At 43.4% G+C, this 144179-nt stretch overlaps 1 protein-coding gene and 2 pseudogenes across 2 annotated transcripts; 2 read left to right on the top strand and 1 right to left on the bottom strand.

Moving 5' to 3' along the window:
- The first annotated feature begins 476 nt into the window (after positions 1 to 476).
- LOC123063877 (uncharacterized) lies at positions 477 to 570 on the top strand (annotated as a pseudogene).
- A 7249-nt stretch (positions 571 to 7819) lies between these two features.
- Positions 7820 to 9248, top strand: LOC123058344 (uncharacterized). Of its 2 annotated transcripts, none has more exons than XR_006427166.1 (2): positions 7820 to 8043; positions 8755 to 9248. XR_006427166.1 is itself a non-coding variant. In XM_044481091.1 (2 exons), the coding sequence occupies exons 1-2, from the start codon at positions 8577 to 8579 to the stop codon at positions 9204 to 9206; spliced, it is 543 nt and encodes a 180-aa protein (XP_044337026.1). In that variant the 5' UTR covers positions 7820 to 8576; the 3' UTR covers positions 9207 to 9248. The 2 variants fall into 2 exon arrangements, 1 of the variants encoding a protein (XP_044337026.1); XM_044481091.1 differs by having other exon boundaries at positions 7820 to 8667.
- Positions 9249 to 44481: 35233 nt separating this feature from the next.
- LOC123058343 (uncharacterized) lies at positions 44482 to 130064 on the bottom strand (annotated as a pseudogene).
- Positions 130065 to 144179: the final 14115 nt, after the last annotated feature.

Here is a 144179-nt window from a genome sequence, read left to right as displayed (position 1 = left end):
CCATGGCGTCTTCTTCATTCACTGTTGCGCTTTCCACCTAGGTTACAGAAAAGCTTACCCGACAGAACTATATCCTCAGGAGCACGCAGATCCTTCCGCAGGTTCGCAGTGCAGGTCTCTATGGCCTCCTCGATGGATCAGATGCCGAGATGCACAAGGTTATTGCCACCAAGGACAAGGACGACAAGGACATCACCACCCCAAATCCCGAGCACACAATCTGGGTTCGTCAAGACTAGCTTGTGCTTGGTTACCTTCTGAACAATTTGACAAAGGAAGTAATGATCCAGGTTTTGTCAATTCCCATGATGCACGGTCTCTGGACCTACCTCGTCAACATGTTCTCCTCTACATCACGCAGCAAGATCAACAACCTTCGGGTCGCCCTCACCAATTCGCATAAGGGTACGCAGAACATGGCGACTTACTTTGTCCATATGAGGTCGCTGGCTAACGAGCTAGAGGCTGCTGGCAGTCCTCTCGGGGACGATGAGTTGATGTCTCACATCCTTGCCGGACTGGACATGGATTACCAACCGCTGATTTATGCCCTCGACGTCCGCACCGAGCCAATCTCCCTCGACACCCTCTTCGCCCTCATGTCCAACTTTGATCAGAGGGTGGAGTTGTTCCAGGGTGCTGCTAGCAATTTTAAATCCTCATCCAATGCTGCTTCACATGGTGGTCGTGGCCCCGAGGGTAACCGTGGCCAACCGCGCAACAACTCTGGTGGACAGCGCGACGTTGGCGGCGACGGTGGCAACAACTACAATCAGCACAGTTGGGGCAATGGCGGTTACCAGCAAGGAGGTGGTGGCGGCTACAACAACCAGCAAGGTGGCGGCTCTGGTTATGGTGGCTACAACGGTGGTGGTGGCTACAACCGCTCCGGCAATGGCCGCCCCTTCTACTCCAACAATAGGGGCCGCTAGGGAGGACAATCTGGCAACAACAACAACACATCGCGTGGGCATGAATTTGATGAGTTTGGGCCTTGCCACATATGCAAGAAAACTAATCACATTGCAAAAGATTGCAACTGGCGCTATGCCGAGGACAATAATTATCAGAAAAATGAGTTGCCGCAGCTGCAGATGGCTCTTATGGAGTCGATACAAATTGGTATGTTGATAGCGGCACTACAGATCACATCACTAGCGAGCTAGAGAAGGTGACTATGCACGAAAAATACCACGACCATGATCAAGTCCACACCGTCAACGACACAGGTATGCGGATAAGTCATATTGGTCATTCTATTATCAAAACTCCACACAAAGATATACATCTTAGATTTTTTTTACATTTACCTCCTGCCTCAAAGAATTTCCTCTCTATTCATCGTATTGCCCTTGATAACAAAGTATTTTTAGAATTTCATCCCTATTACTTTTTGATTCGGGATCAAGTCACGAGGAAAATTCTTCATCGAGGTAGATGCATACGAGGCCTATACCCGTTGATTCCCTGGTTTAGAAGCTCAAATAAACAAGGATATGGAGTCATTAAACTTTCGTCGGAGAGGTGGCATGCACATTTAGGACATCCTTCTTTTATTGTAGTTCAACAAGTGCTTAGAAATAATAAGCTCCCATTTGTTGGAGAGCATAGTAGTGAGACTATTTGTGATTCATGTCAGAGAGCTAAGTCTCATCAGTTGCCTTATCCTGTTCCCACTAGTATTTCTACTCAACCACTGCAACTTATCTTTTCTGATGTATGGGGTCCTACCCCTACTTCTGTTGGTCGCCATACTTATTATGTTAGTTTCACTGATTATTATAGCAAATACACATGGATCTATCTTCTCAAGAAACGATCAGATGTATTTCAAGTTTTGCATAATTTTCAAGCACTTGTTGAATGCAAATTTGATCGTAAAATTATTGCCGTCCAATCTGATTGGGGTGGTGAATATGAGAAGTTAAATTCGTTTTTTCAACAAATTGGTATTTCTTATCATGTGTCATGTCCTCATGCTCATCAACGGAATGGTTCTGCCGAACGCAAGCATAGACACATCATTGACATAGGTCTAGCTCTTCTAGCCGGTGCTTCTATACCTTTAAAATTTTGGGATGAATCTTTCCTCACTGTTGTTCATCTTATCAACACGCTTCCTAGTCGTGTCATCCATAATGAAACTCCATCAGAAAGACTTCTTCATGTCAACCAGACTATACACCTCTTCGTGTCTTTGGATGTGCATGTTGGCCTAACCTTCACCCATACAATAATTGCAAACTCATGTTTTATTCAAAACAGTGTGTTTTCTTGGCTATAGTGCCAACATAAGAGGGTTAAGTGTCTTGATGTTCCTACCGGTCGTGTTTATATTTCTCGAGATGTTGTCTTTGATGAAACTATTTTTGCTTTTGAACATCTTCATCCCAATGTTGGTGCTATGCTTTGCGAAGAAATTTTGCTTCTTCCATCTCACTTAAGCAGTATTGATCAAGGGGATGATGATAATTTGAATGATCAACTGACTAATTCTGCCGACCCTGGTTATGAGTTGCATGATGCCGCAGATACTATAGGAACATATACCGCGAACGCAGAAAGAAACGACAAACAAAATGGTTCAAGTTTGGTTCAGAATCAACATTATCGCATGAGTGTTCCACCAGGGAACAGGACTGGCGCAAAATCTGCCCCGAGATTGCAGCAGCAGCAACAGGCGGAAGATTCTCCCTCAGGATCAGAGTCAAATCATGAGCAGGGTGCCAGCGCAGGATCACACAGGCCGCCCCAATCTCCATCGGACGCACGACATCATGGGCTGCCTCAGGCTGCCTCGCGTTTCACGAACGAACCACGGGTGTACACGCGGCGTCAAACCCATCGGTCGACCGACTCGGGGCCCAGAACAGATCATGCCGGGTCCAGTGGGTTCCTCTCGACAGATGCGTAATCATCGGCCCATCATGACCAGTTGGGATCTTCTACGCATATTCAACATCAAACTGCTTCAACTCCAGCCAAATAAGATCCGTGCTTGCCTCCACCCTCTGGCGTGATTTCCTCAAGATCGGGTGTTGAACAAAACACCGAAGGATCGGTGGAGCTATCCTGATCAATTGTGCATGCTCCGGGATCCTCTGCACCCGCTATTTCCGTTGCTCAGCCTGAACTAGCACGCACACATCTACAAAAGGGAGTGATCAAACCTATTAATTATAAGCATATTACTAAATATGGCTTGGCATATTCAACAGGAGAACCAACTAATCTCGAGGAAGCATTTGGTGACACGCGGTGGAAAAGGCTATGGAAGAGGAATATTTGGCACTTGAGACAAATAAAACATGGCATTTCGTACCTCCACAAAGAGGTAAAAAATTGATTGACTGCAAGTGGGTTTACATAATTAAGAAGAAGTTAGATGGAACTATAGATCGTTATAAGGCCATACTCGTTGCAAAAGGTTTCTGTCGGTGTTCTGGGAACGGGGGTACCCAGACTTGCCTGCCTGCGACCCACAGCGTGGCTTCATCGACGACCCGGTAAGGCCGAGTTTCAACATCAACAACTCAAGACTATCGCGAGGGGCCAAGCCTCGCGAGGAGAATGACACCAAGACCTCCACGAGGAGCAGCCTCCTCGGGCTGGCTCCTAAGGAGCGGAGATCTCTATGCAAGCCATGCCTCATGAGATTCAGATGACGTGAGCCATGACGACCAAGGCCAGGCGGGCGCCAGCGGGCACAGTGTACCCGTTTCCTCTTTGGTGCTAAGGAGGCAAGCGTAGGCGCGATGTCCCAAGGAATCAGCCAAAGGTTCCATTCCGGTGCAACAAGACCAAGACCGCCAGGACGGAGGTCATCACCGAGCCCACCGCGGTGTAACGGCCAGAGGCTTTCACAGGCGAAGACTACTTTTGTCAGGATAGCATGTACTTATTGTCCCCCTTTGAATTTGGCCGTTGTGGGATCCCTTCCTGCCTTTGATTTGGGAAGAGGACCAAGGCCACTATAAATAGGACTTAGCCACCACCGTAGAGAAGGACGAAGGGGACAGACAGGATTGGATCCATTCCATCCTCACACTCACCAGCTTGTTCGAGCCCAAGAACACTCCTCCTCCTGAGGCTGTTCTCCCATTGTACTAGTTCATCCTCAGCCCCTCGAGGCCAATCCACCACAAAGCAGGAGTAGGGTTTTACACTGCAAGGTGGCCCGAACCTGGGTAAACTACTGTGTCTCGTTTCCTTCCAGTTCATCAAGCTAGGCTGAGAGATTGGCGAGTAGGCAGACTGGGGAGGTTGAGTTCTTCACACGCACCCCAGAGTTCGAACCTCTCAAGGTCCACGGAACCCGAAATCCGGCCGTTTCAAACTAAGATATGGCATAGATTATGAGGAGACATTCAGTCCAGTTGTTAAAGCTGCTACCATTCGTCTTGTTCTATCTATTGCAGTGTCCAAGGGCTGGAGTCTTAGACAACTAGATGTGCATAATGCGTTTCTTCATGGTGCTCTGGAAGAGGAAGTATAAATATGAAACAACCACCTGGTTTTGTGGACAAAAATGCACCCTTTCATGTGTGCAAACTTGACAAAGTGTTGTATGGTCTGAAGCAAGCTCCAAGGGCGTGGTATTCTCGATTGAGCTTAAAGCTGCAACAACTTGATTTTGCTCCTTCCAAGTCTAACACTTCCTTGTTTATTTACAACAAGTCAAATACATCTATATTTGTGCTTATATATGTTGATGATATCATTGTTGCAAGCTCGTCAAATGAGGCAGTGACATGGTTGCTAAAACATCTAAACTTGGAATTTGCTCTCAAGGATTTAGGAGACTTGCACTTCTTCCTTAGCGCTGAAGTGAAGAAAACCAGAGAAGGTCTTCATCTTTCTCGGAAAAATATGCAACTGATCTTTTGACTAGAGTTGGCATGCAAGCCTGCAAACCATCACCAACACCTTTGTCCAGTATAGAACATGTGTCACTTGCAGAAGGAGAGCTCTTGAATCCAGAGGATAGCACTAGATACAGAAGTATAGTAGGTACACTTCAATACTTGACTCTTACTCGTCCTGATATTTCCTTTGTTGTGAATAAAGTGTGTTAGTTTCCTCATGCACCTACTACAACACATTGGATAGCTGCAAAGCATATCTTAAGATATGTCAAAAGTGCACCAGATATTGGCCTAACGTTCAGCAAGTCATCTTCCACACTTGTCAGTGCTTTTTCTGATTCGGATTGGGAAGGTTGTCTAGATGATAGAAGGTCAACTGGAGAATTTGCAATATTTTATGGGCCAAATTTGGTCTCCTGGTGTGCAAAGAAACATGCTACTGTCTCGAGATCAAGTACAAAATCAGAGTATAAGGCTTTGGCTAATGCTACAGCAGGAATTATATGGGTGCAGTCCATGCTTAAGAAACTTGGAGTAAGACAGACTCAACCTCTGTGTCTATGGTGTGACAATCTTGGTACTACATATCTTTTTGCAAATCCAGTCTTTCGTGCCAGAACAAAACACATTGAGATTGACTTCCATTTTGTCAGAGAAATAGTTGCCAACAAATAACTGGAGATAAGGTTTGTACACTCAAAAGATCAGATTGCGGATTGTCTTACAAAAGCATTGCCTACCAGAAGCTTTGAAGCATTCAAGCGTAATCTCAACCTATCAAGGTTGTGATTAAGGGAGGATGTTAAAACTATGTCATGTACTAGGACTCTGGTTATATCTGGTTATATGTACTAGCATAGGGTCTCCATTACAGTAGTTGGTTCTTTCACGTTTTCTCTTTCCTTGTTCAACAAGGTCATGTAACTAAACCGAATATGTATTGTTCTTGTGGGTTCTTCTCACCTATATGAAGTCGTCAGCCCTATACGGCAAGACGTTCGACCACAACTTTCACATGTATCTTGTTTGGAGTTTTAGTTATGATTACGTTTAGTTGAAGTGTGTGGATGTACAAGTATATTGTTTGTTCTTGTGAGGTGTCACTTCTACAAAAAGAAAAAGGAGAGAAATCATGGAGAAGCTAGCCCGTTCTACATGTTAATCAGCAAACGGAAGTGGCTTGGACTGTCTGTCTTACTTGGGGCTGACTAGCGCATTGTCTATGGCCGAGTGGGATGGCCTTCGCCGTCTCCAATGAGGCCTCCATTGCGTGAGCCCCCATGTTGAAACTGGACGCCTTCCAGGCAAAGTTTTCAAAGAGCCCTTGCTCGTTTAAGAAGTCTTCGCACCTTCTCGTTGAGGTTTGCACCTCACGCATCCTTTGGACATATGATTGATCGAAGGCAGTCCTGAAGGCCTCATCCTTCACCTCTCGCGCGCTTCGCATGATTCCTCAAAATAGGCTTTCACCCTGCTTTATAAATAAAGCAATGATCCATAAATCAGCATCCAAACTCCAAATCATGAACGATGGCTGAGGCCACAGCATAATCATGCTCAACAAACACAAGAAAAATTAGAAAAAAAGCCACCTAGTGTTGCCGACAAGTGGCCCTATGAAGACGATAGTCGTCGCGGTGTAGCCAGGAGCGCTTCTAGCATGAGCCCAAGTTGATCACGGTCGCGCCACCTAGAAAGCGGGTCCCAGCGATGTAGAAAAGCAAGTAATTTGAAGGATTCAGACGCCTACCTCAGAATGACTTGCTCAATCACCATTTTATTACGTGTCGTCCAAAGAGTCCACGACATCGCTGCAAAAATAAGTGGCTATGTCGCCCAGGTTGTGTTGCCCTAATATGGAAGAACTCTGTAAGGTCCAGGGCCTCCCAATCGGGCCCAGTGCTTCGCGCACAAACGCCCATAGGACTTATGCCGCCGTGCATGAAAATAGGATGTGAGTCCCAGTCTCAGGCACTGCGCGTAAGGGGCACAAACCATCATCGGGGCCATGCCGCTTAAGTACCTCAGTACCCGAAGGGATGCGACCTCGTTGTAGCTTCCACACAAAAATCTTAATCTTCCAGGGCAAAGGGGCCTTCCACAAGGGGAAAGCCAGGTGATGGCAGGAGAATGACACATTGCCTTGTTATGTTGCCAGACAGTGATCGTACACTTGCTAGGACCATATTCTTATTGTAGACGTGGTGCCTGGTTGTGCCGTGCATGGCAAGTGGGTTCTTAACAGGAAGAATAATGATTTTCATGCCTCTTGATGCCACATCTTCAGTACTACAAAGAAGCCAGCCGGGCAGACGCCATGGTGACGAGAGCAGGTGCCATGATGACGAGGTTCTAGGCGGGACATCGAACCGAGCAAAATATATGAAGGCGTCCGACTGACCATTCTTGTCGCATGCTTTCATGCACTATCAGAGATGAAACATGGTTGTACAATCAGTGGTCTCATCGATGCATATGGAGTGGAAAACCATGTAGCCGGCCGCATGTACCCGATGAGCTAGAGCCGGACGTCTAGTGACAAATGAAGCAATAAATTAATCGCATCATGTCGTATGGATGTACTCGTCATGCTTGAGCTGAATGTGTCAGTGGAAGCGAAGTAATAAAATGGAACAACCTGAGCCATCCGATATTGACCTCCCCGCCAGTGATGGCCCCGCGTGATCCATCCCCGATCCTCTTTTTATGCTTGCACGCGTCGTTGGCCCTGTTTGGATCCTAGAGTTAGTGTTAGTTTGAGTTATTTTGGACTCAAATAGCTCAAAAAGATCCAAATAGGTTGGACTAGTTTCAGTTAGTTGCCTCTAACCCATGTAAATAAAGTATCCCGGTGGAGAGATGCTAGTTGGGCTAGTTTTTCCGGGGCCCACAAAAAGAATAACTAAAAAAATCGCCCTCCCATCCCTCCCTGCCCGCACCAGATCCCACCCTCGCTCCAGCACCCCCTCGCGCTAACCTTTCCTCTCGATCCCCATCGCGCCGCCGGCCCGCGCGCCGCGCCGCCGGCCCAAGCCGCGATCTCCTCCGGTCGCCGCTCGTCCTCCTCCGGTCGCCGCTCGTCCTCCTCCGTCCGAAGCTCGCGCCGCTCCCGGTCGTTTCCCTCTCTCTCTCTCGTGCGCGGAGGCGACGCATCTGTCAAGGATCGATCCAGCGAGAGGTGAGTCCGTCCGTTCCTTCTGTACTCGTGCTCTCCCTCCTCGTACGCGTCCGTCTGTGCATCAAGTCAGCAAGAGTAGTCCATAGCTAGATTAGTTAGCGTGAGCAACGGCGTGGCTGGATTCTTCTGTTTAGTTAGCTAGTTAGCTGCAGATGTTTAGCCCCCTCTCGTTGCAGATGTTTGTGCAAATTTAGAGCATGAAGAAACAAAGAGCTGATCTATAAATAATTTGATATGCACTAGCTGTGATTTGAGCATTAAGAAACAAAGAGCTGTGATATGTAAATACTTATAAAGAGCTGATCTATAAATACTTATAAAGAGCTGCAGATGTTCAGGATCTATATTGAGAAACAACTCAATACTTATAAAGAGCTGATCTATGAATACTTATAAAGAGCTTCAGATGTTCAGGAACTTACACAAAATATTTTGGTACAATTTCATTTTTGTTATGCACTAGCTGTTATAAATAATCAAAGTTAGAAATGTATTTCATAAGTTAACATGGACAAGATTACTCATCATCAAAAATGCCAGTTAGGCCTGGTTCAGCACATGACATGAGAGTTTTGAAAGATGCCAGAACTACTAATCATCAAAAATTTCCACATCCACCACCAGGTTTGCTACTTCAAATGTCTTGCAACTTTTTTTATCCAATTACACTTGTTCATCCAAGTCTCATTGTGTGTCTTTCACAATTTGCAGAGAAGTATTATGTGGTTGATGCGGGGTACCCAAACCGTCCGGGCTACCTTTCACCATACAGATGTACAAGGTACCATGTGCAACAATGGCAAAACGGCCCGCCGCCAGAAGGTATGAAAGAAACCTTCAACCATGCACATGCCAAAGTTAGGAATGTCATTGAGCGGTCCTTTGGAGTGTTGATGATGAAATTTAGGATTTTATTGAACATGCCAAAATTTCCAGAGGACAAGCAAACTAGAATTATTGTTGCTTGTATGGCTCTTCATAATTTCATTCGAGAGAGCAGAATTCCGGATAGGGAATTTGATGCGTGTGATGCGGATGAAAACTATAACCCAATGCCTAGTTCTTCTGCATCCGCATGGCCAGAAGACGAACCTCTTGTTGAAGATATCGACATGAATGCCTTCCGTGATGAGTTAGCTCATGCTTTGTTTCATGGAGTGTAATTTTTTTTAAGCTTGATTGAGGACTTGTACGTTTAAGTGAGACGTCTCATTTGTATGGACAAAATAAAATCTTGAGTACTTATTCCTAAGTATTCATTGTTCATTATTCTTGTTCCTCAGTTTGTAAGCTTGCCTTCTCAGTCTTATATTAGTTTTTGTAATGTTTTTTTTTGCTAGATTATTTTCAGTTTTTAGTCATCAGTACTCCTAAGTATCAGTTTTAGTTCTTTTCAACTATATGTTAAGTGATTAGTTATTTGGTCAGTGTTTGTTCAGTATCTTAAGTGTCTCATTTTAGTTCTCTTCAGCTATTTGTTCGGTGTTTGTTTATTTGCATGTGTGTCGCTCCTCCGTCCGCTGATTTTTTTTGCACAAGATAGTCGTCTCTCATGCAATATGAATTATTCATTTTTGAGCGGAAGGAGGCCACACAAGAGCCGACCACAACAAATCCGGCTGAAAAGATGGCCAAATGATTGAGAAAGTGCATTTATTGTCAATCTAACCCTCTCATCCAAACACCACCAAAGTTAGAGTTAGTTCAGGGTTAGACACAAGTTAGATACTAACTCTAACCTCTAACTAAAATTAGAGTATCCAAACAGGACCGTTGGGGACATCAGAGGCAAGTGGGTTCTTGATCGGAAGAATAATAATTTTAGTGCCTCTCGACGCTGCTTCTCCAGTACTACAAAGAAGCCAACCGGGCATACGCTATGGTGACGAGAGCCCACGCAGATGCCATGATGACGAGGGTCAGCAAAGGACGTCAAACCGAGGGAAATATGTGAAGGCATCTGACTGGCCATTCATGTTGCATGCTTTCATGCACCACTAGAGATGAAACATGGTTGTCCAATCAGTGGTCTCGATGACTGCATATGTAGTGGAAAGCCATGTAGCCATCCGCATGTACCCGACACGTTGTAGCCGGACGTCCCAGTGGCAAATGAAGCAATAAATTAATCATGTCCAGACGTATGGATGTACTCGACCCTATTGAGCCAGCCATGTGAAGAACATGAGTCGTCCACCATCGACCTCCCCGCCAATGATGACTCTGCATGAGCTGTTGATACGTCTTCAACGTATTTATAATTTTTTCATTATTTAATGCTATTATATTATAAATTATAAATTATATATTCTTTTATTACCATTTTATACCTTTTAATGTTATTTTTCTGGACTGACCTATTAATTTAGTACCTAGTGTTAGTTCCTGTTTTTTGCTTGTTTTTGGTTTCGCGAGAAAACCATATCTAAGGTCCAAATACGATGCCAATTTTTGACAAAAAAATTTGGACAACAAAGGACCCTAGAAGCTTCGGGAGACCATAAGAGGACCCACCGATCATCCACAAGGGAAGGTGGCACGACCAGGGGGTGGTCATGCCAGCTAGGCTTGTGGGTCCCCCTTATGCTCCGTTTGACATAATTTCACCACCTATAAATTCCATAATTGCCAAAACCTTCAGAGAGATCCACGAAAGAACTTAATTGTTGCCGCAAGGGTTTGTTCTGAAGCGATCCCATCTGGAGCCCTATTCTGGTACTCTGCCAGAGGGGGAAACCACCACGGCAGACCTCCTCATCAACCTTGTTACCTCCATGATGATGTGTGAGTAGTTCCTTTAGTAGCTAGATGGTTATCTCTCTCTCTCTCTTTGATATTCAATACAATGATCTCATCTGAGATCAATCTGGTGTACTTCTTATGGTGTGTTTATTGGGATCTGATGAATTATCAATTTATGATCAGATTGTTCATTGAATACAATTGAATCTTTTGGTGTTTGTTTGTTTTACAATTAAATAGCTATGTATGCTTTCCAAGTTATTTTTCTTCTCTGGCCAAGATACATGGGTAATTCTTCAGAGGGCTGGTGCATAGTAGTGGGTTCAATCTTGCGGTGTTCTATGTCCCAGTGATGGAATGTGGACAAGTAACGTATTTGTATTGTTGCCACTGAGGATAATACGACGGGGTTTAATCTTATTCCCTGATTTCTCTCTGTCTACATTATGTCATCTTGCTTATTGCATTACTCTATTTTTCATCAAACTTAATACCTTGAGATGCATGCTGGATAGTTGTTTTGGGGTGGAGTAATAGTAGTAGATGCAGTTGAATTACGGTTTACTTACCACAGACGTAATGCCTATACAAGATTATGCCATGAATGATCATAGTTATGAATGATGCTTTTCTGTCAATTGCCCAATAGTAATTTGTCTACCATGCCATTACCTACTTTCGAGAGACATGCCACTACTGAACCTATTGGCCCCAGATCTATTCAACATAAATGTACACAATTGGTCTTTTATTTACTCTCCATTATTTTACCGCTCCACTATATTATTATCATCCACTATTCTCTTTTGACCTTGCAACTAGCAAGACTAGTGGATTGACAACCCCCTTGCCAAGTTGTATGCAAGCATTTATTTTGTTTGTGTGCAGGGCTCCTTATCTTGTTAGCTTGTAGACTGATGACCCACAAGTATCCGGGATCTATCGTAGTCCTTTCAATAAGTAAGAGTGTCGAACTCAATGAGGAGCAGAAGGAAATGATAAGCGGTTTCCAGCAAGGTATTCTCTGCAAGTACTGAAATAAGTGGTAACAGATAGTTCTGTGATAGGATAATTTGTAACGAGCAACAAATAACAAAAGTAAATAAAGTGCAGCAAGGTGGCCCAATCCTTTTTTTAGCAAAGGACAAGCCTGGAAAAACTCTTATATAGAGAAAAGCGCTCCCGAGGACACATGAGAATATCATCAAGCTAGTTTTCATCACGCTCATATGATTCACGTTCGGTACTTTGATAATTTGGTATGTGGGTGGACTGGTGCTTGGGTACTGTCCTTACTTGGACAAGCATCCATTTCTGATTAACCTCTATTGCAAGCATCCGCAACTACAACAAAAGTATTAAGGTAAACCTAACCATAGCATGAAACATATGGATCCAAATCAGCCCCTTACGAAGCAACACATAAACTAGGGTTTAAGCTTCTGTCACTCTAGCAATCCATCATCTACTTATTACTTCCCAATGCCTTCCTCTAGGCCCAAATAATGGTGAAGTGTCATGTAGTCGACGTTCACATAACACCACTAGAGGAGAGACAACATACATCTCATCAAAATATCGAACGAATACCAAATTCACATGACTACTAATAGCAAGACTTCTCCCATGTCCTCAGGAACAAACGTAACTACTCACAAAGCATATTCATGTTCATAATCAGAGGGGTATTAATATGGATATATGATCTAAACATATGATCTTCCACCAATTAAACCAACTAGCATCAACTATAAGGAGTAATTAACACTACTAGCAACCTACTAGCACCAATCCCGGACTTGGAGACAAGAATTGGAACAAGAGGTGAACTAGGGTTTTGAGAGGAGATGGTGCTGATGAAGATGTTGATGGAGATTGCCCTCTCCCGATGAGAGGAGCGTTGGTGATGACGATGGCGATGATTTCCCCCTCCCGGAGGGAAGTTTCCCCGGCAGAACAGCTCCGCTAGAGCCCTAGATTGGTCCCGCCAAGATTCCGCCTCGTGGCGGCGGAGTTTCGTCCGAGAAGATGGCTTGTTATTTTTTCCCATCGAAAGACTTCATATAGCATGAGATGGCCACCGGAGGGCCACCAGGGGCCCCAAGAGGTAGGGGGGCGCGCCCAGGGGGTAGGGCGCGCCCCCACCCTCGTGGGCAGGGTGTGGCCCCCTGGTGAATCTCTTTGTTGAGAATTGTTTATATATTCTGAAAACGTCTTCCGTGAAGTTTCAGGACTTTTGGAGCTGTGCAGAATAAGTCTCTAATATTTGCTCATTTTCCAGCCCAGAATCCCAACTGCCGGCATTCTCCCTCTTCATGTAAACCTTGTAAAATAAGAGAGAATGGGCATAAGTATTGTGACATAATGTGTAATAACATCCCATAATGCAATAAATATCGATATAAAAGCATGATGCAAAATGGACGTATCAACTCCCCCAAGCTTAGACCTCGCTTCTCCTCAAGCGAAAAGCCGAAATCGAAAAATATGTCCACATGTTTAGAGATAGAGGTGTCGGTAAAAATAAAATACGGACATGAGGGCATCATGATCATTCTTAGAACAACAACTTATATAATTCTTGTCATATGATTTCTTATGCTAGAGTAATAATTCAATCACAATTTCAAGTATGAATCGTAAACTTCATTGAAAACTAACAAACTATAATCTCAGTCATTGGAGCAATTACAACTTATCATAACATAGGAAAGAGTCAATGTATAATAGCTTTTCAGCAAGTCCACATACTCAACTATCATATAGTCTTTCACAATTGCTGACACTCACGCAATACTTATGGGTATGGAGTTTTAATCGGACACAGAGAAAGATAGGGGCTTGTAGTTTTGCCTCCCAACATTTTACCTCAAGGGTAATGTCAACAATAATAGTTCATGAAAACTTACATCCAATTAGCCATATATGCCAGGATCTTTCCAACATACTGTGCTTGCCAAAGGATAAAATGTAAAAAGGAAGGGTAAAGATCACCATGACTCTTATGCAATGTAGGAGATAAAAGTAAAAGATAGGCCCTTCGCAGAGGGAAGCAGAGGTTGTCATGCGCTTTTATGGTTGGATGCACAAAATCCTAATGTGAAAGAACGTCACTTTATATTGCCACTTGTGATATGGACCTTTATTATGTAGTCTGTCACTTTTATTACTTCCATATCACACGATTGTATAAAGCTTATTTCTACCACACCAATCAATCATACATATTTAGAGAGCAATTTTTATTGCTTGCACCGATGACAACTTACTTTATGGATCTTACTCAATCCATGGGTAGGTATGGTGGACTCTCATGGCAAAACTGGTTTAAGGGTATTTGGAAGCACAAGTAGTATCTCTACTTGGTGCGATGAATTTGGCTAGCATGAGGGGGGGAGGCAAGCTCAACCATGTTGGATGATCCATGACAATATAATTTATCTCAGATGTAAGAAAACATAACCCATTATGTTGTCTTCCTTGTCCAACGTCAACTCTTTAGCATGTCATATTTTAATGAGTGCTCACAATCATAAAAGATGTCCAAGATAGTATATTATGTGAAGACCTCTCTTTCTTTATTACTTCCTATTAATTGCAACGATGACCAAAACTATGTTTGTCAACCCTCAACAACTTTTATTCATCATACTTTTTCTATTTGAGCTCATTACTCTCCATAAGACTCACATGGTCTCTTTGTTTCTTTTTATTTCTTTCTCTTTTCTTTTATTCCCTTAGGATCATGGCAAAATAATCAAGCCCTTGACTCAACACTAATCTTTATTATATAGCTCACAAACTCAATTACATAGAAGAATTATAAAGCAAAACTCACGACTAGATCATACTAAGAACTTTTATTCTACTAGATCAAGATATTACCAAAAGGATCGAACTAGGAAAAACGGTAAAGATAAAAGTGATGGTGATACGATACAGGGGCACTCCCCCAAGCTTGGCAGTTGCCAAGGGAGAGTGCCCATGCCCATGTGGTTATGTCTCCTTTGTTGGTGAAGAAGGTGGAGTTGTTGATGATGGATAGTCGCACATTGAGCGTAGGAGGTCTTGTAACTTGTGGATAATGCCCTTGAGTGCGATGATATGCTCCTTCAACAAAATATTTTCACATGTGAGATACTTATTTTGTATATGAGCTAACTCAATCATCTTGAAAGCTTCGATCTTTGTTGGGGTAAGAAGATTGTGTTCAAGTTGAAGGGTGTCTTCTGTTGCCGGAAATTGGTCCTCCATAGCCTTCTTGATCCCTTCATCCTTGTTGATCTCCATGGGTTCTTCTCTCTTCAGCTCTATCTTCATTAGCCAAGCATCATTGCCCTCATGGTTGGAGGAGGAGGGAGACGACATAGTGCCTGGCCTTGACAACCCTGACAAAAAATAGCTCGAAACAAAGACAGGAGATTTTTGCGTGATACGGGAGTCAAAACCTTCAGGAGATTATATAATGAATTTTTACCGACCAAAATAGGTTTTGTGTACGAAAACGGAGTCCGGAGAGCACACGAGGTGCCCACGAGGTAGGGGGCGTGCCCAGGAGGGAAGGGCGCGCCCTCCACCCTCGTGGAGCCCTCGTGTCCTTCCCGGACTGCTTCTTGTTTTTCTATTTTTCTAAATATTCCAAAATGGAGAAATATTGCCTTAAAAACTGTTTTGGAGTCGGTTTACTGTCAGGACCGGATTTCCGGGATATAAATTTCCCAGAAAATGGCCCTTGTGCTCACTAGCCCCAGGATTACTGTTAGCTGATGAGGCACCAACTTGATACAGAAATTCCAAGCAAAGTACATAATATGTAGTACAAGACCATTCTGGCCTATGGGTACAACAATTTGTTTCTATTGGTTGATGGTGGAAGCGGTTTGCGGATCATCAGCGTCTATGGGACTCCATTTCCCACAGGAACAGCTGACCAGGATAACTCCTATCTTCGCGAGGCTGCTATTACCATTGCGTAGGTTCCGGGGCTGTCATCACAACGCTCCTCTCCACGCAAGAAATCTGGCCAAGACAATAGCCAGGGACAAGCCAGTGAGTACTTTGAATGTACTCGCAAACATTAAGAACACAGGTATAATATAGCCACTGATAATCATGTTTTGAAATATTCTATGATCACTTCGTCAGTTATGAAATAAGGTTCATGATGCATGCAAGCAAATCATTCAAATAAAACATGAGTAAACAATCAGGGAGTAGAAATGAAAAGCACCGATCGAGTGTCTGAAATGACGCCTCAAAAGGATAATAATATGAAGCATGCCACAGTCGGGCGTCTGTGCGACACCACATAAAGGGCTTGTAAGTAAATGATATAACAAGCATGCCACAGTCGGGCGTCTGAGCGACACCACATAAAGGGCTTATAAGTAAATGATATAACAAGCATGCCATAGTCGGGCGTCTGAGCGACACCACATAAAGGTCTTATATAAAAATAATCACAGTGAATATCCAGGAGGTAGAACCTTCCCAGGGATACTCATTGATTCAAATAATACAAATGATTAGTCCACAATAATAATAATCATAATCATCACATGTCGCAGGTCATAGTTAATGTTTTGGTTTAGTAGTTTTTCCTCCGAAGACCGACACTAAGACCGACACTTGACCCATCCCAGACTGTAGTCCTTAACCATGGACACGGCTATTCGAATAGATATAATCTCTGTAGAGGGTGTACTCTTTACCCACGAGTAATGGATTCCTTTAGTCCATCGGAACTAATTCCGTCTACGGTCTTTTAGTCGAAAACACGCCTGACTCGCACACACCAGCTTAACTTTACTCATGTCTGGAATCACCCACGACACCCGTTAAGCAAAACTCTAAGTGGGGAGGCTACAACCTCGATTAGCATGGGATCAAATTTCTATCACACGCTCTAAGGGGTGCCCCCCTCTCGGTCCCAACCGGAAACGCCCATGCCCCCGGACCAAGTGGCATGCCTACCGGCTGCAGTCAGTATCTTCCACTATGGCCTCTCTGTACGGTGTGTGCTAGAAAGGGGTTGACAACTTACTGAACCGTACCCTACCTACGGCAGGGACAAGTGGTAGCACGAAACAAGTATGGGGGTTACTGGAACAAGACTCGATCTACGGCCGACTCAGGAGGTTTAAGTATTTCCTGCATGGTTAGCTCAAGAATTATATTTCACATCCATCAGAATGAACCGCCACTCATCATACCTCCCCATGCCCCACCGGTCATAACTGTCTCATCGAGGGACAAGCTCGTGTCTACCCAAGACAGAGACTTTCCCGGATCCTTCCCGGTAGGCATGAGAGGCATATGAGGGGGATTTCTATCACAAACATATCAAATTCCAACAGCATGAAGTCATCAATATGCACTATGATTATGATCGTATCATCGCATAACATAACGAATTCTCCGAGACAAGATGGGGTTGCAACCGTATCAACAACGCAAGACAATATCATGCCAGGGTTCAGAATGCTTGCCTTCAAGTTGTGGAGAGGCAGGGTGCATTCCAAAACTTTTGAAAGTTTTCTTCTCCCTCTCCAAAATCCTATTTTAAATAAATTTGAATTAACACATACTTTAAAGACAGCACAAAAAAGTTGTTTGGAAAATTTTGAAATAAATATGAAAATAAACTAGACAATATTTGGGAAACAACAGAAAAAGAATCAAGTCATTTGGATTTATATTTAAAAAGATATAGCCAGTCAAAGTTTCAGTCAAACTCTATTTTAAAAATAAAATAGAAAATAAAACTTTTCGATGAGAATACGCTTTCGAAGCAGGGGAGACGTACTTGGGGGTTTTACGCTTCCACTTAAAACCACGCGGGCCGGCTCGGGTCACTGACAGTGGGTCCAGGGGGCCCACTGGTCAGGTTTGACCAGTCGTTCCCCGCCTCCTTCCTCCTCTATCTGAGCCGAGGCGGGGCTCCGGTGATCAACGCCGGCGAATGGCGGCTTCCCGCGGGCTCCGGAGGGTAGGGATGGATCCGCCAGACCGGGGCGGTCCTCCCGGTGGTTGTTGGGTCGGCAGGGGTGGAGGGAGTCGCCGGCGGCGAGCTCCGCGGCAGACGGCAGCTTCAGGTGGATTGGGGCTTTGGGCTACGGTGGTTCCCCATCGCAGCTGAGGGCTTGGGCGGCTCCGTAAGATCGAGGGGAAGAGGACGGTGGCTCTGGAGGGGCGGGGAGGGCTCTGGTTGCGGTTAATAGGGCCAGAAGGCGGCGGCGGCCGAACCGGCCGGAGACGGGGAAGACGACCTTCCCTAGTCGATTGCAGGCTAAGGGAGGCCTAGGGGGACGACTTGAGCTTGTCTGAGGGACTGAACAAGCTCGGGGGTCCTATTTATAGCGCAACTATGTTAGTTCCGCGGCCGTGGATAAGGACGCCGGCGAGCCGCCATTCTGTTGCTGCAGGGGGGGACGTGGCGGCGACGAGCGCTTGCAGACGAGCTTGAGGATGAGCTCGGACTGCTCCAGAGGGCAGCTGGCGCACACGTGTGGCTCGGGCGGCACCGTTCATGGCAGAGGTTGCTGTGGCCGCCCGCTTGCTGCCATGGCCGACCTGACGGCGGCGCTGTAGGGCGCCAGGAGGGGGCCAGGGATATTGAAAGACGTTGCCAATGCACGAAAGTTCAGATTCATAAGTTGCATATCACGATTCTGTAAATTCCAAGTTTCTCCAATGGAATAACTAGTCGGCCTTTGCTCATTAGGGCTGGCCGACATCACATGCCCGTTGAAAGATCTAGCAACATCAACATAATGGCTATTTGCATCTACGCAAGGAGATTGATGATACATGTTACCGTTGTAGATTGCAGCCGCTTGATGACGCTCTCCTCGTAGCAAGAACGGGTTGGAGACTGTTCAAAGCTTCGTCCCCAGCGGAGTCGCCAAAAAGATTGTTGACACACGAACACGTCACGTGTACCCTCGACGCCGGGGGTGATGCACCGCAGCTCACGTCGAAGGAGACCCGACCGACAGCGCGATACGCAAGACAGTCAGCGGGCGCTTTTGAAGACCCGAAACCCCACACGCCCGGGAGGGACCCCGTCAGGGAGTGCGGCGGCTATGGGCTGCCCTAGGTCGATTCGCTCGCCCCTAGAGCCTCGTGGATCGCCGTCCTCCAATGCGAAGAACAAACGAATAACGAGAAAGAAAGATACAAGGGTAGGGGATAACGATAGATGAACACAAAAGTGTAATAGATTGATTGGTTCGATTGGTGTTGTTCAATCAGCAATCACCCCCAACATATATAAGAGGCGGCTGGACTTCTCGTACAAGCAAAGGATTCATCTAGGTTTTCCTTACAAAAAATTACATCAATTCACGTCCTAGAGTCCTAATTCAATTCCAACTCGGATTCAGTCTGAATCTGGCCCAACTTCTGTCTTCCTCCTTGCGCGGGCCGCCGAGCTTGCATATGACCTCCGATCAAGATGGCCCAAATATGAAACTTGTGCGCCTCGACGAGACGAACAATTCTTATGTTGAACACTTTTCCAAATAAGACCATCTTGAATATTCTACGAAGACATCTTTAATATCCAGTCGGACTCGGTCATGTAACGGACTGGATTGTCCGAGTCTCGTAGTGAACTTACAGGCCATACACTATCTCAGATGATAATGACTCCAAAACCAAAGTTCACCGTTTTGACGATGCGCACAACTTCTGTGTTGATCACTTTTCCATCCGAGGTCATCTGGATTACCTTTCGGGCACATCTTCAGTTTCACTCGGATCCGAGCTCATCCACTCGGATATTAGAGTTTTTCGTCCGACTGGACCTTTTCACTCGGATGTTAGAGTCTTTCACTCGGAAGACAATCTTTCACTCGGATGACTATAATTTCACTCGGAAGACAATCTTTCACTCGGATGACTATATTTCACTTGGAAGGCAATATCTTACTCGAACGTCAAGTTTTCATTCCGATGGTAATCTTTTCACTCGGAATAACTTAACTCGGATTACTATATTTTCACTCGGAAGCCAATCTTTTACTCGATCGATAAGTTTTCACTCGACCTTTTACTCGATCGGTAGGTTTTCACTCGGATGGTAAACTTTTCACTCGGATTTCCGGATAGAAAACACAGTCTGATTTGATTTGCCTCTCCAGGTTGCATACGATCTCGGATTGAGACAAATTTTATATGGCAACTGATCGGCTCGACGAGACAAAACTTTTTCGTGTTAAAGGTTTTTCGATTCAAGGCCTCCTTGATGGCCGAATTACTCGCGCAACCTATCAGACAAGTGTCTGGCACCTCGCGCCATATTTCCGTTGAGGTTCGGTCTGCAGTGTATTGCCTCTAACTTTTGCATATGAACTCGGATTGAGATGATTTATATATCAAAATCGATTGGATCGACGAGACGAAGACAATTCCTTAAGAGTGCTCCTTCATCTGAGGTCATCTTGAAGACGTGATTGGCTAAAAACCACTCAAAACATTGAATTATGACACTCGGAGTATAGTTTCGGTCCGTAAGATAAGGTCGAATGAATATAACCGAAACATCAAAGTTGTTCCACTCGGTGACGTGAATCTTTTCATGCTGAAAACCCGTTCAGTCGAGAACATCTTCATTGCAATCTATATCTTGCCAAAATCAGGTGTCAACACATGCCCCCCTGTTTTCTGGCAGAGCTTGCATGCCAGAAAATACCTTGCTTAGGGTAATGTTTAAGCACGATGTCAACACTCCATCGGCTGTGCATGTTGAGTATGATAATTTTAATCATCCATATGCTCATGTTTGTTGCTTCTTCGGTAGAGCCTCTTGGATAATAGTTGTCTGAAAACAACAATTGGATGTCACAAAGGCTTCCACGTAAGTTTCTTATGTCAATCCGGACCTTGCATTTGTCCAGGCATTCCCTGGGAATATTAGAACCCTTCAACGAAGACGGTTGCCGAACAATTATGACCATGCACCTCAAAGGAATACCGTTAAATGTTCGGCGACTCAACTCGTTATCAAAGTACACCATCAAACCTCCGCCGAACAACGTCTGTCTCCTGACTTGGATCCTGCAAATAAATAACATTTGGAGTCGGGGCTCTTTTATGCACTAGACCCTTGATTGGTGGTCGACTCAATAATTAAGTCGGCCTCGCCAGTATTGGCAAACACTGGGCATCGGCTATAGGAGTAGGAAATCAACCATGGTGAACACCGTTAGCCAGATGCCGGGTTTGTCAACACAATGAATTCTGAGGGCGGTATGCAAATATCGGCCATGCGTTCTTATCTCAAAAGTGCTCGGGAGTCCGTCCAACAAAGTGTTAATAGCCGAAATAAGTCAGATGTTTTGGCTGAGGATAAATTCCATAACATTGATTTTGATGGTACGATTGAAGAATATGGATGAGACGCCTCCTGGAGTCTCCTATATGAAAATTGTCGTCCTCGCCTACGGGCTTTACACTTGTACTCCCTTATTTCTGCTGGCTTCGCAACAGGAGATGTGATGCCGCTCTTGACTCGAGGATTTCCCTTAGGAACCCAGGCCATGTTCTTCTTCTCCAGCTCTTTGGCCCTAAGACGTTTTAGCTTCTTCTATGGCGAATATGGTAAGCCGAGTGGGCGTCCCGGCTGGGACTTTGGTTTATGCACTGGCAAATTCTTCCTGACTTTGGGCATCTATGGCGTCGCCTGTCCAAACTTGACTATTGGATCCTTGAATTTTACTTGCTTCACTTTCTTGTCTTTAGCAGCCAACATAGGCCCGGCTGGCTTTTTGTCATTTGGAGTCGGATCTGAAATAGCACTCTTACGTCCATCCTTTTCTTTCTTCACCTTTTTAACACTTTTTGCAATAGAAGGTCGGACATCATTTCTATTTTGACTGCTCCTCTTGGGAACCCATGCCATGTTCTTCTTTCTCAACTCATGTGCACTAAGTCTTTGTAATTCCTTCTCTTGCCAATGTGCTAAGCCGAGTGAGCACGTCGGCTGTGATTTTGTTTCAACCAATGCCAACTCTTTTTTGGCCTTGTGCACTCTCAACTTCTTCCCTTCAGATTTGGCACTTGATTGACTTGCCCCGTTGCCTTTTGTAGCCAATGTCAATACTTTAACTGGCTCTTTGTTATTTGAGAAGAAATCTGAAGTAGCACACTTACGACCATCTTTCTTGACCTGGTACACTTGCTTGACCACCTCTTTCTTGTTCCTTCTTGAGCTCTGAACCGATTCCTTATGATTGAAACGGTCTTTGACGTGTGATTGTTCATCAAATGTTGATCTTTTTGGGGCTGCATAATGTTGGTGAGATGATCTAAAATAAGATGGATAATTTGCCCTTGTATCATACGTGCCCCATGATGAATATGGATTTACATGAGCGTAGGGAGGCATCCACGACATTGGCATTGGCGGCCCAAAAGCAGGATATGAAGTCTGCTTGCTCAACGTCTTCCTTTTCCAATCCAAGTCTTCAAATTTATGCCTTAGGGGTGACTTCGATGCTTTTGTTTCACTCGGCCGATAAGCACTCTTCGCCTCACTTATCTTCTGATATTTTTCTAATAACTGCACGAAAGTGACTTTCGGCTTTTTACCTTTGTGCTTACCATTGCCTTTGCTTTCTTTAATTGTGCGTGCATCGGTCTTTGAATTTTCTTGTTGCCCCCCAGTGCTAGATGTCGCCATTGTAGCTTTGATGGAATTCCCATCTTCAAGATTGTTGTTGATGCACTTTTTAATCATATCCTTGCTCGAAGACTTGACCCCATCATCATTGGTGTGTACATGTTGACCTTTAGGTGAATCGGCTTGAGATAGCCGAGTCACCATTTGATCACCATCAAAACCAATCTGATCCGACTGGTCATATGATCGTGCCTCAACAATCTTCAATTGTCTCAATTGTGCGGCTTGATGAATCACGTTGTTGTCTTCGATATTCTCTTCAAACAAACATTGCATTTGTTCTTGTCCTGATGGCTCGACATCATGATCGATTATAATAGGATTAGTCGACGATGCACCAACGATGTGATCAACTATGCCCAGACTGAAGGTACACTTCTCGTCTATTAACTGATATTGTGATACTAGCTCTGAAACAAAACAACCGAGCAGTGCTGGCTTAGCGTCATCCGACTCGGCTATGCATTGATTTTCATCCTCTTTTCCTGATGCTTTTGAATCAGCTTCGAAGGACTTTGGCCCTGGCTTTATGTTTCTGCAACCAAAATAATTACAGAATATACGTCTCATCCGAGACCAAATGTTAACCAGGCATGAAACAAACAAAGTTGTCCATATGAATACAAAGTTCAGTTGGCATGACAAGAACAACTTTGGTTTTGATAAGTTGTCACTATTAGCCTCTATGAATGATACCATGTGTTGACTATCATGACTAGTGACAATATCATTCCTAACAAATAGATTACTCATTTCATTTGGTCTTTCAAAATTAATTAGAATCTTACTAACAGGTGCATCAACAATATGATTTTGACCGAATCGAAAATTGAGTAAACTATCTGCTAGGTGTACCTTTGTGAAGACGTTGGAAGGAGAAGATGGTTGCACCACTTGAACAATACATTGCTCCACTTCTGAATAATTCTCCAACGCCTCTTCCTCTTTTTCTAGATCTGGTGCCTCATCACTCGGATTGCCCGAGTATATTTCACTCGAATTGCCCGAGTATATTTAATTCGGATTGCCCAAGTGGATTTCACTCGGACGCTCTTTGTCCGTTGAACTTTGCTCGGCCGCATTTTCTTGGTCTTGGTGTTCATCATTAACTGAAATGTGTTCAGCCATATTACTTTGTTCTTTATGCTCATCAATATCTTTAGCACGAAACTCATAGGGTAGCATGTAACTTCCCTTACATCTAGAAAAATCGAGCACCACCAATTTGTTGTGTTTGTCGTTCCTTTGCTCAGCCAAGCTTGCATCTTCTATTTTGGTACACGTGGCAATAGTTGTCTTGATGCACTCGGCTTTAGCCGGTGATGAACTCGTCTAGAACGATGCAACGCACTCGGCCTTAAACATCACGTTGCTCAATCCGGTTTCAATCGAATCCACCATATTAGCCGAGTGAATCCTTTTTTGCTGGTTTCCTTGCAAAGCTTCTTTTTTATCTTGCCTCAACAGTGTAGAAGGGCCAACATGGTTGCTACATGGAGGAAGGCACTTGACGTATTCTTGCAAATATCCCTCTCCACGCTTCTTCTTGAGTTCTTTGTAGGCCTGTCGATATTCTGCTGGTAATTCCTCAAGGGTAGGTGTAGTAAATTCGTTGACTCTATTCCCTGTGAGCTTTGGCTTGAACTTGTCCACTTGGGCCAGATATTTTTCTTTAAACTCAACCCTGCTTGGATCGGCTTGCCCCCCAATACTTTTAGGATCTTTCGGCAATGAATTGATGTTGTCGAAATTTTTTGCCTGTATAGGGGGTGTATAACATGTTGCAATGATAGGTGAAGGCATGTGCATCGTTCTTGAATATTTTCTCTCGACAATTTGATCAATCGGCAACATTTCTCCTTCTATCAAAATCCTAGCTCTTATTGCCTCATAATCAGGAACCAATCCCTTGTCGTGTTGCTCAAGGCAAATAGCAGTAATCTTCTTATTTTGGGCTAAATTTTTTAATGCAGCCAGAGCCACCTCATCTCCTGCAATATTAAGCACATATGCTCCTATAGAATCTCCATTCACTCTGCAATGACCGTGAAGGTGAGCCGAGTCATGAATATTTTTAGTTTCATACGCCACTGAACAATTAATCCGACGAGGTGTAGTATATGATTTTTGAGGATAACCGGCCAAATAGCTAACGGAAGCATGTTTGGGGATGAACCCGCATATTGCGAGTCGGCTGCCGATGGATAAAACTTTGAGATGCCCTCATGTACATGAGGTGTCCTATATTGACCACTCGAACAAATCGTGTTGTTCACCGGCATATTGAAAGATGTTGCCGATGCACGAAAGTTCAGATTCATAAGTTGCATATCACGATTCTGTAAACTCTAAGTTTCTCCAACGGAATAACTAGTCGGCCTTTGCTCATTAGGGCTGGCCGACATCACATGTCGGTTGAAAGATCTAGCAACATCAACATAATGGCTATTTGCATCTACGCAAGGAGATTGATGATACATGTTACTGTTGTAGATTGCAGCCGCTTGATGACGCTCTCCTCGTAGCAAGAACAGGCTGGAGACTGTTCAAAGCTTCGTCCCCAGCGGAGTCGCCAAAAAGATTGTTGACACACGAACACGTCACGTGTACCCTCGACGCCGGGGGTGATGCATCGCAGCTCACGTTGAAGGAGACCCGACCGACAGCGCGATACGCAAGACAGTCAACGGGCGCTTTTGAAGACCCGAAACCCCACACGCCCGAGAGGGACCCCGTCAGGGAGTGCGGCGGCTATGGGCTGCCCTAGGTCGATTCGCTCGCCCCTAGAGCCTTGTGGATCGCTGCCCTCCATTGCGAAGAACGAACGAATAACGAGAAAGAAAGATACAAGGGTAGGGGATAAAGATAGATGAACACAACAGTGTAATAGATTGATTGGTTCGATTGGTGTTGTTCAATCGGCCATCACCCCCAACATATATAAGAGGTGGCTGGACTTCCCGTACAAGAAAAGGATTGATCTAGGCTTTCCTTACAAAAAATTACATCAATTCACGTCCTAGTGTCCTAATTCTATTCCAACTCGGATTCAGTCTGAATCTGGCCCAACTTCTGTCTTCCTCCTTGCGCGGGCCATCGAGCTTGCATATGACCTCCGATCAAGATGGCCCAAATTTGAAACTTGTGCACCTCGACGAGACGAACAATTCTTATGTTGAACACTTTTCCAAATAAGACCATCTTGAATATTCTACGAAGTCATCTTTAATATCCAGTCGGACTCGGTCATGTAACAGACTGGATTATCCGAGTCTCGTAGTGAACTTACAGGCCGTATACTATCTCAGATGATAATGACTCCAAAACAAAAGTTCACCGTTTTGACGATGCGCACAACTTCCGTGTTGATAACTTTTCCATCCGAGGTCATCTGGATTACCTTTCGGGCACATCTTCAGTTTCACTCGGATCCGAGCTCATCCACTCGGATATTAGAGTTTTTCGTCCGACTGGACCTTTTCACTCGGATGTTAGAGTCTTTCATTAGGAAGACAATCTTTCACTCGGAAGACAATCTTTCACTCGGAAGACAATCTTTCACTCGGATGACTATAATTTCACTCGGAAGACAATCTTTCACTCGGATGACTATATTTCACTCGGAAGGCAATATCTTACTCGAACGTCAAGTTTTCATTCCGACCGTAATCTTTTCACTCGGAATAACTTCACTCGGATTACTATAGTTTCACTCGAAAGCCAATCTTTTACTCGATCGATAAGTTTTCACTCGACCTTTTACTCGATCGGTAGGTTTTCACTCGGATGGTAAACTTTTCACTCGGATTTCCCGACTGAAAACATAGTCTGATCTTGATTTACCTCTCCAGGTTGCATACGATCTCAGATTGAGACAAATTTTATATGAAAAACGATCGTCTTGATGAGACAAAACTTTTTCGTGTTAAAGGTTTTTCGATTCAAAGCCCCCTTGATGGCCGAATTACTCGCGCAACCTATCAGACAAGTGTCTGGCACCTCGCGCCATATTTCCATTGAGGTTCAGTCTGCAGTGTATTGCCTCTAACTTTTGCATATGAACTCGGATTGAGATGATTTATATATAAAAATCGATTGGATCGACGAGACGAAGACAATTCCTTAAGAGTGCTCCTTCATCTGAGGTCATCTTGAAGACGTGATTGGCCAAAAACCACTCAAAACATTGAATTATGACACTCGGAGTATAGTTTCGGTCCGTAAGATAAGGTCGAATGAATATAACCGAAACATCAAAGTTGTTCCACTCGGCGACGTGAATCTTTTCATGCTGAAAACCCGTTCACTCGAGACCATCTTCATTGCAATATATATCTTGCCAAAATCAGGTGTCAACACATGCCCCCCTGTTTTCTGGCAGAGCTTGCATGCCAGAAAATACCTTGCTTAGGGTAATGTTTAAGCACGATGTCAACACTCCATCGGCTGTGCATGTTGAGTATGATAATTTTAATCATCCATATGCTCATGTTTGTTGCTTCTTCGGTAGAGCCTCTTGGATAATAGTTGTCTGAAAACAACAATTGGATGTCACAAAGGCTTCCACGTAAGTTTCTTATGTCAATCCGGACCTTGCATTTGTCCAGGCATTCCCTGGGAATATTAGAACCCTTCAACGAAGACGGTTGCCGAACGATTATGACCATGCACCTCAAAGGAATACCGTCAACTGTTCGGCGACTCAACTCGTTATCAAAGTACACCATCAAGCCTCCGCCGAACAACGTCTGTCTCCTGACTTGGATCCTGCAAATAAATAACATTTGGAGTCGGGGCTCTTTTATGCACTAGACCCTTGATTGGTGGTCGACTCAATAATTAAGTCGGCCTCGCCAGTATTGGCAAACACTGAGCATCGGCTATAGGAGTAGGAAATCAACCATGGTGAACACCGTTAGCCAGATGCCGGGTTTGTCAACACAATGAATTCTGAGGGCGATATGCAAATATCGGCCATGCGTTCTTATCTCAAAAGTGCTCGGGAGTCCGTCCACCAAAGTGTGAATAGCCGAAATAAGTCAGATGTTTCGGCTGAGGATAAATTCCATAGCGTTGATTTTGATGGTACGATTGAAGAATATGGATGAGACGCCTCCTGGAGTCTCCTATATGAAAATTGTCATCCTCGCCTACGGGCTTTACACTTGTACTCCCTTATTTCTGCTGGCTTCGCAACAGGAGATGTGATGCCGCTCTTGACTCGAGGATTTCCCTTAGGAACCCAGGCCATGTTCCTCTTCTCCAGCTCTTTGGCCCTAAGACGTTTTAGCTTCTTCTGTTGCGAATATGGTAAGCCGAGTGGGCGTCCCGGCTGGGACTTTGGTTTATGCACTGGCAAATTCTTCCTGACTTTGGGCATCTCTGGCTTGGCCTGTCCAAACTTGACTATTGGATCCTTGAAATTTACTTGCTTCACTTTCTTGTCCTTAGCAGCCAACATAGGCTCGGCTGGCTTTTTGTCATTTGGAGTCGGATCTGAAATAGCACTCTTGCGGCCATCCTTTTCTTTCTTCACCTTTTTAACACTTGTTGCAATAGAAGGTCGGACATCATTTCTATTTTGACTGCTCCTCTTGGGAACCCATGCCATGTTCTTCTTTCTCAACTCATGTGCACTAAGTCTTTGTAATTCCTTCTCTTGCCAATGTGCTAAGCCGAGTGGGCACCTCGGCTGTGATTTTGTTTCAACCAATGCCAACTCTTTTTTGGCCTTGTGCACTCTCAACTTCTTCCCTTCAGATTTGGCACTTGATTGACTTGCCTCGTTGCCTTTTGTAGCCAATGTCAATACTTTAACTGGCTCTTTGTTATTTGAGAACAAATCTGAAGTAGCACACTTACGACCATCTTTCTTGACATGGTACACTTGCTTGACCACCTCTTTCTTGTTCCTTGAGCTCCGGACCGATTCCTTATGATTGAAACAGTCTTTGACGTGTGATTGTTCATCAAATGTTGATCTTTTTGGAGCTGCATAATGTTGGCGACATGATCTAAAATAAGATGGATAATTTGCCCTTCTATCATACGTGCCCCATGATGAATATGGATTTACATGAGCATAGGGAGGCATCCACGACATTGGCATTGGCGGCCCGAAAGCAGGATATGAAGTCTGCTTGCTCAACGTCTTCCTTTTCCAATCCAAGTCTTCAAATTTATGCCTTAGGGGTGACTTCGATGCTTTTGTTTCACTCGGCCGATAAGCACTCTTTGCCTCACTTATCTTCTGATATTTTTCTAATAACTGCACGAAAGTGACTTTCAGCTTTTTACCTTTGTGCTTACCATTGCCTTTGCTTTCTTTAATTGTGCGTGCATCGGTCTTTGAATTTTCTTGTTGCCCCCAGTGCTAGGTGTCGCCATTGTAGCTTTGATGGAATTCCCATCTTCAAGATTGTTGTTGATGCACTTTTTAATCATATCTTGCTCGAAGACTTGACCCCATCATCATTGGTGTGTACATGTTGACTTTTAGGTGAATCGGCTTGAGATAGCCGAGTCAACATTTGATCACCATCAAAACCAATCTGATCTGACTGGTCATATGATCGTGCCTCAACAAACTTCAATTGTCTCGATTGTGCGGCTTGGTGAATCACGTTGTTGTCTTCGATATTCTCTTCAAACAAACATTGCATTTGTTCTTGTCCTGATGGCTCGACATCATGATCAATTATAATAGGATTAGTCGACGATGCACCAACGATGTGATCAACTATGCCCCGACTGAAGGTACACTTCTCGTCTATTAACTGATATTGTGATACTAGCTCCGAAACAAAACAACCGAGCAGTGCTGGCTTAGCGTCATCCGACTCGGCTATGCATTGATTTTCATCCTCTTTTCCTGATGCTTTTGAATCAGCTTCGAAGGACTTTGGACCTGGCTTTATGTTTGTGCAACCAAAATAATTACAGAATATACGTCTCATCCGAGACCAAATGTTAACCATGCATGAAACAAACAAAATTGTCCATATGAATACAAAGTTCAGTTGGCATGACTAGAACAACTTTGGTTTTGATAAGTTGTCACTATTAGCCTCTATGAATGATACCATGTGTTGACTATCATGATTAGTGACAATATCATTCCTAACAAATAGATTACTCATTTCAGTTGGTCTTTCAAAATTAATTAGAATCTTACTAACAGGTGCATCAACAATATGATTTTGACCGAATCGAAAATTGAGTAAACTATCTGCTAGGTGTACCTTTGTGAAGACGTTGGAAGGAGAAGATGGTTGCACCACTTGAACAATACATTGCTCCACTTCTGAATAATTCTCCAACGCCTCTTCCTCTTTTTCTAGATCTGGTGCCTCATCACTCGGATTGCCCGAGTATATTTCACTCGAATTGCCCGAGTATATTTCAGTCGGATTGCCCAAGTGGATTTCACTCGGACGCTCTTTGTCCGTTGAACTTTGCTCGGCCGCATTTTCTTGGTCTTGGTGTTCATCGTTAACTGAACTGTGTTCAGCCATATTACTTTGTTCTTGATGCTCATCAATATCTTTAGCACGAAACTCATAGGGTAGCATGTAAGCTCCCTTACATCCAGAAAAATCGAGCACAACCAATTTGTTGCGTTTGTCGTTCCTTTGCTCAGCCAAGCTTGCATCTTCTATTTTGGTACACGCGGCAATAGTTGTCTTGATGCACTCGGCTTTAGCCGATGATGCACTCGTCTGGAACGATGCAACGCACTTGGCCTTAAACATCACGTTGCTCAATCCGGTTTCAATCGAATCCACCATATTAGCCGGGTGAATCCTTTTTTGCTGGTTTCCTTGCAAAGCTTCTTTTTTATCTTGCCTCAACAGTGTAGAAGGGCCAACATGGTTGCTACATGGAGGAAGGCACTTGATGTATTCTTGCAAATATCCCTCTCCACGCTTCTTCTTGAGTGCTTTGTAGGCCTATCGATATTCTGCTGGTAATTCCTCAAGGGTAGGTGTAGTAAATTTGTTGACTCTATTCCCTGTGAGCTTTGGCTTGATCTTGTCCACTTGGGCCAGATATTTTCTTTAAACTCAACCCTGCTTGGATCGGCTTGCCCCCCAATACTTTTAGGATCTTTCGGCAATGAATTGATGTTGTCGAAATTTTGCGCCTGTATAGGGGGTGTATAACATGCTGCAATGATAGGTGAAGGCATGTGCATCGTTGTTGAATATATTCTCTCGAAAATTTGATCAATCGGCAACATTTCATCTTCTTTCAAAATCCTAGCTCTTATTGCCTCATAATCAGGAACCAATCCCTTGTTGTGTTGCTCAAGGCAAATAGCACTAATCTTCTTATTTTGGGCTAAATTTTTTAATGCAGCCAGAGCCACCTCATCTCCTGCAATATTAAGCACATATGCTCCTATAGAATCTCCATTCACTCAGCCATGACCGTGAAGGTGAGCCGAGTCATGAATATTTTTAGTTTCATACGCCACTAAACAATTAATCTGACGAGGTGTAGTATATGATGTTTGAGGATAACCGGCCAAATAGCTAACGGAAGCATGGCCGATTCCCCCATTCATCGGCATGTTTGGGGATGAACCCGCATATTGCGAGTCGGCTGCCGATGGATAAAACTTTGAGATGCCCTCATGTACATGAGGTGTCCTAGATTGATCACTCGAACAAATCGTGTTGTTCACCGGCATATTGAAAGATGTTGCCGATGCACGAAAGTTCAGATTCATAAGTTGCATATCACGATTCTGTAAATTCCAAGTTTCTCCAACGGAATAACTAGTCAGCCTTTGCTCATTAGGGCTGGCCGACATCACATGTCCGTTGAAAGATCTAGCAACATCAACATAATGGATATTTGCATCTACGCGAGGAGATTGATGATACATGTTACCGTTGTAGATTGCAGCCGCTTGACGACGCTCTCCTCGTAGCAAGAACAGGCTGGAGACTGTTCAAAGCTTCGTCCCCAGCGGAGTCGCCAAAAATATTGTTGACACATGAACATGTCATGTGTACCCTCGACGCTGGGGGTGATGCACCGCAGCTCACGTCGAACGAGACCCGACCGACAGCGCGATACGCAAGACAGTCAGCGGGCGCTTTTGAAGACCCGAAACCCCACACGCCCGGGAGGGACCCCGTCAGGGAGTGCGGCGGCTATGGGCTGCCGTAGGTCGATTCGCTCACCCCTAGAGCCTCGTGGATCGCTGCCCTCCAATGCGAAGAACGAACGAATAACGAGAAAGAAAGATACAAGGGTAGGGGATAAAGATAGATGAACACAAAAGTGTAATAGATTGATTGGTTCGATTGCTGTTGTTCAATCGGCCATCACTCCTAACATATATAAGAGGCGGCTGGACTTCCCGTACAAGCAAAGGATTCATCTAGGCCTTCCTTACAAAAAATTACATCAATTCACGTCCTAGAGTCCTAATTCTATTCCAACTCGGATTCAGTCTGAATCTGGCCCAACTTCTGTCTTCCTCCTTGCGCGGGCCGCCGAGCTTGCATATGACCTCCGATCAAGACGGCCCAAATATGAAACTTGTGCGCCTCTACGAGACGGACAATTCTTATGTTGAACACTTTTCCAAATAAGACCATCTTGAATATTCTACGAAGCCATCTTTAATATCCAGTCGGACTCGGTCATGTAACGGACTGGATTGTCCGAGTCTCGTAGTGAACTTATAGGCCGCATACTATCTCTGATGATAATGACTCCAAAACCAAAGTTCACCGTTTTGATGATGCGCACAACTTCCGTGTTGATCACTTTTCCATCCGAGGTCATCTGGATTACCTTTTGGGCACATCTTCAGTTTCACTCGGATCCGAGCTCATCACTCGGATATTAGAGTTTTTCGTCCGAATGGACCTTTTCACTCGGATGTTAGAGTCTTTCACTCGGAAGACAATCTTTCACTCGGAAGACAATCTTTCACTTGGAAGACAATCTTTCACTCGGATGACTATAATTTCACTCGGAAGACAATCTTTCACTCGGATGACTATATTTCACTCGGAAGGCATTATCTTACTCGAACGTCAAGTTTTCATTCCGACGGTAATCTTTTCACTCGGAATAACTTCACTCAGATTACTATATTTTCACTCGGAAGCCAATCTTTTACTCGATCGATAAGTTTTCACTCGACCTTTTACTCGATCGGTAGGTTTGCACTCGGATGGTAAACTTTTCACTCGGATTTCCCGGCTGAAAACATAGTCTGATCTTGATTTGCCTCTCCAAGTTGCATACGATCTCGGATAGAGACAAATTTTATATGAAAAACGATCGACTCGATGAGACAAAACTTTTTCGTGTTAAAGGTTTTTCGATTCAAGGCCTCCTTGATGGCCGAATTACTCGCGCAACCTATCACACAAGTGTCTGGCACCTCGCGCCATATTTCCGTTGAGGTTCGGTCTGCGGTTTATTGCCTCTAACTTTTGCATATGAACTCGGATTGAGATGATTTATATATCAAAATCAATTGGATCGACGAGATGAAGACAATTCCTTAAGAGTGCTCCTTCATCTGAGGTCAGCTTGAAGACGTGATTGGCCAAAAACCACTCAAAACATTGAATTATGACACTCGGAGTATAGTTTCGGTCCGTAAGATAAGGTCGAATGAATATAACCGAAACATCAAAGTTGTTCCACTCGGCGACGTGAATCTTTTCATGCTGACAACCCATTCACTCGAGACCATCTTCATTGCAATCTATATCTTGCCAAAATCAGGTGTCAACAGGTGGCGACGAGCACTAGCAGACGGGCTTGGGGATAGGCTCGGGCTGTTCAAGGGGGCAGCTAACGCGCTGCTGTGGCTCGGGCGGCGCCGTCCATGGCAGTGGCCTGCTGCGGCCGTCGGCGGCTAGCGGTGGTGGTGCTGTGGAGCGTCAGGGGGGGGGGCAGACGGCTCTACGGTGAGGGAGGAGTTGGGGGTACTGGCTGTGAGTGGCCAAGGGGCAGCACGTGCATGGGGCAGGCGGCAGGAGACGCGGCGGCTCGGTGCGCGCGCGTGCAAAACGTGCGCTCTGGGCACGCCCTTCGCATGCACGCTACGTGCTTGACGCAATGCCAGAGCATGCTAGAGTATTAGGATGAGGCTGAGTAAGCAGGCCTGCGTTAGGGTTAGCTAGGAGCTCAGTGGATATGTTGGTTGGGTCAGGGGGTCAAGTCCACAATGCAGACTAAAGATCATGCCAAATCTGTGCATGCAATCAAGGTGTTTGATAGAATGCCATGTGCATCTAGGCAACTCTTGGGGTGGCCAAAAGCTCTAGACCAGTGTCTCTTTAGGTGTAGGTGATGGTGGCAAGGTCAGTTGGTCAAGACTAGAAACTTGATAGAGGAAGTTTTTGGGAAAACCATTTCTGGACAGAAAGAAAAGGGCATAGTTTCATGGACCAAAAACACTCCAATGGTTCCACCCTCCTGGACTTAAGGGTTTTGCAGGGTGGTCTATAAGTAGGAAAAAGCTCATGGTTACTAGAGCAAGATAAATTAGGGTTGCAGTACAAATCACCAAGGTGGACCAGAATGAAAAAGAGGTTGATTCACTCAAATTTTTCAAAGGACATAACTGGGTTTTTGCATAAAGTTGAATAATATACTCCTATTAACATCCCATAATTTTGGTGGAAGCTTTAAAGAAATATTTAAAAGAGTTGTAGTGCAATACTACCATCTGAACCAGTTTTGAAAACTTGGGGCAGTGCTCATAATATCCCATGAATAAAAGATATTTTTGCATAAAAGTGATTCAAAAAAAATCACATGACATCTCCAAATTTTGGTTGGAATTTTAGATAAATTTATCAAGTGGTTGTAGTTCAAAAAGAGCTCCAAAACTAATGAAAAATCACTTTAATGAATAAAACTCAAAGAGAAATAGTTATGCAAATAAATCCACTAGTAAAAGGAAAAGTTTTTCTTGAGAGGGTAAACAAGTCCAATAATATATTTGAAAGGCTTTTTTACTTGGGGTAAAAACTCGATAATAATAAGGAAAAGAATGGCTCTGAAATCAAAAGAAAATCCAGAAAATAAAAGTTTAAAGTTCCTGGCAAAATTTTAATTAATAAAACAAGGTTGAAATTTTTGGGGTGTCACAACACTACCCCCCTTAAGAAAAATCTCGTCCTCGAGATTTGCTAAGGGTCGTTTGAAAATATAGCTCATATTAGCCGAAACCGAACAGTTTACTCATAGCACAAACTTGGGTACAACGCATGAGCTGCAACACGTAAATAAACATAGCCATGACATTTATAATGAAAACGGTAAAAGTACAGGGTCCCTAGAAAACGTCTCTGGTACTGGGGAACATTCTTCTTCTATCGGGGGAAGCGGATTGATTAGCCGATGGACGCGTCTCCCCTGGCCGGGTCTCAGCTGTCTGCCGATGGCGATCTGAGGATTTAAATCAGCGAGGCTCTGAAGGTAACCCATTATCCGCTGGGTCAGACGCTCTTGCGTGATGACGTACTGGGCAAGGTTGGTCAGTACTGGGTCTCTCTCAATTCGTCCACCGGGAAAAGATGCTACTTCCCCGGGTGCTGCATGGCTCGGAAAGTAATAATACCCTCGTTCGCTGGCATAGGGTACCGCGAATCGAAGGCGAACAAGCGCTTCGTGTGCAGCCGCTTCTATGGCCATCTGCGGAGTCGTCATAGATTTCCCCACGAAGGAGACTTCCGTTGGGTCTTGGTTTGAGTTTACGGGAGGGATGTGCACTACTGCCCAATATTTCGAGGTGGATGAGGTGATTCTCGATTTGAGCAGCTCGTACTGGGGTAGCTAGGTAGAACCCATGGTACTGCAGGTAAAGTCCCACAATATTTTAACAAAGCTACCTGGGGTTGCCTCGGGGGTCCTCAAATAAATGCTGGGGCTCGGCATGGCAAGAAATGGCTGTGAGGGTTGTGCCCAGGGTGAGGGGTACTTGGCAAGGTCACGAGGTGGCCTCTTATATAGCAAGAGGGATGGGTTATTTACTGCGGTGGAGGGCAACTAATTTGTCGGTTCTGCTCTATGGGATCGGGGTCAAAGCCACATATACACACATCTCGCAAAAGCGGCGCATTACTGTGGGTGCCGTCGGGGTTGGTTTTTGGTATCTATGCCCAGAACTAAAAATGCAACCGTACATAAACATACTTATGCACAACTACTAATTAAAATAGGGGCGCACAACATTCCAATATGGCGATACACGATCACACAATTACAGGGCGTGGGGTATACTAAGACTCGGTACTACTCGAGTGACTTAGTCTACCTCGTTTATGTCCAAGCAGGCTTGCCTTGTGGACGCCGAGGCTTCTCCATGGTTTTCACCGTCGGGGGTAGCTGGAGGGGGTTGAGGGGCTGCAGGGTGGGGGTAGCGATGATGACCATCTCGGGGATTGTTGGCCACAATCCCATTGGAGCGTGTTCCCAAAAGGCGACGAAGCACTTCTGGAGACATCATAGTACCTTGGTCGATGGCTGGGGCTGACCTCAAGGTCTCGATCGGTTGTCCAAACAGCACGACTGGGTTGTCAGCATCGGGCTCATCTTCTCTTCTTGCCGGGGCTCGGCGGATCAGTTCTCCACGAGCTGCGATTAGATCAAGGGTGATTTGATCGAATAGTTCCTCTAGTGCACTTACATGGCGCACCAGATGCAATAATGCAGGATCTGACTCGTGATCGCTGTTGGCAACTTGGGGTGGTCTACCATACCCGTCACGGCTGGGGTAGTAGTAGAACGAGCGACAGTTAACTTTGGGCGACAAGTGCCGGAGTTGAACTATAGCCTCTCGAGCAGCTAGCTGGATGGCTTGTGGCTCAAAGGAAGTTGTCCTTCCGGTGAACCGGTAGGGGCGTTCTGGCGATAGACCCCTAGCATAGACATGCACAGTGGCCCAAAATTGACGGCTCTCACCGCTCATGGACCCTTGGTACACAGCATATTCTGGGGGCTCTTCTAACACGAAGGTACGGCGGGTGAGGTTTGCTAGCATGGTCACAAAACCTCCAAGGTTGGTTGTTGTGGTCTCATTGTGAATAATGGGTCCTGGCATTTTAGCCTGGTTTGGGGTAGAGGCTGTGCTGTGCTGGGTTGAGGCTAGCGTGCCCATTTTATAGAAAAAGGGGACGGAGTCTTCCTTCGCACGCTTGCGAATGAGACAATTTAGGTGTCGGTCACTGGCGCGTGATCGACAGGCTAGGTTGATAGGTTGGGCACAGACTGCCAAAAGGTGTCGGGTCACTGTGTGGTTATCTTACACGAGAAGCTTGGCCGGGGTTAGGTTAAGGTCTGGTGGGTTGGTTTACCTAGGTTTTTCGACCTGGCTAAGATAGGATTAGCCAATGGTCAGCCTGGCTCTGATACCAAGTTTGTCAGGACCGGATTTTCGGGATATAAATTTCCCAGAAAATGGCCCTTGTGCTCACCAGCCCCAGGATTACTGTTAGCTGATGAGGCACCAACTTGATACAAAAATTCCAAGCAAAGTACATAATATGTAGTACAAGACCATTCTAGCCTATGGGTACAACAATTTGTTTCTAGTGGTTGATGGCGGAAGCGGTTTGCAGATCATCAGCGTCTATGGGACTCCATTTCCCATAGGAACACTTGACCAGGATAACTCCTATCTTCGCGAGGCTGCTATCACCATTGCATAGGTTCCGGGGCTGTCATCACAACGCTCCTCTCCACGCAAGAAGTCTGGCCAAGACAATAGCCAGGGACAAGCCAGTGAGTACTTTGAATGTACTCGCAAACATTAAGAACACAGGTATAATATAGCCACTGATAATCATGTTTTGAAATATTCTATGATCACTTCGTCAGTTATGAAATAAGGTTCATGATGCACGCAAGCAGATCATTCAAATAAAACATGAGTAAACAATCAGGGAGTAGAAATGAAAAGCACCGATCGAGTGTCTGAAACGACGGCTCGAAAGGATAATAATATGAAGCATGCCACAGTCGGGCGTCTGTGCGACACCACATAAAGGGCTTATGCGTAAATGATATAATAAACATGCCACAGTCGGGCGTCTGAGCGACACCACATAAAGGACTTATAAGTAAATGATATAACAAGCATGCCACAGTCGGGGGTCTGAGCGACACCACATAAAGGTCTTATATAAAAATAATCACAGTGAATATCCATGAGGTAGAACCGTCCCAGGGATACTCATTGATTCAAATAATACAAATGATTAGTCCACAATAATAATAATCATAATCATCACATGTCGCAGGTCATAATCAATGTTCTGGTTTAGTAGTTTTTCCTCCGAAGACCGACACTTGACCCATCCCAGACTGTAGTCCTTAACCATGGACACGACTATTCGAATAGATATAATCTCTGCAGAGGGTGTACTCTTTACCCACGAGTAACGGATTCCTTCAGTCCATCGGAACTAATTCCGTCTACGGTCTTTTAGTCGAAAACACGCCTGACTCGCACACACCAGCTTAACTTCACTCGTGTCTGGAATCACCCACGACACCCGTTAAGCAAAACTCTAAGTGGGGAGGCTACAACCTTGATTAGCATGGGATCAAATTTCTATCGCGCGCTCTAAGGGGTGCCCCCCTCTCGGTCCCAACCGGAAACACCCATGCCCCCGGACCAAGTGGCATGCCTACCGGCTGCAGTCGGTATCTTCCACTATGGCCTCTCTGTATGGTGTGTGCTAGAAAGGGGTTGACAACTTACTGAACCGTACCCTACCTACAGCAGGGACAAGTGGTAGCACGAAAGAAGTATGGGGGTTACTGGAACAAGACCCGATCTACGGCCGACTCAGGAGGTTTAAGTATTTCCTGGATGGTTAGCTCAAGAATTATATTTCACATCCATCAGACAGAACCACCACTCATCATACCTCCCCATGCCCCACCGGTCATAACCGTCTCGTCGAGGGACAAGCTTGTGTCTACCCAAGACAGAGACTTTCCCGGATCCTTCCCGGTAGGCATGATAGGCATATGAGGGGGATTTCTATCACAAACATATCAAATGCCAACAGCATGAAGTCATCAATATGCACTATGATTATGATCGTATCATCGCATAACATAATGAATTCTCCGAGAAAAGATGGGGTTGCAACCGTATCAACAACGCAAGACAATATCATGCCAGGGTTCAGAATGCTCTCCTTCAAGTTGTGGAGAGGCAGGGTGCATTCCAAAACTTTTGAAAGTTTTCTTCCCCCTCTCCAAAATCCTATTTTAAATAAATTTGAATTAACACATACTTTAAAATAGCACAAAAAAGTTGTTTGGAAAATTTTGAAATAAATATGAAAATAAATTAGACAATATTTGGGAAACAAGAATCAAGTCATTTGGATTTATATTTAAAAAGATATATCCAGTCAAAGTTTCAGTCAAACTCTGTTTTTAAAATAAAACAGAAAAGAAAATGTTTCGATGAGAATACACTTTTGAAGCAGAGGAGACGTACTTGGGGGTTTTACGCTTCCACTTAAAACCACGCGGGCCGGCTCGGTCACTGACAGTGGGTCCAGGGGGCCCACTGGTCAGGTTTGACCAGTCGTTCCCCGCCTCCTTCCTCCTCTGTCCAAGCTGAGGCGGGGCTCCGGCGATCAACACCGGTGAACGGCGGCTTCCCGCGGGCTCCGGAGGGTAGGGATGGATCCACCATACCGGGGCGGTCCTCCTAGTGGTTGTTGGGTCGGCAGGGGTGGAGGGAGTCGCCGGCAGCGAGCTCCGTGGCGGACGGCAGCTTCGGGTGGATTGGGGCTTTGGGCTATGGTGGTTCCCCGTCGCAGCTGAGGGCTTGGGCGGCTCCGTAAGATCGAGGGGAAGAGGATGGTGGCTTTGGAGGGGCGGGGAGGGCTCTGGTTGCGGTGAATGGGGCCGGAAGGCGGCGGCGGACAAACCGGCCGGAGACGGGGAAGACGGCCTTCCTTGGTCGATTGCAGGCTAAGGGAGCCCTAGGGGGACGGCTTGATCTTGTCTGAGGGACTGAACAAGCTCGGGGGTCCTATTTATAGCGCAACTACGTCGGTTCCGCGGCCGTGGATAAGGACGCCGGCGAACCGCCGTTCTGTTGCTGCAGGGGGGACGTGGTGGCGACGAGCGCTTGCAGACGAGCTTGAGGATGAGCTCGGACTGCTCCAGAGGGCAGCTGGCGCACACGTGTGGCTCGGGCGGCGCCGTCTATGGCAGAGGTTGCTGTGGCCGCCCGCTTGCTGCCATGGCCGACCTGACGGCGGCGCTGTAGGGCGCCAGGAGGGGGTCAGGGAGACGTGGCGGTGTTGACACATGAACACGTCACGTGTACCCTCGACGCCGGGGGTGATGCACCGCAGCTCACGTCGAAGGAGATCCGACCGACAGCGCGATACGCAAGACAGTCAGCGGGCGCTTTTGAAGACCCGAAACCCCACACGCCCGGGAGGGACCCCGTCAGGGAGTGCGGCGGATATGGGCGGCCCTAGGTCGATTCGCTCGCCCCTAGAGCCTCGTTGATCGCTGCCCTCCAATGCGAAGAACGAACGAATAACGAGAAAGAAAGATACAAGGGTAGGGGATAAAGATAGATGAACACAAAAGTGTAATAGATTGATTGGTTCGATTGGTGTTGTTCAATCGGCCATTAACCCCAACATATATAAGAAGCGGCTGGACTTCCCTTACAAGCAAAGGATTCATCTAGGCTTTCCTTACAAAAAATTACATCAATTCACGTCCTAGAGTCCTAATTCTATTCCAACTCGGATTCAGTCTGAATCTGGCCCAACTTCTGTCTTCCTCCTTGCGCGGGCCGCCGAGCTTGCATATGACCTCCGATCAAGACGGCCCAAACATGAAACTTGTGCGCCTCGATGAGACAAACAATTCTTATGTTGAACACTTTTCCAAATAAGACCATCTTGAATATTCTACGAAGCCATCTTTAATATCCAGTCGGACTCGATCATGTAACGGACTGGATTGTCCGAGTCTCGTAGTGAACTTACAGACCGTATACTATCTCAGATGATAATGACTCCAAAACCAAAGTTCACCGTTTTGACGATGCGCATAACTTCCGTGTTGATCACTTTTCCATCCGAGGTCATCTGGATTACCTTTCGGGCACATCTTCAGTTTCACTCGGATCTGAGCTCATCCACTCGGATATTAGAGTTTTTCGTCCGACTGGACCTTTTCACTCGGATGTTAGAGTCTTTCACTCGGAAGACAATCTTTTACTCGGAAGACAATCTTTCACTCGGAAGACAATCTTTCACTCGGATGACTATAATTTCACTCGGAAGACAATCTTTCACTCGGATGACTATATTTCACTCGGAAGGCAATATCTTACTCGAACGTCAAGTTTTCATTCCGACGGTAATCTTTTCACTCGGAATAACTTCACTCAGATTACTATATTTTCACTCGGAAGCCAATCTTTTACTCGATAGATAAGTTTTCACTCGACCTTTTACTCGATCGGTAGGTTTTCACTCGGATGGTAAACTTTTCGCTCGGATTTCCCGACTGAAAACACAGTCTGATTTGATTTGCCTCTCCAGGTTGCATACGATCTCGGATTGAGACAAATTTTATATGAAAAAAACGATCGGCTTGACGAGACAAAACTTTTTCGTGTTGAAGGTTTTTTGATTCAAGGCCTCCTTGATGGCCGAATTACTCGCGCAACCTATCAGACAAGTGTATGGCACCTCGCGCCATATTTCCGTTGAGGTTCAGTCTGCAGTGTATTGCCTCTAACTTTTGCATATAAACTCGGATTGAGATGATTTATATATCAAAATCAATTGGCTCGACGAGACGAAGACAATTCCTTAAGAGTGCTCCTTCATCCGAGGTCATCTTGAAGACGTGATTGGCCAAAAACCACTTAAAACATTGAATTATGACACTCGGAGTATAGTTTCGGTCCGTAAGATAAGGTCGAATGAATATAACCGAAACATCAAAGTTGTTCCACTCGGAGGTGTGAATCTTTTCATGCTGAAAACCCGTTCACTTGAGACCATCTTCATTGCAATCTATATCTTGCCAAAATCAGGTGTCAACAGGCGGCGACGAGCACTAGCAGACGGGCTTGGGGATAGGCTCGGGTTGTTCAAGGGGGGCAGCTGGCGCGCTGCTGTGGCTCGGGCGGCGCCGTCCATGGCAGTGGCCTGCTGCGGCCGTCGGCGGCTAGCGGTGGCGGCGCTGTGGAGCGTCAGCGGGGGGGGGGGGGGGGCAGGCGGCTCTACGGTGAGGGAGGAGTTGGGGGTACTTGCTGCGAGTGGCCAAGGGGCAGCATGGGCACGGGGCGGGCGGCAGCGAGACGCGGCTACTCGGTGTGCGCGCGTGCAAAACATGCGCTCTGGGCACGCCCAGTGCACGCACGCTACATGATCGACGCAATGCCAGAGCATGCTAGAGGATTAGGATGAGGCTGAGTATTAGCAGGCCTGGGTTAGGGTTAGCTAGGAGCTTAGTGGACATGTTGGTTGGGTCAGGGGGTCAAGTCCACAATGCAGACTAAAGATCATGCCAAATCTGTGCATGCAATCAAGGTGTTTGACAGAATGCCATGTGCATCTAGGCAACTCTTGGGGTGGCCAAAAGCTCTAGACCAGTGTCTCTTTAGGTGTAGGTGATGGTGGCAAGGTCAGTTGGTCAAGACTAGAAACTTGATAGAGGAAGTTTTTGGGAAAACTATTTCTGGACAGAAAGAAAAGGGCATAGTTTCATGGACCAAAAACACTCCAATGGTTCCACCCTCCTGGACTTAAGGGTTTTGCAGGGTGGTCTATAAGTAGGAAAAAGCTCATGGTTACTAGAGAAAGATAAATTAGGGTTGCAGTACAAATCACCAAGGTGGACCAGAATGAAAAAGAGGTTGATTCACTCAAATTTTTCAAAGGACATAACTGGTTTTTTGCATAAAGTTGAATAATATACTCCTATTAATATCCCATAATTTGGTGGAAGCTTTAAAGAAATATTTAAAAGGGTTGTAGTGCAATACTACCATCTGAACCAGCTTTGAAAACTTGGGGTAGAGCTCATAATATCCCATGAATAAAAGATATTTTTGCATAAAAGTGATTTAAAAACATCACATGACATCTCCAAATTTTGGTTGGAATTTTAGATAAATTTATCAAATCGTTGTGGTTCAAAAAGAGCTCCAAAACTAATGAAAAATCACTTTAAGGAATAAAGCTCACAGAGAAATAGTTATGCAAATAAATCCACTGATAAAAGGAGAAGTTTTTCTTGAGAGGGTAAACAAGTCCAATAATATATTTGAAAGGTTTTTCACTTGCGGTAAAAACTCCATAATAATAAGGAAAAGAATGGCTCGGAAATCAAAAGAAAATCCAGACAATAAAAGTTTAAATTTCCTGGCAAAATTTTAATTAATAAAACAAGGTTGAAATTTTTGGGGTGTCACATTTACTTACCGTACCACATACCTATTCCTTTTTGGAGTCTGAAACGTTCCGGAAAGTGTCCCTTATGTATTTGTCCGGGGTTACGATTTCAATAATATTGGTTTCAACATTTATGGGATTATCTGAGATATAATGTTTGATTCTTTGACCATTCACCACCTTTGGATTTTTGCATTCGAAGTTGTTGATTTTTATGGCACCGGAACGATAGACCTCCTCGATAACGTAAGGACCTTCCCATTTAGAGAGAAGTTTTCCTGCAAAAAATCTTAAACGATAGTTGTATAGCAATATGTAATCACCTACATTAAACTCACGCTTTTGTATCCTTTTATCATGCCATCTTTTAACTTTTTCTTTAAACAACTTGGCATTTTCGTAGGCTTGGGTTCTCCATTCATCAAGTGAGCTAATATGAAATAACCTGTTCTCACCGGCAAGTTTGAAATCATAATTTAGTACTTTAATAGCCCAATATGCCTTGTGTTCTAGTTCGAGAGGTAAGTGACATGCTTTTCCATAAACCATTTTATATGGAGACATACCCATAGGATTTTTATATGCAGTTCTATAGGCCCATAATGAATCATCAAGTTTCTTGGACCAATTCTTTCTAGATCTATTAACAGTCTTTTGCAAAATTAATTTGAGCTCTCTATTACTCAATTCTACTTGACCACTAGACTGTGGGTGATAAGGAGATGCAATTATATGATTAACATCATATTTAGCAAGCATTTTACGGAAATCACCAGGAATAAAATGTGAACCACCATCAGTCATTAAATATCTAGGGACTCCAAATCTTAGAAAAATAACTTCTTTAAGCATTTTAATAGAAGTGTTATGATCAGCACTACTAGTTGGAATAGCTTCTACCCACTTAGTAACGTAATCAACAGGAGCTAGAATATGTGTATATCCATTAGAGGAAGGGAAAAGCCCCATATAGTCAAAGCCCCAAACATTAAGTGGTTCAATAACGAGTGAATAATTCATAGGAATTTCTTGACGTCTACTAATATTACCAATTCTTTAACATTCATCACAAGATAAGACAAACTTACGGGCATCCTTGAAGAGAGTAGTCCAATAAAAACCAGATTGCAATACCTTATGTGCAGTTCTATCTCCAGCATGGTGTCCTCCACAAGCTTTGGAGTGACACTTGCGTAGGATCTGTTCCTGTTCATGCTCAGGTACACAACGTCTAATAACACCATCTACTCCTTCTTTATAAAGATGTGGGTCATCCCAAAAGTAATGCCTCAAATCATAGAAGAACTTTTTCTTTTGCTGGTATGTGAAACTAGGTGGTATAAACTTAGCAACAATGTAATTAGCATAATCAGCATACCATGGAGAAGTATGAGAAGCATTTATGACATTTAGTTGCTCATGAGGAAAGCTATCATCAATAGGAAGTGGGTCATCAAGCACATTTTCTAACCTAGACAAGTTGTCTGCAACGGGGTTCTCAGCTCCCTTTCTATCAACAACATGTAAGTCAAATTCTTGTAGCAAGAGAACCCATCTAATAAGTCTAGGTTTAGCATCTTTCTTTTCCATGAGATATTTAATAGCAGCATGATCAGTGTGAATAGTTACTTTAGAATCAACAATATAAGGTCTGGACTTATCATAAGCAAATACAACTGCTAAGAATTCTTTTTCAGTGGTAGCATAATTTCTTTGAGCATTGTCTAGGGTTTTACTAGCATATTGAATAACATTTAATTTCTTATCAACTCTTTGCCCTAGAACAGCACCTACAGCATAATCACTAGCATCACACATAATTTCAAAGGGTAAATTCCAATTAGGTGGCTGAACAATAGGTGCAGAGATTAATGCTTTCTTAAGTATTTCAAATGCTTCTACACAATCATCATCAAAGACAAATGGTATATCTTTTTGTAATAAATTAGTCAGAGGCCGATAAATTTTTGAGAAGTCCTTAATGAACCTCCTATAAACTCCGGTATGACCAAGGAAACTTCTTATACCTTTGATGTCCTTGGGACATGGCATCTTCTCAATAGCATCAACCTTGGCTTTATCAACCTCAATACCTCTTTCAGAAACTTTGTGCCCTAAGACAATACCTTCATTAACCATAAAGTGGCACTTTCCCAATTCAAGACAAGATTAGTTTCTTCACATCTCTGCAAAACTCGGTCAAGGTTGCTCAAGAAATCATCGTCCATGAAAATCTCACAAATATTTTTACAAAAGTCAGAGAATATAGCCATCATGCATCTTTGAACGGTAGCAGGTGCATTACATAAACCAAAAGGCATACGTCTATAAGCAAAAGTACCAAAAGGGCATGTAAAAGTAGTCTTTGATTGATCCTTGGCTGATACAGGTATTTGAGAGAAACCAGAATAACCATCTAGAAAGCAAAAATGTGTATGTTTGGGTAATCTTTATAGCATTTGATCGATAAAAGGTAAGGGGTAATGATCCTTTTTAGTGGCCTTATTTAATTTGCGGAAATCAATTACCATCCTATAACCTGTAATAATTCTTTGAGGGATCAATTCATCTTTATCATTAGGAACAACAGTAATACCTCCCTTCTTAGGGACACAATGGACAGGGCTTACCCACTGACTATCAGCAACGGGATAGAATATAAATACCTCAAGGAGCTTTAGTATTTCCTTTCTTTCCACTTCTTTCATTTCAGGATTCAACCGGCGTTGATGATCACAAACTGGTTTAGCATCTTCTTCCAAATTAATTTTATGTTGAGATAGAGTGGGACTAATGCCCTTAAGATCATCAAGAGTATACCCAATAGCAGCACGGTGCTTCTTCCGAGTTTTCAATAATCTCTCTTCCTCATGCTCTGAAAGGTTAGCACTAATAATAACAGGATATATCTTTTTCTCATCAAGATAAGCATATTTAAGAGTATCAGGTAACGGTTTAAGCTCAAACACGGGATCACCCTTGGGTGGAGGAGGATCCCCTAGGATTTCAACAGGCAAATTGTGTGTCAGAATAGGTTCCTGTTTCAAGAATACTTCATCTATTCCCCTTCTTTCATTCATATGTCATTTTCATGGTCTAGCAAATATTGTTCTAAAGGATCACTAGGAGGTACGGCAATAGAAGCAAGACCAATAATTTCACCCTTACTAGGTAATTCTTCTTCACGGTGTTGTCTACTAAATTTAGAGAAATTAAATTCATGAGTCATATCATCTAAACCGGTAGTAACAACATCCCTTTTGCAATCTATGGTAGCATTAACAGTATTCAAGAAGGGTCTACCAAATATAATGGGACAAAAGCTATCTTGTGGGGAACCAAGAACAAGAAAATCAGCAGGATATTTAGTTTTCCCACACAAGACTTCAACATCTCGAACAATTCCCAATGGTGAAATAGTATCTCTATTGGCAAGTTTAGTTGTGACATCAATATCTTCTAACTCAATAGGTGCAATATCATGCATAATTTCTCTATAAAGGCTAATAGGTATTGCACTAGCACTGGCACCCATATCACATAAGCCATGATAAAGGATCTCCTATTTTAACAGAAATAACAGGCATGACTACCACAGGTCTAGGTTTATCTTTAGCACAAGGTTTAGCAATTCTAGCAGTTTCGTCACAGAAATAAATAACATGCCCATCAATATTATCAGACAAGAGATCTTTAACAATAATAATATTAGGTTCAACTTTAACTTGCTCAGGAGGTGTATAAGTTTTAATATTGCTTTTACGAACCACAGTTGAAGCATTAGCATGATCCTTTATCCTAACAGGGAAAGGTGGTTTCTCAACATAAGAAGTAGGAACAATGGGATCATTATAAGTGACGATCTTTTCTTCAACTTTAATAGGTGCAGCTATTTTTACTTCTATGGGAGGATGATATTTAAACCACTTCTCCTTGGGGAGATCAACATAAGTAGCAAAAGATTCACAGAAAGAAGCTACTATCTCAGAGTCGAGTCCATATTTAGTGCTAAATTTATGGAAAATATTGGTATCCATAAAAGATTTAACACAATCAAAACTAGGTGTCATACCTGACTCCTTACCTTTGTCGAGGTCCCAATCTTCAGAGTTGCATTTAGTTCTTTCCAGTAAATCCCATTTGAATTCAATAGTCTTCATCATAAAAGAGCCAACACAAGAAGTATCAAGCATGGTGCGATTGCTATCAGAAAGCCGAGCATAATTTTTTTGAATAATCATTTCTCTTGAGAGCTCATGATTGGGCATGAATATAACATTGATTTAAGCCTCCCCCAAGCTTGAGCGATGCTTTCTCCTTTGCGAGGCCAAAAATTATATATATAATTGCGATCACGATGAACAATATGCATAGGATAAAACTTCTGATGAAATTCCAATTTCAATCGTTTGTAATTCCAAGACCCCATATCATCACATAGCCTATACCATGTCGATGCATCGCCCTTCAAAGATAAAGGGAAGACCTTCTTCTTAACAACATCTCCGGGTACACCTGTCCACAAACTTCATCCACATATATTAGATGCTCATCAGGATGCTTTGTTCCATCTCCTAAATAGGGATTAGCCAGCAGTTTTTCTATCATACCCGAAGGAATTTCAAAGCAAACATTTTCATTTTCAGTAGGTTCAGTAGGTTGAGGAGCAACTCTTTGCTCTATTGGTCGGGGTGAAGATACCCCAAACAAGCCCCTCAGAGGATTACTTTCCATAGTAACAAGTGACAGTAAATTTCAGCACACTATATAAATTTTTCCTTACCAAATTCCACCTACCAAAGGCGCTTCACTCCCCAGCAACGGTGCCAGAAAAGAGTCTTAATGACCCACAAGTATAGGGGATCTATCGTAGTCCTTTCGATAAGTAAGAGTGTCGAACCCAATGGGGAGCAGAAGGAAATGATAAGCGGTTTCCAGCAAGGTATTCTCTGCAACTACTGAAATAAGTGGTAACAGATAGTTTTGTGACAGGATAATTTGTAACGAGAAACAAGTAACAAAAGTAAATAAAGTGCAGCAAGGTGGCCCAATCCTTCTTGTAGCAAAGGACAAGCCTGGACAAACTCCTATATAGAGAAAAGCTCTCCCGAGGACACATGGGAATATCATCAAGCTAGTTTTCATCACGCTCATATGATTCGCGTTCGGTACTTTGATAATTTGGTATGTGGGTGGACCGGTGCTTGGGTATTGTACTTACTTGGACAAGCATCCCATTTATGATTAACCTCTATTGCAAGCATCCGCAACTACAACAAAAGTATTAAGGTAAACCTAACCATAGCATGAAACATATGGATCCAAATCAGCCCTTACGAAGCAACGCATAAACTAGGGTTTAAGCTTCTGTCACTCTAGCAACCCATCATCTACTTATTACTTCCCAATGCCTTCCTCTAGGCCCAAATAATGGTGAAGTGTCATATAGTCGACGTTCACATAACACCACTAGAGGAGAGACAACATACATCTCATCAAAATATCGAACGAATACCAAATTCACATGACTACTAATAGCAAGACTTCTCCCATGTTCTCAGGAACAAACGTAACTACTCACAAAGCATATTCATGTTCATAATCAGAGGGGTATTAATATGCATATAGGATCTTAACACACGATCTTCCACCAATTAAACCAACTAGCATCAACTACAAGGAGTAATTAACACTACTAGCAACCTACTAGCACCAATCCCGGACTTGGAGACAAGAATTGGATACAAGAGATGAACTAGGGTTTTGAGAGGAGATGGCGCTGATGAAGATGTTGATGGAGATTGCCCTCTCCCGATGAGAGGAGCATTGGTGATGACGATGGCGATGATTTCTCCCTCCCAGAGGGAAGTTTCCCTGGCAGAACAGCTCCGCCAGAGCCCTAGATTGGTTCCTCCTCGTGGCGGCGGAGTTTCGTCCGAGAAGATGGCTTGTTATTTTTTTCCCGTCGAAAGACTTCATATAGCAGAAGATGGCCACCGGAGGGCCACCAGGGGGCCCACGAGGTAGGGGGCGCGCCCAGGGGTTAGGGCGCGCCCCCACCCTCGTGGGCAGGGTGTGGCCCCCCTAGTGAATCTCTTCCACTGAGTATTTTTTATATATTCTGAAAACGTCTTCCGTGAAGTTTCAGAACTTTTGGAGCTGTGCAGAATAGGTCTCTAATATTTGCTCCTTTTCCAGCCCAGAATCCCAGCTGCCGGCATTCTCCCTCTTCATGTAAACCTTGTAAAATAAGAGAGAATAGGCATAAGTATTGTGACATAATGTGTAATAACAACCCATAATGCAATAAATATCAATATAAACGCATGATGCAAAATGGACGTATCATAGACTCATAATAGTTCAATTAAACCTTAGTTTTTAACTGAGGGAAGTACTTTCTGCTCTTATCATACATCACCTTTCCTCTTCAGAGAAATCCAACAACTCCTATGGGAGTAGCAGAAGAATTTCTGGCTCCGTTGCTGGCGAGTCATCATCTACCAAATTAGGTACCTGCACACAAACACCTCATTTACTTGTTCTATTTCTTACCTAGTTATACTACCTCTATCGTGGACTCACAAAACATAAATAAAAAAATTGATATGGATCCTTCTCCATTAGCTGGACTTTTCAAAAATTCTAATTATGATAAACCAATAGCTAATAATGAAGAAGATGCTTTTGTGATGAGTTCTCTGAAAGAAAAGATGGATTTGAGTGTGCTTCTTTATCTTTATGAAGTTTTTCTTGAAAATCATGAATGTTATAATTATTATGAAGTGTTAAAATAAGAATTTCATATAGTGATTGAGAGTTCATTGAATGATAAGCATGATTGCAACATTGTTAATATGTATTCTATGAATATCAATTGTGCTAATGATATGCAAAGCTACAAGCTTGGGATGATAAGTTTGTTCAAAATGATAGTTTTAGCCCCCTATTAATGAAGAAGTTATAAAAGGAAAATATGATTGGGATAGACATGATAATATTTATGATTTAAATGTTGAAGATGATACACTTGAAGAAAATATTATTTTTATGGTGACACTATGTCTGTAGGCACAATTGAGGATGATTTTTATGCCTACTATTATCATGATCATGATTGGGGAGATCATTATGATGCTTCTTTTGATCTTGAAAATTTATTTCAACCTCATGATGAATCTATTGTTTATGATAATACTTGCCATACTATTGAGTGTGTGTTTGGAAGAGTGTCATCTTTAGGTAGAAAGAATCCCACTACTTTGGAGAATATTCAATCTTATGAAAATTTTGATAAAAGTGGATTTTGAGAGGTCATGACTTTAGTTGATGTTAATCCCGCTATCTTGGAAGATTATAAATTTTTTATGCATGTGGACCATGAAGGGAGTGTTTTACTTGATGGCTATGTTGTTGAATTTGATTATGATCCTACATGCAATTATTTTGAGAGAGGGAAATATGTTTATAGAAAATTTCATGTTACTCAATTACCTCTCTTTGTGTGAGAATTTTTAATGTTTCATTCCTCTTTATTGCATATGATAGATATTGTTTGTCTTGATAATTTGTTTATTTACAAGATTCCTATGCATATGAAGTGGGTTAGACTCCAATGTGTTTCTTACATGCTATATGACGTCTTTTGTGCTTCAATGTCTTGATTTTCATGTGAGCTTTATTAAAATCTCAAGCCTATCTTAATGGCTATAAACAAAGAGATTGTTGGGAGACAACCCAATAGTTATTGATACATCTCCAACGTATCTATAATTTATGAAGTATTCATGCTATATTTACATGAGTTCTACATGGTTATGGTGCACTTTGATATGATTTTTATGGACTGACCTATTAACTTAGTACCCAACGCTTGTTCCTGTTTTTTTGTCTGTTTCTTTGTTTCATAGAAAAACCGTACCAAACAATGTCCAAACGCAATGAAAATTTACGCTGATTTTTTGTGGACAAGAAGGGACCCAGGAAGCTTCGAGGAAGGACCAGAAGGTGCTAGGGGGGCCACAAGCTCAAAGGGCGCCCCCTAGGGCGCATCACTTGAGATTGTGGGGTCCTCGAGACCCCCCGGCGTGAAACCAATGCTGAAATTCTTATTTATTTGGAAACCCTTGAAAGTTTACCTAGATGAATTTTTTCGTGGCCGCAAGACTTTTCCAAAGCGATCTCATCCAGAGCCCTTTTTCGTCACCCTGCAAGAGGGGGAATGCCATCACCGAAGGCCATCTTCATCATCCCTGTTGCCTCCATGATGAGGAGAGAGTAGGTCACCCTCGGGACTGAGGGTATGTACCAGTAGCTATGTCTTTGATCTCTCTCTCTCTCTCTCTCGTGATCTTGATAGCACACGATCTTCATGTACTATGAGCTTTGTTAATATACTCGGATCATATGGTGTTCTTCCCCTCTATCTCTTTTGTGATGAACTGAATATTGCTCTTTGAGGTTTCTTTGTTATCAGATTGAATACTTTGGATTTGAGATCACTTGATGCATGTCTCACTCACGGATACTCGTGGTGACATTGGGGGTATCTAGGTGACATTAGAGTTGATCGATGCATATCATATGGTGTTGTCAGAGTACGGTTTCTAGAAGTATATCCATGACACTTTGGGGTTTTTAAATAGATTGAGTGGAAACACAACTTTGAGGTGGTTTACTACCTATGTGATTTCATCCTACTTTCTCTAATAATAATAGAAACTTTGGAGCGATTCTTCATTGCACTTTGAGGGATTTTCATCTGATTCAATTATGTTAGTACTGTTGAGAGATTGCACTGATGAAAGTATGAACCCTAGGCATTGTTTCTAAGCATTGCAATGCCATTTGTGCTCACTTTTATCACTTGCTACCTTGATGTTTTTATTATTTTATATTAAAGAAACTATTTGTACCATCCATATTACACTTGTATTACCATCTGTTCGCCGAACTAGTGCACCTATACAATTGACAATTTTACTTGGTGTGTTGGACACACAAGAGATTTCTTGTATTTGATTACAGGCTTGTTTGAGAGAGACCATATTCATCCTACACCTCCTATGGATTGATAAACCATAGTGAAAGAACATGCAGTGCCCCCATGTTTGGTTTTGGTAATTGATGACAATCTCTATGGACTAACAGTTGCCTTGAGTTATAGTTGAAGGATTTGTCCATAGGATTGTCTTGAAGTCCATGTGTTGCTTTCAAGGAGTTTATGAGATGGCCAAAGTGTTTTTCAAGGAATTATCCAAAGATTGGTCATGTGAGAGTTGAGCTTATTGCAAGCATGTCTTGAAGAAGAAGATTGTGTGAACATTCAAGTTTACCTTCAAGACATCATCCTAATGAAGAGAGTTGGGAAGATTCAAGGTTGATCAAGACTAAGTACAGAGAGTGATTCAAGTTGATCAACACACAAAGCGCACAAGTTGTACCGAGAGGGACCAAGTGATCCCATGGTATGGTAAGCATTGTCCATTACGCTTTGTGTACTAACCCATGGTCTATGTGAGAGTTCCGTGTGGGGTTAGGTATGTTTCCATGGTCTTAGGTCAAGAGGAAGATCTCATACAACCCATCGAGGATGACATCAAGTGGTGATCGTCATCAAGTTTGCAATGTGCAAGTTCAAGTGGAGCAACACGAAGAATGGCTCACCCATAATGGAGTATGGGGGAGAAATCAAGCTTGAAACTTGCCGTCCATCATGGTGTCAATGGAATTGTGAATATGTGTCGAAGAGTGGCTCACCCATAGTGGAGTATGGGGGAGCAATCAACTAGTCTTCATTGAGCCAACACAATCAAGAAAAGTGGTCCAACTTGAGGAAGTCAAGATCGTCATCATCTAGATCAAGTGGACTATGTGCAAGGCAAAGGTTTTCCCTTGATAGGTTTTCTATTTTACCGGTCTCATAGTGCTAGTTGGGAGATCAGGTTGTAGGATCGATTGCCTTACCATCAAGGGGGGGCTCTCTAGTGAGTAGCTTGATCGTATCGTTCATCGAGAGCTCAAACAATTGCATCCTTGCATCATCTCTCTTGGTTCTTGTTTGGTTCTTCTCCTTGTGAGATTTGGATCATATGGTCATCTTCATGACAAGCTCGAGTTCATCGAAAACCGATTTCATATGCATCTTCTTTTGTTTTTTCAGTGTTGGAGTTTTTACCGGTCTTAATTGAGAAAGGGTTCTCACCATTTTATTATGGGTATTTTCTCAATTGTTATTTCTTGATATATCTATCAGGATTGTGTTTGCTCTTGTCCTTAGCTTTCCAATAAACTTTATTTCGTTGAATTTGGAGCTCGTATGCGAAAGTTGTGGCTGTTTTGATTTTACCTGTTTTACATAGAGAGGTTGTACCGCCCCATAGAGAGGTTGTACCAGTTGACTGGTACAACCGGTGTTTGGAGCGGTTGTACCGCTCCAGAATTGGTATGAAGGTTGTACCGGCCATGTACCACTCTGCCACCGGACTAGTTTCTGTTTTGGAGCAGTTGTTGGATGGTAGTTGACCGGTTGTACCGGTTAGTTCCGTTTAACCGGTACTACCGGTTCCCCGGGCTGTTGTACTGCTTAAGGCTTTTTCCTACATGTTGGTTTTTCATCTGCTTTGAACGGTTGTATCGGTTCGTGCACCGGTTGTACCGGTCCTACAGTTTTCTGCACATAACGGGCAGATTCATGGGGGCCTACAAAAGGGGGTCGTCTTCCCCATTGGTTTCTATCTTTTGAGCTCGTGTTCTTCCCCCATTGTTGACCTTCTTCGAGCTTGCTTTCTCTCAATCCCTCCAATGATTCTTGCTAGTTGTTGAGGGAAAAGAGAGAGTAGATCTAGATCTATGTTTCCACCAATCACTTTCTCTTCTATGTGAGGGGAACCCCTTGGATCGGAGTTCTTGGTGTTCTCCTTCTTGTTCTTCCTCTCATTTTCCTCCCTAGCATTAGTTGCTTTGGTGGGATTTGAGAGTGAGGGACTTGGGCACTCCGTGTGCCCTTGCCATTGCATTTGGTGCATAGGTTTGAGTTCTCCACGGTGGTACGTGGAAGTTACAAGTTGAGAAGCTCATAACTCTTGGGTGCTTGGTGCCCTTGAGCTTGTTCCTCTTGGGTGCTTTGGACGCCCTAGATGGTTGGTGGTGTTTGGAGCTCAATCATTGTGGTGTAAAGCTTCGGGCAAGCGTTGGGGTATCCAATTAGGTTGTGGATATCGCCCCGAGCAATTTGACGGGTACCGGTGACCTCCCCCAAGAGTTGCCAAAGTGTACGGGTTCGGTGACCGCCCCCAAGGGTTCCCATTTGTATGGGTTCGGTGACCGCCCTCAAGGGTCCCTTAGTGGAATCACGGTATCTTGCATTATGCGAGGGCATGAGGAGATTACGATGGCCCTAACGGCTTCTTGGGGAGCATTGTGCCTCCACACCGCTCCAAACGGAGATTAGCATCCACAAGGGTGTGAACTTCGGGATACATCGTCGTCTCTGCGTGCTTCGGTTATCTCTTACCCGAGCCCTTTACTTATGCACTTTAGTTTGTGATAGCCATATTGTTTCTTGTCATATATCTTGCTATCACTTAGTTGTTTATCTTGCTTAGCATAAGTTGTTGGCCCACGTAGGTGAGCCTAGTTGTTGTAGGTTTTGTGCTTGACAAATTAACCGCTAGGTTTATTCCGCATTTGTTCAAGTCTAAATCATAATTATTTTAAAGCGCCTATTCACCCCCCTCTAGGCGACATCCACGATCTTTCAATTGGTATCAGAGCCTCGTCTCTCTTTATTAGGTTTTACCGCCTAGAGAGTAAAGATGTCGACTAGGGGATTAGGATTCTCTGGCACTTTTAGTTTCAATGGCACAAATTTTGATGTTTGGGTAATTCGCATGCTTAATCTCTTTAGGGTCATGACCCAAAATTATAGAGAATTGTAGATATGGGTTTTTCTCCTCCGAAGGATCCCCAAATATTATCTTTAGCGGATGATAAAAACTCTTATCTCAATGCTCAAGCTTCTAATGTGCTTTTCGATGCTTTGAGAAATGTAGTTATATTTTAACTCATGCCGTTCCGGGATGCTCATGAGTTGTGGATAAAGCTTCAAGATAAATATGGTATGTCCAAGATTTGTGGGGATGATTTTTCTCCCTCCACCTCCGGCCGTGTTGCCTTCTCAACTTCTTCTACTTCACCTACATGTGGGTTGCCACAAGGTAATGTTATGGTGAGTAGTGTTGGTTATTGCAATGATGATAGTGTGCTTATCGTTGATGACTCTTCATCACTATCTTGTTGCAATGCTCCATCTTTGGACTTTAACACTTCATGCACCTTACATGTTTCACATGCTTGTGTTGATAGTCCATGCATATCATGTAGAAATTGCTTGACTAAATCTCATAATGATATGCTTGCTATATCTTGTTGCCATGATAAAAATGCATGTATTTCCTCGAGTTGTTGTGCTAACAATGTAGAGGAAACCCAACACTCCATGGAACAAGATGTGGTCTCAAATGGTGCTTCAAGGGATCCTACATGATCATCTATTGCTTTATGCCTTATGGCTAATGCTTCAAAGGTATCTCCTACTTTGAACCCCAATATGTCTCTTGATGATGATGTTAATGCTAATGATGATGAGGATAATGATGAAGAGAATGATAATGTCTCCTCCTTAAAAATTAAGGGGGAAATGATTTTTAAAGCTCTTCATAAAAATAAAATTGCTCGTTCCAACTTCATGAAAATCATGTCCATTGCCATTGAGGGCAAGAACTATATTGAGGAGTTGGAATCTCATCTCGAGGAGCATGAGGTCACCATTGAAAAAAATGGAAGGTCATGAGCGTGATTACTCTAATGAGATTGCCAACCTCTCTCAAGATCTTGAACTTGAACAAACTACTATGGAATCTCTTGAGGAGACTTTTGCTCTAGAATTATCTAGAGTGAAGGAATCTCATGATAGAGCTCTTGAGGTGGCCAATGATTTTGAAACTAAAAATGAGAAGCTTGAGATTGTGCATGCTAAACTTCTTGAGGACTTTGGGCACCTCGAAAATGGGTCAAGGGTCATTAGGAGTGAGCTCTTCAAACTCGCCGAGTCTCATGCACAACTTAAAACTTCATATTCAAAAGAGTTTGCCAAGTTGCCTTCTCCTCTTGCTATTATTGATGATGCTTGCGCTACTAACTCTATTACTTGTGAAGCATCCATTTTGAAGGAGAATGTTGAGCTTCGGGCTCAACTTGTGTTGCTATCTAGCAATTATAGGAAATTGGAAGAAAGCCATGAAAAGCTCTCAAGCTCTCATGATGATCTTCTAGTATCCCATAATGTGCTAAAGATAGCTCATGAGGCCATGATTTCTAAGGTAACATCTAGTGAGCCTCATGTGGATACTAGCACTACTTTTAGTCAAAATGCTATTTTGCCTTATGCTAGTCCTCGTGATTCATCCATGTATAACATTAGTACATCTTGGGATGAATTGCTTTCCTTGCCTTGTTGCTCTAACAATGAAGATTATACTGCCTCTAGTGCTTGTGTTTATACTAACCATGTAGAGTAAATCAAAGAGCTCAAGGCCCAAGTCACTTCTTTGAAGAAAGACTTGGAAAAGTGTCATGAAGGGAAATCCACACTCAACAATATCTTGAGTGTGCAAAAATATCCCAATGACAAAGGTGGACTTGGATTCAACTCCAATAAGAAGAAGAAGTCCAAGATGAACAAGAAGAAGGGCCAAGAACAAGTCAAGAATTCTACCAAGATTGTTTGGTTCAGGTGCAAAATTGAAGGGCATCATGTTAGATCTTGCCCATTGAAGAAGAAGGCCATTAGTTACAAGCAACAAGGGAAGCAGCCACAAGTTCAATCTCATGCTCAACCACAAGTTGAAGAAAGGCCTCTTCCAAAGAATACTCAAGCTAATGCTTCTCAAGTTGAGAAATCAAGTGAGAAGAAAGTGAAGAGTAGGCGTTGCTACTTATGTCGTGAGAAAGGTCACCTCGCTTCTTCATGCACTAGTGGTAACTCATCCAACCCAATTATTATTGATGATATCTATTCTCTTGGGAAGGATAAGGTTGTCAATGTGTTTGCCAAGTTTGTTGATAATCAAAGTGGTGTCAAGCAAAGAACCATTTGGGTAGCCAAGCCTATTGTGACTAACCTCTTAGGACCCAACTTGGTTAGGGACCAACTAGCTCAAACTTGATCAATAGGTGTCTACGGAGGGCATTGGAGACTTGGATACATTATGAAGAATTAAAGGTATTTTCATTATTCATATTGTCTCAAGCCAAGTCACTCGGATTATCAAGTTTCTATCTTATATCCAATGTCCCTCCTTGCGGTAACTCGTGCTTAAATTGTTTACATTAAAAGTTACTTGCCTCTTTGCATGTTTGCTTTTGTTCCTTGCATGTGTTTGTATATGTTGTGCTTCCAACTTGATTATCTTGAGCAATCAAGTATGTGTGTGTGTTGGTTTGCACATCATGTACGTGTGTGTCGTGCGTTGATCCTTTATGCTTCTTGTTTGTATCCTAGTTGGCTCGTGTGAGAGATTAATGGAACATCCCATTTTGGGGGAGTGATGTGCTTTGTGCACCTCACAATCCAATAAATGTGTGTACATGATGAATACCATCTAGTATTGATATTACAAGATTATCTAGTCGCTAGGTGGTATATCTCTCATGAGAAATTCAAATTCTAAAAAGTCCATTGATTATCTCTTGTTGGGTCCTCTTATTGCCTCTTGTTAAGTTTTATTGGTATCACATTATGTGGGAGTAATTTGCTATGTGCATATTACAAGCCTAGAAAATGTGTACATTTCAGATATTGTCACCTAGAATTGGTATTGTAAATTATCTTGTTCCTAGGTGGCATGTTAGCTCTACAAGTTCAATTTGCTTGTGTTTGGTGTGAAGATGATGTTGGATATCCTTGCTATCTACCAATAGAATTATTTCCAAATACTTCTTGTCTTTTGACAATTTGTACTAACTTATGTGTGGTAGAAATTATTGATCATCTTTACATTGGCCTTTGCTTTTATTTGCCTTATCTCTTGCCTAGGATTGTGTCAACTCCCATTGTATTCCATACCACTTGTGGATCTTGTTATCTCCTTGAGATTGTCTAGTGTTTGTATAGATATAGTGAAAGTGGTGATCACATCTTGTGCTTTTTGTATTCAAATGCAAATTCTCTATAATGCACAATGCTTGGGGGAGCTATCCTATTTTTCTTAGAATGCAAACCGTTTCTTTTTGGTACTTTGTGCCATCATGAAACTTTGTAGAGAGCTTGGTTTGTTTGGAACCATCTCTCTTTTGGGGGTTTGACATCTTTTTTTGCGTGTTTAATGGATATCTCATTCCTTGCTGTATCTTTTAATGATATCTTCCAACTGATGATTTCTCCATTTGGTATTCTATTTTCACTTGGTATTTCTTTTTCATTTGGTTTCAGTCCTTGAAAGTCTTGAGCATGCATATTCCCTTCATTTATTTTCTTTGGCATGCTTTCTTTCTTTGACCCATTATATAGGGGAAACTCCACCAATTGTCAAATTGGATGAGATGTGCATGAAATTCTATTTCATATCTATGTGCACATATTTATGTGGAGTTCGTCCTATGTATTGATGTTTCTAACTCTTTGGTCCCAATGAATTTGGGTACCATTTTGTTTGTGTTGTTGTTCTAGGAACAATTGGAGATGCATTGGATGCTCGGCTCACTCACAAGGAAGGTGGTGTCACCATGTGCTTATTGTAGTCAAGCTAGGATGATCAATGAACTACTATCTACCTTTGATTGGTATCTACTACATCCTTCCATTGATATCCCGGTAACAAGTATCATCATCTTCTTCATGCACACATTTCTTGCATCAACCTTGTGTAGGTTGCATCATGGCATGTAATTCATTCTTTCTTGTGATACATGTTTCCTTTATCAAAGCATCCCAACAATAATCTCTTGTTGCTAGTTGTGATGTCTTTGATGTTTGTGTGTGGAATTCTTTGATATACAATAAGACAATATTTAGCATTGTGCTATTCTTTTCAAGCAAAGATCTTATCAGTATAATTTATGACTTCCGTTTGGGTATCCTATTCTTACCTTGAGTAACCATTTCTTGTGTGCATCCTTCTTTGTGGATTGATAACATTTCATCTACCTAGAATCTTATACACTTGAGAGAAGTTACATCTTCAGTGGATATCCTTATTCTTTCACGTCCACCTTTCTTTCCTTTGTTTTTCCTTGGTGGTTTCATGAAAGTGTTTATCTTGAGTGTGGGTCTTATCTTGTTGCATCTTGATGCACTCTTTTGTGGTGCAGATCTTTTTCCTCATGCTTGTCTTGACGAGTCCTTTGCCATCTTAATTGGTATCCCTCGTCTTGATGAGGCTTTCATTTTCTATCTTCACCATGGGTTGTCACAAGCATTGGTTCTTAATTTGCATTTTTAGTAAGCTTGTGAACCCAATTGCCTGTTGTGTGTGTGTGTGTGGGAAGGACATGTCTTGCACCTTGTTTATCATTCTTTAAGACTATGTTGATGCTTAATGCTCATCCATATATTAGTCTTATCAAGTGCTTTGCCAAGTCTCACACACATCCTTTTGGTTGAGCCCATGATACGTCTCCAACGTATCTATAATTTTTTTATTGTTCCATGCTATTATATTATCTGTTTTTGATGTTTAATGGGCTTTAATATGTTGTTTTATATTATTTTTGGGACTAACCTATTAACTGGAGGCCCAGTGCCAGTTTCTATTTTTTTTGCCTATTTCAGTGTTTCGCAGAAAAGGAATACCAAACGAAATCCAAATGGATGAAACATTCGCGATGATCTTTCTTGGACCGAAAGCAAACCAGGAGACTTGGAGTGGAAGTCAGGAACTCCGTGAGGTGGCCACGAGGCAGGAGGGCACGCCTAGGGGGTAGGAGCGCCCCCACCCTCGCGGGCCCCACAGAACTCCACCGACGTACTTATTTCGCCTATATATAGTCTTATACCCTAGAAACACCAGGGGAGCCACGAAACCACTTTTCCACCGCCGCAACCTTCTGTACCTATGAGATCCCATCTTGGGGCCTTTTCGGCAATCTGCCGGAGGGGGAATCGATCACGGTGGGCTTCTACATCAACACCATAGCCTCACCGATGAAGCGTGAGTAGTTTACCACAGACCTTTGGGTCCATAGTTATTATCTAGATGGCTTCTTCTCTCTCTTTGATCTTCAATACAAAGTGTTGGGGAACGTAGCAGAAATTCAAAATTTCCCTACGTGTCACCAAGATCTATCTATGGAGAGACCAGCAACGAGGGGAAGGAGAGTGCATCTACATACCCTTGTAGATCGCTAAGAGGAAGCGTTCAAGAGAACGGGGTTGAAGGAGTCGTACTCGTCGTGATCCAAATCACCGGAGATCCTAGTGCCGAACGGACGGCACCTCCGCGTACAACACACGTACAACCCGGTGACGTCTCCCATGCCTTGATCTAGCAAGGAGAGAAGGAGAGGTTGAGGAAGACTCCATCCAGCAGCAGCACGACGGCGTGATGGTGGTGGAGGAGCGTGGTACTCCAGCAGGGCTTCACCAAGCACCGCAAGAGACGAGGAGGGGGAGGGGTAGGGCTGCGCCAAGAAGGAGAGGAACTCGTGTGTCTTGGGCAGCCCAAACCTCAAGTATATATAGGAGGAGGGGAGGGGCTGCGCCCCCACCTAGGGTTCCCTCCCTAGGGGTGGCGGCAGCCCCCAGATCCCATCTGGGTGGCGGCCAGGTGGAGGGGGAGAGGGAGGCGCACCAGGCATGGGCCCTAAGGCCCATCTGCCCTTAGGGTTTGCCCCCCTCCTCCCCTTAGGCTCCTTGGGCCCTTGTGGGGGGGGCGCACCAGCCCATCTGGGGCTGGTCCCCTCCCACACTTTGCCCATGTAGCCCTCCGGGGCTTGTGGCCCCACTTGGTGGACCCCCGGGACCCTCCCGGTGGTCCCGGTACGTTACCGATAAACCCTGAAACTTTTCCGGTGACCAAAACAGGACTTCCCATATATAAATCTTTACCTCCGGACCATTCCAGAACTCCTCGTGACGTCCGGGATCTCATCCGAGACTCCGAACAACATTCGGTAACCACGTATATCTATTCCCTATAACCATAGCGTCATCGAACCTTAAGTGTGTAGACCCTACGGGTTCGGGAACCATGCAGACATGACCGAGATAACTCTCTGGTCAATAACCAACAGCGGGATCTGGATACCCATGTTGGCTCCCACATGTTCCACGATGATCTCATCGGATGAACCACGATGTCAAGGACTTAATCAATCCCGTATACAATTCCCTTTGTCTATCGGTACGATACTTGCCCGAGATTCGATCGTCGGTATCCCGATACCTTGTTCAATCTCGTTACCGGCAAGTCTCTTTACTCGTTCCGTAACACATCATCCCGTGATCAACTCCTTGGTCACATTGTGCACATTATGATGATGTCCTACCGAGTGGGCCCAGAGATACCTCTCCGTTTACACGGAGTGACAAATCCCAGTCTCGATTCGTGCCAACCCAACAGACACTTTCGGAGATACCTGTAGTGTACCTTTATAGCCACCCAGTTACGTTGTGACGTTTGGCACACCCAAAGTATTCCTACGGTATCCGGGAGTTGCACAATCTCATGGTCTAAGGAAATGATACTTGACATTAGAAAAGCTTTAGCATACGAACTACATGATCTTGTGCTAGGCTTAGGATTGGGTCTTGTCCATCACATCATTCTCCTAATGATGTGATCCCGTTATCAACGACATCCAATGTCCATGGTCAGGAAACCGTAACCATCTATTGATCAACGAGCTAGTCAACTAGAGGCTTACTAGGGACATGGTGTTGTCTATGTATCCACACATGTATTTGAGTTTCCTATCAATACAATTCTAGCATGGATAATAAATGATTATCATGAACAAGGAAATATAATAATAACTAATTTATTATTGCCTCTAGGGCATATTTCCAATAGTCTCCCACTTGCACTAGAGTCAATAATCCAGTTCACATCGCTATGTGATTAACACTCAAGGTCACATCCCCATGTGACTAACACCCAAAGAGTTCTGGGTTTGATCATGTTATGCTTGTGAGAGAGGTTTCAGTAAACGGGTCTGCAACATTCAGATCCATATGTACTTCGCAAATTTCTATGTCATCTTGTGGATGCAACTACTACACTACATTTGGAGCCATTTCAAATAACTGTTCTACTTGGAGCTATTCTAAATTGTTGCTCCATTATACATATCCGGTATCTCTACTCAGAGCTATCCGGATAGGTGTTAAGCTTGCATCGACGTAACTCTTACGTCGAACTCTTTATCACCTCCATAACCGAGAAACATATCCTTATTCCTCTAAGGATAATTTAGACCGCTATCTGGTGATCTACTCCTAGATCACCTTTGTACCTTCTTGCCAAATATGTGGCAAGGCACACATCAGGTGTGGTACTCAGCATGACATACCATATGGAGCCTATGACAAAAGCATAGGGGACGACCTTCGTCCTTCCTCTTTCTTCTGTCGTGGTCGAGCTTTAAGTCTTAACTTCATACCTTACAACTCAGGCAAGAACTCCTTCTTTGACTGATCCATCTTGAACACCTTCAAGATCATGTCAAGGTATGTGCTCATTTGAAAGTACCATTAAGCGTTTTGATCTATCCTTATAGATCTTTGATGCTCAATGTTCAAGTAGCTTAATCCAGGCTTTCAATTGAAAAACACTTTCGAAATAACCCTATATGCTTTCCAGAAATTCTACGTCATTTCTGATCAACAATATGTCAACAACATATATTCATCAGAAATTCTATAGTGCTCCCACTCACTTCTTTGGAAATACAAGTTTCTCATAAACTTTGTATACACCCAAAATCTTTGATCATCTCATCAAAGCATACATTCTAACTCCAAGATGCTTACTCCAGTCCTTAGAAGGATTGCTGGAGCTTTGCATACTTATTAGCATCTTTCAGGATTGACAAAACCTTCCGGTTGTATCACGTACAACCTTTCCTCAAGAAAATCATCGAAGAAACAATGTTTTGACATCCTATCTGCAAGATTTCATAAATAATGCAGTAATCGCTAATATAATTCCAATAGACTCTTAGCATCGCTACGAGTGAGAAAGTCTCATCGTAGTCAACTCCTTGAACTTGTCAGAAAACATCTTAACGACAAGTCGAGCTTTCTTAATGGTGACATTTACCATCATTGTCCGTCTTCCTTTTAAAATCCATCTGTACTCAACAGCCTTACTACCATCGAGCCGTTCTGCCAAAGTCTACACTTTGTTTTCATACATGGATCCTCTCTCGGATTTTATGGCCTCGAGCCATTTATCGGAATCCAGGCCCACCATCGCTTCTCCATAGCTCGTAGGTTCATTGTTGTCTAGCAACATGACTTCCAAGACAGGATTACGTACCACTCTGAATTAGTACGCATCCTTGTCATCCCACGAGGTTTGGTAGTGACTTGATCTGAAGTTTCATGATCACTATCATAAGCTTCCACTTCAATTGGTGTAGGTGCCATAGGAACAATTCCCTGTGCCCTGCCACACACTAGTTGAAGAGACGGTTCAAAAACCACATCAAGTCTCCACCATCCTCCCACTCAATTCTTTGAGAGAAACTTTTCCTCGAGGAAGGACCCGATTCTAGAAACAATCCCTTATTGCTTTCGGATCTGAGACAGGAGGTATACCCAATTGTTTTGGGTGTCCTATGAAGATGCATTTATCCGCTTTGGGTTCGAGCTTATCAGCCTGAAACCTTTTCACATAAGCGTTGCAGCCCCAAACTTTTAAGAAATGACAGCTTAGGTTTCTCTAAACCATAGTTCATACGGTGTCATCTCATCGGAATTACGTGGTGCCTTATTTAAAGTGAATGTGGTTGTCTCTAATGCCTAACCCATAAACTATCGTGGTAATTCGATAAGAGACATCATGGTATGCATCATATCCAATAGGGTGCAGTTATGATGTTCGGACACACCATCATACTATGGTGTTTCAGGCTGTATTAGTTGTGAAACAATTTCCACAATGTCTTAATTCTGTGCCAAACTCGTAATTCAGATATTCATCTCTATGATCATATCATAGATATTTTATCCTCTTGTCACGACGATCTTTCAACTTCACCCTGAAATTACTTGAACCTTTCAATAATTCAGACTCGTGATTCATCAAGTAAATATACTCAACATCTACTCAAATCATCTGTGAAGTAAGAACATAACGATATCCACTACATGCCTCAGCACTCATTGGACTGCACACATCAAAATGTATTACTTCCAACAAGTTGCTTTCTTGTTCCATTTTACTGAAAACGAGGCTTTCAGTCATCTTGCCCATGTGGTATGATTTGCATGTCTCAAGTGATTCAAAATCAAGTGAGTCCAAACGGTCCATTTGCACGGAGTTTGTTCATGCATATACACCAATAAACATGGTTCGCATGTCTCAAACTTTTCAAAAACGAGTGAGCCCAAAGATCCATCAACATGGAGCTTCTTCATGCGTTTTATACCGATATGACTTACGTGGCAGTGCCACAAGTAGGTGGTTCTATCATTACTATCTTATATCTTTTTTGGCATGAACATGTGTATCACTACGATCGAGATTCAATAAACCATTCATTTTAGGTGCAAGACCATTGAAGGTATTATTCAAATAAACAGAGTAACCATTATTCTCCTTAAATGAATAACCGTATTGCGATAGACATAATCCAATCATGTCTATGCTCAACGCAAACACCAATCTCGATGGTAGAGGGAGCGTGCGATGCTTGATCACATCAAGCTTGGAAAAACTTCCAACACATATTGCCAGCTCACCTTTAGCTAGTCTCCGTTTACTCCGCAGCCTTTTATTTTGAGTTTACTAACATTTAGCAACCGAACCGGTATCTAATACCATGGTGCTACTAGGACTACTAGTAAAGTACACATTAACACAATGTATATCCAATATACTTCTATCGACCTTGCCAGCCTTCTCATCTACCAAGTATCTAGGGCAATTCTGCTCCAGTGGTTGTTCCCCTTATTACAGAAGCACTTAGTCTCGGGTTTGGGTTCAACCTTGGGTTTCTTCACTAGAGCAGCAGCTGACTTGCCGTTTCATGAAGTATCCCTTCTTGCCCTTGCCCTTCTTGAAACTAGTGGTTTCACCAACCATCAACAATTGATGCTCCTTCTTGATTTCTACTTTTGTGGTGTCAAACATCGCGAATATCTCAAGGATCATCATATATGTCCCTGATATATCATAGTTCATCACGAAGCTCTAGCAGCTTGGTGGTAATGACTTCGGAGAAACATCACTATTCATCTGGAAGATCAACTCCCACTCGATTCAAATGATTGTTGTACTCCAACAATCTGAGCACAAGCTCAACAATTGAGCTTTTCTCTCTTAGTTTGCGGGCTAAGAAAATCGTCGGAGGTCTTATACCTCTTGACGTGGGCACGAGCCTGAAATCCCAATTTCAGCCCTTGAAACATCTCATATGTTTCGCGACGTTTCAAAACGTCTTCGGTGCCTCAACTCTGAACTATCACGTAGTTATCAAAATGTGTATGTCAGATGTTCGCAACATCCACAGACGACGTTCGAGGTTCAGCACACTGAGCGGTGCATTAAGGACATAAGCCTTCTATGAAGCAATGAGGACAATTCTTAGTTTACAGACCTAGTCCGCATAATTGCTACTATCAACTTTCAACTAAATTTTCTCTAGGAACATATCTAAACAGTAGAACTGAAGCGCGAGCTATGACATAATTTGCGAAGACCTTTTGACTATGTTCAGGATAATTAAGTTCATCTTATGAACTCCCACTCAGATAGACATCCCTCTAGTCATCTAAGTGATTACATGATCCGAGTCAACTAGTCCGTGTCCGATCATCATGTGAGACGGACTAGTCATCATCGGTGAACATCTTCATGTTGATCGTATCTACCATATGACTCATGCTCGACCTTTCGGTCTCTTGTGTTCCGAGGCCATGTCTGTACATGCTAGGCCCGTCAAGTTAACCTAAGTGTTTCGCATGTGTTCCGAGCCCATGTCTGTACATGCTAGGCTCATCAACACCCATTGTATTCGAATGTAAGAATCTATCACACCTGATCATCACATGGTGCTTCGAAACGACGAACTTTCGCAACGGTGCACAGTTAGGGGGAACACTTTCTTGAAATTTTAATGAGGGATCATCTTATTTACTACCGTCGTTCTAAGCAAATAAGATGTATAAACATGATAAACATCACATGCAATCAAATAGTGACATGATATGGCCAATATCATATTGCTCCTTTTGATCTCCATCTTCGGGGCTCCATGATCATCATCGTCACCGGCATGACACCATGATCTCCATCATCATGATCTCCATCATTGTGTCTCCATGAAGTTGTCTCGCCAACTTATTACTTCTACTACTATGGCTACCGGTTAGCAATAAAGTAAAGTAATTACATGGCATTGTTCAATGACACGCAGGTCATACAATAAATAAAGACAACTCCTATTGCTCCTGCCGGTTGTCATACTCATCGACATGCAAGTCGTGATTCCTATTACAAGAACATGATCAATCTCATACATCACATATCATTCATCACATTCTTCTTGGCCATATCACATCACATAGCATACCCAGCAAAAACAAGTTAGACGTCCTCTAATTGTTGTTTGCATGTTTTACGTGGCTGCTATGGGTTTCTAGCAAGAACGTTTCTTACCTACGCAAAAACCACAACATGATATGCCAATTGCTATTTACCCTTCATAAGGACCCTTTTCATCGAATCCGATCCGACTAAAGTGGGAGAGACAGACACCCGCTAGCCACCTTATGAAACTAGTGCATGTCAGTCGGTGGAACCAGTCTCACGTAAGAGTATGTGTAAGGTCGGTCCAGGCCGCTTCATCCCACAATGCCGCCGAATCAAGATTGGACTAGTAACGGTAAGCATATTGAACAAAATCAACGCCCACAACTACTTTGTGTTCTACTCGTGCATAGAAACTACGCATAGACCTAGCTCATGATGCCACTGTTGGGGAACGTAGCAGAAATTCAAAATTTTCTTACGTGTCACCAAGATCTATCTATGGAGAGACCAGCAACAAGGGGAAGGAGAGTGCATCTACATACCCTTGTAGATTGCTAAGCGGAAGCGTTCAAGAGAATGGGGTTGAAGGAGTCGTACTCGTCGTGATCCAAATCACCGGAGATCCTAGTGCCGAACGGACGGCACCTCCGCGTTCAACACACGTACAGCCCGGTGACGTCTCCCATGCCTTGATCCAGCAAGGAGAGAAGGAGAAGTTGAGGAAGACTCCATCTAGCAGCAGCACGACAGCGTGGTGGTGGTGGAGGAGCGTGGTACTCCAGCAGGGCTTCGCCAAGCACCGCAAGAGACGAGGAGGGAGAGGGGTAGGGCTGCGCCAAGAAGGAGAGGAACTCGTGTGTCTTGGGCAGCCCAAACCTCAAGTATATATAGGGGGAGGGGAGGGGCTGCGCCCCCACCTAGGGTTCATGTCAAGTATATCTATTCCCTATAACCCTAGCGTCATCGAACCTTAAGTGTGTAGACCCTACGGGTTCGGGAACCATGCAGACATGACCGAGATAACTCTTTGGTCAATAACCAACAGCGGGATCTGGATACCCATGTTGGCTCCCACATGTTCCACGATGATCTCATCGGATGAACCATGATGTCAAGGACTTAATCAATCCCGTATACAATTCCCTTTGTCTATCGGTACGATACTTGCCCGAGATTCGATCGTCGGTATCCTGATACCTTGTTCAATCTCGTTACCGGCAAGTCTCTTTACTCGTTCCGTAACACATCATCCCGTGATCAACTCCTTGGTCACATTGTGCACATTATGATGATGTCCTACCGAGTGGGCCCAGAGATACCTCTCCGTTTACATGGAGTGACAAATCCCAGTCTCGATTCATGCCAACCCAACAGACACTTTCGGAGATACCTGTAGTGTACCTTTATAGCCACCTAGTTACGTTGTGACGTTTGGCACACCCAAATTATTCCTACGGTATCCGGGAGTTGCACAATCTCATGGTCTAAGGAAATGATACTTGACATTAGAAAAGCTTTAGCATACAAACTACGTGATCTTGTGCTAGGCTTAGGATTGGGTCTTGTCCATCACATCATTCTCCTAATGATGTGATCCCGTTATCAACGACATCCAATGTCCATGGTCAGGAAACCGTAACCATCTATTGATCAACGAGCTAGTCAACTAGAGGCTTACTAGGGACATGGTGTTGTCTATGTATCCACACATGTATTTGAGTTCCTATCAATACAATTCTAGCATGGATAATAAACGATTATCATGAACAAGGAAATATAATAATAACTAATTTATTATTGCCTCTAGGGCATATTTCCAACACAAAGTTCTCCTCGATGTTCTTTTGCGGTGTGTTGTGGAGATTCGATGAATTGTGAGTTTATGAACTTGATTATATATGAATATTATTTGGTTCTTCTCTGAATTCTTATATGCATGATTTGATATCTTTGCAAGTCTCTTCGAATTATCAGTTTAGTTTGGCCTACTAGATTGATCTTTCTTGCAATGGGAGAAGTGCTTAGCTTTGGGTTCAATATTGTGGTGTCCTTTCCTAGTGACAATAGGGGCAGCAAGGCACGTATTGTATTGTTGCCGTCGAGGATAAAAAGATGGGGTTTATGTCATATTGCTTGAGTTTATCCCTCTACATCATGTCATCTTGCTTAATGCGTTACTCTGTTCTTATGAACTTAATACTCTATATGCATGCTGGATAGCGGTCGATGTGTGGAGTAATAGTAGTAGATGCAGAATCGTTTCGATCTACTTGACATGAACGTGATGCCTATATTCATGATCATTGCCTTAGATATCTTCATAACTATTAACTTTTCTATCAATTACTCGACAGTAATTTGTTTACCCACCATAAAATCTGCTATCATGAGAGAAGCCACTAGTGAAACCTATGGCCCCCGGGTCTCTTTCTTATTATATTGCATCGCTTCTATTATCGCATCTCGTTTACTATTTTGCAATCTTTACTTTCCAATCTATACAACAAAATACCAAAAATATTTATCTTACTATCTCTATCAGATCTCACTTTCGCAAGTGACCGTGAAGGGATTGACAACCCCTTTATCGCGTTGGTTGCGAGGTTCTTGATTGTTTGTGCAGGTACTAGGTGACTTGTGCGTTGTCTCCTACTGGATTGACACCCTGGTTCTCAAAAACTGAGGGAAATACTTACGCTACTTTGCTACATCACCCTTTCCTGTTCAGGGGAAAACCAATGGATGCTCAAGAGGTAGTAGCACATTCCTAAGTTGCCTCTTTTACATGTTGCTCAACCATGTGCTTGTTACAAGAGCTATGCCTTGTCTCTGTTCTTAGCCCACTTGCACTTGTTATAAGTTTCTACTGATTTTGGGGGAGTAATGATCCTTTTTTGCACTTGGTATCCTAATGCAAATAAACTAAATAATGCACAAATCATGGGGAGCTTCTCTAGTTTATATATAACACTTCTTTGCTCTTATCATAATATCTTTTTTTCATGTGGCTCGTAGGATCATTAGTTTAGTTGGTTCAATCTGTATCTTTTGATTGCTTGTTTCAATTGGTATCTTTTGATTACTTGATTGCTTGTTTTCTCTCTTTTTATGTCTTTGTGGCATATCATCCTTTTGCAATCTTTGGCTCCTCAATTTAGTTTGTCTTCCTCCAAGTATTTTTATATGGATATGTGTATTGCATTGAGAAATACATAAATTATGGAGGAACACATATTACTTTGGCCTTCTAAGTTTTTCGCCCATTTTGGCAATCGATGCCAATGGGGGAGAAGTTTCAGAGAGTTTTGTGGAGAATTTTACAGAGTTATTTCTTCTTGCTTTCATTTTGTTCCTAAGCATTTGCATCTCATACACATGCATCATTGGTTGTTGGATTGCATGGTGATGCGTAATTCCTTGTATAAACTCTCTTGAAAGTGATTGTCATCAATTACCAAAATGGGGGAGATTGAAAGAACATGCGGTGCCCCCATGTTTGGTTTTGGTAATTGATGACAATCTCTATGGATTAACAGTTGTTGATGACCCACAAGTGTAGGGGATCTATCGTAGCCTTTTCGATAAGTAAGATTGTCGAACCCAATGAGGAGCAGAAAGAAATGATAAGTGGTTTTCAGCAATGTATTCTGTGCAAGCACTGAAATTATCGGTAACAGATAGTTTTGTGATAAGGTAATTTGTAATGGGTAACAAGTAATAAAAGTAAATAAGGTGCAGCAAGATGGCCCAATCCTTTTTGTAGCAAAGGACAAGCCAGGACAAACTCTTATATAAAGGAAAGCGCTCCCGAGGACACATGGGAATTATTGTCAAGCTAGTTTTCATCACGCTCATATGATTCGCGTTCGGTACTTTGATAATTTGATATGTGGGTGGACCGGTGCTTGGGTACTGTCCTTCCTTGGACAAGCATCCCACTTATGATTAACCCCTATTGCAAGCATCCGCAACTACAACAGACGTATTAAGGTAAACCTAACCATAACATGAAACATATGGATCCAAATCAGCCCCTTACGAAACAATGCATAAACTAGGGTTTAAGCTTCTGTCACTCTAGCAACCCATCATCTACTTATTACTTCCCAATGCCTTCCTCTAGGCCCAAATAATAGTGAAGTTTCATGTAGTCGACGTTCACATGACACCACTAGAGGGATCACAACATACATCTCATCAAAATATCGAACGAATTCCAAATTCACATGACTACTTATAGCAAGACTTCTCCCGTGTCCTCAGGAACAAACGTAACTAATCACAAATCATATTCATGTTCATAATCAGAGGGGTATTAATATGCATAATGGATCTGAACATATGATCTTCCACCAAGTAAACCAACTAGCATCAACTACAAGGAGTAATCAACACTACTAGCAACCCACAGGTACCAATCTGAGGCTTTGGGACAAAGATTGGATACAAGAGATGAACTAGGGTTTAAGATGAGATGGTGCTGGTGAAGGTGTTGATGGAGATTGACCCCCTCATGATGAGAGGATCGTTGGTGATGGTGGTGGTGATGATTTCCCCCTCCCGGAGGGAAGTTTCCCCAGCAGAACAGATCCGCCGGAGCCCTGGATTGGTTTCGCCAAGGTTCCGCCTCGTGGCGGCGGAGTTTCGTCCTGAAATCTTGCTTATGATTTTTTCCTCGATGAAAGACTCCATATAGCCAAAGATGGGCATCAGAGGGCCACCAGGGGGCCCACGAGGCAGGGGGCGCGCCCAGGGCGGTAGGGCGCGCCCCCACCCTCGTGGACGGTGGGTGGCCCCCCTCTGGTAATTCTTTTGCCCAATATTTTTATATATTATGGAAAGAATTCCCGTGGAGTTTCAGGACTTTTGAAGATGTGCAAAATAGTTCTCTAATATTTTCTCCTTTTTCAGCCTAGAATTACAGCTGCCGGCATTCCCCCTCTTCATGTAAACCTTGTAAAACAAGAGAGAAAATGCATAAGTATTGTGACATAATGTGTAATAACAAACCATAATGCAATAAATATTGATAAAGCATGATGCAAAATGGATGTATCAACTCCTCCAAGCTTAGACCTCGCTTGTCCTCAAGCGAAAGCCGAAATCGAAAAATATGTCCACATGTTTGGAGATAGAGGTGTCAATAAAATAAAATACGGACATGAGGGCATCATGATCATTCTTAGAACAGCAACTATATATATATATATATATTGTCATATGATCTATTATACTAAAGTAACAATTCATTCACATACTCAAGTATGAATCAGAAACTTCATTGAAAACTAACAAACTATAATCTCAGTCATTGAAGCAATTGCAATTTATCATAACATAGGAAAGAGTCAATATAAGAGCTTCTCGGCAAGTCCACATACTCAACCATCATTTAGTCTTTCACAATTGCTAACACTCACGCGATATTTATGGTTGTGAAGTTTTAATCGGACACAGAGAAAGATAGGGGCTTATAGTTTTGCCTCCCAAATTTTTACCTCAAGGGTAATGTCAACAATAATAGTTCATGAAAACTCACATCCAATTAGCTATATATACTTGGATCTTTCCAACACATTGTGCTTGCCAAAGGATAAAATGTAAAAAGGAAAGGTGAAGATCACAGTGACTCTTGCATGAAGTATAAGACAAGAATAAAAGATAGGCCCTTCGTAGAGGGAAGCAGAGGTTGTCATGTGCTTTTATGGTTTGATGCACAAAATCTTAATGCAAAAGAACGTCACTTTATATTGCCACTTGTGATATGGACCTTTATTATGCAGTCCGTCGCTTTTATTTCTTCCACATCACAAGATCGTATAAAGCTTATTTTCTCCGCACTAATAAATCATACATATTTAGAACGCAAATTTTTATTGCTTGCAATGATGACAACTCACTTGAAGGATCTTACTCAATCCATAGGTAGATATGGTGGACTCTCATGGAAAAACTACGTTTAAGGATATTTTGAAGCACAAGTAGTATCCCTACTTGGTGCAACGAATTTGTCTAGCATGAGAGGGAAAGGCAAGCTCAACATGTTGGATGATCCATGACAATATAATTTATTTCAGATGTAAGAAAACATAACCCATTATGTTGTCTTCCTTGTCCAACGTCAACTCTTTAGCATGTCATATTTTAATGAGTGCTCACAATCATAAAAGATGTCCAAGATAGTATATTTATATGTGAAAACCTCTCTTTCCTTATTACTTCATATTAATTGCAACGATGACCAAAACTATGTTTGTCAACTCTCAACAACTTTTATTCATCATACTATCTATATGTGAAGTCATTACTCTCCATAAGATCCATATGATCTCTTTATTTCTTTTTATTTCTTCTCTTTTATTCTATTCCCTCAAGATCATAGTAAGATAATCAAGCCCTTGACTCAACACTAATCTTTATTATATATAGCTCACGGACTCGATTACATAGAAGGATCATAAAGCAAAACTCAAAACTAGATCATACTAAAACTTTATTCTACTAGATCAAGATATTACCAAAAGGATCGAACTAATAAAAGCGGTAAAGATAGAAGTGATGGTGATACGCTACTGGGGCACTCCCCCAAGCTTGGCAGTTGCCATGGGGAGTGCCCATACCCATGTGTTTATGTTTCCTTCCTCGGAGGTGGTGATGATGGAGTTGATGATGATGTAGGCTTGTCGTCCATATTCCAAGGCATAGGCTCACCATCATAGAAGGATGATCGAGTCTCCGGGATCCTCAAATCTGCAGCCAAACTCATCCTCTTGAATCTAAATTCATACTCATAGTTTTGGTTTTGCAGGTCATAGATCTAGGCTTGGAGGCGCTCGATTTTCTCGTGAAGCTTGAAGATGGCCTCCCCAATGTTCTTGTCATCCAGCTTGTGGTTGTTGGTGAACTCCATGATCATTATATGATTGGAGTCGAGTCCATGTTCCACCATCTCCTGGCACTTTAAGATGCCATGGCGATCAAGATCTATCAGAAAAACAGCTCGAAACAAAGACAGAAGATATTTGCGTGATACGGTGGTCAAAACCTTCGGGATATTATATAATGAACTTTTACCGAACAAAAAAGGTATGATGCAAGAAAACGGAGTCCGGAGAGCACACGAGGTGCCCATGAGGCAGGGGGGCGTGCCTAGGGGGTAGGGCACGCCCTCCACCCTCGTGGACGCCTCATGTCCTTCCCGGACTGCTTCTTATTTTCCTATTTTCTTAAGTATTCCAAAACAGAGAAAAATTGTCGTTAGAACTATTTTGGAGTCGGTTTACTTACCGTACCACATACCTATTCCTTTTCGGAGTCTGAAACATTCTGGAAAGTGTCCCTTATGTATTCCTCCGGGGTTACGGTTTCAATAACATTAGTTTCAACATATATGGGATTACCTAAGATATAATGTTTGATTCTTTGACCGTTCACCACCCTCGGATTTGTGCCTTCAAAGTTGTTGGTTTTTATGGCACCGGAACGATAGACACATTTAGAGAGAAGTTTGCCTGCAAAAAGTCTTAAACGAGAGTTGTATAACAATACATAGTCACCTACATTAAACTTACGTTTTTGTATCCTTTTGTCATGCCATCTGTTAACTTTTTCTTTAAACAGTTTGGCATTCTCATAAGCCCGGGTTCTCCATTCATCAAGTGAGCTAATGTCAAAAAGCCTCTTCTCACCGGCAAGTTTGAAATCATAATTGAGCTCTTTAATGGACCAATATGCCTTATGTTCTAGTTCAAGAGGTAAGTGACATGCTTTACCATAAACCATTTTATACGGTGACATACCCATAGGATTCTTATATGCAGTTCTATAAGCCCATAATGCATCATCAAGTTTCTTGGACCAATTCTTTCTAGATCTATTAACAGTCTTTTGCAAAATTAATTTAAGCTCTCTATTACTCAATTCTACTTGACCATTAGATTGTGGGTGATAAGGAGATGCAATTCTATGATTAACATCATACTTAGCAAGCATTTTACAAAAAGCACCATGAATAAAATGTGAACCACCATCAGTCATTAAGTATCTAGGGACTCCAAACCTCGGAAAAAATAACTTCTTTAAGCATCTTAATTGATGTGTTATGATCAGCACTACTAGTTGGAATAGCTTCTACCCACTTAGTAACGTAATCAACATCAACTAAAATATGTGTATACCCATTAGAGGAAGGAAACAGTCCCATATAATCAAAACCCTAAACATCAAGTGGTTCAATAACAAGTGAATAATTCATAGGCATTTACTGACGTCTACTAATGTTACCAATTCTTTGACATTCATCACAGGATAGGACAAACTTACGGGCATCCTTGAAGAGAGTAGGCCAATAAAAACCGGATTGCAATACCTTATGTGCAGTTCTGCCTCCAACATGGTGTCCTCCATAAGCCTCGGAGTGACACTTGCGTAGGATTTGTTCATGTTCATGCTCAGGTACACAACGTCTAATAACACCATCAACTCCTTCTTTATAAAGGTGTGGGTCATCCCAAAAGTAATGCCTTAAATCATAGAAGAACTTTTTCTTTTGCTAGTATGTGAAACTAGGTGGTATAAATTTAGCAACAATATAATTAGCATAATCAACATACCATGGAGCAGTACGAGAAGCATTTATGATAGCTAATTGTCCATCAGGAAAGCTATCATCAATAGGTAGTGGGTCATTAAGAACATTCTCTAACCTAGACATGTTGTCTGCAACGGGGTTCCTAGCTCCCTTTCTATCAATAATATGCAAATCAAATTCTTGTAGCAAGAGAACCCATCTAATAAGTCTAGGTTACTTTAGAATAGCAGCATGATCAGTTTGAACAGTTACTTTAGAATCAACTATATAAGGTCTGAACTTATCACAAGCAAATACAACTGCTAAAAAATTCTTTTTCAGTAGTAGCATAATTCCTCTGGGCACTGTCTAGAGTTTTACTAGCAGATTGGATACCATTTAATTTCTTATCAACTCTTTGTCCTAGAACAGCCCCTACAGCATAATCACTAGCATCACACATGATTTCAAATCGAAAATTCCAATCAGGAGGCTGAACAATAGGTGCAGAAATCAAGGCTTTCTTAAGTATTTCAAATGGTTCTACACAATCATCATGAAAAACAAAAGGAACATCTTTTTGTAAGAGACTAGTCAAAGGCCGAGGAATTTTAGAAAAGTCCTTAATGAACCTCCTATAAAAACTGGCATGACCAAGGAAACTTCTTATAGCTTTATTGTCCTTGGGACACGACATCTTTTCAATAGCATCAACTTTAGCTTTATCAACTTCAATACCTCTTTCAGAAATTTTATGCCCCAAGAAAATACCTACATTAACCATAAAGTGGAACTTCTCCCAATTCAAAACAAGATTAGTTTCTTCACATATCTGTAAAACTCGATCAAGGTTGCTTAAGAAATCATCAAAAGAAGTTCTGTAAATGGAGAAATCATCCATGAAAACCTCAACAATCTTTTCACAAAAGTCAGAGAATATAGCAGTCATACATCTTTGAAAGGTAGCAGGTGCATTACATAAACCAAAAGGCATACGTCTATAAGCAAAGGTACCGAAAGGGCAAGTAAAAGTTGTCTTTTCTTGATCCTCTTTTGACACAGGTATTTGAGAGAAACCAGAATAACTATCTAGAAAGCAAAAATGTGTATGCTTGGATAATCTTTCTAGCATTTGATCAATAAAAGGTAAAGGATAATGATTCTTTTTAGTAGCTTTATTTAATTTGCGGAAATCAATTACCATTCTATAACCTGTAACAATTCTTTGTGGGATCAATTCATCTTTATTATTAGGAACAGCAGTAATACCTCCCTTCTTAGGGACACAATGGATAGGACTTACCCACTGACTATCAGCAACGGGATAAATTATACCTGCCTGCAGAAGCTTTAGTATTTCTTTTCTTATCACTTCTTTCATCTTAGGATTTAACCATCATTGGTGATGAACAACCGGTTTAGCATCTTACTCCAGTTTTATTTTGTGCTGGCATAGAGTGGGACTAATGCCCTTAAGATCATCAAGAGTATATCCAATAGCAACACGATGCTTCTTCAGAGTTTTCAATAATTTCTTTTCTTCATGCTTTGAAAGGTTAGCACTAATAATAACAGGATATATCTCTTTCTCATCAAGATAAGCATATTTAAGAGTATCAGGTAAAGGTTTAAGCTCAAACATGGGGTCACCCTTGGGTGGAGGAGGATCCCCTAGGATTTCAATAGGCAAGTTGTGTTTCAAAATAGGTCCTTGTTTAAAGAATACTTCATCTATTTCCCTTCTTTCATTCATAAACATATCATTTTCATAGTCTAGCAAATATTGTTCTAAAGGATCAGTAGGAGACACAGCAATAGAAGCAAGATCAATAATTTCATCTTTACTAGGCAATTCTTTACCATGGGGTTGTCTATGAAATTTGGCAAATTAAACTCATGAGACATATCCCCCAAACCAATAGAAACGATATCTTTATTGCAGTCTATCTTAGCATTAACAGTATTCAAGAAGGGTCTACCAAATATAATGGGACAAAATGCATCTTGTGGGGACCAAGAACAAGAAAATCAGTAGGGTATTTAACTTTCCCACACAAGACTTCAACATCTCTAACAATCCCAACTGGTGAAATAGTATCTCTATTGGCAAGCTTAATTGTAACATCAATCTCTTCTATCTCAGCAGGTGCAATATCATGCATAATTTCTTTGTATAAGGAATGAGGTATTGCACTTGCACTAGCACCCATATCACATAAGCCATGATAGCAATGATCTCCTATTTTAATAGAAATAACAGGCATGCCTACAACAGGTCTATGTTTATTTTTAGTATCAGGTCTAGAAATTCTAGCAGATTCATTGCAGAAGTAAATAACATGCCCATCAATATTATCGGCCAAGAGATCTTTAACCATAGCAACACTAGGTTCAACTTTAATTAGCTCAGTGGGTTTGGGTGTCTTAATATTACTTTTGTTGACCACAGTTGAAGCTTTAGCATGATCCTTTATTCTAACAGGGAAAGGTAGTTTCTCAATATAAGCAGTAGGAACAACAGGATCATTATAAGTAATAGTATTTTATTCAACTTTAATAGGTGCAACTACTTTTACTTCAATGGGAGGATTATATTAAAACCACTTCTCCTTAGGGAGATCAACATGAGTAGAAAAGGATTCACAGAAAGAAGCTACTATCTCAGAGTCAAGTCCATATTTAGTGCCAAATTCACGGAAAGCATCAGTATCCATAAAAGTTTTAACACAATCAAACTTAGGTGTTATACATGACTCCTTACCTTCATCGAGGTCCCAATCTTCAGATTTGTGTTTAATTCTTTCCAATAAATCCCATTTGAATTCAATAGTTTTCATCATAAAAGATCCAGTACAAGAAGTATCGAGCATGGATCGATTACTGAGAGAAAGCCGAGCATAATTTTTTTTTGAATAATCATTTCTTTTGAGAGCTCATGATTGGGGCATGAATATAACATTTACTTAAGCCTCCCCCAAGATTGAGCGATGCTTTATCCTTCGCGAGGCCAAAAATTATATATATAATTACGATCACGATGAACAAGATGCATAGGATAAAACTTGTGCTGAAATTCCAAATTTCAATCGTTGGTAGTTCCATGATCCAATATCATCACATAGCCTAAGCCATGTAAATGCATCTCCTTTCAAAGATAAAGGGAATACCTTCTTCTTGATAACATCCTCGGGCATACCTGCAAGCTTAAATAATCCACAAACTTCATCCACATAAATTAGGTGCAAATCGGGATGTAATGTTCCATCACCTGTGAAAGGATTAGCTAGCAGTCTCTCAATCATACCCAAAGGAATTTCAAAGTAAAATTTTCAGTAGGTTCAATAGGTTGAGGAGAAACTCTTTGCTCTACTGGTCGGGGTGAAGATACCCCGAACAAGCCCCTCAAAGGATTATGTTCCATAGTAACAAGTGACAGTAAATTTAAGCACACTATATAAATTTTCATTTTCAGTAGGTTCAGTAGGTTGAGGAGCAACTCTTTGCTCTATTGGTCGGGGTGAAGATACCCCAAACAAGCCCCTCAGAGGATTACTTTCCATAGTAACAAGTGACAGTAAATTTAAGCACACTATATAAATTTTTCCTTACCAAATTCCACCTACCAAAGCCGCTTCACTCCCCGGCAACGGCACCAGAAAATAGTCTTGATGACCCACAATTGTAGGGGATCTATCATAGCCTTTTTGATAATTAAGAGTGTCGAACCCAACGAGGAGCAGAAGGAAATGATAAGTGGTTTTCAGCAAGGTATTCTCTGCAAGCACTGAAATTATCGGTAACAGATAGTTTTGTGATAAGGTAATTTGTAACGGGAACAAGTAATAAAAGTAAATAAGGTGTAGCAAGATGACCCAATCCTTTTTGTAGCAAGGGACAAGCCTGGACAAACTCTTATATAAAGTAAAGCGCTCCTGAGGACACATGGGAATTATTGTCAAGCTAGTTTTCATCACGCTCATATGATTCGTGTTCGGTACTTTGATAATTTGATATGTGGGTGGACCGGTGCTTGGGACTGTCCTTCCTTGGACAAGCATCCCACTTATGATTAACTCCTATTGCAAGCATTCGCAACTACAACAGAAGTATTAAGGTAAACCTAACTATCGGTGTCAAAACCGGCGGATCTCGGGTAGGGGGTCCCAAACTATGCGTCTAGGCGGATGGTAACAGGAGGCAGGGGACACAATGTTTTACCCAGGTTCGGGCCCTCTTGATGGAGGTAAAACCCTACGTCCTTCTTGATTAATATTGATGATATGGGTAGTACAAGAGTAGATCTACCGCGAGATCAGAGAGGCTAAACCCTAGAAGCTAGCCTATGGTATGATTGTTTTTCCTATGGACTAAAACCCTCCGGTTTATATAGACACCGGAGAGGGATAGGGTTACATAGAGTCGGTTACAATGGTAGGAGATCCACATATCCGTATCGCCAAGCTTGCCTTCCATGCCAAGGAAAGTCCCTTCCGAACACGGGACGAAGTCTTCAATCTTGTATCTTCATAGTCCAGGAGTCCAGCCGAAGGTATAGTCCGGCTATCCAGACACCCCCTAATCCAGGACTCCCTCAGTAGCCCCTGAACCAGGCTTCAATGACGACGAGTCCGACGCGCAGATTGTCTTCGGCATTGCAAGGCGGGTTCCTCCTCCAAGTACTTCATAGAAGATTTTGAACACAAAGGTAGTGTCCGGCTCTGCAAAATAAGTTTCCACATATTGCCATAGAGAGAATAATATTTACATAAATCTAATCTGCTGACGTATTCCGTAGCGTGACATCACACCACGGCCAAGTCTTTATTTGAATCATTTTACTGTCCCACCTCAGCGCGTTTAGCGAGGCGGTTTCCTTGGCACGTCTTGTCAAAGCAGAGATCGTGTCCCCTTATTCCGGGATTCTCATCAATACGGGCGTGGTTAACCCAACCGTACCCGTTGGTATGTTATCTTGATCAAAGGCGAGTCCCAAATGGTCACGGGGAGGGCCCTTGGTATTCAACCTCTTATAAAGAGACCAAGGCCTTACTCCTTACTTTCAATCTCAAACGAGTTCGCCCTTCGCCTTGAGTTCCAACACCCAAGGCTCCAGATTTCAGGCGCTTCGGACCTTCGACAATGTCCGGTTCCGACCTTTGAGGCTGATGGATGCCCTCCTCCATCACGGAGGAGGACGTGCTGAAGTTGAGAGAGGCCAGGTTCTTGACTGGCGAGATCTGGCATAGGCTGCCTGCTCAAGGGCAGGTCATTCCCACTCCCAAGCCTGGTGAGAGTGTGGTGTTCATGTCTCACTTCCTTCGCGGGCTAGGCTTCCCGACGGATCCCTTCGTGAGGGGCTCATGTTTTATTATGGGCTGGAATTTCACGACTTAGCTTCAGAGTCCATCCTCCATATTTCCTCATTCATCGTCGTGTGCAAAGCCTTCCTCCGTATTACTCCTCACTTTGGACTATGGCTCAAGACCTTCAAAGTAGAGCCGAAGATGATCGAGGGACGGCACGCGGAGTGCGGAGGTGCTTTTATAAGCAAGAATGCTAGTGCTCCATGGCCCGAGGGCTCTTTTCAAGGGGAGTCTAGCTTATCACAGCTCCCAGGAGCACCAAGTGGGTGGTGCTGCCTGCTTTCCGCTCGGGTCCCCCGCCACGACTGGCATCATGGGTCAATAAGGGGCTGGACTGGGGGTCGGCAAAGGACGTGCCCCTGTTGCAGGGCCGCATCCGAGATCTCCTAGAAAGAGACATCAGTCCGGTCGTGGTGACGCAGGTTATGTTAATTCACCGAGTTTTGCCCTACAAACGTCGCCCCCTCCGCCTGTGGGAGTTCAACCCGGAGGGACCACGAGTTCTCCAACATTTTCTTGGCATGACGCCCGTGGAGATGTACAAATTGTTCTTTGGACCACAAGAAGTGTGTCCGGATTCTATGGAGGACGAGGGTCTGAGCTGCAATCGTCCGGATACTCAAGTAAGTAGTCTTGTGCCCGGACTCGCTATCCGTATATTTATCATAAAATTTCCCCTAAAAGAGTTGTCCTTTAAACAGGAGTGGATAGCGAAAGCAAAGCTAATCAGGTGTCCGGCCCCCCTCCCCGAGACCATGCCGGATCCCGTGCTAGTCAGGATGTTGGAGGTTGTGCCTTCGAAGGAAAGCGAGGGAGGGGACAAGGAAGCTATAGCCTCCTCGAAGAAGGTTGTCCGGAAGGGAGGAATCGAAAATTCCTCTCCTCAGGGGAAGAAGAGGACCGCCTCTGACGACCCGGAGACCATGGCCTCAAAGCGGGGGAAGAAATCTTCGTTAGAGGGTCCTGTGCTGGGGGATACTTCAGCCGAATTATGCCCTCAAGGGGATCAGCCCTCCACCGAGCCGTATGTAGAGAGGAGTTTTTATTTTTAAGAAATGAGAGAAATCCTTGCGTTATATCTGAGAAGAGTAATCGAAAATTTACCTTGTAGCTCGGACCTTAGCCCTTCTCAGCAGAGCTCGTCTTCGGGGGATCTTCTTCCGGAGATGATGGAGAGCGGAACGCCTCCCCCTGCCGTACCACCTTGCGAGGCGGGTGACCCTGAGGTATCGTCGCGGAGGGTTTCTCCGAATCTGGCAGGGCCGGAAGGTAGTCATATGGCCCCCCAAAGAACTCTGCGTCCGGCCTTCGAAAAGGGCCATTGGACGAGTCTGGCACCTTCTGGTGCGCGGTCGGAGGAGCTGAAGGATCTGCTAGGGCGAGCATATATCTCAGAGGAGCACCGTGCATTGATGGGTACGGTGATTGAGAGGATTTCATCCACGGAGAGCGGATTGCACGAGGCCGTCAGGAGTTTACTGATAGGTTTTGAGGTACGCGAAATAATGTACCCTTTTTGGACAGTTGCGCATAAATAAGATGCGCCCTGTGTAGATAGTAGCCCCTGAGACTCTGTGCGTTGTCAAAAGTGACGGCGTGTAGAGGATCATAATCCCAGGTCTAATATGCCGCCTTCATACGTAGGTGGCGAAGTGTCCGGTGGCAAGCCGAACTGATGAATTTGCCGAGCTAAAGTGGCAACTTGACGTGGCAGATGCCGACATCGCGCTTGTCAACAAGCGGCTTGACGAGGCACAAGGTATGTAATTCCTCCAGCGGCACCTGGTAAGAGGAGCTTTATGCCAGTATCTTACAATGTAAGCGCTTGATGCAGATGGTGCTGCTGTCATGGAGAATCTTCGGGCGGAACTTGCCCGAACCAATGAGCAAGCCAGGAAAAGTGATGCGGCTGCCGGAAAGGCAATTGAAGAGCTGAAAGCCGAACAGGCTGCTCACTGCCAAAGCAAGAAGGAAATGGCCGAGATGGCCGTGAAGCTGAAGAACGCTGCTGACTGTTGCAATCTTCTTGAAAAAGAAGATCGTGCGGAACAGACGGACCTGGAGAAGGCCGTTGCCGATGCCAAGGATGCTCGCTCTGCGATGAGAGCTATGAAGGAGGAGCTGCGTCAGGCCGGAGAGATCGCGACTAGAAAGCCCTTTATGCTGCGAAGGAAGTTCTGTGATCCTAAACATGCTCCGTTAGACCGGATGTGGAGTATGGCGGACACCTATCTGGATTTGGCAGTAAGTGCCACAGATGCGGCTGAACACTTCCGAGATCAAGAAGATCGCGAAGTGGAAAAGCTCTTTTGGTCGCAGTTCCACAATCCGGAGCGTCCACTGTCATTAGCTGATCATTTGGCCGAATGGGCCAAGCTAAATAGGTTGTCTGGACTCGCCATGAAGTATGTCATGAGTCATCTGTGGCCAGAGAGGCCAGAGCCGAAAAGTTATTCAACTTGGTGCAGCAGTTCCTTGGTGTGGCGCCACATATCAATGCGATGAAGAGGTCAGCGTGCATAGAGGGTGCACGGATGGCTCTTGCCCGTGTCAAGACATACTGGGCGGAAATGGAGGCCACCGCTGTTGCATCCCCGGACTCGGATGGAAGCCGAGTACCCGCCGAGCACTATTTTCAGGAAGTTCTGCAAGGCGCTCGTTTAATAGAGACGCAGTGCTCGAAGGATACTATATTCGAATAGCATATATTATTGTAAAACAATATTTTGATAAATTGTAGAAGCTTTTTATACTTGTGCCTGCAAGTATTATAATACCTCCTATGCGGCCGTTTAACATATATGTATATATAATCTGAAAGATGGCAGTCGTCGGCTTCAGCCCCCACGCACATAATGCGGGGGTGTTCGCAGAAGGCGCATTTTCACACTTGATCCAACGTCTTGGTCCTACAAAGGAGGTGATAGCGCAGCGAACTAGGCAATCGGACTATGATGCTTTATCACTTTCACTTAGCCATAGGAGTTTGACAGTGAGGCTACTTATATAGCCCCTGGTGGCGCCTGCGCTCGCCCGAACTCGGGGCGCGTATGTGCCTGGCCGGGAAGCGGCCCTTCGTTAATGCGGAGGAATCCTAAAGATTCCGGTAAGTCATCGAGTGGTTGACCAGTCTCACGCTATATCATGACAGTCAGTTTTCGGCTTTCTCTACTGAGGTGCTCGCCTGGCCGAACCGGGGCACAATCGCAGTAGTTCTCCTGGTGCCGCCTTAGCCGATAGAGCGGAATGTAAGGTAGCAAAACACAGGAGCCGGGCAAACCCAACATTTGACCAAAGACATGATTCGGAGCTGATGCATATAAGGCCAAACTCGCGACGCCGAACACTCCCTAAGGTATTCGGTCTTTATGAGGGCGGGCGGGATAACGCCCTTAGTAATAAGCCCCTAGTGTCCAGGTACGCGCAAAACTCTGACGTGGCCACATGCCAAAACGCCAGCCTCCTCCTTGGTTATACCAAGAAACCAGGGGATGTGTATCAACAAGAGACAGTAAAAAAGGTTTACGCAGGGTCTTAATCTGAAAAGAATCCTTGGAACGGGTCCCTGCTGCACGTCTGCGCCTGTGTCTCCGTTGTGCCGTATCCTGGACGGGCGTAGCACGGTGTTCATCTGTAAAAGAGAGGAACTTAGTTAAAGAAAGATCGTGCCGAACATGAGTTATACTAAATAAACAAAGTATAAATCGAAATGGGTAAAACTGAGCTTTATTGTCTCTTGTTTTATATGCGCGGAGCCCCTAGTACAGGGGTATACGGCTATTAAGCCTTTATCAATTGTATGTTTATGCCGGACTCGTCTAGCCGTGTCCGTGGTCTTGACGACCTGTTTAGGTGCTTTGGCTGGTGAAGCCGCTTTATTGTGGGGCTGTCAAGGCAGCCGCACTGTCTTCCGCGCGGGAGGAACACTCAATGTTTTCCCTTTAATGAGATGATGCCTCGTGGACCGGGCATCTTAAGCGTAAGAGATGCATAATGCGGTATTGCGTTAAAGCGGGCGAAAGCTTTGCGCCCGAGCAGTGCTTGATAGCTACTTGAGAATGGGGCGATGTGGAAACTTAGCTGTTCGCGACGGAAGTTATCGAGGGAACCGAACATAACTTCTAGCCAGAGAGAACCCATACAACGGGCATCCGGGCCTGGCGTTACCCCTTGAAAGGAGGTTTTGCTATGGAGAATTTTTGTTGGGTCTATCCCCATGTTGCGGATTATGTCCTGGTATAACAGGTTTAGACCACTGCCGCCGTCCATCAGGACATTTGTAAAGTGGAGTCCGCCGATTATTGGATCTAATACCAAGGCAGTCCAGCCTGCGTTCCGGATACTTCTAGAGTAATCCTGATGGTCGAAGGTGATCGGTTTTAACAACCATTGGCGAGACTCCTTTGGGATAGGCCGTATGGCGCGTATCTCTGTTGGCGCCATTCTGTTCGTCACGTGAAGTAAGTTTACTGTTTTGACTTCTTGTGGGAAATCCTTTTGTTTCCTAGTGCTCTGCTTGTGGGGTTCGTCGTCGTCCTCACTTGTTGTGTCGAGCCCCTTGTGTTCGGCGTTGAGTTTGCCGGATTGCTTGAAAACCCAACAATCTTTGTGGGTATGGTTCGCAGGCTTCCCGGGAGTACTGTGTATTTGACATATCTTGTCCAAGATTTTGTTTAAGTTGGATAGCTCGTCCCTGTTATCCTTGAGGGGCGGCTTTCTCTGATTCTGTCACGAGCTTTTGAATCCGGCGTTGACCGCCGTGCTCTTTGGGTTGTTTCCCTTATTCTGGCGCTGGTCCTTGCTGCGTTGGGGTTTTCCGTTGCCATCCCTAACTTCGGATGTACTTGGGTCGCTGGTGCTACATCTTGCCAACCAGCTGTCCTCTCCTGCGCAAAAGCGGGTCATGAGGCTTGTTAATGCGGCCATTGTTCTTGGCTTTTCTTGGCCGAGGTGTCTGGCGAGCCATTCATCTCGAACGTTATGCTTAAAAGCTGCTAGGGCTTCGGCGTCCGGACAGTCGACTATCTGATTCTTTTTAGTAAGAAATCTGTTCCAGAATTTCCGGGCTGACTCTCCGGGCTGTTGAGTTATGTGACTAAGATCGTCTGCATCCGAAGGGCGGACATAGGTCCCTTGAAAATTTGCCCGGAAAGCATCCTCAAGCTCTTCCCAACTTCCAATGGTGTTTTCGGGAAGGCTTTTGAGCCAATGCCGGGCTGGCCCTTTAAGCTTGAGGGGTAAGTATTTTATGGCGTGGAGGTCATCTCCTCTGGCCATGTGTATGTGGAGGATATAATCCTCGATCCAGACCCCAGGGTCTGTTGTTCCGTCGTACGCCTCTATGTTTACGGGCTTGAATCCCGCTGGAAATTCATGGTCCAGCACCTCATCGGTGAAACATAGGGGGTGTGCGGCACCCCTGTATTTGGGTGTGCCGTGATGTTCGGATATTTGTTGTGTTGCATTGCTTACTAGAGCTTGCTTTCTTGGCCCGTAGATAGATCTGGCTGGGCCATCTTTTTGATGCGGATCCTTTGGTGGATCGCGTGCCGGCTTGTGTGCGGCACCGCTTGCCGCTCCATGCTGGCCATGCGGTCGTCTATCCGACCGGGTGGCTTTCCTATTTTTTGACTGCGGGGGCTCTAAGGCCTCCTCGTCAAATTCAGGCAGTAGCTTTCGCTTTGGATAGCTTTTTGTGCGGCGACTGCCGCCATATTTGTCTGCGGTGTTGCGTACTTTGCTCCATCTGATTCTGAGTGCATCTTCCGCAGTTTTGAGCTTCCGCTTCTGCTTTTTCAGGCTACGCGCAGTGGCGACGAGCCTTTGTGGAGGTTCTTCTGCTCCATGAGCCTATCCGGTGTAAGGTCGTCCGGACTGTTGTTTTCACCGGGGACGGGGTGTTCGATTTGTTTATCCAAGTTGCCCTGTTAGGACGGTTGCTCGAAGGCATGTTCGTCGTCCGCCGGCTCGTCCTGCTCTATGGCTGGGTCTGTATGGCTGATGTCTCTGTCGAGGCGGGGCTTGGAGCGGCGCTTACGTCGCCGCTTTGATTGCTTTTCGAGTGAACGATCCCTCGTTGCATCGCTGTGTTCCTCGTCGTCGCTTCCTTTGGGTGTGTCCACCATGTATACATCATGAGATGAGGTGGCTGTCCAGTGCCTTATAGGCGTTGGTTCATGTTCATCTCCTACATCGTTGTCCATACCGTCGATGTCTTCAGAGTCGAAGTCGAGCATGTCGTTTAAATTATCGATAGTGGCTACGAAGTGGGTGGTGGTGGGCTTTGAATTTCTTCATCATCCACATCCCAACCTTGTTGACCATAGTCCGGCCAGGGCTCTCCTGATAAAGAGAGAGACTTTAGTGAATTCAAAATATCGCCAAAGGGCGAGTGCTGAAAGATGTCCGCAGCGGTGAACTCCATGATCGGCGCCCAATCGGGTTCGATAGGTAAGTGCGCGGAGGGCTCGGAGTCTGGAGAGGAGTCCGGCTCCTTGGAGTCACGGGCTTCACAGAGAATAGGGCTGGTGTTCGGCTTGATCGCCGTAGAGATTGCAGCCCCCAAGGCGGTGTCCAACCACCCATCCTCAATTGGCGCAGTTGGCTCTGAATTAAGGGTCGGAGCTGATGCGGGTGCGGCCTCCAGGGCACTGTTCGGCGGCAGAGCTAGATCATGCCCAACGTGATAGTGCGGCACGCTCGACTGTGGCTCGAATCCGTCAAAGATCAAGTCTCCACGGATGTCGGCCGTGTAGTTCAAACTTCCAAATATGACCTGATGGCCAGGGGCGTAGCTTTCGATCTGCTCCAGATGACCAAGCGAATTGGCCCACAGTGCAAAGCCGCCGAATACGAAGATCTGTCCGGGGAGAAAAGTCTCACCCTGCATCGCATTGCTGTTGATGATCGGAGAAGCCATCCGGCCTAAAAGTGACGACACAAAGGAACTCTCAATGAAAGCACCAATGTCGGTGTCAAAACCGGCGGATCTGGGGTAGGGGGTCCCGAACTGTGCGTCTAGGCGGATGGTTACAGGAGGCAGGGGACACAATGTTTTACCCAGGTTCAGGCCCTCTTGATGGAGGTAAAACCCTACGTCCTGCTTGATTAATATTGATGATATGGGTAGTACAAGAGTAGATCTACCGCGAGATCAGAGAGGCTAAACCCTAGAAGCTAGCCTATGGTATGATTGTTGTTCCTACGGACTAAAACCCTCCGGTTTATATAGACACCGGAGAGGGGTAGGGTTACACAGAGTCGGTTGCAATGGTAGGAGATCCACATATCCGTATCGCCAAGCTTGCCTTCCACGTCAAGGAAAGTCCCTTCCGGACACGGGACGAAGTCTTCAATCTTGTATCTTCATAGTCCAGGAGTCCGGCCGAAGGTATAATCCGGCTATCCGGACACCCCCTAATCCAGGACTCCCTCACTAACCATAGCATGAAACATATGGATCCAAATCAGCCCCTTACGAAGCAACGCATAAACTAGGGTTTAAGCTTCTGTCACTCTAGCAACCCATCATATACTTATTACTTCCCAATGCCTTCCTCTAGGCCCCAATAATGGTGAAGTGTCATGTAGTCGACGTTCACATGACACCACTAGAGGGATGACAACATACATCTCATCAAAATATCGAACGAATACCAAATTCACATCACTACTTTATAGCAAGACTTCTACCATGTTCTCAGGAACAAACATAACTACTCACAAATCATATTCATGTTCATAATCAGAGGGGTATTAATATGCATAATGGATCTGAACATATGATCTACCACCAAGTAAACCAACTAGCATCAACTACAAGGAGTAATCAACACTACTAGCAACCCACAAGTACCAATCTGAGGCTTTGGGACAAAGATTGGATACAAGAGATGAACTAGGGTTTGAGATGAGATGGTGCTAGTGAAGATGTTGATGGATATTGACCCCCTCCCGATGAGAGGATCATTGCTGATGATGATGGTGATGATTTCCCCCTCCCGCGGGGAAGTTTCCTTGGCAGAACAGCTCCGCTGGAGCCCTAGATTGGTTCCGCCAAGGTTCTGCCTCGTGGCGGCAGAGTTTCGTCCTGAAAGCTTTCTGATGATTTTTTTCCTCGACGAAAGACTCCATATAGCCAAAGATGGGCATCAGAGGGCCACCAGGGGGCCCACGAGGCAGGGGGGCACGCCCAGGGGGGTAGGGAGCGCCCCCACCCTCGTGGACGGTGGGTGGCCCCCTCTGGTAATTCTTTCTCCCAATATTTTTTTATATATTCTGGAAATAATCCTCGTTGAGTTTCAGGAATGTTGGAGATATGCAGAATAGGTCTCTAATATTTGCTCCTTTTCCAGCCCAGAATTCTAGCTACCGACATTCCCCCTCTTCATGTAAACCTTGTAAAATAAGAGAGAAAAGGCATAAGTATTGTGACATAATGTACAATAATAGCCCATAATGCAATAAATATCGATATAAAAGCATGATGCAAAATGGATGTATCAATTGCCTTGAGTTATATTTGAAGGATTTGTCCACAGGATTGTCTTGAAGTCCATGTGTTGGTTTCAAGGAGTTTATGAGATGGCCAAAATGTTTTTCAAGGAATTATCCAAAGATTGGTCATGTGAGAGTTGACCTTATTGCAAGCATGTCTTGAAGAAGAAGATTGTGTGAACATTCAAGTTTACCTTCAAGACATCATCCTAATGAAGAGAGCTGGAAAGATTCAAGGTTGATCAAGACTAAGTACAGAGAGTTATTCAAGTTGATCAACACACAAAGCGCACAAGTTGTATCGAGAGGGACCAAGTGATCCCATGGTATGGTAAGCATTGCCCATTACGCTTTGTGTACTAACCATGGTCTACGTGAGAGTTCTGTGTGGGGTTAGGTATGTTTCCATGGTCTTGTGTCAAGTGGAAGATCTCATACAACCCATGGAGGATGACATCAAGTGGTGATCGTCATCAAGTATGCAGTGTGCAAGTTCAAGTGGAGCAACACGAAGAGTGGCTCACCCATAATGGAGTATGGGGGAGCAATCAAGCTTGAAACTTGCCGTCCATTGTGGTGTCAATGGAATTGTGTAGATGTGTCGAAGAGTGCCTCACCCATAGTGGAGTATGGGGGAGCAATCAACTAGTCTTCATTGAGCCAACACAATCAAGAAAGGTGGTCCAACTTGAGGAAGTCAAGATCATCATCATCTAGTGAAGGAAATATGCCCTAGAGGCAATAATAAAGTTATTATTTATTTCCTTATTTCATGATAAATTTTTATTATTCATGCTAGAATTTTATTAACCGGAAACATAATACATGTGTGAATACATAGACAAACAGAGTGTCACTAGTATGCCTCTACTTGACTAGCTCGTTAATCAAAGATGGTTATGTTTCCTAACCATAGACAAAGAGTTGTTATTTGATTAACGGGATCACATCATTAGGAGAATGATGTGATTGACTTGACCCATTCCACTAGCTTAGCACTCGATCGTTTAGTATGTTGCTATTGCTTTCTTCATGACTTATACATGTTCCTATGACTATGAGATTATGCAACTCCCGTTTACCGGAGGAACACTTTGTGTGATACCAAACGTCACAACGTAACTGGGTGATTATAAAGGAGCTCTACAGGTGTCTCCAAAGGTACATGTTGGTTTGGCGTATTTCGAGATTAGGATTTGTCACTCCAACTGTCGGAGAGGTATCTCTGGGCCCTCTCGGTAATGCACATCACCTAAGCCTTGCAAGCAATGCAACTAAATGGGTTAGTTGCAAGATGATGTATTACGGAACGAGTAAAGAGACTTGCCGGTAACGAGATTGAACTAGGTATTGATATACCGATGATCGAATCTCGGGCAAGTAACATACCGATGACAAAGGGAACAACGTATGTTGTTATGCGGTCTGACCGATAAAGATCTTCAGAGAATATGTGGGATCCAATATGAGCATCCAGGTTCCGCTATTGGTTATTGACCAGAGACATGTCTCGGTCATGTCTACATTGTTCTTGAACCTGTAGGGTCTGCACGCTTAAGGTTTCGATGACAGTTATATTATGAGTTTATGAGTTTTGATGTACCGAAGTTGGTTCGGAGTCCCGGATATGATCGCGAACATAACAAGGAGTCTAGAAATGGTCGAGACATAAAGATTGATATATTGGACGGCTATATTCGGACACCGGAAGTGTTCCGGGGAACTTTCGGATAAAACCGGAGTACTGGGGGGGTTACCGGAACCCTCCGCGGGGTTAATGGGCCTCATGGGCCTAAAGTGGAGAAGAGGAGGAGCTGCCAGGGCAGGCCGCGCGCCCCCTCTCCCCCTAGTCCGAATTGGACAAGGAGGAAGGGGCGGCGCCCCCCTTTCCTTCCTCTCCTCTCTCCCTTCCTTCCCCCTCTCCTACTTGGACAAGGAAAGGGAGGGGAGTCCTACTCCCGGTAGGAGTAGGACTCCTCCTGCGCGCCTCCCGCCTCCTACTAGGGCCGGCCGCACCCCCCCTGGCTCCTTTATATATGGAGGCAGGGGCACCCCTAGACACACAAGTTGATCCACGTGGTCATTTTCTTAGCCGTGTGCGGTGCCCCCTTCCACCATAATCCTCGATAATATTGTAGTGGTGCTTAGGCGAAGCCCTGCGACAGTTGAACATCAAGATCGTCACCACGCCATCGTGCTGACGGAACTCTTCCCTGACACTTTGCTGGATCGGAGTCTAGGGATCGTCATCGAGCTGAACGTGTGCTAAAACTCGGAGGTGCCGTAGTTTCGGTGCTTGGATCGGTCGGATCGTGAAGACGTATGACTACATCAACCGCGTTGATATAACGCTTCCGCTGTCGGTCTACAAGGGTACGTAGATCACACTCTCCCCTCGTTGCTATGCATCACCATGATCTTGCGTGTGCATAGGAAAATTTTGAAATTACTACATTCCCCAACAGTGGCATCCGAGCCTAGGTTTTATGTGTTGATGTTATATGCATGAGTAGAACACAAGTGAGTTTTGGGCGATATAAGTCATACTGCTTACCAGCATTTCATACTTTGGTTCGGCGGTATTGTTGGACGAAGCGGCCCGGACCGACATTACGCGTACGCTTACGCGAGACCGGTTCTCCCGACGTGCTTTGCACAAAGGTGGCTAGCGGGTGTCAGTTTCTCCAACTTTAGTTGAACCAAGTGTGGCTACGCCCGGTCCTTGCGAAGGTTAAAACAACACCAACTTGACAAACTATCGTTGTGGTTTTGATGCATAGGTAAGATTGGTTCTTGCTTAAGCCCGTAGCAGCCACGTAAAACTTGCAACAACAAAGTAGAGGACGTCTAACTTGTTTTTGCGGGGCATGTTGTGATGTGATATGGTCAAGACATGATACTAAATTTTATTGTATGAGATGATCATGTTTTGTAACCGAGTTATCGGCAACTGGCAGGAGCCATATGGTTGTCGCTTTATTGTATGCAATGCAACTGCGTTGTAATGCTTTACTTTGTCACTAAGCGGTAGCGATAGTCGTGGAAGCATAAGATTGGCGAGACGACAACGATGCTATGATGGTGATCAAGGTGTCGCGCTGATGACGATGGTGATCATGACGGTACTTCGGAGATGGAGATCACAAGTACAAGAAGATGATGGCCATATCATATCACTTATATTGATTGCATGTGATGTTTATCTTTTATGCATCTTATCTTGCTTTGATTGACGGTAGCATTATAAGATGGTCTCTCACTAAATTTCAAGATAAAAGTGTTCTCCCTGAGTATGCACCGTTGCCAAAGTTCATCTTGCCCAGACACCACGTGATGATCGGGTGTGATAAGCTCTACGTCCATCTACAACGGGTGCAAGCTAGTTTTGCACGCGCAGAATACTCAGGTTAAACTTGACGAGCCTAGCATATGCAGATATGGCCTCGGAACACTGAGACCGAAAGGTCGAGCGTGAATCATATAGTAGATATGATCAACATAGCGATGTTCACCATTGAAAACTACTCCATTTCACGTGATGATCGGTTATGGTTTAGTTGATTTGGATCACGTAATCACTTAGAAGATTAGAGGGATGTCTTTCTAAGTGGTAGTTCTTAAGTAATATAATTAATTGAACTTAAATTTATCATGAACTTAGTACCTGATAGTATCTTGCTTGTTTATGTTTGATTGTAGATAGATGGCCCGTGTTGTTGTTCCGTTGAATTTTAATGCGTTCCTTGAGAAAGCAAAGTTGAAAGATGACGGTAGCAATTACACGGACTGGGTCCGTAACTTGAGGATTATCCTCATTGCTGCACAGAAGAATTACGTCCTGGAAGCACCGCTGGGTGCCAGGCCTGCTACTGGAGCAACACCAGATGTTATGAACGTCTGGCAGAGCAAAGCTGATGACTACTCGATAGTTCAGTGTGCCATGCTTTACGGCTTAGAATCGGGACTTCAACGGCGTTTGGAACGTCATGGAGCATATGAGATGTTCCAGGAGTTGAAGTTAATATTTCAAGCAAATGCCCGGATTGAGAGATATGAAGTCTCCAATAAGTTCTATAGCTGCAAGATGGAGGAGAACAGTTCTGTCGGTGAGCATATACTCAAAATGTCTGGGTATAATAATTACTTGATTCAATTGGGAGTTAATCTTCCAGATGATTGCGTCATTGACAGAATTCTCCAATCACTGCCACCTAGCTACAAGAGCTTCGTGATGAACTATAATATGCAAGGGATGAATAAGACTATTCCCGAGCTCTTCGCAATGCTAAAAGCTGCGGAGGTAGAAATCAAAAAGGAGCATCAAGTGTTGATGGTCAACAAGACCACTGGTTTCAAGAAAAAAGGCAAAGGGAAGAAGGGGAACTTCAAAAAGAACAGCAAGCAAGTTGCTGCTCAAGAGAAGAAACCCAAATCTGGACCTAAGCCTGAAAATGAGTGCTTCTACTGCAAGCAGACTGGTCACTGGAAGCGGAACTGCCCGAAGTATTTGGCGGATAAGAAGGATGGCAAGGTGAACAAAGGTATATGTGATAACATGTTATTGATGTGTACCTTACTAGAGCTCGCAGTAGCACCTGGGTATTTGATACTGGTTCTGTTGCTAATATTTGCAACTCGAAACAGGGACTACAGATTAAGCGAACACTGGCGAAGGACGAGGTGATGATGCGCGTGGGAAATGGTTCCAAAGTCGATGTGATCGCGGTCAGCACGCTACCTCTACATCTACCATCGGGATTAGTAGTAAACCTAAATAATTGTTATTTGGTGCCAGCGTTGAGCATGAACATTATATCTGGATCTTGTTTGATGCGAGACGGTTATTCATTTAAATCAGAGAATAATGGTTGTTCTATTTATATGAGTAATATCTTTTATGGTCATGCACCCTTGAAGAGTGGTCTATTTTTGATGAATCTCGATAGTAGTGATACACATATTCATAATGTTGAAGCCAAAAGATGCAGAGTTGATAATGATAGTGCAACTTATTTGTGGCACTGCTGTTTAGGTCATATCGGTGTAAACGCATGAAGAAACTCCATACTGATGGACTTTTGGAACCACTTGATTATGAATCACTTGGTACTTGCGAACCGTGCCTCATGGGCAAGATGACTAAAACACCGTTCTCCGGTACTATGGAGAGAGCAACAGATTTGTTGGAAATCATACATACAGATGTATGTGGTCCAATGAATGTTGAGGCTCGTGGCGGATATCGTTATTTTCTCACCTTCACAGATGATTTAAGCAGATATGGGTATATCTACTTAATGAAACATAAGTCTGAAACATTTGAAAAGTTCAAAGAATTTCAGAGTGAAGTTGAAAATCATCGTAACAAGAAAATAAAGTTTCTACGATCTGATCGTGGAGGAGAATATTTGAGTTACGAGTTTGGTCTACATTTGAAACAATGCGGAATAGTTTCGCAACTCACGCCACCCGGAACACCACAGCGTAATGGTGTGTCCGAACGTCGTAATCGTACTTTACTTGATATGGTGCGATCTATGATGTCTCTTACAGATTTACCGCTATCGTTTTGGGGTTATGCTTTAGAGACGGCCGCATTCACGTTAAATAGGGCACCATCAAAATCCGTTGAGACGACGCCTTATGAACTGTGGTTTGGCAAGAAACCAAAGTTGTCGTTTCTAAAAGTTTGGGGCTGCGATGCTTATGTGAAAAACTTCAACCTGATAAGCTCGAACCCAAATCGGAGAAATGTGTCTTCATAGGATACCCAAAGGAGACTATTGGGTACACCTTCTATCACAGATCCGAAGGCAAGACATTTGTTGCTAAGAATGGATCCTTTCTACAGAAGGAGTTTCTCTCGAAAGAAGTGAGTGGGAGGAAAGTAGAACTTGATGAGGTAACTGTACCTGCTCCCTTATTGGAAAGTAGTACATCACAGAAACCGGTTTCTGTGACACCTACACCAATTAGTGAGGAAGCTAATGATGATGATCATGAAACTTCAGAACAAGTTACTACTGAACCTCGTAGATCAACCAGAGTAAGATCCGCACCAGAGTGGTACGGTAATCCTGTTCTGGAAGTCATGCTACTAGATCATGATGAACCTACGAACTATGAAGAAGCGATGGTGAGCCCAGATTCCGCAAAATGGCTTGAAGCCATGAAATCTGAGATGGGATCCATGTATGAGAACAAAGTGTGGACTTTGGTTGACTTGCCCGATGATCGGCAAGCAATTGAGAATAAATGGATCTTCAAGAAGAAGACTGACGCTGACGGTAATGTTACTGTCTACAAAGCTCGACTTGTCGCAAAAGGTTTTCGACAAGTTCAAGGGATTGACTACGATGAGACCTTCTCACCCGTAGCGATGCTTAAGTCTGTCCGAATCATGTTAGCAATTGCCGCATTTTATGATTATGAAATTTGGCAGATGGATGTCAAAACTGCATTCCTGAATGGATTTCTGGAAGAAGAGTTGTATATGATGCAGCCGGAAGGTTTTGTCGATCCAAAGGGAGCTAACAAAGTGTGCAAGCTCCAGCGATCCATTTATGGACTGGTGCAAGCCTCTCGGAGTTGGAATAAACGCTTTGATAGTGTGATCAAAGCATTTGGTTTTGTACAGACTTTTGGAGAAGCCTGTATTTACAAGAAAGTGAGTGGGAGCTCTGTAGCATTTCTGATATTATATGTGGATGACATATTACTAATTGGAAATGATATAGAATTTCTGGATAGCATAAAGGGATACTTGAATAAGAGTTTTTCAATGAAAGACCTCGGTGAAGCTGCTTACATATTAGGCATTAAGATCTATAGAGATAGATCAAGACGCTTAATTGGACTTTCACAAAGCACATACCTTGACAAAGTTTTGAAGAAGTTCAAAATGGATCAAGCAAAGAAAGGGTTCTTGCCTGTGTTACAAGGTGTGAAGTTGAGTAAGACTCAATGCCCGACCACTGTAGAAGATAGAGAGAAAATGAAAGATGTTCCCTATGCTTCAGCCATAGGCTCTATCATGTATGCAATGCTGTGTACCAGACCTGATGTGTGCCTTGCTATAAGTCTAGCAGGGAGGTACCAAAGTAATCCAGGAGTGGATCACTGGACAGCGGTCAAGAACATCCTGAAATACCTGAAAAGGACTAAGGATATGTTTCTCGTATATGGAGGTGACAAAGAGCTCATCGTAAATGGTTACGTTGATGCAAGCTTTGACACTGATCCGGACGATTCTAAATCGCAAACCGGATACATGTTTACATTAAACGGTGGAGCTGTCAGTTGGTGCAGTTCTAAACAAAGCGTTGTGGCAGGATCTACATGTGAAGCGGAGTACATAGCTGCTTCGGAAGCAGCAAATGAAGGAGTCTGGATGAAGGAGTTCATATCCGATCTAGGTGTCATACCTAGTGCATCGGGTCCAATGAAAATCTTTTGTGACAATACTGGTGCAATTGCCTTGGCAAAGGAATCCAGATTTCACAAGAGAACCAAGCACATCAAGAGACGCTTCAATTCCATCCGGGATCTAGTCCAGGTGGGAGACATAGAGATTTGCAAGATACATACGGATCTGAATGTTGCAGACTCATTGACTAAGCCTCTTCCACGAGCAAAACATGATCAGCACCAAAGCACCATGGGTGTTAGAATCATTTCTGTGTAATCTAGATTATTGACTCTAGTGCAAGTGGGAGACTGAAGGAAATATGCCCTAGAGGCAATAATAAAGTTATTATTTATTTCCTTATTTCATGATAAATTTTTATTATTCATGCTAGAATTGTATTAACCGAAAACATAATACATGTGTGAATACATAGACAAACAAAGTGTCACTAGTATGCCTCTACTTGACTAGCTCGTTAATCAAAGATGGTTATGTTTCCTAACCATAGACAAAGAGTTGTTATTTGATTAACGGGATCACATCATTAGGAGAATGATGTGATTGACTTGACCCATTCCATTAGCTTAGCACTCGATCGTTTAGTATGTTGCTATTGCTTTCTTCATGACTTATACATGTTCCTATGACTATGAGATTACGCAACTCCCGTTTACCAGAGGAACACTTTGTGTGCTACCAAACGTCACAACGTAACTGGGTGATTATAAAGGAGCTCTACAGGTGTCTCCAAAGGTACATGTTGGGTTGGCATATTTCGAGATTACGATTTGTCACTCCGATTGTCGGAGAGGTATCTCTGGGCCCTCTCGGTAATGCACATCACCTAAGCCTTGCAAGCAATGCAACTAAATGAGTTAGTTGTGAGATGATGTATTACGGAACGAGTAGAAAGACTTGCCGGTAACGAGATTGAACTAGGTATTGATATACCGACGATCGAATCTCGGGCAAGTAACATACGATGACAAAGGGAACAACGTATGTTGTTATGCGTCTGACGATAAGATCTTCGTAGAATATGTAGGAGCCAATTATGAGCATCAGTTCCGCTATTGGTTATTGACCGGAGACGTGTCTCGTCATGTCTACATTGTTCTCGAACCCGTAGGGTCCGCACGCTTAAGGTTACGATGACAAGTTATTATTATAGTTTATGCATTTTGAATGTACGAGGTGTTTCGGAGTCCTGATGTGATCATCGGACATGACGAGGAGTCTCGAAATGGTCGAGACATAAATATTGATATATTGAAAGCTATGTTTGGATATCGAAGTGTTCCGGGTGAAATCCGGGATTTTACCGGAGTAAACCGGAGGTTACCGGAACCCCCCGGGGGTTAATGGGCCTCATGGGCCTACAAGTGGAGAAGAGGAAGGGGCTGCCAGGGCAGGCCGATGCCCCTCTCCCCCTAGTCCGATTGGACAAGGAGGAGGGGCGGCGCCCCCCCTTTCCTTCCTCTCCTCTCTCCCTTCCTTCCCCTCTCCTACTTAGACAACGAAAGGGAGGGGAGTCCTACTCCCGGTAGGAGTAGGACTCCTCCTGCGCGCCTCCTACTAGGGCCGGCCGCACCCCCCCTTGGCTCCTTTAGATACGGAGGCAGGGGGCACCCCTAGACACACAAGTTGATCCACGTGATCGTTTTCTTAGCCGTGTGTGGTGCCCCCTTCCACCATAATCCTCGATAATATTGTAGTGGTGCTTAGGCGAAGCCCTGCGACAGTTGAACATCAAGATCGTCACCATGCCGTCGTCCTGACGGAACTCTTCCCCGACACTTTGCTGGATCAGAGTCCGGGGATCATCATCGAGCTGAACGTGTGCTGAAACTCGGAGGTGCCGTAGTTTCGGTGCTTGGATCGGTCGGATCATGAAGACGTATGACTACATCAACCGCGTTGATATAACGCTTCCGCTGTCGGTCTACAAGGGTACGTAGATCACACTCTCCCCTCGTTGCTATGCATCACCATGATCCTGCGTGTGCGTAGGAAAATTTTGAAATTACTATGTTCCCCAACATCTAGCTCAAGTGGACTATGTGCAAGGCAAAGGTTTTCCCTTGATAGTTTTTCTATTTTACCGGTCTCATAGTGCTAGTTGGGAGACCGGGTTGTAGGATTGATTGCCGTACTATCAAGGGGGCTCTCTAGTGAGTAGCTTCATCGTATCGTTCATCGAGAGCTCAAACCATTGCATCCTTGCATCATCACTCTTGGTTCTTGTTTGGTTCTTCTCCTTGTGAGATTTTGATCTTATGGTCATCTTCATGACAAGCTCGAGTTCATCGAAAACCGATTTCATATGAATCTTATTTTGTGTTTTTGGTGTTGGAGTTTTTACCGGTCTTAATTGAGAAAGGGTTCTCCCCATTTTATTTTGGGTATTTTCTCAATTTCTATTTCTTAATATTTCTATAAATATTGTGTTTCCTCTTGTCCTTAGCTTTCCAACAGACTTGATTTTGTCGAATTCGGAGCTCGTATGCAGAAGTTGTGGCTGTTTTGATTTTACCTGTTTTACATAGAGAGGTTGTACCGCCCCATAGAGAGGTTGTATCGGTTGATCGGTACAACCGGTGTTTGGAGCGGTTGTAGCGCTCCAGAATTGGTATGAAGGTTGTACCGGCCATGTATCGCTCTACTACCGGAGTAGTTTCTGTTTGGAGCAGTTCTCGGGCGGTTGTTGACCGGTTATACCGGTTAGTTCCGTTTATGCTATTGTACGGCTTAGGGCTTTTCCCTACATGTTGGTTTTTTCTCTGCTTTGACTGGTTGTACCAGTTCATGCACTGGTTGTACAGGTCCTATAGTTTTTTGCACATAGCGGGCAGATTCATGGGGACCTATAAAAGGAGGTCTTATTCCCCATTGGTTTCTATATTTTGAGCTCGTGTTCTTCCCCCATTGTTGACCTTCTTCGTGCTTGCTTTCTCTCAATCCCTCAAATGATTCTTGCTAGTTCTTGAGGGAAAAGAGAGAGGAGATCTAGATCTACGTTTCCACCAATCACTTTCTCCTCTATGTGAGGGGAACCCCTTGGATCTAGATCTTGGAGTTCTTGGTGTTCTCCTTCTTGTTCTTACTCTCATTTTCCTCCCTAGCATTAGTTGCTTTGGTGGGATTTGAGAGTGAGGGACTTGGGCACTCCGTGTGCCCTTGCCATTGCATTTGGTGCATAGGTTTGAGTTCACGGTGGTACATGCAAGTTACAAGTTGAGAAGCTCAATACTCTTGGGTGCTTGGTGCCCTTGAGCTTGTTCCTCTTGGGTGCTTTGGGCACCCTAGACGGTTGGTGGTGTTCGGAGCTCAATCATTGTGGTGTAAAGCTTCGGGCAAGTGTCGGGGTCTCCAATTAGGTTGTGGAGATCGCCCCGAGCAATTTGGAGGGTACCGGTGACCGCCCCAAGGGTTGCCAAAGTGTATGGGTTCGGTGACCGCCCCCAAGGGTTGCCATTTGTATGGGTTCAGTGACCACCCCCAGGGGTCCCTTAGTGGAATCATGGCATCTTGCATTGTGCGAGGGCGTGAGGAGATTACAGTGGACCTAGTGGCTTCTTGGGGAGCATTGTGCCTCCACACCGCTCCAAACGGAGATTAGCATCCACAAGGGTATGAACTTCGGGATACATCGTCGTCTCCGCGTGCCTCGGTTATCTCTTACCCGAGCCCTTTACTTATGCACTTTACTTTATGATAGCCATATTGTTTCTTGTCATATATCTTGCTATCACTTAGTTGTTTATCTTGCTTAGCATAAGTTGGTGCACATAGGTGAGCCTAGTTGTTGTAGATTTTGTGCTTGACAAATTAACCTCTAGGTTTATTCCGCATTTGTTCAAGTCTAAACAGTAATTATTTTAAAGCGCCTATTCACCCCCCCTCTAGGCGACATCCACGATCTTTCACTTAGGTCATCCACTTGACAGAAATTTATTGTTGTCCTACAAAACTCTGTGCTTGGAGGCCCAACAGAGTCTACAAGAATAAAGTTGTGTAGTAGACATCAAGCTATTTCTTTCGCTGTTGCCGAGGAGGTGAGTGCTCGAAGGTATATCTTTAGATCTTTCAATTGAATCTTTTAGTTTTTTGTTTTATCACTAGTTTGGTTTATAAAAGAAAAGTAAAAAATGGAAGTGAAGTTGCATCAAATTCTTGATCTTTATGAAGTCTTTCTTGAAAATATGGATTCCGGTAATTGCTTTGAAGTGTGAAAAGAATAATTTGCACGATGCTTGGTGTGAGTCCCTTGAACGATAATAATGATTGTGATGTTCTTAGTATGTTTTCTGTGAATATCGATGATGCTAATGATATGCAAAGCCATAAGATTGGGGTGCTATGTTTAATGAAGATGGTCTATTTAGTCCCCTTATGTTTCATGAGAAAATTTAGTATGATGACAGCATGCCTCCTATTTATGATGATTACAATGGTGAAAGTGGATTTGGAAGAGTGTCAACTCTAGGTGATCCCACTATTTTGGAGGGTGTTGAATCTTATTATAATGATAAAGGTGGATTTGGAGAGACCATGACTTTATTTAATGATGATTCCACTATTTTGGAAGATGACTCAATTGATTATGAAAACAAAGTTACTATCATGATGATTATTTTGTGATGAGATGTATGCTATAAAGGATAATGATAGCCATGAAACTTGTCATTATGGTTTTAATGCTCAAATTGATTATGTAAACAAGTATCATACGGAAGTTATTTCATTGAATTTGCTCCCACTATTATTAATGAGAATAAATTTGCTTATGTGGAGAGTAATAAAATTTCTATGTTTATGGATCATGAAAAGAATGTTGTATGTGATAGTTATATTGTTGAACTTGTTCATGATGCTATTGAAAATTATTATGAGAGAGGAACATATGATTATAGATTTTTCAATAATATCAAGTTTCCTCTCTAGCTATCTGTTGAAATTTTTGAAGTTACACTTGTTTTTCCTTCCTATGCTAGTTGATTCTTGGTCCAATAAAGAGTTTGCTTATAAATTTCATGTGCATAGGAAGTGGGTTAGGCTTAAATGTGGTTGCTATATGCTTCATGATGCTCTCTTCGTGTTCCAATTCTTACTTTTATGTGAGCATCATTAAAATTATCATGCCTAGCTAAAAGGCTTTGAAGGAAAGCGCTTGTTGGGAGACAAACCAATATTTATCCTTACTGTTTTTGTGTGCTTACATTATTAAGCTATTGTATAATAATTTGTGTATCTTTTCTTTTAATAAAGTGCCGAGTATAGCCTTTACCATGCTCAGCTTACAAGTTTATGTGTTGTTGTTTGAAAACAGAAAGTTTTCAATTATGTCCTGATTATTTGTGAATAGTCAGACATGATAAAATCTTGAAAGTTTTACATGGTAAGAATGCATGAGTTCTATGTCACATGGTAAGTTTTCATAAGTTTTTGAGTTACAGAAGTATGGATAATAATTCGTCGTTTACAGACTGGTCTGTTTTTGACAGATTTTGTTTTCATTGCATAGTTTGCTTGTTTTATAGTTTCCATGGCTTATATTGGTGAATATAAATTGTAGAAATGATAGAGTATAGTAGGCATTATGTGAGAAAAAATGTGAATTTTGTCTTGACAATACCAAAGTGAATGATTTATTCTTTATCATACTAACCTATTTCACGAGTTCCGCTAAGTTTTGCGTGATTGAAGTTTTCAAGCTTTGGGTGAGATGACGATGGAAGGAGAATAAGGCGTGGCAGGATGATGCAGAGCATCCATCGGTCATCCCCATGGACATGTCATCATCAGCCAAGCCACTAAGTGGACCGATGACAAGGGATCGTGCAAGAGCTACCGAAACCAAGGTGAACTCCCTCCTCACTGAACTCCCTTTCAAATCACGTGATACATGAGTACTACCACAAGCGGAAACACTTTGCATACTTAGGTACCAAGAAACCAGCCATGGAGAAGCTAAGGGGCAAGGTCTAGCGATGCAAGAAAGAGAATGTGAAGACGGAGAGAAAATGACGCAAGGCAGCACCTGTCCGGATGATCCGAACGAGCTTCCGGAGGATCTGGACCCCCTCCAGACGATCCGGCTAATGTGCCTGGGAAAGAACACACTCTCTGAGGAAGAAGGATCATCCGGGACCCCTCCCAGATCGTCAGGACAAAGCCGAACGTCCGGACCAGGTCCGGAACAGCTGGGCCAGCCACAACCACTTTGACCCAGCAGGATGATCCGAGTGACCACCCGGATCATGCATACAATGCCTAGATCATCCGTAATTTGCCTGCGTGCATGACTCGGGCTAAGGCCCATGTATCCCTTACTCGGGCTGAGGCCCATGTATCCCTTCCCTCACCTACACTATATATACTCATTTGCTACCTCCGTTCTAGGGTTAACAAAGTGATAGGTCACATCTAGAGGCTGATTTTTGCTCATGCACTACCTCTCCCATGGAGATCAAGACCACATGTGAGAAGATCCCCTAATGGATTCAAGACCCCTCCTAGGGAATAACCTATTGGATATCAGTCCCTCAATTCCTCGAAGGATTGGGATGAAGTAGTTCCTCTTTTACCCTCTTATATTGGATTTGGACCCTTGTATCCCCTTTTGTGTATGTGGATCTAGCACATGGGTGATTGGATCTTGGTCAATTGAGTGTTCTTCTTGTGTTTCTCTCTTGATTTGCTCTTTTCCCAACCTCCAAGTGTGAAAAGATCATGAAGTAGGGTTCCACCCTACATAATCTTGGATCAGAGCAAGGTTGATTCCCATCTTGGAGCCCCATGCCCCCCCACTTTCTATCCTAATTTGTTTGTTTTTGCCCAATTTCAAAAATCCCCACAAAAAGAGCCATACCAAAAAAAATTGTGATTTGTTGGTTTTGATGATGTTTGGTTGATTTTGATCCATGGATTCAAAGTGTTGCAGGTGGATCTAGCTTTTCCACCCATCCCACACCCTCCCCACCATGAAATCTCCCTCAAAATCGCCCCAAATTTTTCTCTCCCCAACTTTTCATGTTCATGGGCCAATTTTTTCCATGTTTGACCTTCCCAAGGATCTTGACAAACTCCCAGACGATCTGGAACCCCTCCCGGATCACCTAGCTTCGGCTGTCGAAACTGAAAAAAAACAGCCAACTCCACCACTCTCTTCCGCATACCCAGCCACCGTCCACCACCATTGGCCTTCCGCAAACACCCCAATACATATAGTCACCACACTTTTCACTACAACCAATTTTGACAAGTTTTTCTTGAGATTTTGAGTTGTGGTTTCTGATTCCTAGGGTGTTTCAACTAACAAGGAAAGATCCGACATCAACACCACCGCCACTCATCATCGCCACAGACCCAACATCGACAACAACCGCTTCACCATTTCACACCACGACTATAAGCAAGGATGGTAACTTCATCGACATCTTTGCATAGTCCCTTGCCATTACATTGTTAACCTCGAGCCTATTGCATCACTTGCCTACCGAAACTAGCCATTGAGTATTGCCGGGTCATGCTACTTGTGCACTTTAGTGATACGCATTCTTCATAGATTTCATTGCGTGCATATATCATAGTATCATCTCTTGTGTCATCAATTGTCCCCGCATATACATAATTGCTATCTTGGTTCGACCTTTTTGCATTGTGGCCAAAGAAAAATATCCAAAGAGCAAAAAGCTTTTAATAAACGAGGAGAAGAAAAACAAAGAACTTGTAAGAAATAGCCATAACATCACGCCACATTGCATAACATATTTGATCATCTTGGATCATCGTGTGCAAGTTCACCGAGAACCATACATACATAGCATACTTGGGATAGAAAGTCGATACATTTTGTCTCTCATAGGTTGTGCACAAGTTTCCTTCTTGCCCTTGGAGCAATCATGCTAGCATCTCTATAGCATTGTGCAACACGAGCATTTTCCATGTATTCCACATTTTGTGCTCATTCCTTGGTTGTACAACCCCATTTATCTATCCGTGTGTGTGTTTCCGTGTGCCACTCATTGCTATTGGTCTACTTGTTTCACTTGCAACTTTGTGAATCATTCTAAAAAATTCAACATTATTGATATCTTGCTAACAATTTCATCAATTTTGTGCCACTTATCCTCACCAAGCTACTCCATAAGCCTTACTTGTGTAGGTGTGAGATTGACAATATCCGGTACAAATTGTGCTACCTCCATAATACCATATTGGGTGATCATTGATCCATCTTCAACATTGGAAAAGGTAAATTTGGTCTAGTTCTTCTCATTCTTCCACTCACATTTGCTTGAGCATGACGGATAGGCCAAGCTTATTCCAACCCACTCTTCGATGAGCAAGATGCACCGAATGACTACGTAAGCAAGGTTCAACTCTTCGGCATTCAACAAGCTTTGCATCAAGAAAATGAAGCTTTGGGCGACCGCATCGAACAACTCACCACCGACTTGCGACAATCTAAAGCAATAACAAGAGACTACTTTGATGCCAAGCTATCCTCTCAAATGGAGGAGTTCTATACCATGATGGTTAACCGGGCTTCTTCCACATCTTCTTTGTCAAGACGGCACTAGTCAAGTCGAGACTCTTCGGACACCTCTTTTGATGCAAGCCTACCATGAGCTCGTTCTCATCTTCAAGACGACCATCAAGATCATCAAGCTTCACAAAATCCATTCCATGGAAATGGGTTGCAAGACCGCCTTCAAGAGCGCTAACGACATCATTGCCAAGAACAAGATGCCATGGACAAAGAGCAAGCTCGACAACTCCAACGCTAAGAAGAGCAAGACGGCGACGCACTACAGCAAGAACAGCGACACCTTGAGGGGCAAGCACTTGAAGCACAACAAGCCCTTTGCGAAGCCACTCACGCCATCCAAGAACGCAATCAACGTGTGCATGAAAAAGAAGAAGGACTCCACCAAGAGCGACAAGATGAAGCCACACGTCTTGAGGAGCGCCAAGAAAGGAGGAACTGCGCACGAATCCCTCGCTCTCAACATCAAGCTAATCACTCGGAGCATGAGGAGCAAGAGGTTGAAGACCCCCCTCCAAGATAAGAGTGGCATTGCCATCGCAACCATCATAATGAGGAGCAATACGGCAAGATCAAGTTCAACATGCCTAAGTTCTCAGGAAGCACCGACCCCAAAGACTACGTCTCATGGGCCTTAAAGGTCGACAATATATTCCGTCTTCATAACCATGAAGAGTAAAATAATATCACCATGGCATCACTTGAGTTCCAAGATTATGTTCTCATTTGGTGGGAGCAAGTCATCGAGCGGCACTTAGAGAAGGGCGACACACCCATCCCAACTTGGAACCAAATGAAGAATATCATGGGAGCTCGTTTCATGCTTACCCACTACAACCGTGATCTCTTCAAGAAGTTGCAACTACTCAAGCAAGGCACAAAGTTAGTTGAGTATTACTACCAAGAAATGGAGATTGCAATTATACGAGCCAACATCAAGGAAGACCACGAACAAACTATGGTGTTCTTCTTGAACGGCCTCAACCACCGAATCAAGAAGATTGCATACTTTCAACCTTACTCCAACCTCCCCGAGCTAGTTCACCATGCAACCAAAGCGAAGCGACAAGTGCAAGAGGACTACAAGTGCTCCAAGTACTCTTCCAAGACATACGGCTCCTATGCCCAAGCTTCAACAACTATGGCACCTTCTTCCATGACTCAAGTTTCACTAAGCACTGGTGATAAGTCGAGCTCCAAGCCACCTATGACTTCTTTGAGCCATCCTCCTACAAGCAACTATAAGTCAAGAGCTTCCTCATCTACAAATCCAATGGATGAGATCGTCAAGACAAGTTCCATCAAATGTTTCACTTGCAAGGGATGAGACCACAAGACTTTTGAGTGTCCCACTCAGTGCACCATGATTATCAATGATGATGGCACCTAGATTCCATGAGCGGTGAAGAAATGGAAGAACCAGAGCACGTGGCCATGCATCGCCAAGTGAATGAACATGAAGATGCACAAATCTTTTGCGACAATGATCCGAGATCTGCTATTGTTGTCTCCAAGATCTTGACACTTCAACAACAACAACAACAAGACCAACATTACCACATCTTTCACACCAAAGCGGGCATCAAAAGACGTTCTGTCAAGGTGATCATCGACGGCAGAAGTTTCCAAAATTTGGCAAGTGAACAATTATGCTCCAAGCTACAATTTGTCAAGAATAAGCCTGATGTGGAGCATCCTACGGTCATCGCCATGGGCATTCTATCACCACCACGAGCGCTAAGTGGACCAATAACGACAACCCATGCATGTACCATTGAAACCGAGGTTAGCTTTTTCCTCTTTGATCTCCCTTTGATTTCATATGAGAAATGGCTTCTACCTTAAGCGGAGACTTTGTGCATGACTAGGTATCGAGCGGAAGATCATGAAGAGGCAAGTGATACATCTCCAACGTATCTATAATTTTTGATTGTTCCATGTTGTTATATTATCAATCTTGGATGTTTATCATTTTATAGTCATTTTATATCTTTTTTGGTACTAACCTATTGACATAGTCCCAAGTGCCAGTTGATGTTTTTTCCTTGTTTTTTACATCATAGAAAATCAATAGCAAACGGAGTCCAAATGCCACGAAACTTTACTCATAATTTTTATGGGCTAGAAGGAACACAACGGGCCCTGGCTGCGCCTGGGGGTGCCCCGAGGGAGGCACAACCCACAAGGGCGCGCCAGGAGGCCCAGGCATGCCCTGGTGGGTTATGCCCACATTGGGTGTTCCCCGGACCGCCTCTTTGCTCTATAAATACCCCAATATTTCCATAACCCTAGGGGAGTCGACGAACTATTCATCCAGCCACCGCAGAGTCCAGAACCACTAGATCCAATCTAGACACCATCACTGAGGGGTTCACCACTTTCATTGGTGCCTCTCCGATGATGCGTGAGTAGTTCTTTGTAGACCTTCGGTTCCATAGTTAGTAGCTAGATGACCTCATCTCTCTCTCTCTCTCTCTTGATTATCAATACAATGGTCTCTTGGAGATCCATATGATGTAACTCTTTTGCGGTGTGTTTGTTGGGATCGATGAACTTTGAGTTTATGATCACATCTATCTTTTTATATCCATGAAAGTATTTGAGTTTCTTTGATCTATTTTATGCCTGGTCTCTTATAGCCTCGCATTTCTTCTCCGATATTTGGGATTTGTCTGGCCAACTTGATATATTTATCTTGCAATGGGAAGAGATGCCCGGTAGTGGGTTCGATCTTATGGTGCTTGATCCCAGTGACAGAAAGTGAACCGACACGTATGTATCGTTGCCACTAAGGATAAAAAGACGAGATCTATATATACCACCATATAGATAAACGGATCTTGTCTACATCATGTCATCGTTCTTATCGCATTACTCCGTTTTTCCATGAACTTAATACTAGATGCATGCTGGATAGCGGTCGATGTGTGGAGAAATAGTAGTATATGCAGACAGGAGTCGGTCTACTAATCTTGGACATGATACCTATGTAATGATCATTGCTTGGATATCGTCATAATTACTTGAGGTTCTATCAATTTCCCAACAGTAATTTGTTTACCCATCGTTTGCTATTTTTCTCGAGAGAAGCCACTAGTGAAACCTACGGCCCCCTGGTCTCTTTCTCATATATTTGCCTTTGCGATCTATTTTATTTGCCTTTTATTTTCAGATCTATTAAACCAAAAATGTAAAAATATCTTGCTGCAATTTATTTTATTTGGCGTTCGATCTATCAATATTTACTACTTTCTGCCGTCCACGCGCCGTTTCTGGCGCCGTTACCCGAAAGGGATTGACAACCCCTTTAACACGTCGGGTTGTGAGGTGTTGTTATTTGTGTGCAGGGGCTGTTTACGTTGTATTGCTTGGTTCTCCTACTGGTTCGATAACCTTGGTTTCATATCTAAGGGAAATACCTACTGCCGCTGTGTTGCATCATCCCTTCCTCTTTGGGGAAAAACCGACGTAGCTTCAAGCGACATCAGCAAGAGCCTCAAGAAGGAGGAGAAGGAAGATCTCCAAGACACGAAGCACTGGAGGCTCTCTGGACACCACGGGTGCCCGCACCATCCTCCCCCGAGTGCCTAGAACCCCGGGTGCCCACACCAAATGGCCCCGGGTGCCCAGCCCCCTACAGTCACGGCCTGGGCGAGGCCCCTGACCGGTTTGGGTGCCTGGCCTCCCCTGGCCCGAGGGTGTGCCCCCTGACCGGTCCAGGTGCCCGGACCCTCCACCATCGGGTGCCCGGCCCTCCTTGGCGCCTCTCCCTCCGGGTGCCCGGCCCACTTTAGCCTGAGTGCCCGGACTACACCGAATGTGCATGCGTGCACTATGGGCATATTGACTCTTTACCCCTATTTTTCCCGCATTTCATCCCTAGGATATAAGTACTCTTCATATAGCTCATTCCTAGGGTTAGCAAAGTATTAGATAGACAAAGAGAGAGCTTTGCTCATCTTCCTCCTCTTGGAGATCTAGACCTCCTCTTGGAGAAGCTCCTCTTGGAGATCAAGGCCTCCTCTTGGAGAAGATCCTCTTGTGGATTTCAAGACCTCACCTAGTGGGAAGAACTTATACCCTAATGCTATTTTCCTTGAATTGTTCTTGTATGCTTGTGGATCTCATGTATGCTACTCTAGTGGATGTGTTATTTGGGTTTGTTTAAGTGATTTCATCTCCTTGTGTTCTTGTATGTTCATCACTTTTCCCCCCTCCAAGAGTGAAAATACCCCCTCTAGGGTTTCACCATACAACATCTTGGTATCATGAGCAAGGTTGATTCACATCTTGGAGTCCCATCCCCCCATTTTCTAGCCTAATTTCATTTCTTTTTTGTCCCAATTTGGAAATCCCCACAAAAATAGCCCCAAAACATTTTCTTGCAATTTCTTAGATCTTGTGAGATTTTGTTGTTTTGGTCCATGGATTTGTTGTTTGGCAAGTGGATCTAGCCTTTCCCCAACCACCCCCACACTTCCCACCACGAAATCCACCAAAATCTTGAATTTCCCACATTTTTCGCCCAAATCGGCCACCCCCGGGCACCCGCACCCCAAACCCCAGGGTGCCTGCACCCCCCGGGAAAATTTCGCCCACCACCCTTGACCACCCTGGGCACCCGCGCTGTCAACCCCCGGGTGCCCACACCCCCGTGTTTTAGCCCAAACATAACACCATTTTCTTCATAACTTCCACTCCCGAAGTCCGATTTTGACGTTCTTTAGCTCGTTGAGTAGCTATTAATATCCCCCATTGTCTGTGTCAAAATCGGAGAATCTTGGGTAGGGGGTCCCGAACTGTGCATCTAAGGCGGATGGTAACAGGAGGCAGGGGACACGATGTTTTACCCAGGTTCGGGCCCTCTTGATGGAGGTAAAACCCTACGTCCTGCTTGATTAATATTGATGATATGGGTAGTACAAGAGTAGATCTACACGAGATCAGAGAGGCTAACCTAGAAGCTAGCTATGGTATGATTGTATGTTGTCTATGGGCTAAACCTTCGGTTTATATAGACCGAAAGGGCTAGGGTTACACAAGTTCGGTTACAAAGGAGGAGATATGCATATTCGTATTGCTAACTTGCCTTCCATGCCAAGTAGAGTCCCATCTAGACACGGGATAAGTCTTCAATCTTGTATCTTCATAGTCATTAGTCTGGCCAAAGGATATAGTCCGGCTATCCAGAGACCCCTAATCCAGGACTCCCTCAGTAGCCCTAACCAGGCTTCAATGAGATGAGTCCGGCGCAGTTTTGTCTTCGGCATTGCAAGGCGGGCTCCCCTCCGAATACATCTTGGAAGAATTTGAATACAAGGATAGTGTCCGACCTGCAAAATAAGTTCCACATATCACCGTAGAGAGAATAATATTTCACAATCTAATCTGCTGACAGTTTTGGCAACATGACATTATGCCATGGTCGTGATTATTCGAACCGTTTTTCTAAACCAGCTCTACACATAACGCGAGGCGGTTTCTTGACATGTCTTGTCGGAGAAGAGATCATGTTCCCTAATTGTGGGATTCTCATCAATACGGTCGTGGTAAACCCAACCGTGTCTAGGACTCCTAGATTATAGGCAAGTCAAACGGCCACGGAGGATGCTTGATATTCACCCTCTTTATAAGGGACAAGGCCTTTACTTTTCCCCTCCCGTGCTCATCAAATCTTCCCCTGCTCGAGTTCTAACACCCAAAGCCCAGGTCAGGTGCTCCGGACCTTCATCATGTCCGGATCAGCTTCAAGGCCGATGGATTCCCTCCTCCGTTACGGAAGAGGATATCAAGAAGTTGAGGGAGGCCAGATACCTGACGCGAGGTTTCGCATCGGCTGCCTGCCGAGGGCAGGTCGTCCTACTCCTGAACCCAACAAAGACATCATGTTCATCTCCACTTCCTCGAGGTCTAGACCTCGCTTGGATCCCTTCGTAAGGGGTTTGATGTTCTATTACGGGCTAGACTTCCACGATCTAGCCCTGAACTCTTTCCATTCGGCATTTATTGTTGTGTGTGAGGCCTTCCTCCGCTTACCCCTCACTTCGGCCTGTGGCTCAAGACTTTGATGTGAAGCCGAAGACAATCAGGGACAGTACACAGCGTGCGGAGGCACATTAATAAGCAAGATTGCAGGAGCTCCGTGCCAAAGGTTCCTTTCCAGAGGTGTCGGATTATGGCAACGGGAGTGGTTTTACATCACAGCTCCCAGAAGAGCCAAGTGGTGGCTGCCCTGCTTTCCGCTCGGGCCCCACCATAACTGATGTCATGGATTAGCAAAGGGCTGAGCTGGGGTCCAGCAAAAACGTGCCATACTGCAAAGCTGCATTCAAGATCTCTTCAAGGGAGATTTTAATTTGGTTATGGTAATGCAGTCATGCTGGTTCGTCGAGTCCAGCCTTGCAAACGCCGGCCCCTTCGCTTGTGGGAATTCAACCCAGAAGGATCGCACGCTATTCAGAATTTCCTCGGCCTGACGCACGAGGAGATGTACAAGTCATTCTTCGGACCTCAAATAGAGTGTCCGGATACTACCGAGGATGTGGGCCTGAGCAGCAACCGCACCACTGACCAAGTAAGTAATCCTCTAGCCGAACACACCGTCTTTCATTTATCATGAGGTCATTCTGAGAAATTGCTCTTTGACCAGGACTGGCTAACAAAGGTGAAGATGATTCGGTGTTCGGCCCCCATTCCTGAGGGTTTGGAAAATCCGGTACTGTAAAAGATGCTCAAGCTAGCACCTTGTCCGGAGCCCTCAAAGGAAGATAAAGGGGGGAATAACGAGGGTGAGAACGGGCCTCCATCGCTACCAATTCCAACTGAGGGAACGAGCGCTCCATGAAGGAGGATAACAAGGGGAAGAATCTAACCCTCTCTCGTTCTGGGAAGGAAGAGGACTGCTCTGAAGATCGGAAACCAAGGCTTCCAAACGGGAGAAGAAATCTCACCAGAGGGTCTGCCTTGGAGGGTGCTCTTGCGCACAAAGTCCGCGCGGGGATAGCCTCAATGAGCTGTAAGTAATTAAAAAGTACTTTAATAGTGAAGATATATACCTTACTCTGAGGAAAATAACGAAGCGTTATCTTGCAGTTCGGATCTTAGCCCTTCTCAACCGAGCTCGTCTTTGGGGGATTTCTTCGGAGATGATGGAGAGCGAAACGCCTCCGGACTCCCGCTCAGAAGCGGGCGACCTTGAAGTGTCGTCATGGAGGGCCTCTCCGGATCCGGTGAGGCAGAAGATAATCCCATAGTCACCCGAAGTCACCAGCGTCCGGCTCTTGAAGAGAACCAAAGAGTCCGGCACCATCTGGTATGCGGTCGGACGTACTGAGGGAGCTGTTGGAGCGAGCGGCCATCTCAGAAGAAACGTACGTTGATGGGTACAGTGATGGAAAGAATTTCGTCCGCCGAAAGAGGATTGCATGAAGCCTTTATCAGTTACTGACGGGCTTTGAAAGTACGTAAAATGATATACTTTTTGATAGTACCGCACATTTTTAGGTGTGCCCCATGTAGATAGTAGCCCCTGAGACTCTGGTTGTCGTCGAGAACGGCAGCGAACAGAGGATCATAGTCCTAGATAATAATCAAACCACCTTTATGTGCAGGTGGTGGAAGCTCCGGTGGCTAGCCGGACTAATGAGTTTGCCGAACTAAAGCGGCAACTGGATGCGGCAGATGCCGACATCGAGCTTGTTAACAAGCGGCTTGACGAGGCACAGGGTAAGTGAAATTTTCTAGTGAATGTCACATAGTAAGAGCAGTGTTACGCCAGTATCTTTAATATGTTGTGACTATAGATGGAGCTGCCACCGTGGAGACCCTTCAGGCGGAACTTGCCCGAGCCAAGGAACAAGCAAGAATTAGTAATGTGACCGCTTTAAAGGCGGCCGAAGAGTTAAGAGCCGAGCAGGCCGCGCATAGTGAGACCAAAGAAGAAATGGCCAAGATGACTGTAAAGTTGAAAGACACTGCCGACCGCTGCCAGCTTCTTGAAGGAGAAAACCAGGCGAAGGTGATGGACCTGGAAAAGGCCACAATGGCGACCAAAGGCACCGGCTCTGCCATGAGAGCGGAGAAGGAGGAACTGCGTGAAGCCGGTGATATTGCGGCTGGGAAGCCCTTTATGCTGCGGAGGAAGTTCGGAGATCCGTGGTATGCCCCTCTGGATCGGCTGTGGAGTTCGGCAGATGCACATATGGACTTGGCAGCGAGCGCTGTCGATGCGGCCGAATACTTCCGAAATCAAACTGATCGTGAAGTGGACAAGCTGTTCTGGTCGCAGTTTAACGTTCTAGAGCGTCCGCTCCCGTTGACTGATCAGCTAGCCGAGTGGGCCGAACTCAATAGATTGTCCGGACTCGCCATGAGGTCGGTCGTAGATCATCTGTGGGCGGAAGAACCGAAGCCGAACAGTTATTTCAGCTTAGTGCAACAGTTCCTTGGAGCGGTGCCGTGCATCAATCCGATGAAGAGGTCGGCGTGCATAGAAGGCTCGCGGATGGCCCTTGCCCGTGTCAAAGCATACTGGGCGGAGATGGATGCTACCACTGTCGCGGCGCAGGGTTCGGCCATAGGCCGAGTGGCTACCGAGCACTATTTTGAAGAAGTTCTTGAGAGTGCTTGTTTGATAGAGGCCTAGTGCTCGAAGAATATTATGTTTGAGTGGCATGTATTCCCATTGTAAAAACAATGTTTTATTGAATTTATCAAGGCTGTATTTATACTTGTGCCCAAAAGTATTGTGATGCCTCCTGTGCGGCCATTTATGTATACATGTGTATAACCTGAAAGATTGCAGTCATCGGCTTCAGCCCCCACGCATATAATGCGGGGGTGTTCGCAGAAGGCGCGTATTAAAACTTAATCCAACGTCTTGGTCCTAATAAGGAGGTGATAGCGCAGCGAACTAGGCAACCAGACTATAATGCTTTAACACTTTCACTTAGCCATAGGAGTTTGACAGTGGGGCTACTATATAGCCCCTGGTGGCTCCGCACTCACCCGAATTCGGGGTGCGTACATACCCGGCTGGGAAATGGCCCTTCGTTAAAGCGAAGGAATTCTAAGATTCCGATAGGTCATCGAGTGGTTGACCAGTCTCGCGCTATATCATGACAGTCAGTTTTCGGCTTTCTCTACTGAGGTGCTCGTCCGGATGAACCAGGGCACAATCGCAGTAGTTCTCCTGGTGCTGCCTTAGCCAATAGAGTGGAACGTAAGGCACCAAAACACAGGAGCCGAGCAAACCCAACATTTGACCAAAGACATGATTCGGAGCTGATGCATATAAGGCCAAACTCACGACGCCGAACACTCCCTAAGGTATTCGGTCTTTTTATGGTGTGAATGGGGCCTAAACAGTGCCCTTTGTAAGAAGCCCCTAGTGTCCAGGTACGTGCATTATTCTGACGAGGTCACATGCCAAGACGTCAGCATCCTTCTCAATTGTACTGAGAATCCGGGGGATGTGTATCAACAAGAGACAGTAAAAAAGGTTTACGCAGGGTCTTAATCTAAAAAGAATCCTTGGAACGGGTCACTGCTGCATGTGTGCGCCTGTGTCTGCGTTGTGCCGTATCCTGGACGGGTGTAGCACGATGGTCATCTGTAAAAGAGAGAAACTTAGGTGAAAAGTTGTCGTGCAAAAGGTAGGTTTAAAGAAACCATGTACAATTCAAGATGAGTAAAAATTGCCACTTGTCTGCACGCGTTGAGCCCCTTGTATTTCTAATAGGGGTGTGGCCATCAAACCTGTATGAATTACATATAGCTGCGCCGGACTCGTCTAACCATGTCCGTGGTCTTGACGACCTATTAAATGATTTAGTTGGTGAGGCCGTTTTTAGTGTGCAGCTGCCAAGGCAGTCGCAATCTCTTCGGCGCGCAAGGATCGCTCAATATTTCCATTCACTATAATGATGCCACGTGGACCAGGCATCTTAAGCGTGAGGGAAGCGTAATGCGGTATTGCATTAAAGCGAGCGAAAGCTTCGCGTCCAAGTAGTGCTTGATAGCCACTTTGGAACGGAGCAATGTGGAAGGTTAAATTTTCGCTATGGAAGTTATCGGGGAAGCCGAATATAACCTCAAGTAGCAGGTAGCCCGTGCAATTAGCCCCTGGGCCTGGCGTTACTCCTTTAAAGGTAGTATTGCTGTGGCGAATTTGCGTTGGGTCTATCCCCATTTTGCGGATTGTGTCCTGATATATCAGGTTTAGACTGATGCCACCGTCCATCAGGACTCGTGTGAAATGGTATCCGTCAATTATTGGGTCTAATACCAAGGCAGCCCATCCTGAACGTCGGATACTTGCTGAGTAATCCCGATGGTCGAAAGTGATCGGTTGAGACGACCAGTGGCAGGACTCTGCGGTGATAGGCCCTTGGGCATATTTCTCTGGGAGTGCCGCTTTGTTTCTCCCCTTGATCACGTGTAACACGTTTACTGTTTTGATTTCTGGTGGAAATTTCTTTTGTTCCCCAGTGTCTTGCTTTAGAGGCTCATCCTCGTCTTCGCTTGGTGTATCCTCCCCCTTGTGTACGGCGTTGAGCTTGCCGGACTGCTTGAAGACCCAACATTCTCTGTGGGTATGATTAGCGGGTTTACCAGGGGTGCTATGGATCTGACATATTTGGTCCAGAATTTTGTTTAGGCTGGACAGTTCATCTCTGACGCCTTTAGAGGGCGGCTTATGCTGACCTAGCCGAGAGCTTCTGAATCCGGCGTTTACTGCCGTGCTCTTCGGGCTGTCTTCTTTATTCTGGCGCTTATTATTGTTTCTGCGCCGTGATTTCCCATTTCCATCTCTAACTTTGGATGTACTGGGGTCGCTGGTGCTGCATCTGGCTAGCCAGCTGTCCTCACCCGCGCAAAAGCGGGTCATGAGGCTTGTTAATACTGCCTTTGTTCTCGGCTTTTCTTGGCCGAGGTGTCTGGCAAGCCATTCGTCGCGGATGCTATGCTTAAAAGCTGCCAAGGCTTCGCTGTTCGGACAGTCGACTATTTGGTTCTTTTTAGTAAGAAACTTGTTCCAAAGCTTTCGGGCTGACTCTCCGGGTTGTTGAGTTATATGACTCAAATCGTCCGCATCCGGAGGTCGGACATAAGTCCCTTGAAAATTTGCCCGAAAAGCGTCTTCGAGCTCTTCCCAGCTTCCAATGGAGCTTTTGGGGAGGCTTTTAAGCCAGTGCCAAGCTGGCCCTTTGAGTTTGAGGGGTAAATACTTAATGGTGTGGAGATCATCCCCTCAAGCCATATGGATATGGAGGATGTAGTCCTCAATCCAGACCCCAGGGTCTGTTGTTCCTCGTATGCCTCTATGTTTACAGGTTTGAATCCCTCTGGAAATTCATGGTCCAGCACCTCATCGGTGAAACATAGGGGGTGTGCGGCACCCCTGTATCTAGGTGTACCGCATTGTCCGGATGTTTTTTGTGTTGCATCGTATGCTGGAGCGCACTTGCGTGGTCCATAGATGGATCTGGTTGCGCCATCCTTTTGATGCGAGCCCTCGCGTGGATCACGTATTGGCTTATGTGCGATGTTGTTTGCCGCTCTATGTTGGCCGTGAGGTCATCTATCCGGCCAGATGGCCGTTTTAATTTTTGGTTGCGGGGGATCTAAGGCCTCCTCATCGAATTCAGGTAGCAACTTCCGCTTTGGGTAGCTCTTGGTGTGGCGATTACCGCCGTACTTCGCTGCTGTGTTGAGTACTTTACTCCATCTGATTTGGAGTGTGTCTTGTGCAGCCTTGAGCCTTTGCTTCTGCTTTTTTAGACTCCTCGCAGTGGCAACAAGCCTTTGATGGGCATTCTGTTGCTCCAGGTGTCTGTCCGGTGTGATGTCGCCCGGGCTATTATCTTTGACAGAGTCGGGTTGTTCGGTTTGATTCTCCGTGTTGCCGTGGTCCGGTGATGGTTCACCCTGCTCTAACGCTGGGTCGACATGATCGTTATTTCTACCGAGGCGGGATTTGGGGCGGCGCTTACGCCGCCGCTTTTACTGCTTCTCCATGGGACAATCCTTCGTTGCATCCTTTCGTTCCTTGTCGTTGTTTTCTTTTGGTGTGTCCATCATGTATACTTCATGTGATGAAGTGGGCGTCCAGTGCCCTGTGGGCAGTGGTTCCTATTGGTCTCCTGCATCGTCGTCCATACCGTCGATGTCTTCGGAGTCGAATTCGAGCATGTCGGTTAAGTCGTCGACAATGGCTACTAAGTGGGTGGTGGGTGGGCGTCGAATTTCTTCGTCGTCCGCATCCCAATCCTGCCAATCATAGTTCGGCCAGCATCCTCCTGACAAGGAGAGAGACCTTAATGAGTTCAGTATGTCGCCAAAGGGCGAGTGCTGAAAAATATCTGCGGAGGTAAACTCCATGATCGGCGCCCAATTGGATTCACTAGGAATGGTCGCAGGCGGTTCGGAGTCCGTGGCCGGAGAAGGATCCGGCAGTTTGACAACATGGCTCTCGTGCAGGGTAAGGTCGATGTTCGGCTCGATCGCCGCTGAAGATAAGGCCTCCGTGGCGGGGTCCATCCACCCGTCCACGGACAGTGCAACTGGCTCCGAATTGAGGGTCGGAGCGGCTGCCGGTGCGATCTCCTGAACACTGTCCGATGGTAGAGCTAAATCGTACTCATCGTGACCGTGTGGCGCACAAGGCAGCGGGCTCGAATCCGTCGAAGATCAAGTCTCCGCAGGATATCGGCCGTTGTAGTTTAAGCTTCCAAACCTGACCTGGTGGCCAGGGGCGTAACTTTCGATCTGCTCCAGATGGGCCAAGCGAATTTGGCCCGCAATGCAAAGCCGCCGAATACAAAAATCTGTCCTAGGGAGAAAAGTCTCACCCTGGACTGCATCGCCATCGATGATCGTAGGAGCCATCAAGCCTAACGGCGACGACACAGAGGAACTCTCAATGAAAGCACCAATGTCGGTGTCAAAAACCGGCGGATCTCGGGTAGGGGGTCCCGAACTGTGCGTCTAAGGCGGATGGTAACAAGAGGCAGGGGACACGATGTTTTTACCCAGGTTCGGCCCTCTTGATGGAGGTAAAACCCTACGTCCTGCTTGATTAATATTAATGATATGGTAGTACAAGAGTAGATCTACCACGAGATCAGAGAGGCTAAACCCCTAGAAGCTAGCCTATGGTTGATTGTATGTTGTCCTACGGGCTAAAACCCTCCAGTTTATATAGACATCGGAAAGGGCTAGGGTTACACAAGGTCGGTTACAAAGGAGGAGACATGCATATCCGTATTGCCTAGCTTGCCTTCCACGCCAAGTAGAGTCCTATCCGGACACGGGACGAAGTCTTCAATCTTGTATCTTCATAGTCCATTAGTCCGGCCAAAGGATATAGTCCGGCTGTCCGGAGACCCCCTAATCCAGGACTCCCTCACCCATCCTTATAGGTTCCAAAATCATTTGACTCCATAATGTTTTTGGCATCTTTTACTAGGCCCTCCACCATATCATCCGCAAAACCACCAGAGCTTTTCGCAACCTAACCCATTTTGATCCAAATAGCATTTGTGGTCGCTTGAGTGGTGACTTGAGTCTCCTAAGGTGTTTCGGCTACTTAGGGATGGTTGCTTCTTCATCAACCACCACCACCACTTCCGTGTTGCCAACTCCGGAACCACCAACGCATTCCGCTATCACCATTTGACATTTTCCGTTTGAGATTTTGAGTTTGCAGTTTTCCCTTTCCTAGGGTGTTTCAGCTAACTAGGAATGGTTCAACGTCGTCAACACCGCCGCTCAACTTCGTCAAGGATTTGACATCGGCCACCTTCACCTTTTTGACACCCTAATCGTAAGCAAGAAGGGTAACCTCTATATAATCTTGGTATCGTGGTATCCCATCTTTGTACATTCTTTCTTGCCATTGGTTTGTTAACCCCTAACCCATTTTGCATCACTTTCCTATCGAGACTAGACATTTGAGTATTGTCGAGCCATGCTACTTGTGCACTTTAGTGATTATCGATGCGAACCTACCATTGCTTACATACCTCATCTTGGTATCATCATATCATCTATTGTGTCACAAGATTGTTCCCGCATACAGAATTGCTATCTTGGTTCGAGCATTTTGCAAAAGTGGCTAAAGAAAAAAAGAGAACAAGCTTTTAAGCTAAAGAGAAAAACAAAGATCTTGTAAGCAATAGCCATAGCATCGCCACATTGCATATCATACTACCATCTTGATCATCATGTGCGGAACACCGGAACATCATACATATATAGCATGCTTGGGATAGAAAGTTGATACATTTGCATCTCATAGGTTGTGCACAAGTGTCGTATCCGCCTATTGTGCAATCATGCTAGCGTCTATCTAGAGTTTTGCAACCCAAGCGTTTACTTGCAATTTTGAGCTCATTCCTTGGTTGCACGACCCTGATTATCTACTTGTGTGTGTGTGTTTCCGTGTGTCATTCTTTGCTATTGGTCTACTTGCTTTACTTGCAATTTTGTGAACCTTCTCAACATTATCGAAATCTTGACTAACATTTGCTTGAAATTGTGTGCCACCTATCCTAACCAAGCTCCTCCATAAGCTTTACTTGTGTAGGTGTGAGAAACAAACCTGGTACCAATTCTACTATTGTAGCATTACATTGAGTGATACTCGATACATTCTCAATCTTTGGAAAAGGTAACTTTGGTATTGATCTCTTGCTTTCCTACTCACCACCACTTGCTTGTGATGGATAGGCAAGGCACATCATCTTCGGTCTTTGACCGCATCGAGTGACTCGCCATCAACATACGACAATCCGAAGCAAGGAAAAGGGACTACATCAATGTCAAGTTGTGCCCACACATGGATGACATCCGACATGTGTGGGAAAACTTCGAGTCTTCTCCCCCTTCGTCATCTTCAAGGCAGAGACGCTCAAGTCACAAATCTTCAACACGACATCGATGAAGTACAGCGGCACGTCGTCTCTTCGAGACGACCGCCAAGACGCCCGCAAGGCAAATGCGAACGACGACGAAGAGCGCCATCGACATCAAGCACAACAACGCCACCACCAAGAGGAAGCTACGGCCACCACCACCACTTCCGCATCTTCACCAAGTGTTATAAAGGCATCTTCGCCTTTGGACGTACGGCATCTTTGCCTACTTCCCACGAGTATGCCTACATTGACATCAACAAGTCCAAGGAGACCACCTACAAGCGAGCACGACACTTCCATCTTCGGAAGCTCCTCAAGGAGGATGGCCAAGCATGGTAAATTCCCTTCGGTCATGGAGAAGAGCTACAAGGTGCCACATGATATGGGTCTCATACAAGACGACGACAAGATGGTCGATCAAGGGCCATCCCCTTCGACCATAGAGATGAGCACAAACCTCTTCAACAACATGAATACGGTGCCCCATTGGGACTCTTACTCTGAGTCAACCAGACCCAACGTGAGACCTTATCTTTGGTCTCGGAGGAGAGTGATGATGTGCCATCTTCGATGTTCATCCATGGCGACGACAATGACATGGTTGAGCATGAAACTTTCCCTTCGACTGAGGAGGCGTATGGTGAGAATTGAGTGACATATGCCACCATATTGAGAGTGAGAGTGACTTCACACTAGCTCATATATGACGAGGTTTCCTTCTTGTGTGGAGAGCCACCACACAAGACTTGAGTGATTTGAGTGAATCCACATATGTGACATTGATTGCCCTACCTTGAGGGAGGGAGTGAGCCAGCACCAATAGAGGAGTGAGGTAGTTGTAGGGCATGTGAGGACATTTTGATTTCTAACAACTTAAACTCTACTCTATTGTGTCTTTCATTTGGTGCTAGGTCATATATGATGACGCGCGCGATCCTCGACAACTTCGTCTTTTTGGACAAGATGTGCCATGGTGGACTATGATGCACCCCCACATGGTTCATCATGATGATGACTTGACACGATTTGGTCTTTGACACCTCGCTACACCAACGAGTGGAATGAGAATGGTACATTGGTGATGGTACTTCATTGTCCACTAGTGAACTATCTTGAAATGACTAGTTGCATGATGTTGATCATAGGGATCTCATAATAATCCTCTACTTGTTTGATATGCAACATATTTATGATGAATATGATGTTGAGCATGTCAATTAGCTAGTTGTGATGCTTATAATCATAGAATATCATGTGAAATTCTTATTGGCACATTACGTTTGACAATCATTAACTTGTCATATGCTATGAGTGAGATTCCATGTTGCATCATGCCAACTTCTCAAGCTAATATGCATGCCCATTAAAATAAATCCATTTGCATTGGATGATGACGAGATCATGGTTATTGGTATGTGTTTTCTCTTATGATGATATTGCTATGCTACTTTGCAAAATTTGGGCAATTCATCTCATATGCCCTTCCATGAAAATTATGGTGTATCGCATGATTCCATATCTTGTGTGCACCATATGAATACCATTCATAACAATGCTCTAGATATTACTAGTGATGCATTACACAATTTGAGTCTCCATTATGCTATACATAACCACACACCTTTCATGATGGATCACATGTTTCTATATCATGCATCTCATTTATTTGAGCATTGGATATTTTGTGCTAACCAACACAAGCACGCGCACATCATAATGGATGATGTGTACATATACCACGCACACACAATTTTCCCTTTGCTTTTGTTTTGTGTAGGTACTTATGCAAACTCGTCAACCTCACAATCCCATGAGTTGACGAAACGAGCTCTTGAGAGCAATGACGATTAGGGATCTTGTGGATTATACTTACCACCATTCCCTTTGCGCAAGGGCTACGCGGATCTCTTTTACTTAGCTCTCACATGGCTATGGGCTATATATCACTCGTTACTTTATGCCCATTGTATCATGTTCACTTTGCATGTTATACCTCTTTCCATGCCTTTGCCATGCAATTGTGACACTTGCTTGCATTTACCCATGAGTCACCATTATACTACTTCTATGTGTATTTGCATGCTTGGTGGAGATACTTGTTGCTATTTCCATATTCTATACATGCTCCATTCTATCATTGCTTATTGTGTTGGGAGAGTCATGATGTTCCAATGCTATCAACATAAGACTTCTTGCCAATACAATGAACCTACTTTGCTCATATATTTTCATGCTTGTGATATGTCATGTGCATTATATATGATCGCTATTTGCACACATGACATGATTGCCATGATTCTTCCTAGTATGTTGCATCTTCGCACTACTAGCTTGCATGACTTATTTACGACGATCACTTGCTTGGTTACATCACCCATGATCCATAATTGCTCATTTCATTGGGTTGATAGCATATATATTCATGCCTCACACATGATTTATCTTGATCATTATCCCTTGCCTCCAATAGTTGAATCTCTCATATTCACATGTAGTGAGTGTAACCATGCTATGTTTGTTGATATTGGAGACTTGGACATCTTACTTGTGAAGCACGCTTGTTTGATTGAGCTTCATCTCTTTGGTTGTTCTCGCATCTTATGCTTACATACAATGACATGTCTCCTTGTCCTCTATTATGATAAGAATGATGAAAACACTTGTTGGCTATTTCACCACGCGAATAAGTTTTGCAATTCTGCTAATCCCATTTGTTTTTCTGAGTGTTTGTCATGTTCTTTGATTTTGAAGGATTCACAAGGCAATACCATCATGAGACAACTTGATCATGTGAACGCGTATATGATGTGCGACCACTAACATCTTCAACGTCAAGGACTTGTCCCAATACCATGGTGATGAAGATCATGATCTTGGGGAACGTAGTAATTTCAAAAAAATTCCTATGCACACGCAATGATCATGGTGATGCGTAGCAACGAGAGGGGAGAGTTTTGTCTACGTACCCTCGTAGACCGTAAGCGGAAGTGTTTATAAACGCGTTTGATGTAGTCGTAACACTTCACGATCCGTCCGATCAAGTACCGACGTACGGCACTCGCGTTCAGCACACGTTCAGCTCGATGACGTCTCGCCTCTCGATCAGCAAGAGGGGCGAAGTAGTAGATGAGTTCTGGCAGCACGACGGCGTGGTGACAGTGTTGGTGAAGACAATCTCATAGGGCTTCGCCTAAGCACTACAAAAACTATGAAGAGGTAAACTTAGAGGAACGGGGTTGCTGGCACACGGCTTGGTGTTTTTGACGTGTCTTTGGTGTAAGCCCTGCCCTCTTTTATATGTTGAGCCTGGGGTCAACTTGGAGCAAAGCTCTCAAAGTCGGTTTTGCCCGAAGGCAAGAGTCCCATTGACTCCGGACAAACGCCACAATCCTTGGTCTGGCCCGACGCATGGGCCTCGGCGTCTGGCAGGGCCAGACGCCAGGGTCTCTGGCGTTTGGCCCTGGCCTCGCAAAACTTTTTTGCCGCTAGCCGTGGGCCTGACCTTGGCCTAACCATATCATCCAATATATGAATATTTACCTCCGACCATTCCGGAGCTCTCGTATGGTCCGTGATTCATCATGACTCCGAACAACATTCGGTACCAACATACATAACTCATATATTACTATACGTTCAACGACGTTAAGCGTGCGGAACCCTACGGGTTGAGAACTAGTAGACATGACCGAGACACTTCTCTGGTCAATAACCATAGCGGAACTGGATGCCATATTGGCTCCTACATATCTACGAAGATCTTTCATCAGTCAAACCACATAACAACATACGTTTGTTCCCTTTGTCATCGGTATGTTACTTGCCGAGATTCGTCGTCAGTATTCATACTAGTTCAATTCGTTACCAAGTCTCTTTACTCGTTATGTAATACATCATTCTGCAACTAACTATTATTTAAATGCTTGCAAGCTTTATATGATGTGCATTACGAGTGGGCCAAAGATACCTCTCCGACAATCGGAGTGACAAATCCTAATCTCGAAATACGCCAACCAACAAGAACTTTGGAGACACTGTAGAGCACCTTTATAATCACCCAGTTACGTTGTGACGTTTTGGTAGCAACATAAAGTGTTCTCCGGTAAACGGGAGTTGCATAATCTCATAGTCATAGGAACATGTATAGTCATGAAGAAAGCAATAGCAGAATACTAACGATCAAGTGCTAAGCTAACGGAATGGGTCAAGTCAATCACATCGTTATTCTCCAATGATGTGATCCCGTTAATCAAATGACAACTCATGTCTATGGTAGGAAACTTAACCATCTTTGTTCAACGAGCTAGTCAAGTAGAGGCTACTAGTGAACTCTGTTTGTCTATGTATTCACACATGTACTAAGTTCCGGTTATAAATTCTAGCATGAATAATAAACATTTATCATGATATAAGGAAATATAAATAACAACTTTATTATTACTCTAGGGCATATTTCCTTCAGTCTCCCACTTGCAACTAGAGTAATAATCTAGTTACATGCATGTGATTTAACATCAATAGTTCACATTTTATTGGTTAACATAGTTCACATCGATATGTGACCAACACCCAAAGGGTTTACTAGAGTCAGTAATCTAGTTCATCGCTATGTGATTAACACCCAAAGAGTACTAAGGTGTGATCATGTTTTGCTTGTGAGATAATTTTAGTCAACGGGTCTGTCACATTCAGATTCGTAAGTATTTTGCAAATTTCTATGTCTACAATGCTTGCACGGAGCTACTCTAGTTAATAGCTCCACTTTCAATATGTATCAGATTGAGACAGAGTCATCTGGATCAGTGTCAAACTTGCATCGAAGTAACCCTTTTACGATGAACCTTTTGTCACCTCCATAATCGAGAAACAAATCCTTATTCCTAAGGATAATTTTGACGCTGTCTAGTGATCTACTCCTAGATCACTATATACTCCTTCCAAACTCAGTGTAGGGTATACAATAGATTTGGTAACAGCATGGCATACTTTATAGAACCTATGGTGAGGCATAGGGAATGACTTTTCATTCTCTTCTATCTTCTGCATGGTCGGCTTTGAGTCTTACTATTACACACTTGTAACACGGCAAGAACTCTTTCTTTGATTGTTATTTGAACTACTTCAAAATCTTGTCAAGCTATGTATCATTGAAAAAAACTTATCAAGGTCTTGATTATCTCTATAGATTTGATGCTCAATATGTACGTAGCTTCAACCGAGGTCTTTCTTTGAAAAACTCCTTTCAAATACTCCTTTATGCTTTCCAAAAATTCTACATTATTTCAATAAACAATATGTCATTCACATATATTTATCAAAAAATGTTGTAGTGCTCCACTCACTTTTTGTAAATACAGGCTTCACCGCAGTCTGTGTAAACTATATGCTTTGTCAACTCATCAAAGCGTATATTCCAACTCCGAGATGCTTGCACAGTCCATAGATGGATCGGGAGCTTGCACATTTTGGTAGCACTTTAGGATCGACAAAACTTCTTGGTTGCATCATATACAACTTCTTTAAGAAATCCATTAAGGATGTAGTTTTGACATTCCATTTGCCAGATTTCATAAATGTGGCATTTTGCTAACATGATTTCGGACAGACTTAAGCATCACTACAAGTGGAAAATCTCATCGTAGTCACATCTTGAACTTTGTCAAAAACCCTTTTCGACAGTCTAGCTTTGTAGATAGTAAACTACTATCAGCGTTGTCTTCCTCTTGAAGATCATTATTTTCTATGGCTTGCGATCATCGGGCAAGTCAACCAAAGTCCACTTTGTTCTCATACATGATCCCATCTCAGTTTTCAAGGCCTAGCCATTTCACGGAATCTGGGCTCATCATCGCTTCCTCATAGTTCGCAGGTTCATCATGGTCTAGTAACATGATTCAGAACAGGATTATGTACCACTCTGATTCGGATCTCACTTTGGTTTACCTATGAGGTTTGGTAGTAACTTGATTTGAAGTTACATGATCATCATCATTAGCTTCCTCACTAATTGGCGTGCCCTGGTGTCTTGTGCTCACCAGGTGGACTCCTTCGGTAGTTATTTGCTCCAATATTTCTTATTATTCATAAAAATTCCTCGTGAAGTTTCAGCTCATTTGGAGTGTGCAAATAGGTGGCTGACGTAGCTTTTTTAGGTCCAGATTTCAGTTGCCGGAATTCTCCTCTTTGTGTGAACCTTGCATATTATGAGAAAAGGCATTAGAATTACTCCAAAAAGTATTATTATGCATAAAACATTATAATAACAATAGGTAACATGATGCAAATGGACGTATCAACTCCCCAAGCTTAGACCTCGTTTGTCCTTAAGCAAAAACCAAAATCGAAAAACATGTCCACATGCTTAGAGGAGAGGTGTCGATAAAAAAAATACGGATATAGAGCATCATGTAAATTATTATAACAGTAACAAACTTTCACATAAACTTTTATCATAGACTTCTCATGATAAGCATCACAACATCAAAGTATAAAGCATAAACTCTATTGGAAACCAACAAACTATGTTCTCAGTCAACTTTGCAACTACAATTCATCATCTTTTCAGGAAGGGTCATGTATTGAAGCCTTTAGGCAAGTCCACATACTCAACCATCGTATAGTCTTCTATGATTGCTAACACTCACCGCATACACATGAGCAAAATGTTTCAACTGGACACATAGAAGATAGGGGCTTATAGTTCGCCTCCCAACGTATTCACCTCAAGGGTGATGTCAACAATAATAACTCATGCTATCCATATCCAACTGGATATATGTGCCTAGATCTTTCCTCGCCACATGATGCTTGCCAAAAGAGAAAATAAAAAGGAATAGAGAGAAGAACCTTGACTCTTGCATAAAAGTAAAAGTAAGGCCCTTCGCAGAGGGAAGCAGAGGTTGCCATGCGCTTTTTGTTTGTATGCTCAATCCCTTAGTGAAAAGAACGTCACGTTATATTGCCCTTCTGATAGCAACCTTTTATGCAATCTGTCGCTTTTATCTTTGCCATCACAAGTTTGTACAATGCTCAATTTTCTCTTACACTAAATGATCTAACACCTTTAGAAGCAATTTTTATTGCCTTATTGCACCGATGACAACTTACTTGAAGGATATTACTCAATCCTTAGGGAGGTATGGTGGACTCTTGAAAATAAGATTTGGGTTTAAGGGTTTTGGATGCACAAGTAGTATTTCTACTTGGTGCGAAATTTTTGGCTAGCAAAGATGGGGGGCAAGCACCACATGTTGAAGGATTTATGACAATATAACTTCTATGTGAATATGAACAAACATAAATCATTACATTATCTTCCTTGTCCAATGTCAACAATTTTGGCATATAATATTTTGATGGGGGCTCACAATCACAAAAGGTTTCCAAGATAGTATATTTGCATGTGAATCTTCTCTTCCCTTATTAATTTTTTCATGAATTGCATCATTGAACAATGCTATGTTTGTCAATCTCCAATAAATTTTTCTACTTATACTTTTCCTTCTGTGGTGTCATTACTTACCATAAGATTAGCATATGATCTTTTTCATTTATTTCCTTTCCTTTTATTGAAACATGAAAGTAAAGAAAGCAAAAGTCAAATTAAACTTTATTATATATCTCGCACACGATTACAAAGATAGATCACTAAGCAAACTCTCGAAGAGAAAGGATCGAACTAAACTTTTATTCATCTAAAGAAAAAGATAACTATGGATCGGACTAAGATAAGTAAAGTCAAAAGATAGTGGAGGTGATACGATACCGGGGAACCTCCTTCAATCTTGGCGAAAGCCAAGGGGAGTGCCCATACCTAATACTCAATTTTCTTTTGGTCATGAAGAAGGAGGTGGTGGTGATGAAGTGGAGGGTTTGTCTTTCTTCCTTAGCTTATGCTTGAGGATGGAATTCTCCTCCTTTAAATCACCAGTCTCCTTCTCAAGCTCCAATACCTTTTTGCATAAATCTTGCTTGTTTTCCTGCAAAAGATGAAATGGGATAAACTGGATCTTAGGCTTCTTTGCTTTGTTGGGGATACTTGACTTCTTAAATTCAACGTGCATATCCCCAGGTTGAGGCAATGGGGCTTCATCCTCGTCTGAGCTCATCTCTCTCCTCCCTTTTAGGCTCATAGTCTTCCTCTTCCTCTGAAGTCCAGCTATAGTGCTCCACATCCCCATAAACCTTAGGGTTTGCGATATAATCAGCAACATAGCTCTCACCCTCCGAGTCTCGGGACGACATATTTTTAGATCTGTCAGGAAAATAGTGAGAAAGAAAACAGAAGATTTCTCAGTGATACGATGGTCAATAGGTTCGGGGGGTATATAAAGATTTTTTATCTTGGGAAACAAGCAAACGGGAGAAAGACGAAGTCTGGAAGGTACCCGAGCTTGGCACAACCTACCTGGGGCCAGACGCGCCCTGGTGTCTTGTGCACACCAGGGCCACCTTCCTGGTAGTGTCTTATTTTCCTAATTTTTTAAATATTCCAAAACTGAGAAAAAATATTTTTGCGGATTTTTCGAAGTCCGTTTACTTACTGTATCACGTACCTCCTCTTTTTCACGATTCTGGAGTGTCCCGGAAGGTTTCTTTTATGTGTTCTTCCAGTGTCATAGTCTAGATAACATTGCTTTCAACATTAATGGGCGTACCTAAGATATAATGTTTAATTCATTGCCCATTAACAACCTTCCGATTAGTACCTTCAACATTATTTATTTTGATGGCTCCAGATCGATAAACCTCCTCGATAACATAGGGTCCTTCCTATTTGGAGAGGAGCTTTCCTACAAAGAATCTGAAACGAGAGTTGTACAAAAGAACATATTCTCTGACTTTGAACTCACGCTTTTGGATTCTTTTGTCGTGCCATCTTTTAATTTTTTTTCTTTAAATAACTTGGCATTTTCATAAGCTTGGGTTCTCCATTCATCTAGTGAGCTAATATCAAATAACCTCTTTTCACCTGCAAGTTTGAAATCATAGTTGAGTTCTTTAATTGCCCAATATGCTTTATGTTCTAACTCAAGAGGCAAATGATAAGCTTTTCCATAAACCATTTTATAAGGAGACATACCCATAGGATATTTATATGTTGTTCTATAAGCCCAAAGTGCAGCATCTATTTCTTAGACCAATTCTTCCAGGGCCTATTGATGGTCTTTTGTAAAATTAATTTTATTTCTCTATTGCTAAGTTCAACTTGACCACTAGACCGAGGATGATAGGGTGATGCAATTCTATGGTTAACATCATACTTGGCAAGCATTTTACGGAAAGTGCCATGAATAAAGTGTAAACCACCATCAGTTATTAAATATCTAGGGACTCCAAACCTTGGGAAAATAACTTCATTCAGCATTTTAATAGAGGTGTTGTGATCAACATTACTAGTTGGAATAGCTTCTACCCACTTAGTAACATAATCAACAGCAACCAAAATATGAGTATACCCATTAGAGGAAGGAAAAGGTCCCATGTAATCAAAACCCAACATCAAATGGTTCAACAGCAAGTGAATAATTCATAGGCATTTCTTGATGCTTACTGATATTACCTATTCTTTGACATTCATCACAAGATGAGACAAACTTACGAGCACCCTTGAAGAGAGTAGGACAATAAAACCCAGATTGCAATACCTTGTGAGCAGTTATGTATCCCGCGTGATGTCCTCCATAAGCTTCAGAGTGACATTTCCGTAGGATTTGCCCCTGTTCATTCTCAGGTACACAATGTCTAATAATACCATCTACTCCTTCTTTATAAAGATGTGGGTCATCCCAAAAGTAGTGTCTTAAATCATAGAAGAATGTTTTCTTTTGTTGGTATGTAAATCAAGGTGGTATGTATTTAGCAATAATATAATTAGCATAGTTAGCATACCAAGGTGTACTATTAGAAATATTTATTGCATCTCATTTCTCATCAGGAAAACTATCATTGATAGGTTGTGGGTCATCAAGATTATTTTCAAGCCTAGACAAGTTATCAGCTACGGGGTTCTCCACTCCTTTTCTATCAGTGGTATGCAAATCAAATTCTTGTAGCAAGAGAACCCACCTAATGAGTCTAGGTTTAGCATCTTTCTTTTCCATAAGATATTTTATAGCAGCATGATCAGTGTGAACAATAACTTTAGAATCAACAACGTAAGATCTGAATTTATCACAAGCAAACACCACTGCTAAGAATTCTTTTTCAGTAGTAGCATAATTTCGTTGAGCATTGTCTAGAGTTTTACTAGCATAATGAATAACATTCAGTTTCTTATCAACTCTGTGTCCTAGAACAACACCAACAACATAATCACTAGCATCACGCATAATTTCAAAAGGGGGTTCCAATGTAACATCCCAAAATTCTAAATTTTGGAATGTTATAATAAATAGATAGATTTGTTTGACTGTTTGATTGATTGACTGAAAGTGAGTGAATTCGAACTTTTTGAAAGTTAAATGAGAGGGAATAAAAGGACTTTCCCAAACTTTCACCTTTGGCATTTTGATCTCCGTGAATTCAAATTCTTTTCAAATACAAAACCCTCGAGAGAAGATGACATGACTTCTTCCATTTAAATAAATGAAAAGGGTTTTGAAAAGATTTGAATTTCATTTTGAATTTTTTTTCCAGAAACTTCAAGCAACTCAATGATTTTCACGAGAGAAGATAAAATGACTTCTTCAAATTATATGAAATATGAGTTGGGAGTTTCAAAGGATCAATTTCAAAGTCCTTTTGGAATTTATTTTCAATTTGGAGTTATTTGAGTTTTATTCAAATTATTTTTCTCCAAAAATATAATATATGGAAAATAGGGTAACATGATTCCCTACATTAGGAAATTGGAGAAAAATTAATTTGAAATCATTTTGGTATTTTTTAAAATGATTTTTATTGGATTTTATTAGACCTGTAGCACTCTTTGAATTATCTGAATTTGTGTGGATTTTATTTGGCATATTAAAAATGTTCATGTCATAGAAAATCTTTTTCTGAAAATTTTGATATATTATATGCCTATATAATATTTTTATTTCTGTTTGTTTTTATTTGTTTTCTTTGTCTGGAAAATGTTTTTTTAAAACCCTTCCCCTACTGGGCCGGCCCAGCTCCCAGCCAGGCCACGGCCCAGCCCGACGCCCGCGTCGCCTCCCTCCTCGCGTGCCGGTGCGGGACTCCCGCCGGAGTCCGCCGCACCCACGGCGCCGGCCGCCCCTTCCCCAAGACAGGAGCCGCCCTGGCCCCTGTATAAATGCGCCGCCCCGCCGCCCTCTTCTCCTCCTCCTCCCCTCAACCGCCGCCAAATCTCGTTGCCGCCGCCGCTGCACTTCACGGCCTAGCCGCCCCGCGCCGCTAGCTGCTGTTGCCGTCGCCGCCAAGCACCGCGCCGCCTCGCCCCCACCGGAGCCGCATCCCACCGCCGCGCCGCCCTCGCCGGAGCTTGCTGCGCCGCCGACCGGCGTGAGAAAACCGCGGAAAATGCCCGCCGTTGAACCGCACGAACCGGTAAAAAAACCGCACAAAACCGATCCAGTTTTTTTCGGTTTTTCATCTTAGGTCGGTTTTTCTTTTAGTTAGATCTAATTAGAAAACATTCGCTGGTTAGGATTAGAAAACAAACGTTCGCTTTTTAGTCTTTTCCTTTTTTTCTGTTAGTTTTAGACAGGGACTTCTTTGTAGATGTCTTATTTACAAATTAGTCCCTCTGCTTCAATCAATCACTACTTTTCACTCGTTAGTCCAAATCCAATGAAACCAACGCTCACGTCTTCGTTACGATCTCCACTATTCGGATAAACAACTTACACATGTTTTTGAAAGTTTTAAAATTTGAATTAGATTAGATCTGTATTCAAACTTCGTTTGTTCATAACTTGAGTTTCGTAGCTCCGTTTGAGTTGATTCTTTTTGCAAATCGAAGGTCTTGACCTAAACTTTTTGATAAGGCCAAATTCACATAATTTTGGTACTGTTAGAAATTGTTTTATGTTGCAAGAGCTATTTGCTTGGTTTTGATGTTTTCCGAATCGACTTGTTCAATCTTTCTGGTCTTTTGAGTGATTGCTTATGTGTGGTTACTATTGCTTGATTACGATAGATTGACCGGAGTGTGACGAGTAGAGCTATCAAGATTTTTGAGTGTGAATCATCTTCATCAACATTGCAGGCAAGTTCACACTTTGATCGTATCCCCTTTCATACCTAGTTTTTATGCATTAGTTCCAATCCTCAAACATTGCATGATTAGGATGTCATTAACATGTGGGTATTGGGAAGTAGTTGATGAGGTAGGAACCTATTGCCCTGCATTCAAACCTTGGGAGTTACTATTACGTTATGCTTAGATTGCCATGCTATGCTCGTAGACGTGGATTGGGTTTTGAGAGTATTCATGACAGATGTGAGATTGTTAATTAATGGTTTACTTAAGGTGGCAACTTAAACACACATCTGGGTGGATTGAGGTACCTGGGTATTCCCGTATTGCCTGTCTAGGCACCGGGGTAGACCAGGATTGCCTGTTTTTTTTATGGACCGCCACCCAGGCTCAAAGGGATCATGAGATTTTTCATACTAGAAACTTCCGTGTGCAGCCACAAGCTATTATGGGCTCTAGCATAGTTGATTAAGTCATGCGAACTCTTACAGGGTAGACTAGCAAATGTAGGGAAAGCAGGTGTACGGTCTATCCATCGTAAGGTGCTAGCGCTTGAAAGACTATGTCTCGGTCATCCGTCTTCTCAAACCCATGTAGTGCGAGAAACCAAACGGAGGCGATCGAGTCTTGTGGGGAAAAGTGCGCAAACCTCTGCAGAGTGTATAAACTAATCTTGAATATCTAGTAACTGGATTATCATGTGAATCTCAACATGTTACTCTAAAATTTAATTTTGTTGGGTTTTGTTTAATGATGATGCTTAATTGGGATTGAGAATGCTGTCAACCATTCTCAATGTTCAACAACGACCATGATAGTTAAATAAAATTTATTCCTTTGTAGTAGGGAAAAATTGGCTTTTCGCAAAAACCTTATAACCGTAGAGCTTTTTCCACCAGCCATATATGCATGTAGTGATAGCCATTATTCATTATTGCTCTACAGTGTGAATTTGCCAGTACATTCAATGTACTGACCCTTTGTGGTTGCAACATCTCATGTTGCATGATTATCTTACGACGAGTAAGTGATACGTTAGGGTTATGATTTCTACACTCAACTTTGCCGTTGGTGTTGATGAGAATCCACAGCCTTGTTACTTCCGCTATTTGGATTGAGGTAATAGTATTTACGTTACTTTTACATGTGATTTACCTCTGTTATAAATCCTCGAGTACTGTGTGTGTCAGCATATCGATCCAGGGATGACACTTAAGCACAGAGACTTGATCCATTTGGGTCGGGTCGCTACAAGATGGTATCAGAGCACATGTTGACTGTAGGACGTGACCCCTAGAAACTGGCAAACCCATAGGAAAGATTTTCTCTACAATTTTCTTTTCAAAAATGATCTTTTACCTCTCCTCTCTTCTGAGCTTATTCAAAAATTCCCTTTAGTGAGACCATACCCCTTTCCCCTTTTGACCACACGAAGATTCGACTGATGAGACCACTCCAAGAAGTACAAGATATCGGACAACTAAGACCACTTCGGAATGAAGAGTATTTTATGTGCATCTGAATAATGGAAACTACAATGGTTGAAGACTGAACACAAGTAGAATTTGAAGGCTCTGAAGAATCCCTAGATTTGTATGACCTAGGAAGGCTACCCTTATGGAACTTGGCAGACTATGGAAGTTGCCAATACCCGAGATCAAGGTGTATCGGAGAAAGACCGGAGCATGGAGCATTAGAACTCAAAGTTTTGTCAAGAAACCCTAAGGCAGGAGATATCAACTATGGAATGATAGCTCATGGAAATGGCAAGAGCAGAAACACGGCTATCCAAGCTTTTAACGTCCGCTTATGCTATTTGTCACCGGGCTGAGTTAAGCAGGCATTTCTTCGGAAGGATTGGATGGTAGAAGGCTGATGTAGCAGCTATCAGCAAAAGATGAAGTTTTAACCTTAGCCGGTGTATCACCAGGATCTGGAGTGTTACATCAAGAAGTTAAGATGGAGCTACAAGAAGCCGTATTTTGACAAGGAGCATTTCGTGAAGAACTTAGGACCCAGAAGTTGAAGTAGCCAAGCTGGAGGAGCTACAACCTCGAGACACCGGAGATTCGTTGGGAACTGAAGGACAGTAGGACATGGTTCATGCCAAGGATGATGAAACCTAAAAGTTTGGGACGCAACTCCAGAATATTAAAGGATGTCACGAGAGACTTCGCGTCAACAGAGATGAGCTGGCAAAAGGATTTGAGAAAGACAAGCACGATCGGAAGAGGCCATCAGAGACATGAACAAGACCTGAAGAGTCTGGCGACGTTGAAGATTTATTGACCTTTAGAAGACCAAACCCCTGTTATATACCTACGTTAGATGCGACATTTGTGAGCTGTCAATTGTTTGATGTTTTTCCGACAGCCACAGATAAAATCTGTCTTTTCAAAACCATTGTTTGTATTGTGTGCATCCCTCTCTATCTCTCTTATCTTCCCCCAAACCCACATGGACCCAATAGAGGATGAATGGAGATGAGCTTGTATTTTCTGGACCGATGAGTCAGTTGGAGACAGACCGATGGATTCAGAACATGGAGGATCACATGGAGAATAACCATATAGTCGGAAAAGATATGACCCAACATGCTCTTCAGTGCTTTGAAAGAGGTGCTGCTACTTGGTGGAGGATGTACCAAACCATCAATGGATGGCAAGGAGTAACCACTTGGAAAGAATTTAAGTTGACTTTGCCAAAGTCTCGGTTTGTGTCCCAGAAGTTGAAGCCCTATGAAAATGATATGAAGAAAACCTTGTGCATGCAAGATTTGTGGAGAAATTGGACCCACCCATAAAGAACACAAGGATGAATGCCCTAATTGTGAAGGAAGTCACCCAGTTGAAGAATGCCCAATTAGGCAGATTACTTGTTTCTTGTGTGAAGGGACTACCCACTATCCTGCTCAGAGTCACATTTACCCCATGGTACAACGAACCATCCAGCAGAAGAAAGAAGTAATGAAAGGAGCCCTCATGGAAATTTTAGAAGAAACTGTGATGAAGGAAGAGGTGGAGGACACGCCCAAAGAAGAACCAATTAAACCCTGCACCAAGTCATGCTATTCATGTGGAGAAGAAGGACACATCTCCTAGAATTGTTTGAATGGGGATCCAGTAGAATTTCCGACGGAGGAAGTAGAGTATGACCCACAAGAAATCGAAGCCCTGATTGGCATGGAAAAGTCCAGGAAGAGAAACCGATTGGAGCCCAAGAGGGACCTGAGTCATATCACCTGTTACAGGTGCAAGGAGTCAGGGCACTACCTCAACAGTTGCCCAAAAAGGAAACCTCGATACTTGTCAGAAGTAATATGTTTTAGTTGTAATGAAGCAGGGCACCTTGCCAGAGATTGTCCCAAAGAGAAGGAGACTTGTGATAAATAGTTGAGTCTGTGAGAAGTATAGTAGTAGAAGTGAGAACATTTTCTTTTATATTGAGGGTTGAGTTGAGACATGTAATGGAAAAGCGAGAGATTGTAATCACTTGAGAATGAATAAAGTTAGCATCGTTGGTACTGATATGGATTTTATGAGTTGTTACTCTATGAAGAAGGATTTTGGCCATTCTGAGGATACGAGAAATATGGTCTATGGAAGATTTGTGCATTTTAAGGGTGGTAGTACCCTGTAAGAACCCTTGACCCCTGGAAAAGATAAGGATACTCCACTGAGTGGATTTCGGACAAAATGAATACGAGTTTTGTCTCGATATGTGTGATGCCCCAAGAGTATGTGGGATGAAGTGGAGACCGTCAGTTGTTTGGACCAAAGGTGATCAAGGAGTCAGAAGAGAATGTTAAGTTGATTCGAGATAGACTGAAGGTAGCTCAGTCTGGGCAGAAGAGTTATGCAAACTTAAAAACGCAAGGAGGTAGTCTATGAAATTGGAGAGAGAGAGCATGTCTTCGTGTGACCCCTCTGCGAGGAGTTAAACGATTTGGAGTTAAGGGACAGTTAGCCCCGAGATTTGTTGGACCATACCGAGTTTTGGAGCATATGGGAGAAGTGGCCAACAAGTTGGAGTCACCCGAAGGACTGTCAGGAGTTCATGATGTATTTCTCGTTTCCTAGTTGAAGAAGTGCCATGTAGAGATGGCCAATATTCCCTTGTAAGGATGTTTGACCCTGGAAAGGATAATGATATTCCACGAAGTGGAATATGGACTGCATAAGTATAAGTTTTTATCTCGGTATGTGGGATATTCCACGAGGATGAAGAGATAAATTACTATTGGATATAAAGAAGGTATGATGTCAGAAATATGGATCAAGGGAAACTCCATGATGAGTCTGAGTAATCATGTCCTAGTTTGGTGCCAATAGAAGGAAGGAAGACAGTACAATTGGATGGATTTAAGAATACTAGGAAGTTGGAAGTTGGAATAATGATCAGTTTCCCGATGATAAGTTCAAGGACTACAAGTGATGAGATGGGCCATAACCCACATGCCCCAGGACCTACCAAGAAGCAAGTACATTCTTGCTGAAGGAAAAACCCTGAAAGAAGTTACGATTTTATCGACAGACGATCTTATAGGAGTTAAGCAAAACCTGAGAGTTGTGAAGGAACGATAGATGGTTGTTTGGCTTGCAGAATCTATGGATTTATCCGAACTTGGTTCATCGACAAGAGAAATTCTGCAATGCTTGTGAGGATGACCGAGTGTTAGAATGCGAGATTCGCTAAACCGTATACAAGGAAATGATTTGGGTGCGGGATGGATTGATCACCATACCGACTTACTCTTATTATTCGCCTTGCTATATGGGATGGTAAATCTAAGTGACTTACCTATAGTAGAGAGACGACGATCAAAACTCTGTTTAAACCTTAGAATGGTATAAGTATTTTCCCTTGTACAAGGCAGCTTTTGCCAACCATAGGTTATACGGTGAGGATCAACCCAGACCCATTTCCTGTAGGAGAAACCATAAATGGTTGACCACCATGAGATGTCGATAGTTGTTTAGTTTTGGCGCCAGACCCGTCAGCTAAGAAGACCCAGTCACAGAAGAACCTTACCAAGATGAAAGGACAGAAGAATTGTGGTAAAGGTTATGCCACTACCGGAAGAGCCTGGATAAGGAATTATCCTGAAGATCCAAGAAGACCGACATTGTTAACAATAAAAATGGAGTATATGAGTTTAGATGGAACCGTAACCATGCTTATAAGGGTGGTAGCACCCCAGACCCCGTGTGATGATTGATGGATTTTGAGGAGACCCCAAACCCTAACCTATTTCTTGCTAGCCTCTCCGAATCTCGAGGACGAGATTCATTTTAAGGGTGGTAGGTTTGTAACATCCCAAAATTCTAAATTTTGGAATGTTATAATAAATAGATAGATTTGATTAACTATTTGATTGATTGATTGAAAGTGAGTGAATTCGAACTTTTTGAAAGTTAAATGAGAGGGAATAAAAGGACTTTCCCAAAAATTCACCTTTGGCATTTTGATCTCCGTGAATTCAAATTCTTTTCAAATACAAAACCCTCGAGAGAAGATGACATGACTTCTTCCATTTAAATAAATGAAAAGGGTTTTGAAAAGATTTGAATTTCATTTTTGAATTTTTTTTCCAGAAACTTCAAGCAACTCAATGATTTTCATGAGAGAAGATAAAATGACTTCTTCAAATTATATGAAATATGAGTTGGGAGTTTCAAAGGATCAATTTCAAAGTCCTTTTGGAATTTATTTTCAATTTGGAGTTATTTGAGTTTTATTCAAATTATTTTTCACCAAAAATAAAATATATGGAAATAGGGTAACATGATTCCCTACATTAGAAAATTGGAGAAAAATTAATTTGAAATCATTTTGGTATTTTTTAAAATGATTTTATTGGATTTTATTAGACCTGTAGCACTCTTTGAATTATCTGAATTTGTGTGGATTTTATTTGGCATATTAAAAATGTTCATGTCGTAGAAAATCTTTTTCTGAAAATTTTGATATATTATATGCCTATATAATATTTTTATTTCTGTTTGTTTTTATTTGTTTTGTTTGTCTGGAAAATGTTTTTTTTCAAAAAAAAACTTCCCCGACTAGGCCGGCCCAGCTCCCAGCCAGGCCATGGCCCAGCCCGACGCCCATGTCGCCTCCCTCCTCGCGTGCCGGTGCGGGACTCCCACCGGAGTCCGTCGCACCCACGGCGCCGGGCGCCCCTTCCCCAAGACAGGAGCCGCCCCGACCCCTGTATAAATGCGCCGCCCCGCCGCCCTCTTCTCCTACCCCCCTCAACCGCCGCCCCTCATCGGGCTTCGTCGCCGCCAAATCTCGCTGCCGCCGCCGCTGCACTTCGCCGCCTCGCCGTCCCGCGCCTCTCGCCACCGCCCCGCGCCGCTAGCTGCTGCTGCCGTCGCCGCCAAGCACCGTGCCGCCTCGCCCCCACCGGAGCCGCATCCCGACCGGCGTGATAAAACCGCCGGAAAACGCCCCGCCGTTGAACCGCACGAACCGGTAAAAAACCCGCATAAAACCCGATCCGGTTTTTTTTGGTTTTTCATCTTAGGTCGGTTTTTCTTTTAGTTAGATCTAATTAAAAAACGTTCGCTGGTTAGGTTTAGAAAACGAACGTTCGCTTTCTAGTCTTTTCCTTTTTTTCTGTTAGTTTTAGACAGGGACTTCTTTGTGGATGTCTTATTTACAGATTAGTCCCTCTGCTTCAATCAATCACTACTTTTCACTCGTTAGTCCAAATCCAATGAAACCAATGCTCACGTCTTCGTTACGATCTCCTCTATCCGGATAAACAACTTAAACATGTTTTTGAAAGTTTTAAAATTTGAATTAGATCAGATTTGTATTCAAACTTCGTTTGTTCATAACTTGAGTTTCATAGCTCCGTTTGAGTTGATTCTTTTTGCAAATCGAAGCTCTTGACCTAAACTTTCTGATAAGGCCAAATTCAAATAATTTTGGTACTGTTCGAAATTGTTTTATGTTGCAAGAGCTATTTGCTTGGTTTTGATGTTTTCCGAATCGACTTCTTCGATCTTTTTGGTCTTTTGAGTGATTGCTTATGTGTGGTTACTATTGCTTGATTACGATAGATTGACCGGAGTGTGACGAGTAGAGCTATCAAGATTTTTGAGTGTGAATCATCTTCATCAACATTGCAGGTAAGTTCACACTTTGATCATATCCCCTTTCATACACAGTTTTTATGCATTAGTTCCAATCCTCAAACATTGCATGATTAGGATGTCATTAACATGTGGGTATTGGGAAGTAGTTGATGAGGTAGGAACCTATTGCCCTGCATTCAAACCTTGGGAGTTACTATTACGTTATGCTTAGATTGCCATGCTATGCTCGTAGACGTGGATTGGGTTTTGAGAGTATTCATGACAGATGTGAGATTGTTAATTAATGGTTTACTTAATGTGGCAACTTAAACACACATCTGGGTGGATTAAGGTACCTGGGTATTCCCGGATTGCCTGTCTAGGCACCGGGGTAGACCAGGATTGCCTTTTTTTTATGGACCGCCACCCAGGCTCAAAGGGATCATGAGATTTTTCATACTAGAAACTTTCGTGTGCGGCCACAAGCTATTATGGGCTCTAGCATAGTTGATTAAGTCGTGCGAACTCTTACAGGGTAGACTAGCAGATGTAGGGGAAAGTAGGTGTAACGGTCTATCCATCGTAAGGTGCTAGCGCTTCTGAAAGACTATGTCTCGGTCATCCGTCTTCTCAAACACCATGTAGTGCGAGAAACCAAACGAAGGCGATCGAGTCTTGTGGGGAAAAGTGCGCAAACCTCTGCAGAGTGTATAAACTAATCATGATTAGCCGTGTCCCCGGTTATGGACATCTTGAGTATCTAGTAACTGGATTATCATGTGAATCTCAACATGTTACTCTAAAATTTAATTTTGTTGGGTTTTGTTTAATGATGATGCTTAATTGGGATTGAGAATGCTGTCAACCATTCTCAATGTTCAACAACGACCATGATAGTTAAATAAAATTTATTCCTTTGTAGTAGGGAAAAATTGGCTTTTCGCAAAAACCTTATAACCGTAGAGCTTTTTCCACCAGCCATATATGCATGTAGTGATAGCCATTATTCATCATTGCTCTATAGTGTGAATTTGCCAATACATTCAATGTACTGACCCTTTGTGGCTGCAACATCTCATGTTGCAGGATTATCTTACGACGAGTAAGTGATACGTTAGGGTTACGATTTCTACACTCAACTTTGCCGTTGGTGTTGGTGGGAATCCATAGCCTTGTTACTTCCGCTATTTGGATTGAGGTAATAGTATTTACGTTACTTTTACATGTGATTTACCTTTGTTATAAATCCTCGAGTATTGTGCGTGTCAGCATACCGATCCAGGGATGACACTTAAGCATAGAGACTTGATCCATTGGGGTCGGGTCGCTACATCCAATCAGGTGGTTGAACAATAGGTGCAGAAATTAAGGCTTTCTTGAGTGTTTCAAAGGCTTCTAAACAATCATCATCAAAAACAAATGGAATATCCTTTTGTAAAAGATTTGTAAGAGGCCTAGAAATTTTAGAGAAGTCTTTAAACCTCCCATAGAGACCATCATGACTGAGGAAAGTACGAATACCTTTGATATCTTTAGGACATGGTATTTTCTCAATTGCATCAACCTTAGCTTTGTCCACCTCAATACCTCTTTCAGAAATTTTATGTCCCAAAACAATACATTCGTTAACCATAAAGTGGCACTTCTCCCAATTCAAGACAAGATTTGTTTGCTCACATCTCTACAAAACTTGATCAAGATTGCTCAAACAATCATCAAAAGACTTCCCATAAACATAAAAGAAATCCATGAAAACCTCAACAATCTTTTCACAAAAGTCAGAGAATATAGCAGGCATACATCTTTGAAAGGTAGCAGGTGCGTTGCATAAACCAAAAGGCATACGTCTATAAGCATAAGTTCCAAAAGGACAAGTAAAAGTGGTATTTTCTTGATGAGGTTGAGAAACATGTATTTGTGAAAAACCAGAATATCCATCATGGAAGAAAAAAATGTGTGTGCTTAGATAATCTTTTTAGCATTTGATCAATAAAAGGTAGAGGGTGATGATCTTTTCTAGTTGCTTTGTTTAATTTTCTAAAATAAATTACCATTATATAGCCCGTAACAATTCTTTGTGGAATAAGTTCATTCTTATCATTAGGAACAACAGTAATACCTCCTTTCTTAGGGACACAATGAATAGGACTTACCCATCTACTATCAGCTATAGGATAGATTATACCTGCTTCCAGAAGTTTGAATATTTCCGTTCTTACCACTTGTTTTCATCTTCGGATTTAACCGACGTTGGTGATCAACAGCGGGTTTAGCATCAGGTTCCATATTAATATTGTGCTGACATAGAGTGGGACTGATGCCCTTAAGATCATCAAGAGTTTATCCAATAGCAGCTCGATGCTTCCTTAGGACTTTCGATAATCTTTCTTCTTCATGTTCTAAAAGGTTAGCACTAATAATAATAGGATAAATCTTGTTCTCATCGAGATAAGCATATTTCAAGTGTCTGGCAATTGTTTTAATTCAAACACAGGATCACCCTTAGGTGGAGGAGGGACTCCTAGAGTTTCAATAGGCAAATTGTGTTTAAGCAGAGGATGTTGTTCAAAGAAAATCTTATCTATTTCATTTCTTTCATTCATATGCATATCATTTTCATGGTCTAGCAAATATTGTTCTAAAGGATCAGTAGGAGGTACAACAATAGAAGCAAGACCAATATTTTCATCCTTACTAGGTAATTCTTTTTATCAGGTTTTCTACTAAACTTGGAAAAATTAAATTCATGAGACCCATCACCAAAGCTAATACCGACAGTTTGTTTCTCACAATCTATTTTAGCATTAACGGTGTTCAAGAAAGGTCTACCAAATATAATGGGACATCTTGTGGGGAACCAAGAACAAGAAAATTAGTAGGGTATTTTTTTCCCACACAAGACTTCAACATCTCTAACAATCCCAAGTGGTGTGATGGTGTCTCTATTAGAAAGTTTAATAGTAACATCTATGTCTTCTATTTCAGCGGGTGCTATGTCATTCATAATTTCTTGATATAAGGTAAAAGGAATAGCACTCACGCTAGCACCTATGTCACGTAAACCATGATAATAGTGATCTCCTATTTTAACTGAGACAACTGGCATGCCAACAACGGGTCTATGTTTATCTTTCCCATCGGGTTTGGCAATTATAGCAGCTTCATCACAGAAGTAAATAACATGCCCATAAATATTATCGACCAAGAGATCCTTAACCATAGCAACACTAGGTTCTACCTTGATTAGTTCAGCTGGTTTAGGTGCTCTAATATTACTTTTTATTGACCATAGTTGAAACTTTAGCATGTTCTTTTATCCTAACAAGGAAAGGTGGTTTTTCAATATAAGCAGTAGGAACAACTGGATCAACATCATAGATAATAGTTTCATCTTTAGATATTACTTGTTCTTTAACTTATTATTTAATAGGTGGGTGAGATCAACATGAGTAGCAAAAGATTCACAGAAAGAGGATACTATTTCAGAGTCAAGTCCATATTTAGTGCTAAACTTTTGAAAAGCATCGGTATTCATCAAAGATTTAACATAATCAAACTTAAGCTTAATACCCGACTCTTTACCTTCTCGAGTTCCCAATCTTCAGAGGTGCATTTAATTCTTTCCAAAATATCCCAACGGAATTCAATAGTCTTCTTCATAAAGGAACCAGTACAAGAAGTATCAAGCATGGATCGATCATCATGAGAAAGCCAAGCATAAAAATTCTGAATGATAATTTCCTTCGAGAGCTCATGATTTGGGCATGAATATAACATTTACTTAAGCCTCCCCCAAGCTAGAGCGATACTTTCTCCTTCATGAGGCCAAAAATTATATATATAATTCTGATCACGATGAACTAGATGCATAGGATATATTTTTGGTGAAACTCCAATTCCAAGATCCAATATCATCGCATAGCCTGTACCATGCCAATGCTTTTCCCTTCAAAGATAAAGGGAAAACCTTCTTATTAACTTCATCTCTGGGTAAACATGCAAGCTTAAACAATCCACAAATTTCTTCCACATATATCAAGTGCATATCAGGATGTTCGGTTCCATCTCCTGCATAAGGATTAGCTAGCAGTTGTTCTATCATACCCGAAGGAATTTCATATTAAATATTTTCAGTAGGTGCAGTAGGGTGAGGAGTAACTAATTGTGATTCCGATCGAGGTGAAGATACCCGAACAAACCCCTCAAAGGATTGTTTCCCATAATAACAAGTGACAATAAATTTCAGCATGTAGTAATAATTTTTCCTTACCAATTTCCAATTACCAAGAGCGCTTCACTCCCCGGCAACGGTGCTAGAAAAGAGCCTTGATGACCCATAAGTATAGGGGATCGATCGTAGTCCTTTCGATAAGTAAGAGTGTCGAACCCAACAAGGAGCAGAAGGAAATGACAAGTGGTTTTCAGCAAGGTATTCTCTACAAGCACTGAAATTATAAGTAAACGAGTAGTTTGATAGCAAGATAATTTGTAACGAGCAAGTAACGATAGTAGTAAAAAAAATTGCAGCAAGGTATCCCAATCCTTTTGAGTCAAACGACATGCCAAATGGTCTCTTATGATAAGCAAAGTGTTCTTGAGGGTACATGGGAATTTCATCTAGTCATTTTCATCATGTTGGTTTGATTTGTTTTCGCTACTTTGATAATTTGACATGTGGGTGGATCGGTTCTTAGGTGTTGTTCTTACTTGAACAAACCTCCTACTTATGGTTAACCCCTGACAAGAATCCGCAACTATGAGAAAAGTATTAAGAATAAATTCTAACCATAGCATTAAACTTTTGGATCCAATCGGTCCCTTATGGAATAGCGCATAAAATAGGGTTTAAGCTTCTGTCACTCTCGCAACCCATCATCTAATAACTACTTCATAATGCATTACCTTAGGCCCAAATATGGTGAAGTGTCATGTAGTCGTCATTCACATGACAC

Source organism: Triticum aestivum, chromosome 3A (assembly GCF_018294505.1).
Source record: "Triticum aestivum cultivar Chinese Spring chromosome 3A, IWGSC CS RefSeq v2.1, whole genome shotgun sequence".
NCBI classification, from domain to species: Eukaryota; Viridiplantae; Streptophyta; class Magnoliopsida; order Poales; family Poaceae; genus Triticum; species Triticum aestivum.
This window is presented reverse-complemented; position numbering and strand designations above follow the sequence as displayed.

Bases quoted from the DNA above. Each gene is read 5' to 3' on its own strand.
- LOC123058344 (XM_044481091.1), top strand. From the start codon at position 8,577: ATGCCAGTTAGGCCTGGTTCAGCACATGACATGAGAGTTTTGAAAGAT. The intron at 8,668-8,754 runs GTTTGCTACTTC...CACAATTTGCAG, and splicing joins ATTTCCACATCCACCACCAG to AGAAGTATTATGTGGTTGAT.